This window comes from Bombina bombina, chromosome 7, assembly GCF_027579735.1.
Source record: "Bombina bombina isolate aBomBom1 chromosome 7, aBomBom1.pri, whole genome shotgun sequence".
Classification (NCBI taxonomy): domain Eukaryota; kingdom Metazoa; phylum Chordata; class Amphibia; order Anura; family Bombinatoridae; genus Bombina; species Bombina bombina.
This window is the reverse complement of record NC_069505.1, coordinates 298,034,345-298,178,523: the sequence shown is the minus strand read 5'-3', so window position 1 is coordinate 298,178,523 and position 144,179 is coordinate 298,034,345.

The window sequence follows — 144,179 nt, the reverse complement described above, 5'->3', positions numbered from 1 at the left end:
ACTAACTGCAAGTCAATAGATAATAAATAAAAAGTCATGTGATCAGGGGGCTATCAGAAGATGCTTAGATACAAGGTAATCACAGAGGTAAAAATGATATTAATATAACTGTGTTGGTTATGCAAAACTGGGGAATGGGTAATAAAGGGATTATCTATCTTTTTAAACAATAACAATTCTATGGTAGACTGTCCCTTTAAATCCAACTTGTAATGCACATGTTGCTTTTTTAATTTTCCATTTTACCTAGGTAGGCAGCAGTGCAGTACTGGGAGCTGGTGATCAGTGGCTACACATACAGTATATGTATCATGCCAATAAATGTGTTAAACTAGTCAAGTATGTCCCAGTAGAGCACTGTTGCGATGGAGCTGACTGTAACTATGTGTTTAATCTATTTGTAATGAGAGGTGGGTACAAATCCTTTTGAACTGGAAATATGTAAGTTGTGATGTTGCAGCAATGTAGAATAACAAACAGGGTTTTATTCAATTTACTTTTTAAATCATTATCCTATTTTCACACACCTAATGATGTGCTTATTTATAAGAATTGTGGTTGCAGAGCAGTAATTTACATCCGAATACTCCATCAATTGTCTTTTAATTCTGATGTATATATTTTTAACATATGTGAGCATATCCAGTAACAAAAAGCACCATATAGAAAGCATGGGGCTATAGGATAGCGGAGCTTGCTTATGTGCATTACGAGAATGCATTAATTTGTTTCAGAGTATACAATGAAGTCTTAGGGCTCCATGTATGAAGCAGCGAAAGCTGCTCCGGAGCCCTTGTGGGGCAGGTTCGCATATGTGAGCCCGCTACCGCAATTAAAGAACCAGCGGTTAATAGACCGCTGCTTCTTACACCCTACGCCACCTCTGAGGTGGCGATTGAAAATCACTGAGAGCTTGCTCACTCTCGGTGGTTGACTGCCTCTTCAGTCACGCGATTGGTCGCGTGAATGAAGGGTCAGGCATTACACACTCCGATGAGTGTGTAATGATACATACGGGCAAGCGGATCAACAGATCCACTGCTCGTGTGTAGCAAAGGTGGGCGGACAACTTCGCGAGTTGAGAAGCTGTCCGCCCGCCGCTTAGTACATGGAGCCCCTATTGCAGAAATGTTAAAAAAAATAAACATCAAAGCTAGGAGCAGAGATTTAAAGACCATAATAGTCAAAAAAGGACATGGTCTAATTTATTAAAGCATGTAATTTTAACACTATCGACCCTGCACTGCTGAGTATTTAACACACGCAAATAATTACCATTAGGGACCCACAGACCACTGCTGGTCCTGGGTGGTAACTGATGCTGATCCAATCAGCAGCACTAGTAACACGATTCAGATGCGTTAACTAGCACTGCTGATTGGATCATCAGCGGTTTCTGCTTGGGACGAGCAGTGCTCTGTGGGTCCCGAGTGGTATTTTTACTCTATAGATCAGGGTCTCTCTAACACATTTGTAATCTATTATGGCCATTTAATCAATTATTTAAAATTCCAAAGGATTTGAAAATTAGTTCATTCTTTGTTTTCACCTAATCTTTTTAAATATTTGGTGCTGCCTTCTCATTAACAAGCTCCTTTTAGCACTGCACGAGCAGCTCTCTGTTCTATAATTGTTTATATCACTGACACAAGTTTGTGCACATTGTCTGAGCTGGGAGGGTTTAATGTGATCAGACAGACATGTGCATGATTTGTTTAGGTCCTGAAGAGACAGAATGGTTAGTGAGGAAGAGCTAGAGCGGAGCACAGAGTTCCCTGTGTAATAAGCAGAGGTGCTCAGGAGGAGCAAGAGAGTAAGGGAAAGACATTCCTGGATACAACTGACCTAAATGTATAATTGACCTTCTTAGTGTCAATCTAGGTAACCCCAATTTACCTTTTAAATCCTATGTCCCTGGCAGTTCTCCTCTCACTATATTCCCTGTCTGTGTCCTTTATTGGAACTTGTGGTCAAGCTAAGCGCTTTGTGCTGGCAATGCTTTAAGCACCCTCTTTTCTGCCAAGTGCCAACTTCCATGTCTACAGTAGGGTTGCCACCTCGACCATGTTTTCCTGGACATTTATGAGTTATGCATGCTGCAGGGTAAGCAGGAAGGAACATGTATTGTTCCTTTGGACATCACATGAATAGAGCTGATGAACAGCACAATAGGCTGCCCGTAGCCCACCCATAGTTTTAATCAAAAGATTCTCTAAGCAAATAAATTTTAGGGAATTATTAAACACAATACTATTTTTTTCCTTGTTCTATGTAATTAAGAGTATTTTACCTTGTGTTATTGTTTAAACAGATGTTTGTGTACTATATAAAATTACTTTTTATTTGTACTTTTGTGTTAGCCAATACAGTGGTGGTTGTTGTCCTTATCAGCCATTGACTATTAAAGGGACAGTATACACTCATTTTCATAAAACTGCATGTAATAGACACTACTATAAAGAAGAATATGCACAGATACGGATATAAAAATCCAGTATAAAACCTTTTAAAAAAAATAATTAGAAGCTCCCAATTTATCACTGTTGATGAGGTAAGGCTGGGACACCCGGCGAAATGGCCTGAGAAAGCAGGAAGACCAGACACTACCCCTTTTCCTTCATTTGAAGACCCATTAAATAAACAGGAGCAAGCAGGAATCTGTAGACATCAGTATACATCTAAAATTTTGGGGCTTGTGAGGAGTCTGAAAATCAGCACAATGTTATTTAAAAAATAAGCAAAACTATAGTATTTTACAAAAACACTCCCAGATGGGCTATATAAATGGATAATCTACAAAACATTTATGCAAAGAAAAATCTAGTGTATAATGTCCCTTTAAGTACATTAGTATTTCTTATACATAAACCTTCATTTCCTGCTAGTTCAATTTCTAATTAATAATAAGTTGTTCTATTAGACACATGATTGAAAAACAAAAACTACTATATCTATTTTTTTTTTTACTTTAGTTATGAACCAATTTTTAAAATGTTGCTCTTTAGTTAGCTTTAGGTTCCTGTGATCTTTCATCCATAAACTTAGTTCTATGGGCCTGATATCCAAAAACTCACATTGATGGAGAGAAATCACACAAAATCTTTTGTATTTTTTTTGTATTGTAATGTAGGAGTCTGTTTCACATACATAACACTACATAACAACATAAAAAATTCTCATTTTTGTTTCTAATTATTTTTAAGGGCCTCGCCATACTGACAAGTCTTCTTAGAATATCTCACCAGAGTGACGAGGTTTTGAATATCAAGCCCTATGAAATAAAGAGCATGTGGAGGTCTTTGATACTTAGAAATATCAAGACTTATCATAATATGAGGGGGACTTCCAGAGGTAGTCATCTTACCAATTTAAATATTTTTTGGCTCCTATAGAAGCATGCAATCTGATATAAATCCTTTTTCTTAGGTAGACAAACAAAGGAACATAGGGGGCATCACATAGTGTATCAGCTGAAGGTAAGCAAGGCCACCACTATAAATTCTTAACCATTGATCAGGGCCCCCGCCCCCCCCCCCCCCCCCCCCCGCTTTGACATGTGCAATTTTTTGCCAAATGACTAAAACATACATGCAGTTTTTTCTTAAATGTAGTCAAACTTGGAAATTCTGTAAAGGTAGTAACACACATACACAGAAACACACAGACCCACTCATACACTGAAACACCCCCTCACACATAAGGATTCACATATAGACACTCTAGCAGACACACAAACACACTCAGACACAGACACTCAGCAGTTGTTTACATTGGTCTGACAAGTAATGAGGTAGACTACAGTTTTGTCAAAAAAGGAGATTTACACGACAAAATATGGAGTTTTGATTATCTTTTTGTCAAGGAAAAGGCTAACTATATGCTGACAACAACATGCAGTGGCTGAAAGGAAGGGCCCTGAACTGCCTAAACAATAATTTAAAGGTTAAGTGGGGGATTGGTGACTTCTGGAAAGGTCTCATTAGTTTTAAAGTCTGTAGAAAGATGTGAATAATCAGTAGTAAGGGCAAAATGTCCTTAAAAAGGAACAGACAATATACACACACACACACACACACACACACACACAAACTTGCACATACACCCAAGGAAACACCCACAGAGACAGCCTCAGAAAACACACAAAGACATACACACTCACATACAATTACAGAAAACACACAACGACTCACACACAGAGATACACCCACAGAAAACACACACAGACATACATACACACACACCTCACTAAGACATTCACAGAAAACACACAAAGACATTTACACACACACACACACAGAGAGAGACACCTAAAGAAAACACACAGACATATGCACACACCCTCACAGAGACACCCACAGAAAATACACAGACATATGCACACACCATCACAGAGTCATCCACAGAAAACACACAGACATACATACACACACACACAACCTCACAGAGACACCTTTCAGAAAATGCACAAAGACATATGCACATACCCTCACAGAGACAGCCACAGAGAAAACACAAAGACAAACACACCCACCCTCACAGAGGCATCCACAGAAAATACACAAATACATACACATACACACACACCCTCACAAAGACACCTATAGAAAATGCACAAAGACTTATGCACACACCATCACAGAGACATCAACAGAAAATACACAGACATACAAAACCACCCTCACAGAGGCATCCATCGAAAATACACAAAGACATACATACACACAATCTCACAAAGACACCCACAGAAAATGCACAAAGACATACGCATACACCCTCACAGAGACATCCACAGAAAATACACAAACACATACATATATACACACACACACACCCTCACAGAGACACCCATAGAAAATGCACAAAGACTTACGCACACACCCTCACAGAGACATCCACAGAAAACACAGAAATACATACAAACACACCATCACAGAGACATCCACAGAAAATACACAAAGACATATGCACACACCCTCACAGAGACATCCACAGGAAAAAAATACATACACACTTATAGAGACGCCCACAAAAGCACAAGGACACAAATACAGACACTCACAGAAACACTCACAGGAGGTAAAATTTCTGCACATTGCCATCCCCTAAAAAATAGCAGAAATTAAGAGATCACTTTTTAAAGAATTATATTTTTTTTCCTTCCCTCCCCTTTTCTCCTCCCCTTTGCTTTATCTGGGTAATTAGATGGCAAAGATATTATTTGGAATGTGGGGGGATTTACTCTCCAATTAAAAGGAAAGCTGTCATAAACTTTTTTAAGCAAAAAGGATTTTGATATAGCATGTCTACAGGAAATGCATTTATCAGATCTTGAACATAGTAAGATTAAAGCCAGATAGCTTGGGGAGTCACTCTTCTCTACATATAGAAAATCTGCTAGGGGGGTAATGATTCTAATTCATACAAAATTCGGCTACAAGATTCACAGAGTCATGAAGGACAAAGAGGGCAGATACTTAATTGTAAGGCTTCTTATTTGAAATTAAGAATATCTGTTAATTAATATTTATGGACCTCATGACACTCTTTCAAGGTTAGATCTATTTCTCATTTCAGAATCCTTGGTCTCTAAAGTTCTGAAGTGTAGCATTCTTGACCATACTTTATCCAATCATGCACCTGTGGTCTTAGTATTTGACATTAAAAGAGAGTTCACATTTAACTACTTTTTCTTTCCAACATATCTACAAAAAATCGGCTAATTTTAGAACATTTTGATTCAAAGCTTGGAAGGAATTCAGTCTGTTCAATATTCACTGTAGAGAAAATGTCCCGTTGTTTTGGGAAAGAACCAAGCTATACTTAAAAGCAGAGATCAATACTTATGGGGCTAGATTTAAAAAAGAAACATAATGGGGGGGCAGAGCTAGCCATCGTACAGCTAGGACGTCTATGTTCAGAGCTCTGAGCCCAGACCCAGGTTAATTAAGTTTAAAAGCATATTAATATTCCCTATCTTATAAGTGACATTGGATTGCAGCCTGGTTTAAGGCTGGATGGACATATCTCAGCTCTTTTGATAAGAAAGAGAGCTTTGTAAGTTAGCAGCTGCGAAGTTGTCTACAGAGTTTCTTCACTTCAAGTGCTAATTACCCGTCAAGTGAGCAACACTATTGCAGGCACTCCGGAGGGTCGGGGATCCGCTCCGGAGTGTTAGTAGCAACTGGTGAGTTGTGCAGTTGTGCATTAGAACCGGCCTGAAGAACTAGGTTACCCGTCAGCTAACGAGCCCCCATTTTGAGCTTAGCGGAGCGCCACAGACTTAAAGCCTCACAAACCGCACAGTAAGAAGTAGAGACTGACAGTGCGGAACTACCTGGTACGCCTGTGAGACGGAGGGGTGCATCGGTGTAGGCAGCGTGCAGGCCATTCACTCCTAGTGCAAGGGTTGAGACGGTTGAGTGGTGTAGAGCATCTGTGCGACTGCTTCTTGTTGCACCATGTGGTGCACGGTGCTTGCATACATAGTGATTCTCAATACTAGAGAAGTGAGATATCGTGTAGTGACTGGAGACGATATCAATACTTATACGGTCCTTCAAGCATCACAGGTGAGAGTGGGGAGTCTAATTGCAACTCTGGGGAAAGAAAGTGACACTGCACACCACATTAGGGTGAAATCTTTACAGAAAGGCAGGCGATCCTAGCCCGGTCACTGAAGATAGGCCCTCACATACTTTTGAACTAAACTAACTCTGCAGGAACTGAGGTGTTAGCACACACTGTCAACCCAGCATAAAACACAGAGTTAGTGAAAACTTTAAGGCCACATAGCTTACTATACCTAATTAACGTCAGGAATCTACATATGTGACCTACTGTAGGCCCTCTGAGCCTTGGATTACAACTAGGTTATTTGTTCAGAAACTGAGATACATTACTGTGAAGAGTGTTTCTGTGGGGACTTCTAGCCTTATAAATAGTTCTAGCTGATTATTAAAGGGCCACTAAACCCAAAATCTTTATTTCATGATTCAGATAGAGAATAGAAATTTAAACAACATTACAATTTACTTCCATTATTTATTTTGCTTCATTTTTTAAATATCCTTAGTTGAAGAAAAAGCCATGCACATGGTGAGCCAATCACACAATGCTTCTATGTGCAGCAACCAATCAGCAGCTAGTGAGCATATCTAGATATGCTTTCAATCAAAGAATATCAAGAGAATAAAACAAATTAGATAATATAAGTAAATTAGAAAGATGTTTAAAATTGCATTCTCTTTCTAAATCATAAAAGAAAAAATGTGGGTGGCATGTCCCTTTAATCATTCGTGCTGGGATTCCTGTAATATGGTATGATTTATACTTGATCTCCACTACATTTATCAATGTGTTGAAAGAGCTGCTGGAGGAGGGATCTGATCTATCCATATTTTCTGAGATTACACAAAAATCTTGGAGCGCTGATTTTGAGAAAAGAGGGAAGGGGGAGACGAAAAAAAGGCTCTCACTGACCCCATTCATTTCCCACTGTCTTTGGTGGCAGTGGGTCATACCCCATCAACCCTTTCCCTGTCTGGTCCAGAGGTGACATATCCCCAGGGGGAGGTGAGAAGAAAAGGTACAAGCCCTCCTATGCCCTGGGTCCCCAGCCACATTTAGTTCAGCACATTCCTCTGTGAAGATGAGGTTCTACACTACCTAAATGTGACCTAGGGGGTAGTAGGGGGGAACCCGAGAAACAGTGTGATAGAGGATATACACCTATTTAACCTAGAAAATATCCACCTTTATCGAAGTCAGAGAGGAGCACAGAACTGGGACATAATGGCAAACTCTAACAAAAAGAAACAGAGACAGCTAGATGGTTTGAAAAGAACTGTTGCTGATCATTTCCACAGTAAAGTGGTGGTAGACAGAGAGGGCTCTGAAGATGAGTCAAGAGATTCACTACGCTGTTTTCAGGAACATCTAGCTGACATGCCACGTCAACGAGACAGTGATAATTCAGTCATGGAGTCTATTAAAGCCCTATCCTCTAAAATGGATAACCACTATGCCTCCCTGAAGAGCGACATTAAGACCTCTGTTGCAGACCTAAATAGAGGCATTAGTGCCTTGGGGGAGAGGACAGAATCAATAGAACGGAGACAGAAAGACATGTCAGTTGACCAAGCTAACTTATTATCATATTCGCAAAATTTAGCTGAGCAGATCTCTGATCTTGAAATTAAGTTGGCGGATTTGGAGGACAGATCCCACCGCAATAATGTGAGAATTAGAGGAATCTCGGAGGAGATCTCAGCGTCCGAACTTCCAGACTTTCTGAAAGGCTTATATAAAACCATTCTAGGTTCCTGTCAGGATTCAGAAGCAGTAATGGATAGGGCCCATAGGGCTCTCAGACCCAGGAGCGCTTCCCAGGATCAACCAAGGGACGTGATTGTTAGATTTCATTATTTCACCTTTAAAGAGAAACTTGTTACATCAGCTTTCAACACAAAATCTCTTCCGGAACAATTTAGCAACATTCAGATCTTTCAAGATCTTTCAGCCAACACTCTCTCCAAAAGAAGATCCTTCATGCCTGTGACACAGTCCCTGAGAAAAGCTGGAATCAAGTACCGTTGGGGATTCCCAGTTAAACTCTATTTCCAATATGACAACAAGACACATGTCATTGCTGATATAGAACAAGGCCTCAACTTATTAAAAAAGTTGAACTTGGACTCCCTTCCCTTGATGCAATCTTCAGATGGGGACTCAACAAGTGGATTACGTCCTACAGCTCCAGCCTGGGATCCTCTGTCTAGAAGGAACTCTACAGCAGTTAAAAGAAAAGAGCAGACATCGGGACATTCATAATCTAATTCTTTCAGGAAGAATAATTACCCAACTTTGTGACCAAGAATATATGGTAAAGGTAATTTTAGTAACTGTTCCTGTGCTTCTTTTTTTTTCCTCTTTTTTTTGTGAGGAGCCCAACTAGCACTCGCAGATGAGAGGAACAATAATGAACTCACTTCAGGTACCATATATAGACGGATACCTTAGAGACTCTCAGGTTTATAAGTACTTAGATGGATAATGAATTGATTAGATGACATATCTCATTCTAAATGCTATGTATTTTCTTGTGTTATCAACATCATAATGTTTCCTGTATATAATGTTAGTATATTGTTTCAAATACATGTGAAGGTTACGTAAGTTACGTAAGTTATCTATAAAACAGTGTCCTCACCATTTTCAAGGTTAGGAATTGTATCTGTATTTTAAATACAGAAGTAAAACCTGAGGCCTGCATTATAAGAAGAAGTCCCCTAGGCGACTGACAGGTAAGAAGTGATATCTTAGATGTAAATGAGATATTATTCCCAGCTAAGGTAAAACTAGGAGTATGAGATTGTGGATGTGGGTTAGACCTGTCCACATAAGAATATTGTGTTGAGCTGGAACAGGGAAGAGACACTAGATTTAAGGGCAATACCTAGGTGCAGGAACTTTGTCTCATTTATTTTCAACGTACCTTAGAGTCCTGTTCGACTAGTTAACATTGAAAAAAAAAATATCAGTTTGAGTTTGGTTTTTGAGGATAGTAGAGGAATCGTTATCCCTGTAAAATCTATCATGATAAGTTATTGTTATTATATTTTATTCACAATGTATCTAATTTTTAATTTCAGTGGTCTTTTGACCAGGGGGTCCCCCCCCCCTACATACACCACCTCCCTACTTATTGTTAGTATTAATATACTTTACCTGAGCTTTTTCCCTTTACACTTCCAAATAATTGTGTCCTTTTGACTTTTGTTATTTTTTACCCCATATCTTGTTGCCTTATTTACCCCTGTAATCACGATAGAAATATTATATCGCTGGTGTGTTTGTCTAACCAGCTACCTCAAACAAATTAGTATATTTCAATTGTTGTGGGGGGAATTTTTGCATTTTAGCATTTTTCATTTTTTATTTTTTCCTTCCTCTTTTTTTTTTTTCTCTCTTCTCTTTTTCTCTTTTTTCTTTTTCACTCCCAGAAGTTAGTCTGGGTTAATTAGAGAGCAGCTTTGGTCTGCTATTTTGTAATAGCTTTCTTGAATTTTACCATAATAAGTTTAATGTGATACGTTGTCTTATTGCTGCGCACTCACCATCATTCTCAAATCAGAGTAATAGGTTCCCCCTCCCCCCCCTTTTTTTTTCTTCTCACCCCTGCCCCCCCCCCCCCTTGCCAGAAGTAGCTTCCCCATAAATTATACAGATAGAGATAGTGCATACACCCTTCAACATCTAGAAGTTAAATATGGGAGACTTACGGCTAATAACGCATAATACTCAGGGACTTAAAGGGACAGTCTACACCAGAATTTGTATTGTTTTAAAATATAGATAATCCCTTTATTACCCATTTCCCAGGTTTGCATAACTAACACATTTATAATAATATACTTTTAACCTCTGTGATTATCTTGTATCTAAGCCTCTGCAAACTGCCCCTTTTTTCAGTTCTTTTGACAGACTTGCATTCTAGCCAATCAGTGTCTGCTCCCAGATAACTTCTCGTGCACAAGCACAGTGTTATCTATATGAAATACGTGAACTAACACCCTCTAGTGGTGAAAAACTGTTAAAATGCAATCTGAAAGAGGTGGGCTTCAAGGTCTAAGAAATTAGCATATGAACCTCCTAGGTTAAGCTTTCAACTAAGAATACCAAGAGAACAAAGCAAAATTGGTGATAAAAGTAAATTGGAAAATTGTTTAAAATTACATTCTCTATCTGAATCATGAAAGTTTATTTTGGCCTAGACTGTCCCTTTAACACTCCCACTAAACGAAGCCTTTTATTAAATAGCTTAAGAAAGAATAGTGTAGATGTTGCTTTTATACAAGAGACACATTGGACACAGGCAAGAGAAAACACTTATCATTTTCGCAATTATTCACAAGTTATTACAGCATCATTAGATACTAAGTCAAGAGGAGTAGCTGTGTTCATCAAAGACTCCCTTGCATTTGAAAAAATCTACGTAGAGAGGGTCCAGCAGGCAAGATATATCATTTTAGTATGCAAAATTAATAGCGTCACCTTAACATTAGTAAATGTATATGGTACCAATTCAGGCCAAATTAGGTTTTTGAGAAAGCTCCTGAGGCGGGTGTCCACTGTGAGACAGGGCAAATTAATAATAGGCGGGGATTTCAATTTGGTGTGGGACCCAAACGTAGATAGATGATTTCCAATACAAGGGAATACAGATAGGGCGATGGGGTCGCTCTCCAGGGCCTTTCAGCACTTGATGGCTCAATATCAGTTATAAGACGCATGGAGAGCCTTAAATTCTGTCGAGAAAGAGTTTACTTTTTATTCAAATCCCCACAAGTCTTACTCTAGGTTAGATACCTTCTTCGTCTCTCCTAGATTCGTTGATAAGACCACTTTAGCTAAGATTCTACCATCCTATTGATCTGACCACCAGGCGGTCATGGTGGGTTTCAGTCCCTGCTCTGATTCCGGTGTTTTCGTGGAAGCTAGCTGACTGGCTTTTTAGTTCCCCCAATCAGAAAGTGGAGTTAGATAAAGTAATTAAAGACTTTTTTTACCATAAATGATAATGGAGAAACCTCAACACAGACACTTTGGGCAGCCTTTAAAGCGTACATCAGAGGCTGTTTCTTTAAACAGGAGGCAGTAGCTAGAAAAAAAAGGGGAGGGTCCTTAGCAGTATTAACGTGTTGCCTACGAGAACTACAAAGACTTTTAGAGGATAAATTTACGCATCGGGTGAATGATCAGATCCAAAGGGTCAGATCCCATATTAGAAATTTAGAGATTGAGAGAGTGCAAAGAACATTAGAGAGATTTAAACAGGTCTACTACTTTAGTAATAATAAAGTATCTACTCAATTAGCTAATAAGCTCCGCAACAGGACGGTTCAACGTAGAATTTTAACATTGAAAGAAGGTCCCAACCTTTGGTCCGCCCCAGGGGATATAGGTAAAACTTTTCAGAGATACTACAGCCCTCTTTATAATTTAAACCCCCTAGATAGAGAACGGCAACCAAATAGAACTCAAATAAAGCAATTCTTAGAGACTCTTAATCTCCCCTCTCTATCCCTAGATAACATAGAACTGATGAAAGAACCAATCTCCTTGGAGGAGGTTAATGTTGTATTAAAAAATATGAAATTAGGTAAGGCCCCAGGCCCAGATGGCTTTTCTAGTAAGTTCTATAAAAACTTCGGCGGCCAACTAGCACCTATCCTCCTAAGATTCTGTAACAAAATTTTTATCTCGGGTAATTTTAGATCAGAGTTTTTGGAAGCGTTGATTATTACCTTATTGAAACCGGATAAAGATCCCCCAAATTGTGGGAGTTATCGGCCAATTTCTTTGCTCAATATTGATACTAAGATATACTCTAAAATCTTGACCACCCGCCTGGCCAGGGTGATCCCCTCCCTGATTCACAGTGATCAGGTAGGTTTTATTCCTGGTAGGGAAGGTCCAAACAATACAAGAAGACTCATGCACATATTTACTGAAGCTAAAAGAAGTGGGGTCCCATTCCTTGCCTTGTCACTCGATGCGGAGAAGGCTTTTGACAGGGTGAGGTGGGATTACCTGTGGGAGGTGTTGGAGGTGTTTGAAGTCCCGGGAGAGCTCAGAACAGCAATCAAGGTGCTATACTCGTTCCCCACGAGTCAGGGGAATAGACTTTGTGTCCCATAAGTTTGACATTATGAATGGCACCCGTCAAGGGTGCCCTTTGTCGCCGCTTCTGTTTGCTCTGGCAGTCGAGCCCCTATCGCAGGCGATTAGACAGAATGGAGATATAAGAGGGGTGACATTTAGAAACTCCCAACATAAGATAGCTTTATTTGCGGATGATGTCACTTTATTGCTGACCTCCCCACGTACATCCTTGCCGGCGGTTATGTCTAAAACTTTTCGGATGCCTTAGTTATTATAAACTGAACGAGTCAAAAACAGAGGTATTACATATTAACGTTGAGACACAGGATCTGTTATACCTCCAGAGTAGATATAAATTTAAATGGTCGTCGGATTACATTAAGCACTTGGGAGTCTTCCTGGGACCGAGTATACCTGGCATCCTATCAAAAAACTTTGCTGATAGATTGCCTAAGTTCAAGAAACTATTGAACTCTTGGGAGTATGCTGAAATTTTATGGACAGGCAGGATAGCGGCAACCTTCCTGCCTAAGATCACATATTTATTTTGCTGCATCCCATTACAAGTTCCCAGAACCCTGTTGAATAAATTGCAGGACATTGTGACTGACTATATTTGGAAGGGGAAGAAGCCACGAATCGCTAGAGCACTATTACATAGACCGGTAGATAAGGGAGGGTTAGCCATGCTAAATCTGATCCATTACCATGAGGCAGCGCGTTTATCCCACATCTTAGCTTGGGGAAGTTCAACGAATGTCTTTAGGTGGCAAGATGTGGAGCGAGCCCTTTTACCTCACCCACTCGAACTCTCAGATTTACTGTGGATTCCTGCTCACAGTAGACGGCAGTTGGGAATTAATCACCCCATACTGCTAGACAATCTGAATTGTTGGGACAGAATTAAGCATGTGGAGGAGGTTGCTCCCCATCCTTCACCTTTACACCCGCTTAGGAGCATAACGAAATGTATGTTAGAAACCCATGATTCTTTTTGGGAGAGATGGGAAGGCCGCTGTATTAGAGATCTTTATGAGGGTGGTAGATGGATGAATGCAAGAGATTTCACTAACAAATTTAACTTGCCTCGGAAATACCATTTTGAAATATTCAGACTATTTAGCTTGATGAGAGCTTGGGGATTTATGGGAAATGCACCAAGAGAGACGACCAAACGGGAAAAATTCCTACAATTAAGTAGCAAACCAGGTGGAACCATGTCCTTTCACTATCATATCTTATCAGAGGGGCACTTAGAGCATGTGTCGAATCCCCAGAGAGGTTGGGAAATGTAACTGGGTTTTACAGTGGACACCCACATTTGGAACAGAGAGTTCACATTCACGAGGAAAGTTCTACATAATGTGGCTCTTAGAGAGCTTCATTATAAGGTTGTAACACGGTGGCACCTAGTTCCTACAAGGTTGCATAGGATATTTCCAAACTCCTCCCCGCTTTGTTGGAGAAAGTGCGGCCAATTGGGGACGTGGACCCATGGTGGGACTGTCCCAGAATTAGGCCTCTGTGGAGGAAGTGTTTTAAAATTCTATACAGTATATATATATATATATATATATATACCGTTTACACCTGTCGCTGGATTATTACACTTAACCTTCCCGAAATTAATTCTACCAAGGAAGCAATTACCTATGTACTTATTCACCATGGTGAAACTGCTCATAGCAAGAGCGTGGAAACAGTTTTCACCCCCTACAATTCAGGAAGTCATCTCACATATGGCGTACACACAACACATGGAGGAATATGTTTTTAGAATTCAGGATAGACTGCATATTCATATAGACACCTGGCACCAATGGAATGAAATGTTTCAGACCTAGTGGATCATCTCTGATAGGGTCAGCAGTCACACAACTCGTCTTTTAAAGTTTACCTAGGTCATATTTAGGTCACTCTATATAAGTCTTAGCCGCTCCCCCCCATTACCCCTCCGGGTGAGTTCCCCCCTCCCTTGTGTTTTTTTTTTTTATCATTCCTTCCCCTCTCTCCAAACAGCTCTGATAATTGGTGCAGTGATAAAGAGACCGTTTGCTTAAGGTTTAGTACAATTTTCTTTAGGATAAGATAAACAAGAACTGTAATTCTTTTGGTTTAGGTTTATTGAGTATATCACTTCAGTATGTTTAAAGAGCTAAAATAGTATTGAGGTTTAAGAATGTAATATTACGATTGCTTAATGTTAGCTATGCGTTTTATGTTCAGAATTTGAGCTTAAAATCTTAGGTACAGATATGTAATTTAAGAAGATATAGATTCATTTTTCTAAGAATAGTACAATTTACTACAAAGATCTGATGTTTTTCTAAAAGTTATGCAAACCTTTTATGTTCTGTTTTTCTTTTCATAAAAGTATTCATTAATGTTGTATTGTAGATGCTGTATGTATTTGTTTGGTACCTAAATAAAAATAAACATTTAAATAAAAAAAGAAAAAAGAAACATAATATAAAAGATAAAGAACTATCAAGTAAATTAAGAGATACATATCTTTTGTATCAACGACATCCAAACAATGTAAATAGAGAGAACTATTTCTCTTGTAAAAAGAGAGAGATGTATTCCTCTTAAGGCAGGCACACAAATCTCTGTATAAGAGTTTGACTAGGTTCACAAGGCATGGTAACAAAGCAAGTAAATGTATGGCCTCAATTTTTAAGAGGCAAACCAAGAGAAAACCGATAGCCGCTTTGAAAGTTAAAGATAAAATATATACAAAACAGGGGGCGGAGCTACGCCGTGCTGGGACATGGCAGCAGAGTGAAAGAGCTCTGTTGCTGTCAGCCCTTCAGAGCACTTCAGCCAGCAAGATTTGGGGACACGACTTGATTAAAAGACAGTTGGGGAGTTGTGAGGCAAGCCCAGTCACTTTCCAGGCACCCGGAAACAGAGCAGTCTGCTCCTATGTGAAGAAGAGTGAATGACAGTGTGAGAGGCGGGCACCATCTTGACTCTTCTCCCTTCAGCTTGCCCGCACCAGTGTCATGATCATATCGCAAAAGGCCCAGAGGACAGCTCAGTATAACTCCGGACTTTTGGATCATCTTTCACCGGAGAGTGAGTCAGACGAAAGAGAGAGAGCGGCAGTCGGGTCTGGTCGGGAGCCGTAGTAATCGGCTTTTGGAAGCACGCCATTAAAGGTACAGGGCGCAGTAACTCAGGGGGGAACCCCAACTTATAGACACCATAAAGGTACCCAGGAGGGCATTGAGGGGTTTGATTCTGAACAGGGGCTGTCTTACTTAGTTGATCTGGACATAATAGGCTTGCAGAGCAACAGACACCCACGTGGCAGTGCATTTGTACAGGGATAAGGACTGCTAAAGGACAGAGTTTCAACCCTAAGCTTAGGACACATCCAGCATACTTATATTCCCAATATCTTCAGCAAAGTCAACCCCTCTCAAGGGGGCAATAACTAGACATCAGATTTTGGGTGGCATAGGTATCCACGTGGCTAATGTTCAATACCCACAGACAGTAAATTTTTATAGAGACAAGGGCTTCAAGGATAACAAGTCATAAACTCTCAAACAGAATACGCTCAGCATACTTGTGTATTTTGTACCCCAAGCAAAGTCAACTTCCCCTTAGGGAGACAGTGTCCCAGCGCCAGACTTAAGGTGCAACAGTTATTCATTTCGGTGCCAGTACTTACTCACAGGCAGTGATTTTATGCAGTGTTAAGAATAGCAAAGACAAAGGCTCGCAACCAACTGCGCAGAATAAATTCAGTGTACTTGGGTATATTGTTCCCTCAGCATAGACAACTAAATTTAAAGAGAAAACTCCTTAGTTTCACACAGCCCTATTCTAAATCACAATAGTTAAAATGGCTTCCAAGAAAGGAAATAAGCCAGAAAACAAAACAAAAACCCTGTTCTGACTCCTTCGGTCTCCACTTTTTTCATACACAAGATGGCCACATACCAGAAATGCCTCAGTCACAAGAGTTTAACTTGGCCGACACATTTTCAGAGGCGGCTGGACTCCAGAGGGACTCTCTGATTTCCATTCAATCTCAGATTGCAAGCTTGCCCTCCAAAACAGATATTGAGTCACTCAAGACCTTTATTAAAGAGGAAATAAGAGACTTAAAAAAAGACCTAAATGAAATGGGCTCCAGAATTGAGTACCTGGAAGATGGCCAAGACAATTTAAATACCCTTGTCAGCTCTAACATCCAGCAACTATCTATACAGGACTCCATGATCCAAACTTTGCAAGATAAGCTGGAAGATTTAGATAATAGAGGGAGGAGGAATAATTAAAGAATCAGGGGTATCCCAGAGGAGGTTCCCCAAGAACACCTAAAGTCCTATGCAAAAGAATTATTCCAATATTTGCTACCCAGATCTGCCCCGCTTGTAAATGAAGACATTGAGAGGATTCATAGAGCTTTGAGGCCTCCATCTAAACCCCCTGCTCCGCCTAGGGATGTCATCTTATGGTTGTTGAAATTTACTTCAAGAGAGGAGATCTGGCAGGCGGCCAGGACCAGGCAATCTGTTTCCTTCCACAATCACTCGCTGCAAATATTTCAGGACTTATGCCCTCAAACCATATAAAGAAGAAGGGAGGTGCGGTTCATAACTACAAAGCTCCAAGAGAACAATATTAGATACAGGTGGGGCTTCCCATTTAGCCTCAATATTAATCACAATGGATCCCAAATAGTTTATAAAAGCTACAACGACCTCGACGCTTTGACCAAGAAGCTTAACATCGCTTTTGAGCCACCTCCAGAGAAAGTCCTAGACCTTCTGACACCACAAGTGGATCAGCGTAGAGATAGGCCCAAGGAACAACGTCCTAATTGGTCTAAAGTACCATCAAAGAGACTCAAAACAGGCCCAACGCCATCTGCAGCGGATCCTTGAATCAGATGGAGAAGAGGTTTTTCCTTGGACTGTGAACATATCTAAGAAAGTGATATGACATTTCAAAACCACTCCATTTATAGACTGTCTAATGTTTTGTTTGATAGCTCTCTAGATAGTCAGGAAATGTTATCTCTAAAAAAAGAGTTAAGACGCTCCATAGCAGCATATCTGGAGAATCGTTAATTATCACAACATGTCGGGTGCAGAGGTATCTAACACCATAATTAAACGACAGCTTTTAAACAATATAGCTGCATATAGCCCCTCAACACTCCCCTTCCATAATTTCATGCATTTCCTGTTTTATAGTTCCCCAATCTTGCTCTCAAATAAGAAATCAAAATATATAGCTAAACTCTGATGGTTAACTGACACCATTCGTCCCCCTAGTAAATGGTGTACATGATGTCAAACATATACACTACAGGTATTTGTTGTATTACATATCTAGATGTGAATGTTTATATTGATACAGTTCTAAGTTCTGCAGATACAGTTAAATATATTTTACAGGTTGAATTTATATTTGCAGGTTGCTGTTTTCTTTTAACAGGTCTCAAAATTCCAAGAAATAGTATACACTATTGTTGCGGTTTATTTACTTAGCTCAGTGTAACAACCATGGGTCATGTTGGTGCAAGGTATGTTATACTCTGGTTCTCTCAATACCAAAATATGCTCAAAATCTATTAGTACAAAAATAATGGCAGACGACCCACTCAAAATAAAAATAGTTTCTCATAATTTAAAAGGTCTGAATACCCCTCAAAAGAGGTCCATGCCTGTGAGGGAATATAGGCGACTCCAATGTGACGTGATTCTTATGCAGGAGACTCATTTTAAAAGGGGAAGAGAGCCCATAATGTCCTTTAATAAATTTGGGCAGGTTTACTTAGCATGCAATTGCACTAAACATAACGGAGTGGGTATCCTTAATAGGAGGAATGTCCCTTTTCGTCCCACACATATACATAAAGATAAAGCAGGGAGATTTATTATACTGAATGGTAGGCTTTATAACAAAGTAATAACGATAGCTAACATATATGCTCCTAATAACCCAACACCGCAATTTTTTCGCATCATCAGGAATTCTATATTTGACTGCACAAAGGGAAGTTTAATTCTGGGAGGGGACTTTAATCTAGCATTAGACCCTGACATAGACTGCTCCAGAGGAGCTTCCTCGGTCCCTTAGAAATTATTAAGATCAGTTAAATCTAATTTGGCCAACCTGGCAGTACATGACGCCTGGAGACTCTCCCACCCCACAACAAGAGACTACACCTTTTATTCGCACCCTCATAGAGTCTACTCATGAATAGATTACATACTCATAGGCCTCTAGTTATCAAGCTCCGTACGTACCTGCCTTTGCCGGCCCCAATACGCTCGCCTAAGCTCGCCTCACATCGCAGCCGTGGACCTCAATATGCTCGCCAAAGTTATCAAAAAAGCTGTTAAAAAGCCGCGCACCAAGTACGGGGCGATGAGCAGCGGACTGTGATAGTTATCACCCAACTGATCTCGCTGCTCTTCGGCTTTTCTACAGCTTTATTGATACCCCTGTCACTAAGCACTCACACTATACTATACTGTTCTACCCCCTATACCGGCGCCCCTGGAGCCCCCCGCAACTAAATAAAGTTATTACCCCCTAAACCGCCGCTCCCGGACCCCTGCCGCAACTATAATAAACATGTTAACCCCTAAACCGCCGCACCCGGAGCCCACCGCCACTCTAATAAACTTATTGACCCCTAAACCGCCGCTCCCGGACCCCGCCGCAACTATAATAAATATGTTAACCCCTAAACCGCCGCTCCCAGATCCCGCCGCCACCTACATAATACCTATTAACCCCTATCCTGCCGCCCTATACCACTGCCACCTATAATAAATTTATTAACCCCTATCCTGCGGATCCCCTACCCCGCCGCAACTAAATAAATTGTTTAACCACCTATATTAAACTTATTAACCCCTAATCTGCCCCCCCCTACACCGTCGCCACCTATAATAAATTTATTAACCCCTATCCTGCCCCCCTATACCGCCGCCATCTATATTAAACTAATTAACCCCTAAACCTAAGTCTAACACTAACCCTAACACCCCCCTAACTTAAATATTATTTTAATAAATCTAAATAAAAATTAATCTTATTAACTAACCGCTAGATTTAGAGTTTTACGGCTAAAGGGGTGCGTTAGCTACGCGTGTATTTTTCCCCCCGCACCTTTTAAATACCGCTGGTATTTAGAGTTCACAGAAGGGCTGCGTTAGGCTCTAAAAAGGGAGCGTAGAGCATAATTTACCGCCACTGCAACTCTCAATACCAGCGGTGCTTACGGACGCGGCCAGCTTCAAAAACGTGCTCGTGCACGATTCCCCCATAGGAAACAATGGGGCCGTTTGAGCTGAAAAAAACCTAACACCTGCAAAAAAGCAGCGTTCAGCTCCTAACGCAGCCCCATTGTTTCCTATGGGGAAACACTTCCTAAGTCTGCACCTAACACCCTAACGTGAACCCCGAGTCTAAACACCCCTAACCTTACACTTATTAACCCCTAATCTGCCGCCCCCGCTATCGCTGACCCCTGCATTTTATTATTAACCCCTAATCTGCCGCTCCGTACACCGCCGCAACCTACGTTATCCCTATGTACCCCTAATCTGCTGCCCCTAACACCGCCGACCCCTATATTATATTTATTAACCCCTAATCTGCCCCCCCCAACGTCGCCGCCACCTACCTACATTTATTAGCCCCTAATCTGCCGACCGGACCTCACAGCTACTCTAATAAATGTATTAACCCCTAAAGCTAAGTCTAACCCTAACACTAACATCCCCCTAAGTTAAATATAATTTTTATCTAACGAAATAAATTATTTCTTATTAAATAAATTATTCCTATTTAAAACTAAATACTTACCTGTAAAATAAACCCTAATATAGCTACAATATAAAAAATAATTATATTGTAGCTATTTTAGGATTAATATTTATTTTACAGGCAACTTGGTATTTATTTTAACTAGGTACAATAGCTACTAAATAGTTAATAACTATTTAATAGCTACCTTAATAAAATAACAAAGCCCCCCAAAATAAAAAAATGCCCTACCCTATTCTAAAATAAAAATTGAAAAGCTCTTTTACCTTACCAGCCCTTAAAAGGGCCTTTTGCGGGGCATGCCCCAAAGAATTCAGCTCTTTTGCCTGTAAAAAAAAACATACAATACCCCCCCAACATTACAACCCACCACCCACATACCCCTAATCTAACCCAAACCCCCCTTAAATAAACCTAATACTAAGCCCCTGAAGATCTCCCTACCTTATCTTCACCACGCTGGGTATCACTGATCCATCCTGAAGAGGCTCTGAAGTCTTCATCCAAGCCCAAGCTGAAGAGGTCCATCATCGGGCTGAAGAGGTCCATCATCGGGCTGAAGAGGTCCATAATCCGGATGAAGTCTTGATCCAAGCGGGGGCTGAAGTCTTGATCCAAACGGGGGCTGAAGAGGTCCATCATCGGGCTGAAGTCTTCTATCAAGTGGCATCTTCAATCTTTCTTCCGGATCCATCTTCATCCCGCCGACGCGGAACATCCATCCTGGCCGATGACTTCCCGACGAATGAAGGTTCCTTTAAATGACGTCATCCAAGATGGCGTCCCTCGAATTCCGATTGGCTGATAGGATTCTATCAGCCAATCGGAATTAAGGTAGGAAAATTCTGATTGGCTGATGGAATCAGCCAATCAGATTGAGCTCGCATTCTATTGGCTGATCGCTTGGATCAAGACTTCATCCGGATGATGGACCTCTTCAGCCCGATGATGGACCTCTTCAGCCCGATGATGGACCTCTTCAGCTTGGGCTTAGATGAAGACTTCGGAGCCTCTTCAGGACGGATCGGTGATACCCGGCGTGGTGAATATAAGGTAGGGAGATCTTCAGGGGCTTAGTGTTAGGTTTATTTAAGGGGGGTTTGGGTTAGATTAGGGGTATGTGGGTGGTGGGTTGTAATGTTGGGGGGGGTATTGTATGTTTTTTTTTACAGGCAAAAGAGTAGAATTCTTTGGGGCATGCCCCGCAAAAGGCCCTTTTAAGGGTTGGGAAGGTAAAAGAGCTTTTCAATTTTTATTTTAGAATAGGGTAGGGCATTTTTTATTTTGGGGGGCTTTGTTATTTTATTAGGGGGCTTAGAGTAGGTGTAATTAGCTTAAAATTGTTGTAATATTTTTATAATGTTTGTAAATTATTTTTTTATTTTTTGTAACAGCTTTTTTTATTTTTTGTGTTAGTTTATTTAATTGTATTTATTTATTGTATACTATTGTGTTTTTTGTGTTAGTTTATTTAATTGTATTTATTTGTAGGTATTTGTATTTAATTTATTTATTGATAGTGTAGTGTTAGGTTTAATTGTAGATAATTGTAGGTAGTTTATTTAATTAATTTATTGATAGTGTAGTGTTAGGTTTAATTGTTAGGATTTATTTTACAGGTAATTTTGTAATTATTTTATCTAGGTAGCTATTAATTAGTTATTAACTATTTAATAGCTATTGTACCTAGTTAAAATAAATACCAAGTTGCCTGTAAAATAAATATTAATCCTAAAATAGCTACAATATAATTATTCGTTATATTGTAGCTATATTAGGGTTTATTTTACAGGTAAGTATTTAGTTTTAAATAGGAATAATTTATTTAATAAGAAATAATTTATTTCGTTAGATAAAAATTATATTTAACTTAGGGGGGTGTTAGTGTTAGGGTTAGACTTAGCTTTAGGGGTTAATACATTTATTAGAGTAGTGGTGAGGTCCGGTCGGCAGATTAGGGGTTAATAATTGTAGGTAGGTGGCGGCGACGTTGGGGACGGCAGATTAGGGGTTAATAAATATAACATAGGGGTCAGCGGTGTTAGGGGCAGCAGATTAGGGGTACATAGGGATAACGTAGGTTGCGGCGGTGTGCGGTCGGCAGATTAGGGGTTAAAACATTTTAATAGAGTGGCGGCGATGTGGGGGGGGGCCTCGGTTTAGGGGTGCATAGGTAGTTTATGGGTGTTAGTGTACTTTAGAGCACAGTAGTTAAGAGCTTTATGAACCGGCGTTAGCCCAGAAAGCTCTTAACTCCTGGCTTTTCTCTGCGGCTGGAGTCTTGTCGTTAGATTTCTAACGCTCACTTCAGCCAAGACTCTAAATACCGGCGTTAGAAAGATCCCATTGAAAAGATAGGATACGCAATTGGCGTAGGGGGATCTGCGGTATGGAAAAGTCGCGGCTGGAAAGTTAGCGTTAGACCCTTTCCTGACTGACTCTAAATACCAGCGGGCGGCCAAAACCAGCATTAGGAGCCCCTAACGCTGGTTTTGACGGCTAACGCAGAACTCTAAATCTAGGTGTAAATTAATCCTATTTAAAACTAAATACTTACCTATAAAATAAACCCTAAGATAGCTACAATATAACTAATAGTTATATTGTAGCTATTTTAGGATTTATTTTTATTTTACAGGCAAATTTAAATTTATTTTAACTAGGTACAATAGCTATTAAATATTTATTAACTATTTAATAGCTACCTAGATAAAATAAAGACAAATTTACCTGTAAAATAAAAACTAACCTAAGTTACAATTATACCTAACACTACACTATCATTAAATCAATTATTCCTATTTAAAAATAAATACTTACCTGTAAAATAAACCCTAAGATAGGTACAATATAATTAATCATTACATTGTAGCTATCTTAGGATTTATATTTATTTTACAGGCAACTTTGTATTTATTTTAACTAGGTACAATAGTTATTAAATAGTTATTAACTATTTAATAACCACCTAGCTAAAATAAATACAAAATTACCTGTAAAATAAATCCTAACCTAAGTTACAATTAAACCTAACACTACACTATCATTAAATAAATTAAATTAATTAACTACAAGTTGCTACAATTAAATACAATTAAATAAACTAACTAAAGTACAAAAAAAACAAACACTAAATTACAGAAAATAAAAAAAGATTACAAGAATTTTAAACTAATTACACCTAATCTAAGCCCCCTAATAAAATAAAAAAAACAAAATAATAAAAGTCCCTACCCTATACTACATTACAAAGTAACCAGCTCTTTTACCAGCCCTTAAAAGGGCTTTTTTGCGGGGCATGCCCCAAAGTAATCAGCTCTTTTGCCTGTAAAAATAAATACAACCCCCCCCAACATTAAAACCCACCACCCACATACCCCTACTCTAACCCACCCAAACCCCCCTTAAATAAACCTAACACTACCCCCCTGAAGATCTCCCTACCTTGAGTCGTGTTCACCCAGCCGGGCCGAAGTCATCATCCAAGGGGCGCTGAAGATGTCTTCCATCCTATAGAAGTCTTCATCCAAGTGGCGCTGAAGATGTCTTCCATCCTATAGAAGTCTTCATCCAAGGGGCGCTGAAGAGGTCTTCCATCTGATAGAAGTCTTCATCCAGGCGGCGTCTTCAATCTTCATCCATCCGGAGCGGAGCGGAGCCATCTTCAAAGCAGCCGACGCGGATCCATCCTCTTCAACCGACGCCTACTCGCCGAATGAATATTCCTTTCAGTCGCATCATCCAAGATGGCGTCCCTCGAATTCCGATTGGCTGATAGGATTCTATCAGCCAATCGGAATTAAGGTAGGAAAAATCTGATTGGCTGTTTTCATCAGCCAATCAGATTGAAGTTCAATCCGATTGGCTGATCCAATCAGCCAATCAGATTGAGCTCGCATTCTATTGGCTGTTCCGACCAACCTACAATTATTAACCCCTAATCTGCCGACCGGACCTCACCGCTACTATAATAAAGTTATTAACCCCTAATCTGCCTCACTCCCGCCTCAATAACCCTATAATAAATAGTATTAACCCCTAATCTGCCCTCCCTAACATCACCGACAACTAACTTCAAGTATTAACCCCTAATCTGCCGACCGGACCTCACCGCTACTCTAATAAATGTATTAACCCCTAAAGCTAAGTCTAACCCTAACACTAACACCCCCCTAAGTTAAATATAAGTGTTATCTAACAAAATAAATTATTCCTATTTAAATCTAAATACTTACCTGTAAAATAAACCCTAATATAGCTACAATATAAATTATAATTATATTGTAGCTATTTTAGGATTAATATTTATTTTGCAGGTAACTTTGTTTTTATTTTAACCAGGAATTATATCTATCCGACGGCGCTAACTCCCAAGACCTATGCTCCTATAACAAATGGGTCTCTAGTTACCCAAAGAGAAAGACAGATAAGTAGGATATGTTAGGAGTGCCTAGGATAAAGGCTGGGTCTAGTGGAGAGTACAAGCTAAAATACTAAAATATCAACAAAGTTTAATATCACATATATAATAACAGATAATCAATAACACATTTTTATAAATGTATAAGAGTACATGGATCCATAGTACTAATAAAACCAGTAATACAGTCACAATGTTATGATAATACAATAAGATAATACAATAAAAAATGATACAATAAGGTATAAAAATATAAAACAAATATGAAGAATAAGTCCAAGATATACAAGTAAAACGGCCCCTAGGGGTCTAGGGCACAAAGACAGTTGCCAATCAGATTGAACTTGCATTCTATTGGCTGATCGGAACAGCCAATAGAATGCGAGCTCAATCTGATTGGCTGATTCCATCAGCCAATCAGAATTTTCCTACCTTAATTCCGATTGGCTGATAGAATCCTATCAGCCAATCGGAATTCGAGGGACGCCATCTTGGATGACGTCATATAAAGGAACCGTCATTCGTCGGGAAGTCGTCGGCCAAGGAGGATGTTCCGCGTCGGCGGGATGAAGATGGATCCGGAAGAAAGAAGATTGAAGATGCCGCTTGATAGAAGACTTCAGCCCGATGATGGACCTCTTCAACCCCCGCTTGGATCAAGACTTCAGCCAGATGATGGACCTCTTCAGCCGGATGATGGATCTCTTCAGCCCGATGATGGACCTCTTCAGCTGGATGATGGATCTCTTTAGCCCGATGATGGACCTCTTCAGCCGGATGATGGATCTCTTCAGCCCGATGATGGACCTCTTCAGCCCGATGATGGATCTCTTCAGCCCGATGATGGACCTCTTCAGCTTGGGCTTGGATGAAGACATCGGAGCATCTTGTGGACAGATCGGTGATACCCGGCGTGGTGAAGATAAGGTAGGGAGATCTTCAGGGGCTTAGTGTTAGGTTTATTTAAGGGGGGTTTGGGTTAGATTAGGGGTATGTGGGTGGTGGGTTGTAATGTTGGGGGGTATTGTATGTTTTTTTTTTTACAGGCAAAAGAGCAGAATTCTTTGGGGCATGCCCCGCAAAAGGCCCTTTTAAGGGCTGGTAAGGTAAAAGAGTTTTTCAATTTTTATTTTAGAATAGGGTAGGGCATTTTTTTATTTTGGGGGGCTTTGTTATTTTATTAGGGGGCTTAGAGTAGGTGTAATTAGCTTAAAATTCTTGTAATATTTTTTGAATGTTTGTAAATTATTATTTTTTTTTTGTAACTTAGCTTTTTTTATTTTTTGTACTTTAGTTAGTTTATTTAATTGTTAGGGGCAGCAGATTAGGGGTACATAGGGGTACATAGGGATAACATAGGTTGCGGCGGTGTGCGGTCGGCCGATTAGGGGTTAAAAAAATTAAATATAGTGGTGGCGATGTGGGGGGGCCTCGGTTTAGGGGTACATAGGTAGTTTATGGGTGTTAGTGTACTTTAGAGCACAGTAGTTAAGAGCTTTATGAACCGGCGTTAGCCCAGAAAGCTCTTAACTCCTGGCTTTTCTCTGCGGCTGGAGTCTTGTCGTTAGATTTCTAACGCTCACTTCAGCCAAGACTCTAAATACCGGCGTTAGAAAGATCCCATTGAAAAGATAGGATACGCAATTGGCGTAGGGGGATCTGCGGTATGGAAAAGTCGCGGCTGGAAAGTTAGCGTTAGACCCTTTCCTGACTGACTCTAAATACCAGCGGGCGGCCAAAACCAGCATTAGGAGCCCCTAACGCTGGTTTTGACGGCTAACGCAGAACTCTAAATCTAGGTGTAAATTAATCCTATTTAAAACTAAATACTTACCTATAAAATAAACCCTAAGATAGCTACAATATAACTAATAGTTATATTGTAGCTATTTTAGGATTTATTTTTATTTTACAGGCAAATTTAAATTTATTTTAACTAGGTACAATAGCTATTAAATATTTATTAACTATTTAATAGCTACCTAGATAAAATAAAGACAAATTTACCTGTAAAATAAAAACTAACCTAAGTTACAATTATACCTAACACTACACTATCATTAAATCAATTATTCCTATTTAAAAATAAATACTTACCTGTAAAATAAACCCTAAGATAGGTACAATATAATTAATCATTACATTGTAGCTATCTTAGGATTTATATTTATTTTACAGGCAACTTTGTATTTATTTTAACTAGGTACAATAGTTATTAAATAGTTATTAACTATTTAATAACCACCTAGCTAAAATAAATACAAAATTACCTGTAAAATAAATCCTAACCTAAGTTACAATTAAACCTAACACTACACTATCATTAAATAAATTAAATTAATTAACTACAAGTTGCTACAATTAAATACAATTAAATAAACTAACTAAAGTACAAAAAAAACAAACACTAAATTACAGAAAATAAAAAAAGATTACAAGAATTTTAAACTAATTACACCTAATCTAAGCCCCCTAATAAAATAAAAAAAACAAAATAATAAAAGTCCCTACCCTATACTACATTACAAAGTAACCAGCTCTTTTACCAGCCCTTAAAAGGGCTTTTTTGCGGGGCATGCCCCAAAGTAATCAGCTCTTTTGCCTGTAAAAATAAATACAACCCCCCCCAACATTAAAACCCACCACCCACATACCCCTACTCTAACCCACCCAAACCCCCCTTAAATAAACCTAACACTACCCCCCTGAAGATCTCCCTACCTTGAGTCGTGTTCACCCAGCCGGGCCGAAGTCATCATCCAAGGGGCGCTGAAGATGTCTTCCATCCTATAGAAGTCTTCATCCAAGTGGCGCTGAAGATGTCTTCCATCCTATAGAAGTCTTCATCCAAGGGGCGCTGAAGAGGTCTTCCATCTGATAGAAGTCTTCATCCAGGCGGCGTCTTCAATCTTCATCCATCCGGAGCGGAGCGGAGCCATCTTCAAAGCAGCCGACGCGGATCCATCCTCTTCAACCGACGCCTACTCGCCGAATGAATATTCCTTTCAGTCGCATCATCCAAGATGGCGTCCCTCGAATTCCGATTGGCTGATAGGATTCTATCAGCCAATCGGAATTAAGGTAGGAAAAATCTGATTGGCTGTTTTCATCAGCCAATCAGATTGAAGTTCAATCCGATTGGCTGATCCAATCAGCCAATCAGATTGAGCTCGCATTCTATTGGCTGTTCCGACCAACCTACAATTATTAACCCCTAATCTGCCGACCGGACCTCACCGCTACTATAATAAAGTTATTAACCCCTAATCTGCCTCACTCCCGCCTCAATAACCCTATAATAAATAGTATTAACCCCTAATCTGCCCTCCCTAACATCACCGACAACTAACTTCAAGTATTAACCCCTAATCTGCCGACCGGACCTCACCGCTACTCTAATAAATGTATTAACCCCTAAAGCTAAGTCTAACCCTAACACTAACACCCCCCTAAGTTAAATATAAGTGTTATCTAACAAAATAAATTATTCCTATTTAAATCTAAATACTTACCTGTAAAATAAACCCTAATATAGCTACAATATAAATTATAATTATATTGTAGCTATTTTAGGATTAATATTTATTTTGCAGGTAACTTTGTTTCTTTTCTTTTTTTGGTGTTCCTCAGGGGTCAGTTCTGGGGCCTGTTTTGTTTAACATATTTATCTGCGATATCAGCAAAGGGCTACAGGGGAAAGTATGTCTCTTTGCAGATGATACAAAAATTTGCAACAGAGTGGATGTTCCAGGGGGGGTAGACAAAATGAGAAGTGATATACAACAATTGGAGGATTGGACAAACGACTGGGATCTAAAGTTTAACACAGCAAAGTGTAAAATAATGCATTTAGGGAAGAAAAATCCAAATGTTAATTACAGACTCAATGACACTTTACTGACTGTTACAGACGAGGAACAGGACTTGGGAATTATTATTTCAGATGATTTAAAACTTAGTAAACAATGTAGTAAGGCAGCGAGTAAGGCTAGCAGAATGCTTGGATGTATTGGTAGAGGTATTTGCAGCAGAAATAGTAAGGTTCTTATGCCACTTTATAGATCATTAGTTAGGCCTCATCTTGAGTATTGTGTGCAGTTCTGGAGGCCATATCTTCAGAAGGATATTAACAAACTTGAATCTGTGCAAAGGAGGGCTACCAAAATGGTACATGGTCTAAAAAATAAAACTTACCAGGATAGGCTCAATGACCTAAATATGTATAGCTTAGAGGAGAGAAGGGAAAGAGGTGATATGATAGCAACTTTCAAGTACATTAAAGGGTTTAGTAAAACTGAGGCTGTGGGTATTTTACATAAAATGGAAAATTCAAGAACAAGGGGTCATGAGCTCAAGCTAAAGGGTAGTAGATTCAGGAGTAATTTGAGGAAGCACTTCTTTACAGAAAGAGTGATTGATTTATGGAATAAACTTCCTCAAGAGGTAGTAGCAACAAACACTGTGGGGGACTTTAAAAATGCATGGGACAAGCATAGGGCTATCCTACGAACTAGATAAGTTTATACTGTTAGGTAAGGTGGGGCAGACTTGCTGGGCCTATGGCTCTTATCTGCCGTCAATATCTATGTTTCTATGTTTCTATGTAATTGTATTTATTTTTAGGTATTTGTATTTAATTTATTTATTGATAGTGTAGTGTTAGGTTTAATTGTATATAATTGTAGGTAGTTTAATTAATTTATTGATAGTGTAGTGTTAGGTTTAATTGTAACTTAGGTTAGGATTTATTTTACAGGTAATTTTGTAATTATTTTAACTAGGTAACTATGAAATAGTTATTAACTATTTAATAGCCATTGTACATGGTTAAAATAAATACAAAGTTGCCTGTAAAATAAATATTAATCCTAAAATAGCTACAATATAATTATTCGTTATATTGTAGCTATATTAGGGTTTATTTTACAGGTAAGTATTTAGTTTTAAATAGAAATAATTTATTTAATAAGAAATAATTTATTTCGTTAGATAAAACTTATATTTAACTTAGAGGGGTGTTAGTGTTAGGGTTAGACTTAGCTTTAGGGGTTAATAAATTTATTAGAGTAGCGGCGAGGTCTGGTCGGCAGATTAGGGGTTAATACTTGAAGTTAGGTGTCGGTGATGTTAGGGAGGGCAGATTAGGGGTTAATACTATTTATTATAGGGTTATTGAGGCGGGAGTGAGGCGGATTAGGGGTTAATACATTTATTATAGTAGTGGTGAGGTCCGGTCGGCAGATTAGGGGTTAATAATTGTAGGTAAGGTAGCGGTGACGTTGGGGGGGGCAGATTAGGGGTTAATAAATATAACATAGGGGTCGGTGGTGTTAGGGGCAGCAGATTAGGGGTACATAGGGATAACATAGGTTGCGGCGGTGTGCGGTCGGCCGATTAGGGGTTAAAAAAATTAAATATAGTGGTGGCGATGTGGGGGGGCCTCGGTTTAGGGGTACATAGGTAGTTTATGGGTGTTAGTGTACTTTACAGCACAGTAGTTAAGAGCTTTATGAACCGGCGTTAGCCCAGAAAGCTCTTAACTCCTGGCTTTTCTCTGCGGCTGGAGTCTTGTCGTTAGATTTCTAACGCTCACTTCAGCCAAGACTCTAAATACCGGCGTTAGAAAGATCCCATTGAAAAGATAGGATATGCAAATGGCGTAGGGGGATCTGCGGTATGGAAAAGTCACGGCTGGAAAGTGAGCATTAGACCCTTTCCTGACTGACTCTAAATACCAGCGGGCAGCCAAAACCAGCATTAGGAGCCCCTAACGCTGGTTTTGACGGCTAACGCAGAACTCTAAATCTAGCCGTTAGGGTTTATTTTATAGGTAAGTATTTAGTTTTAAATAGGATTAATTTAGTTTATAAGATTAATTTTTATTTAGATTTATTAAAATAATATTTAAGTTAGGGGGGTGTTAGGGTTAGTGTTGGACTTAGATTTAGGGCTTAATTAGTTTAATATAGATGGCTGCGGTATAGGGGGGCAGGATAGGGGTTAATAAATTTATTATAGGTGGCGACGGTGTAGGGGGGCATATTAGGGGTTAATAAATTTAATATAGGTGGCGGCGGGGTACGGGATCGGCAGGATAGGGGTTAATAAATTTATTATAGGTGGCAACGGTATGGGGGGGCAGGATAGGGGTTAATAGGTATTATGTAGGTGGCGGCAGTTTAGGGGTTAACATATTTATTATAGTTGCAGCGGGGTCCGGGAGCGGCGGTTTAGGGGTTAATATGTTTATTAGAGTGGTGGTGGGCTCCGGGAGCGGCGGTTTAGGGGTTAATACGTTTATTAGAGTGGCGGTGGGCTCCGGGAGCAGCGGTTTAGGGGTTAACATGTTTAATATAGGTGGCAGCGGTGTAGGGGGGCAGAATAGGGGTGTTTAGACTCGGGGTACATTTTAGGGTGTTAGGTGTAGACAGCTCATATAGGAATCAATGGGATGTTGGGCAGCAGCGAACATGAACTTTCGCTATGGTCAGACTCCCATTGATTCCTATGGGATCCGCTGCCTCCTGGGCGGTGGATTGAAAACCAGGTACACTGGGTCGGAAAAGTGCAGAGCGTACCTGGTAGTCATTTGATAATTTCCAAAAGTAGTCAGATTGTGCCGAACTTGCGTTCGGAACATCTGGAGTGACATAAGAATCGATCTGTGTTGGACTGAGTCCGGCGGATCGTAGCTTACGTCACAAAATTCTAGTTTTGCCGGTGTGTAGGGCTTGATAACTTAGGCGAATCAGCCTCGCCACAAATACGCTGCGGAATTCCAGCGTATTTGAGGTTGACGGCTTGATAACTAGAGGCCATAGATGTCACTAGCTTAGAGCTAGTCCAACACAGAGACATCTCCCCTATAACGTGGTCAGCACCCTCAGATGGCCTACGTCACAACGACACGATAAATCCTGGAAACTAGACTAAACCCTCTTGTAAGATTCGATCACTTGCACACAGATTGCCAATTCCTTAGTAGATTATTTTAACATAAATTGTACTCAGGACGTAGACTCGCAGTGTGTCTGGGAAGCACATAAATGTGTGATTAGAGGGGAAATTATAGCTTTGAAAGCTGCAAAAAATAAACAAAGAACCCAATTATTAAACACACTACTGGAAGACTTGGGAAAACTACAGGACATACATAAAAAATTCCCGGGTAATCAATCCCTTCTAGACAACTTACAACACAAGAGGGACCAACTTAATTTGTTTCTAGGCAATGAGACCAAACGCGCAGCACTATTCCTTAAAAAACATTTTATTAAGGCAATAACAAACAGGGTAACCTTTTAGCCAGATTACTGCGACAACGAACTAACAAGCGCTACATTATGACAATAAAGGATCATAAGGGGAAGACTTGGACCTCATCCAGAGACATAGCAGATAAATTTAGAACGTACTATGACATGTTATATAATCTGGAAAGGGGTCAGCCAACTTTCACTGAACAGGATATATTAACATATCTATCACAATTGCACCTCCCCTCCCTCACTGCAGAGCAGCAAACAGAACTTGATTTGCCGTTTTCTCTCAAAGAGGTAAAGGAGGCCATATCTGCTTTCTCTTTGGGGAAGGCCCCAGGACCTGACAGTTTTGGGAATGCCTATTATACTAAATTTAAAAACATTTTAGCCCCTCACCTATTATCTTATTATCAAGACATAGATAGAAACAAGCCTTTTTCTCCTTTGGCTTTACAAGCACATATAGCAGTTACCCCGAAACCTGGTAAATCTGTAGACTTAATACCCAACTATCGGCCAATATCTCTCCTAAATTCTGACATTAAAATATATGCGAAAATTTTGGCGACTAGGCTAAATTTTATTCTCCCCTCAATAATTCACCAGGACCAGGTTGGTTTCACCCCATATAGAGAAGCCAAGGACAAAACAGTCCGTAATATGCATCTAATCTGGCATTCAAAGGTAAATGGAACACGCGCAGTGTGGCTCTCCACCGATGCGGAGAAGGCCTTTGACCGGGTGAGCTGGTTATTCCTTAAGCTGACATTGCAGTCATTTGGTCTGGGGGACGTCATGCTGCATAGAATATTTGCCCTTTATGCCGAACCCAGCGCCCGCATAACACTTAATGGCATTCTTTCACAACCCTTTCAGATCTCTAATGGCACGCGACAGGGCTGTCCTCTCTCCCCTTTGCTATTCGTTTGCTTATTAGAAACCTTAGCCACCAAAATTAGACTTAATAAAGAGATAGCGGGTGTGGTTGTTGGTGAGGGGGAGTATAAACTCTCCCTGTTCGCTGACGATATTCTATTCACTCTCACCAGTCCTGATATGTCCATGCTTCCTCTAATGGATGAATTGAGATTATTCAACAAACTTACAATCTCTCTTAATCAATCACTCTAAATCAGAGATTCTTAGAGTTTCTCTCTCTAAACAGATGGAACTCCAGATTAAACAAAACTGCCCTTTTAGATGGTGTGTGAATTCTATAAAATATCTAGGCATCCAGCTGGCAGAAGACTTGGACATGATTTATAAATTAAACTACATTCCGATCCGAAGGGCTTTGGTCCGAGATCTTTCCTCTTGGAACTCTAAACGTTTGTCATGGTTAGGGAGGATTAACAGTATAAAAATGAATGCCTTCCCAAGATTGTTATACATCTTGCAGACTCTCCCAATTCCCCTTTTTATTTGGAAAGGTAAGCAACCCAGAATTAATAAACAGACAATGATGCGCTCCAGGGAACAAGGAGGAATGGGAGTCCTTAACATAGACTTATATAGAACAGCGGTCTTTATACAGCGAATATTAGATTGAAAGATAAATAGAACACATAAGAGATGGATTGAGTTAGAGGAAAGCTTAAACTTAGGGATAACACTGCAAAGACGAAAAAATGGAGGCTACTGAGCAACAGGTAAGAAAAAGATATGTGGTTTATTCCATTAAAATGACAGAGGACACAGCAATACAAAGAGGGGTGTTAGCCATCTAACATGTTTCGCGCACAAGAGCGCTTACTCATAGATGCTAAGTGCAAGTAAGAAAGACCAGAGCATTTAAAGGGACAGGCACCAATAGAAAACAGGTTCATCAGGTGGCATAATCTAACAGGTGTCACCTAAATAATTTACAAAATTTATTAAAGTTGTCTGCCCTTCATATATGCTATAGTTTGTATATTAAAAACAAATACATTTTACTTGTGAAAGAGAAAGCAATATTTGGCTCATAAGAATTGCATCAAATATTTAAATACTCAAATAATTCAGAAACAGTTCATAATATAAACAATATACAAAAAGCAAATGGGAAAAAAAATCTTGGACTTACAACTATTAGTATACACCAATATCTGTCTAGGCATTAGGTTATACATATGGGTCCCACCTATGGTTGTCAATGCGAATATAGACACTACCTCTACTTTTGAATTTATGCAATAATATAAAATTTCAATATAAATGTATTCTAAGTGTGGAGTCTATATAGGATATATGTAAGCCCTGGGTGTACCCTATTTTCACTTTGTTTTGTTTTGTTTTGATTTTGATCTTGTTCTGTTTTCTTTAACAATTAGCATATATGGCAAATATTTATTTTCACAAAATAAACACAAATATTTGTCAATAATTCCTCACATAATTGCATGTAGGCAGATACATATTAATTGTTTTTCAACATATAATTATTATGAGTTTTTCATATAGTTTTCATATATTGTTTGCTATGCAATTGTGATATGGTTCAGTTTTGTGCAAACACCCCCTTTTTTTCTCATCTTTTTTTTCTCATTTTTTTTTTCCCATTTGCTTTTTGTATATTGTTTCTATTATGAACTGTTTCTGAATTATTTGAGTATTTAAATATTTGATGCAATTCTTATGAGCCAAATATTGCTTTCTCTTTCACAAGTAAAATGTATTTGTTTTTAATATACAAACTATAGCATATATGAAGGGCAGACAACTTTAATAAATTTTGTAAATTATTTAGGTGACACCTGTTAGATTATGCCACCTGATGAACCTGTTTTCTATTGGTGCCTGTCCCTTTAAATGCTCTGGTCTTTCTTACTTGCACTTAGCATCTATGAGTAAGCGCTCTTGTGCGCGAAACATGTTAGATGGCTAACACCCCTCTTTGTATTGCTGTGTCCTCTGTAATTTTAATGGAATAAACCACATATCTTTTTCTTACCTGTTGCTCAGTAGCCTCCATTTTTTCGTCTTTGCTGAGTTTACTGCGGATGTCCCCCGCATTTGGTTGGCTCCACACACCCCTACACCGGTCTTGGTTTGGTCCGTTTACCCCGGTCTTTACGGAAATATACTGTAGCAGCACCGCCTCCTCTTCTTTTAGGGATAACACTGTCTGCTCTTTGTTGGCAACCTAACTTCAATTCTATAGCTAAGAATATTGTTAACCCTATAACCAGGGAGGCGATACAGCAATGGAGTGTAGCAAATAGACAGAACCCATATTTCTCATCTAATCCCTCCCCATTGACCTCCTTGATTCACAACAATGAATTTTCTGTGGTAGACTTGGGAGGGACAAACGGACCAGATAATAACATCACAGACTTAGATATCCACCAAATAAATAATCATTCATGACCAACTACTGTCTCAAGCACAATTACAGGAATGAGGGCTTGCATGGTCCCAAAATTGGTTTAACTACAGACGGGTACACACAAACACAGCAATAATATGCTAAGGCATCTCACAAATCTAGAGAAATTATTTACAGACAGCCACCCGAAGAAGCACACTCTGTCTAGGATACATGCTATTTTGACACAACCCCCTCCAGGCAACCTCCCCACCTTAATTGAATCCTGGGAAAGGGAGCTGGGAATTATAATTCTTCCACACACGGCAGTGGATATTTTCAGAAATACAAAATCTTCCTCCTCTTCGGCTTGCTTAGTTGAGTTAAATTATAAGATACTTCATAACTGGTATCTTACCCCAAGGCGTTTGCATACACCATACCCTACAGTCACTGATAGATGTTGGCGATGTGGGTAATGGAATGGGGCATATGTGGTGGTGGTGTAATGGAATAAATAAGCTGTGGAGAGACATTGGCCTCTAGTTATCAACGTGTCTACTTACCTGCCTTCGCCGGACCAATACGCCCGCCTAAGCTCGCCTACCATCGCCGCCGTGGACCTGAAAAATCTCGCCAAAGTTATCAATAAATCTGTCAAAAAGCCGCGCACCAAGTACGGGTCGATGAGCAGCGGACTGTGATAGTTATCACTCATCCGATCTCGCTGCTCTTCGGCTTTTTGACAGCTTTATTGACAATCTGTCACTAAGCACCCACACTAACTATACTGTTCTACCCCCTATACCGGCGCCCCCGGAGCCCCCCGCAACTAAATAAAGTTATTAACCCCTAAACCGCCGCTCCTAGACCCCGCCGCAACTCTTATAAATGTATTAACCCCTAAACTGCCGCTCCCGGACACCGCCGCCACCTACATTATACCTAGTAACCCCTATCCTGCCCCCTATACCGCCACCACCTATAATAAAGTTATTAACCCCTATCCTGCGGATCCCGGACCTCGTCGCAACTAAATAAATGTTTAACCCCTAAACCGCCGCTCCTAAACCGCCGCTCCTAGACCCCGCCGCAACCTATATTAAACTTATTAACCCCTAATCTGCCCCCCCTACACCGTCGCCACCTATAATAAATTTATTAACCCTTATCCTGCCCCCCTACACCGCCGCCACTGAATAGAATAGTTTTTAAATAGTTATTAACTATTTAATAACTACCTAGCTAAAAGAAATAAAAATTTGCCTGTAAAATAAATCCTAACCTAAGTTACAATTAAACCTAACACTACGCTATCATTAAATTAATTAAATAAATTACCTACAAATAACTACAATTAAATACAATTAAATAAACTAACTAAAGTACAAAAAATAAAAAAAGCTAAGTTACAAAAAATAAAAAAAATAAGTTACAAACATTTCAAAAATATTACAACAATTTTAAGCTACTTACACCTAATCTAAGCCCCCTAATAAAATAACATGCCCTACCCTATTCTACATTAAAAAGTTACCATCTCTATTACCTTATCAGCCCTTAAAAGGGCCTTTTAACCCCTATCCTGCCCCCTATACCGCCACCACCTATAATAAAGTTATTAACCCCTATCCTGCGGATCCCGGACCTCATCGCAACTAAATAAATTGTTTAACCCCTAAACCGCCGCTCCTAGACCCCGCCGCAACCTATATTAAACATATTAACCCCTAATCTGCCCCCCCTACACCATTGCCACCTATAATAAATTTATTAACCCTTATCCTGCCTCCCTACACCGCCGCCACTGTAATAAAATTATTAACCCCTTAACCTAAGTCTAACACTAACCCTAACACCCCCCTAACTTAAATATTAATTAAATACATCTAAATAATATTTCTCTTATTAACTAAATTAATCCTATTTAAAACTAAATACTTACCTATAAAATAAACCCTAATATAGCTACAATATAAATAATAATTATACTGTAGCTATCTTAGGATTTATTTTTATTTTACAGGCAACTTTCAATTTATTTTAACTAGGTACAATAGCTATTAAATAGTTATTAACTATTTAATAGCTACCTAGTTAAAATAAAGAGAAATTTACTTGTAAAATAAAAACTAACCTAAGTTACAATTACACCTAACACTACACTATACTTTATAAATTATTCCTATTTAAAACTAAATACTTACCTGTAAAATAAACCCTAAGATAGCTACAATGTAATTAATAATTACATTGTAGCTATTTTAGGATTTATATTTATTTTACAGGTAACTTTGTATTTATTTTAGCTAGTTAGAATAGTTTTTAAATAGTTATTAACTATTTACTATTTAATAACTACCTAGCTAAAAGAAATAAAAAATTGCCTGTAAAATAAATCCTAACCTAAGTTACAATTAAACCTAACACTACACTACACTAACACTACACTATCATTAAATTAATTAAATAAATTACCTACAAATAACTACAATTAAATACAATTAAATAAACTAACTAAAGTACAAAAAATAAAAAAAGCTACGTTACAAAAAATAAAAAAATAAGTTACAAACATTTAAAAAATATTACAACAATTTTAAGCTACTTACACCTAATCTAAGCCCCCTAATAAAATAAAGCCCCCCAAAATAAAAAAAATGCCCTACCCTATTCTACATTAAAAAGTTACCATCTCTATTACCTTACCAGCCCTTAAAAGGGACTTTTGCGGGGCATGCCCCAAAGAAAACAGCTCTTTTGCCTATAAAATAAAAATACAACCCCCCCCCAACATTAAAACCCACCACCCACATACCCCTACTCTAACCCAAACCCCCCTTAAATAAACCTAACACTACCCCCCTGAAGATCATCCTACCTTTAGCCGTCTTCAGCCAGCCGACCCACCGATGGAACTGAAGAAGAGATCCGGAGCAGCAGAATTCATCATCCAAGGGGCGCTGAAGAAGTCTTCCATCCGATTGAAGTCATCATCCAAGGGGCGCTGAAGAGGTCTTCCATCCGATTGAAGTCTTCATCCAAGCGGCATCTTCAGTCTTCATCCACCCGGAGCGGAGCCATCTTCAGACGAGCCGACGCGGAGCCATCCTCTTCTTCCCAACGACTAACGATGGTACCTTTAAGTGACATCATCCAAGATGGCGTCCCTTCAATTCCGATTGGCTGATAGGATTCTATCAGCCAATCGGAATTAAGGTAGGAAAAATCTGATTGGCTGATTGAATCAGCCAATCAGATTGAAGTTCAATCCAATTGGCTGATCCAATCAGCCAATCAGATTGAGCTTGCATTCTATTGGCTGATCGGAACAGCTCCCATTATAGCTAAGCAATGGAAATCTTGCACACCCCCAGGTCTACACATGTGGAGAAGCACACCTTATATGTCCTAATAAAGATTATTTTTATCATTGGAGAGCTGTGGACACCCTCTTTGTTTTGGATTACTACTTGGTGAAAGGGCAGTTCACCTGTCTACACGGGCACTCCACTCCTTTAGTGCTGTTCTACTCCTGTTTGTTTGTATGTGGAGAAGCAGAGTATCAGAGCTAATTGAGCTCGAGGAATAGAGTTCTTATAAAAATAATATGAGAGACTCACACATAGCAACCCAGGTTATTTGGGAGCAGTACCTATTGAAGAGACGAGAGAGACTAGAAATAGAACCGAGTCCCAGAGTGGACATGTAACAGTAGATGACCTTTGGTTAGCTATTTCTTGGAAGAGCTGAAATCATCTGAATATTATAGACCGATATTTAATTAGTTACACTGTTTTGCAGCTTAGATACAATAATAAGCAACCCCTTATGGGGCCTGAAGTTGCAACTTATTTTGTTAATATAAAATCTGAGAATCATTTTTTTTTTTGCTTGAGTGAAATTTCTCTCATTTTATTTATTCATGATTCAACTAAGCTTGTTGTTTTTGTATTATTTGAATGTAACATGTAATTCACATGACTTGTTCTTAATAAAAAGAATTTGGAATAAAATATATACAAAACAGGATCAGATATCTACTATTTCAGAACTTTTACACTGATTTATATTCATCTCAATGTCCAGAAATGCTTAATATCAATAAGTTTCTGGATAATGTAGTCTTCCCTAAGGTTTCGGACTTAAATTGTGAATCTTTAAATAAGCCAATAGAGGAACATGAAATTCATAACATCATCACCTCTATGACTAGAGGGAAAACTCCAGGCCCAGGCAATTTGCCTTCAGAGTTTTACCAGATCCTTTCACCAGAGATAGTTCCTTTCCTAAAGGATCTTTATAAAATTTATTTTGAACAAAACCACAGGACATCTGAAAGCTTCAAAAGAGCTAACACTATCTTAATTCCTAAAAACAATAAAGAAATAACCTTGTATAGACCTATTTATTTGCTTAATCTTGACTACAATATTCTGATGAAGATCTTGGCAGAAAGGATGAAATCAATAATGCCTAAGATTATTCAAGTTAAATTGTTTTTTTAAGGTAGATTTGTGGAATTGATTGCAAATATTTACTCCAAAATAAGAACCTCTTTATTGGTCAATAATGGTATTTCAGACTCATTCATTTTGACAAGGGGCACCAGTCAGGGATGCCCCTTGTCTCCTCTTTTATTTGACTTAATAATGGAGCCATTGGCTATCAAGTTGAAAGAGACTTTACCAGGAATTAGTATAGGTAAAACTTCGCTATTAATGGATGATCTTCTCATATTTGTATCCAACCCTAAGAACTATATTGAAAGTATTAGCCTTTTAGATCAATATAGCCTAGTATCAGGCTACAAAACCAACTTATCAAAATCTAAAATACTTTGGTTAAACAAGGTAGACAATTCTCAATCCTATCAATTTATAGAAACCAAATCATTGGAGTATTTAGGTCTAAAAATTTCAGCCAATCTCACAGGCTGGTATGGAAACAATATCTCTGCCATCCTGCGGGATAGTAAAGAAAAGATGAAGAGTTGGGCAGATCTTCCAGTCTTTTTGACAGGCAAAGTTAATCTTTTCAAAATGTTTATTATTCCTAAAATTCTTTATACACTTAGGATGTTTCCAATACTAATCAAGAAAATTGATTTATGGCGGTTCAACCAATCTTTGAGCTACTTTTTTTGGAGGGGGAGGAAAGCAAGAATAAAACTTGTTAATTTATATCAACTGTGCTGCAAGGGTGTACTGGCTTTGCCCAATTATTTTGTGCTTCCCAATTGATTGGTTGTTACAATCTTTTAAATATTCAAATAAATACCTGGAGGAACTATTTCTACTTATCTTTTATATAGAGAGATTCTGTAGGTATGGAGAAATTTTTTTTTTATTATTTTTTTTAAAGTTTTTATTGGGTTTTCAATAAACATTACAATGAACTGAAATGCAGGGTCTTGATACATAAGTGACCATTCCACACAAAGTTTACATGTCACTTGTTAATAAACTGATGGCAAAAACAGGTATATTAAAGACACAAACTTCTGTATATCATACAGGAAGCTAATACAAAGTAGATCACAAATGCATTAATAAAACAATATTTGATAAAACATTATCCTAGGCATGTGTAGCTAGATAAAGCAACTATAGGTGACCCAAATAGAATTCAAACCTCTAAACGTATATAGTTCATACACCCCCTTGATACGTTAAGTCACTCATGGACTTTCAACTGAATATATGGTGGATAGTGGGGGTGGGTATCTGATGACATGAGGCCACTTTTGGACCCTCTAGGTAGGAATATGTAAATTTATAACATTAATGGTAAGATAAAAAGAAAAGAAAAAAAAAGGGGGGGGAACTAAGGAACCGTGGGGATTGGAATTAAACTTAACAGGCTAATGCCAACTTGCTTCCGGCTTAGCATACTTAAATACAAGCCCATAGGCTATTGGCCGGAAGTTTCCATCTAGCGATGAATAATTGAACCCCTAACTAAGAGTATAGATTTTTGGGTCTGTAAAATTAGGGTCTTACTAGTGGAGGGGAAATGAAAGATTAAGAAGGCCCCTGTGGGGGATAAAAAGTGGCAGTTACAAGCTATTAAACCTTTATTACACAGGAGAATACCTAGTAGCATGACAATTAACATATGGATTAATGTAGTGAATGACGGCTCAATAATATTTTTCTATATCAGAAATAGTGGGCCCTAGCACCATGGCCGCTAGTGCCAAGGCCACCAGTGAGAAAACTTAAAATGTACACTAATGTATCCAGCATGAAAAAAAAATAAAAAAAATAAAAAAAAAAGCAGTCACATTATCAATACGTTTGGGTATGAGCTCACCACAGTTTATGCACTGTTACCAGGGTTAATAAGGTTTAGGTTAAGGAATGGATCAACAAATATTAAGAACAAAAATGACATTTCTTATCCTAGCAGATCCTTGGACAACAGGGCATGAACTAATTGGCAGGGACTAAGACCTGTAAGAGAGTGTGTAGGAAGGTGATGTAACTGGCAGAAATATAAACTTAATGTTAAGTCCCCATCCATATGAAGATCCTATTATAACCAAAACAAAAATTATTATTATTATTTTTTTTTATTTTTTTTTAATTATATCTAGAATCAAATCTAGAAATAGGTCTCAAAGTCACCAAAGTCTCTAGCCCACTCCCACCCTCAGGCTCTGTGAAAGTATATGGCTGCCACTAAAGGTGAAATATAGGGGATACAAAGAAATGTAGAAGGACAACTGCCTCCATACAAAGTCCAGAGTCTGGAGCAAAACTACCTGTAATCGCCATATTACAGTTTTCACTGCTTGCGTGTCAGGAGCAACCATGTGGAAAGAGCTATCAGCGTGGGCTCCCCGTCGATACTCATCTCTGGGAGGCGGCCTCTGCAAAGTCAAGACCGCCACTGCTTGGAGCTGGGGGTTGCATCTCACCATGGCCTCCATAGCTGTATAGGTGGGTAACTTAGCTTGACAGTTCTCTGGGGTATTGATCCGGACAGGTCTTTCTTCACTTTCTGTAGTGTAGATCGTGTCCACACTGCTTTCCCTCTTTGTGGTATTCCGGTCAGAGAAGCTGCGCCCCATCTCAGCCTCCCTAATCAGAACGTGCTTGACATTCCCATGGCTAGTTGCTACCACTGTGGGCCGGTGAGGGTCAACATTGATGGTCTGATCTAGGGGTAGTTCCGTTGCAGGTACTCGTTCAGGAGGTAAGTCACAAATAATTGATGCTGAGGCTAGTGACTGCGGCTTCCGAGTTATGAAGCCACAATCTACCCTTAGAGCGTTCCAGCTTTCTTGAAATATTATAGTGAGACTTTCGAAGTGTGCAACAAGCAGCATCTCCACTTCCTGTAGTAGCAGCCCAGCAGGCTCCATTTTGATAAAGTCGGCGCGTAATTGCTGTGTAAGAATTTTCTCAGTACGTGACTTCTAGCATACTAGTGAGTCCAAGTACTCGGTTTGTGTCCCCACGGTTCCTATTTTGTACAGTTACCAGAACTGCTCTACCCGGTTAACCGGGGGGGGTGTCAGAGAGAGAGAGTAGTATGGCCGCCGCCTTCCCTCTAAAGGTCCAGACTTGGGCTTCTGATGAGGCAAATCTGTCAAAAGTGGTACCAATCACTAAAGCAATATGTCTTAGGTCTTAATTTACAGGTTGTGAAAGCAGATGGGTCAGATAGCCTCCTATAATCGGCGGATTATATTGGTGGTATGCAGAGCTCCAAGTATTGCAGCCGTTCATGGCTGCCGCCCGGACACGCCCCCATGGAGAACATTTTTAAGGTCACTAGGAACCGTATCAAACATTTCTAAATGGCTACCAGTACAGAGCAATGGCCATTTTCCTTTGGGAAATAGGGTTGACATATTTGATAAATGGTCACTTTCTACCGGAAAGATAAAGGTAATCATTGAAGATTTTTATGATAAAAATTCTAAAAAAAATCTTTCCGGAAGCTTAAAGTAAACATATGTTCTATTTTCTCCAAATGAAGAATTATATTTATAGATTGACAAGGACTTTCCCCAAATATGGCTAGACCATTCATTAATGGATACTATTAATCCTGAAAAATGGTCACTCTCGTCAATTTATAAAATCCTTAGGACAGTGGAGGTAGAGTCTCTGATGTCAGAATTAAGGAGCAATTAGACAAAATTGGTGGACCTCCTTGATCTGGATAGAATAATTTTGAGAAGTCTTAAGAAAACCCAGAGTCTTTGCCTTTCAACATACTTAAAGGGACAGTCAACACCAGAATTTTTGTTGTTTAAAAAGAAAGATAATCCCTTTATTACCCGTTCCCCAGTTTTGTACAACCAACACAGTTATATTAATATACTTTTTACCTCTGTAATTATCTTGTATCTAAGCTTCTGCTGACTGCCCCCTTATTTCAGTTCTTTTGACAGACATGCAGTTTAGCCAATCAGTGCTCAGTCCTAGGTCACTTTACGTGCATGAGCTCAATGTTATCTATATGAAACATGTGAACTAATGCCCTCTAGTGGTCACAATGCATTCAGATTAGAGGCAGTCTTCAAGGTCTAAGAAATTAGCATATGAACCTCCTAGTTTTAGCTTTCAACTAAGAATACCAAGAGAACAAAGCAAAATTGGTGATAAAAGTAAATTGGGAAGTTGTTTAAAATTGCATGCCCTATTTAAATCATGAAAGGTTTTTTTTGGACTTGACTGTCCCTTTAAGAGAAACTCAGTTTAGATTATTACACAGAGACTATCTTACCCCACGTAGAGTGGCCAATGGAATAAAGATGTCATTAATGTTTGCCCTAAATGTTGCTATAAAGACCCTGATCTAGGACACTTGTTGTGGGACTGCCCCAAGCTGAAACAATTTTGGTTAAAAGTTGGTTATCTTCTTTCTCACATAACCAAAATAAAAATATACTAGTAAAGGAATCTATCCTGTTTTTGACCATTCATGACTCATGGGGTAATAAGGCCGATTTTATCCTGACATCAATAATAACTCTTAGAAAACTTATTTTTAACAAAGGGATTAGTTCCAATATACCCTCGATCGGTGAAGCAAAGAAATTATTGATAAATTCTGCAATCATAGCGGTTTATGACTCTAGATTAGAGATGAGGGGGGTGACTCCTTTGGCAATCTGGAATGATTTTGTTTGCTATCAAGGAAACAGAAGTTATGAAGACCGCTGCTCCATAACTTGTCCGCCTGCTCTGAGGTTTGATTGACACCCCCTGCTAGCGGCCGATTGGCTGCAAATCTGCAGGGGGTGGCAATATGCGGCTGACATGATACGCTACATTGTATCATGTCCACTCGCACTATGATAAATTGGCCCCTTAATATTGCATTTAGAACAAATTGTTAATATACAACTAAACTAGGGGAGGATAGGAGGAGGGGTTTTCTTCCTTTTTTTAGGGTAGGAAGTAAGGGGAAGGAAGAAGAAACGAGGAGGGAACTGATACTGTATGGTTATTTAACCTTATATTCTATGACTATGTCTGTAGCTTAGGGTAGCATTTGAGAATTAAATATAATAACGTGCAAGATTGTTTGTTTAGTCTAAAACAAGTAGCTCTACATATACTCAGTTGATAAACTCGATTGTTATAAGAACTTTAAGACTGAGGTAAACGGAAAGGAAAAAGAGGGAAGGGAAAGAAGGGAAGAAAGGAATGGGGAAAAAAGGGGAAAGGAGGAAAATAGGGGAAAAAAGTGAAGAAAAGAAAAACTACACCTATTTGTATATTATTATTATTTTGATTGTATTATTTTTTAATATTCTCTGTCTTTTGTATAATTTTATAAAATAAATAGAAAAAAAGTGAAAACAAAAATACTTCTGTGAATTCAAAATTATACATTAATGATCTGTCAGAATGGGTAGATGAAGAAAAGCACTTTTTAAAGGTTAACATATGTTTTGGGGGGGTTTCCCTCCCATTTTCCCCAACCAAGGACACAACTTCAAATCTGGTGTACAAATGTTCCCATCTGTCAGCTGTACTTATAAAATATAATAAAATAAAATGCCTCCTGGCATCTGGAAAGTTCTTGCATAAAGGGGCAGTAAACTGGAAAGTAATTCATATATGTTACAAACTGCTATCTGTAACTGGCCCTTTAAATGAAAAATTGCCCTGCTTCCATGGATCGTGGAGAAGCCTATTTGCCAGCCTCCTTCCTCATGACTATGGCCCCTGGAAGATTGTGCCCCTGAGAGCATATTAACTTTTATTGGGTGTGTATGGCCCTTTAAGAACCGTCTGGGGACATATTGTGACTTTGGTGAACAATGCCCCTTTAAGACTATGTCCCCAGACCTGTGAAATGACTTGTCCCTGGCTTTCTCCCACTTGGTTCAGTTTCATTGTGTGCCATTAAGAGTTAATTTTGTTCAATTCTAAATACAAGTTTGCTGGGATCAGCTCTAATTAGGTTTAGTGATAAACCTTACCATTGTCTAATCAGACTGCTAGTGATAAGGTGGACTGCATTGTTTTATTGTGTGTAACTTGTTATCTGCTGAAGTAATGTTGTGGCCTGTCATAGGGAGTGTCTCTCTATCTAATATCAAATGTGTGATGGGGGATTTTATGCCTCCCCCTGAGAGTGTCCTGTTTGCATGTAAGGCTGAGTTATAGGGGGCAGAGACAGTTGGTCCTGTCCCCCAGCAGCAGAGGAATATGCAGGGAATTGGGAGCCCAGACTCCATTCCCCAGCGGCAGGCTGAGTTACAGGGGGCAGAGACAGTTGGTCCTGTCCCCCAGCAGCAGAGGAATATGCAGGGAATTGTGAGCCCAGACTCCATTCCCCAGAGGCTGGAAGTATGTATGGGAGAGGAGCTTGTTACCCCCTCTCCCCAGTGGCAGCTTAACGCACCAGGGGGAGACAGTAAGCCCCACAACCGTGCAGATGGGACCTTGGTCTCTGCACTTACAGCACAGGGGGCAGAGACAGTTGGTCCTGTCCCCCAGCAGCAGAGTGAATTGCAGGGAATTGGGAGCCCAGACTCCATTCCCCAGTGGCAGGCTGAGTTACAGGGGGCAGAGACAGTTGGTCCTGTCCCCCAGCAGCAGAGGAATATGCAGGGAATTGGGAGCCCAGACTCCATTCCCCAGCGGCAGGCTGAGTTACAGGGGGCAGAGACAGTTGGTCCTGTCCCCCAGCAGCAGAGGAATATGCAGGGAATTGGGAGCCCAGACTCCATTCCCCAGCGGCTGGAAGTATGTATGGGAGAGGAGCTTGTAAACCCCTCTCCCCAGCGGCAGCTTAACGCACCAGGGGGAGACAGTAAGCCCCACAACCGTGCAGATGGGACCGTGGTTTTCACTTACAGCACAGGGGGCAGAGACAGTTGCTCCTGTCCCCCATTAGCAGAGTGAGATGCAGTGGATTGGGAGCCCAGTCTCCATTCTCCAGCTAACTCCTAACTTGGGCCCAGGGTTAACAGTGGAGATGTTAACCCCCACTGACCCCCACGTTCCCTTTGCCACCGGGCAGGACTATGCCCCAATGCCCCCAGCAGAAGAGCTGGCATTAGGACAGAGCGCTGCTGGCCTCTGCCCTACAGACCCCCTTGTTACAGGGCTGGCCTGCAAACCCCTCACCCCAGCAGAAGAGCTGGCATCAGGACAGAGCGCTGCTGGCCTCTGCCCTACAGACCCCCTTGTTACAGGACTGGCCTGCAAACCCCTCACCCCAGCAGAAGCGCTGGCACCAGGGCAGAGTGCCGCTGGCCTCTGCCCCCCAAGTACCATCAGCTATTTGCCCAGCTGCGCCAGGAAGGCCGAGGATGCTACACTTTCATCCTACAACCTGGAACCTACAGGCCAGTACTACGTATTGTGGGGGGGCTACTTTGCTGCTAACGTTTATTTGTGGGTGGGTTGCGAGACTAACTTAGGCACTGACCGACAGAAGGTCAGGTGCCTGGTTAGTCTCCCTCCAAAAGGGGAGATATGTTACAAACTGCTATTTGTAACTGGCCCTTTAAATGAAAAATTGCCCTGCTTCCATGGATTGTGGAGAAGCCTATTTGCCAGCCTCCTTCCTCATGACTATGGCCCCTGGAAGATTGTGCCCCTGGGAGCATATTAACTTTTATTGGGTGTGTATGGCCCTTTAAGAACCGTCTGGGGACATATTGTGACTTTGGTGAACAATGCCCCTTTAAGACTATGTCCCCAGACCTGTGAAATGACTTGTCCCTGGCTTTCTCCCACTTGGTTCAGTTTCATTGTGTGCCATTAGGAGTTAATTTTGTTCAATTCTAAATACAAGTTTGCTGGGATCAGCTCTAATTAGGTTTAGTGATAAACCTTACCATTGTCTAATCAGACTGCTAGTGATAAGGTGGACTGCATTGTTTTATTGTGTGTAACTTGTTATCTGCTGAAGTAATGTTGTGGCCTGTCAAAGGGAGTGTCTCTCTATCTAATATCAAATGTGTGATGGGGGATTTTATGCCTCCCCCTGAGAGTGTCCTGTTTGCATGTAACCTCAATAAAAAGCAGGCTGTGTGCTCCAGCACATGAGACCTATTTTGACCCTCTAACTTGCAGCTTTGACTCATGTTTGTAGGGGACAGCTATATCACTACAGGGATTTCTATGCTCTTCATACTCCCTTAGCTACAGGGATTGCTACAGAAGGAATAGGTTCACCTACTGGAGCCTGATCGTAGGTCCAGGGCGCAGAGCAGACGGCGAGATACCAGCCCAGCAGCGGTGGTTCATAGAGTCTGCATTACTGATGGTGGCTACGCAGTAGTTATAGTGTCTACGGTGCTGATGATCCTTTGGGGAGCGCTAGGAGCATCCTTTTCTACGGTCCAACTTCCAGCCAGCCTGGAGGCAACCGTAACAATATATATATATATATATATATATATATATATATATATATATATATATATATATATATATATATATATATATATATATATATTATGTCTGCCAAAAGGGCACCTAACATTTTTGTATTGAGGAGGAAACATTTCTGCATGGTTTTAAATATAGAATTTGTACAACATTGTCAAATAATTATAAATACACTGCTGCATATTGCAAAAAAAAATTGTTTTTATGGACTCCTGGCCCCACTATACAACTACGACAGTGAAGTTGCAATCAAAGTTGCACAAAGAAAAAAAAACATTTACTAAGTCCTACCTCCTCTGCAAATGAAAGTGATCTGCCATTTGACTCAGGCACACACTGTACAAACTGAAGTGCCAAGTCTGTCTCACACTGTGCATATGGGTTTAGTGCACACTCAGAAATCCTCTCAAATGCTAATGCTTTACTCCTTGCAATGACATTTCCCACGCTCAATAGCACTCTGTTTTATTTTTAGTAATGTTAGGTTTTATTAGTTCAAGCTTAGGTTTTATTTTTATTTCACAGGTAAGTTTGTATTTATTTTTAAATAGGTAGTTAGTTAATAAATGTAACTTTAATTTAGGTCTATTTTAATTATGTTAAAGTTAGGGGGTGTTAGATTTAGGGGTTAATAGTTTAATTTAGGTTGTTGCGATGTGGGGGCCGGTGGTTTAGGGGTTAATAGGTTTATTTAGTGTTGGTGATGTTTGGGAACGGCAGTTTAGGGGTTAATAGGTTTAGTTAGTGTTGTCAATGTTTGGGAATGGCGGTTTAGGTGTTAATAGGTTTATTTAGTGTTTCAGTTAGTGTCAGTGATGTCTGGGAACTGCGGTTTAGGGGTTAATAGGTTTAGTTAGTGTTGCCGATGTTTGGGAACGGTGGTTTAGGGGTTAATAGGTTTAGTTAGTGTCGGCGATGTCGGGGAACTGCAGTTTAGGGATTAATAGGTTTAGTTAGTGTTGAGGAACTGCGGTTTAGGGGTTAATAGGTTTAGTTAGTTTCGGCTATGCCGGGTAACGGCGGTTTAGGGGTTAATAGCTTTATTTAGTAATTTAGTTGGTGTCAGGGAACGGTGGTTTAGGGGTTCCTAGCTTTATTTAGTGATTTAGTTAGTGTCGGCGATGTCGGGGAACTGCGGTTTAGATTAGAACAATGAAAAATTCCGAATATGAATATTGAATCCGAAAATTCGGAAACTGATTGATTAATTTTCATATTTTTTTGGGATTTTAGTTATGGTTCAGATTCGGAAATTTCGGATGCATTCGAATCTCCGAATCGGCAAAAATTTGCCCGAAACGCTCATGTCTACCACTGAGTTCTACTGCCCTGGTAGGGGTTAGCCTTAATGAGATCCCTGCAATACCAGTGAGCACTACTCGGAGAAGGAAGGCGTTGTCTGTCCAAGTCTGTCAGATTGTTTGATCTGTGTGGAGCAACCTAGAGAGCTGTATTGCAGTACATTCTAACCTGTCCTATAGCCTGCAGAGTATTCAAGACTCATTTGCCCCTGAGACCATCTACCCCCCCCCCCCCCCATGTGATAACTTTTTAGACTGGTCGTCTTGAATTGGATCTCCAGACAAGATTATGTCAAACTCCTGAGAATTGATGATACCTGTAGTTTGTGCTCCTTTAGATCCTTCTTATCTCTAATGACTAGCTAGCATTAAATGGTACTGCTGTTTTGTAGTATATTAGCAACTGTCTATCGCCTAGATTACGAGTTTTGCGGTAACAGGGGTGCGTTGCTAATGAGGCTTTTTTTTTTTAATGCTCCTTTAAGACAATGCTGGTATTACAGGTTTTTTTAAACCTGGCGTTAGCCGCAAAAAAGTGAACGTAGAGCAAAATTTAGCTCCACATCTCACCTCAATACCAGCGTTGCTTACGGTAGCGGTAAGCTGGCTAAACGTGCTCATGCACGATTTCCCCATAGGAAACAATGGGGCTGAGCCGGCTAAAAAAACCTAGCACCTGCAAAAAAGCAGCGTTCAGCTCCTAACGCAGCCCCATTGATTCCTATGGGGAAATTAATTTTATGTCGACACCTAACACCCTAACATGAACCCTGAGTCTAAACAACCCTAATCTTACACTTATTAACCCATAATCTGCTGTCCCCGACATCGTCGCCACCTGCATTATATTATTAACCCCTAATCTGCCGCTCCGGACACCGCTGCCACCTACATTATCCCTATGAACCCCTAATCTGCTTCCCCCAACATCGCCAAACCCTACATTATATTTATTAACCCCTAATCTGCCCCCCCAACGTCGCCGCAACCTACCTACACTTATTAACCCCTAATCTGCCGCCAACGTCGCCGCCACTATAATAAAGTTATTAGCCCCTAAACCTAAGTCTAACCCTAACACCCCCCTAATTTAAATATAATTTAAATAAATCTAAATAAAATAACTACAATTAAATAAATTATTCCTATTTAAAACTAAATACTTACCTATAAAATAAACCCTAAGCTAGCTACAATATAACTTATAGTTACATTGTAGCTATTTTAGGATTTATATTTATTTTACAGGCAACTTTGTATTTATTTTAACTGGGTACAATAGTTATTAAATAGTTATTAACTATTTAATAGCTACCTAGTTAAAATAAGTACAAATTTACCTGTAAAATAAATCCTAACCTAAATTACAATTACACCTAACAGTACACTATAATTAAATTAATTACATAAACTAACTACAATTAACTACAATTAAATTAAATAAACTAAAGTATGAAAAACAACAAACACTAAATTACAGAAAATAAAAATATAATTAAAAAAAATAAAAAAGCCCCCCAAAATAATAAAATTCCGTACCCTCTACTAAATTACAAATAGCCCTTTAAAGGGCCTTTTGCGGGGCATTGCCCCAAAGTAATCAGCTCTTTTACCTGAAAAAAAATACAATACCCCCCCCAACATTAAAACCCACCACCCACACACCCAACCCTACTCTAAAACCCACCCAATCCCCCCTTAAAAAACCTAACACTACACCCTTGAAGATCACCCTACCTTGAGACGTCTTCACCCAGCCAGGCACAAGTGGACCTCCAGAGGGGCAGAAGTCTTCATCCGATCTGGGCAGAAGAGGACCTCCAGACGGGCAGAAGGCTTCATCCAGGCGGCATCTTCTATCTTCATCCATCCGGAACGGAGCGGGTCCATCTTCAATCCAGCCGACGCGGAGCATCCTCTTCAAACGAAGTCCAAGCGAAGAATGAAGGTTCCTTTAAATGACGTTATCCAAGATGGCGTCCCTTGAATTCCGATTGGCTGATAGGATTCTATCAGCCAATCGGAATTAAGGTAGGAAAAATCCTATTGGCTGATCCAATCAGCCAATAGGATTGAGCTCACATTCTATTAGCTGTTCCAATCAGCCATTAGAATGTGAGCTCAATCCTATTGGCTGATTGGATCAGACAATAGGATTTTTCCTACCCTAATTCTGATTGGCTGATAGAATCCTATCAGCCAATGGGAATTCAAGGGACACCATCTTGGATGACGTCATTTAAAGGAACCTTCATTCTTCGCTTGGACTTTGTTTGAAGAGGATGCTCCGCGTCGACTGGATTGAAGATGGACCCGCTCCGCTCCGGATGGATGAGGATAGAAGATGCCGTCTGTATGAAGACTTCTGCCGCTTGGAGGACCTCTTCTGCCCGGATCAGATGAAGACTTCTGCCCCTCTGGAGGTCCACTTGTGCCCGGCTGGGTGAAGACGTCTCAAGGTAGGGTGATCTTCAAGGGGGTAGTGTTAGGTTTTTTTAAGGGGGGATTGGGTAGGTTTTAGAGTAGGGTTGGGTGTGTGGGTGGTGGGTTTTAATGTTGGGGGGTATTGTATTTTTTTTTACAGTAAAAGAGCTGATTACTTTGGGGCAATGCCCTGCAAAAAGCCCTTTTAAGGGCTATTTGGAATTTAGTATAGGGTAGGGAATTTTATTATTTTGGGGGGCATTTTTATTTTATTAGGGGGATTAGATTAGGTGTAATTAGTTATTTTCTGTAATTTAGTGTTTTGTTTTTTTTGTACTTTAGTTTATTTTATTTTATTGTATTTAATTGTAGGTAATTTAGTAAATTAATTTAATGATAGTGTAGTGTTAGGTGTAATTGTAACTTAGGTTAGGGTTTATTTTATTTTTTTCAAATCATTTTTTATTAAGAATCCAAAATACAGAGAGATTGACAAAACAAACAAGCAAGAATGCAATAATGACAATCATTAGGTCAGTTTTACAGGGGAAGACAAAACATCCCAATGTTTAGAAGTTTCAAAGTAAGAAATCACGCATCCTGGATTCTTATTTTAACCTTTTTTCTTTTTAAAAACAATTCAAAACTAACAATAACAATAGCGTCTCAGTGCTCATCTCAACATATACATAGCTCTACCTTAAAAATTATTCATAAACTGTACTCATATGTGAACCAGATCAATGTAATTGTCAGTCCATATGACTCTAAACGTTGTCAAGTGGTATAGGCTAGAACTTTGTGTTTTTAATATAATTTTCCCATGTTATTTGCAATTCAATTAATTGCTCCCGTTTATCATGTAGGTAAGAACCATACTCCTCTAATTCGATCAGATCTGTGACCTTGCTGCGCCATAAGTTCAGGGAAGGGATCTCTGATGATCTCCAGTTTTGCGCTATCAAAACTTTTAAACTGTTTGTCATAATTTTTAGTAGTGGTTTAAAGTGGGATTGGGGTAATTTGATTGATTTGTTTAACAACCATATAAGAGGGTCCAGTGGAAGAATGGTTTGAAAAATGTGTTCTATCTCAATAATTATAGTTCGCCATAGCGTAGGTTAGGGTTTATTTTACAGGTAAATTTGTACTTATTTTAACTAGGTAGTTATTAAATGGTTAATAACTATTTAATAACTATTCTACCTAGTTAAAATAAATACAAAGTTGCCTGTACAATAAATATAAACCCTAAGATAGATACAAATGTAACTATTAGTTATATTGTAGCTATCTTATGGTTTATTTATAGGTAAGTATTTAGTTTTAAATAGGATTAATTTATTTAATTTTAGTAATTTTATTTAGTTTTATTTAAATTATATTTAAGTTAGGGGGGATTAGACTTAGGTTTAGGGTTTAATAAATTTAATATAGTAGCGGCGACATTGGGGGCAACAGATTAGGGGTTAATAAATGAAGATAGGTATCAGCGATGTTAGGGATGGCAGATTAGGGGTTAATAAAATTTAACTAGTGTTTGCGAGGCGGTTTAGGGGTTAATATATTATTACAGTGGCGGCGATGTCCGGTCGGCAGATTAGGGGCTAAAAACTTTAAGTGTTTGCGATGTGGGGAGGGGGCTCGGTTTAGGGGTTAATAGGTAGTTTATGGGTGTTAGTGTACTTTTTAGCACTTTAGTTAAGAGATTTATGTTATGGCGTTAGCCCATAAATTTCTTAACTACTGACTTTTAAATGCGTTAGGACTCTTGACAGGAGAGGGTGTACCGCTCACTTCTTCCAAGACTCGTAATACCGGAGTTAGGCAAATCCCATTAAAAAGATAGGATACGCAATTGACGGAAAGGGATTTGCGGTAAGCTCGAGTTGCGGAAGAAAAGTGAGCGGTAGACCCTCTCCTGCCTGACTCATAATACCAGCGGGCGTTAAAAAGCAGCGTTGGGACCTTTCAACACTGCTTTTTAAGGCTAACGCAAGACTCGTAATCTAGCCGAGTATGTTTTTATCTTGTTTTCCTTACAACTGGAGCATACAGTGTTAGTTTGCATAGTCTACCAAGATAAGATACATAAACTGTTATAATATTCATTACAAATAGATCTTATTTGTTCTCCATTAGATAAGTTATGTGATATCATATAGCAGACCTACTCAATAAAGGGCCTTGGTACAAAAATGTGGCTTAGAAACAGGCAGAAATGTAGTGGTTTGAATGTTATAAAGTATATTAATATAACAATGTTGGTTGTGCAAAGCTGGAGAATGGGTAGTAAAGGCGTTATCTATGTTTTTGAACAATAACAATTTTAGTGTTGACTGTCCCTTTAAGGTATACTATTTGTGAGGATCTAAAGCTAAATTCTGCAGATCCAGACATTTTTTGTTTGTTTTTATTTGTACACTGTTAAACTGTATTATGCAAGGAAATTATATTCACCCATCCTCAAGCTTTATACATTGACCTTTAGTTGATAACAGTCTTTATGAGAGTGCAGAAATGTGACTTATAAACACATAGTTCAGCTTTTATCTATCCATTGTTAAAGGGATACTAAACCCAATTTTTTTTTCTTTCATGATTCAGATAGAGCATGCAATTTTAAGCAACTTTCTAATTTACTCCTATTAACACATTTTCTTTGTTCTTTTTGTATCTTTATTTGAAAAAGCAGGAATTTAAGATTAGGAGCCGGCCCATTTTTGCTTCAGTACCCTGGGTGGCGCTTGCTGATTGGTGATTAAGCATGACCCCCATGAGCAAATCTGGTGTGAAATGAAAGATTTTTTCCCCATGACTAACAATTCATCTGAAACAAATTTTTGTCTGAACACGTCTTGTAGTGGGGTGGGACAGAGTCCGGGTATGTTATTTGGCACAGCCAGTAAAGAAATATTGCTCAGGAAGATGTTCTCACAAGGCATCCAGTGGTACAATATAGTGACAAAAGGGTACAGATTAGGACAATAGAGATAGATATTATTGCCAAGTATGGGTCTATAGAGGTAAACACCAGGACAAGAATTAACCTTCTGGAGTATATATAACAGTATTCTCACTGCAAACAACCTGCATTCACATTAAAGGGACATTGAACCCAGAATTTTTTTTTCATGATAGAGCATACCTAGGTAGGTTCAGGAACTAGGTGCTAGCTGCTAATTGGTGGCTTCATATATATGCCTTTTATGACTTACCAATGTGTTCAACTGTCTCCCAATAGTGTGTTGCTGATTATTCAAGAAAGGATACCAAGAGAATAAAGCAACATAAATGATACATGTTAATAGAAAAATTGTTTACAAATGTATGCATTATCTTAATAACAAAATAATAAATTAGAGTTTTATGTCCCTTTAAGGGCTACATTACAAGTGATGCCCTAAGATTTGCATGCAAGCAATATCAGAATATTGCGGGCGCTTTAGTTTGCACAAGTATTGAAGTTGAAAGTTAACGCATTCACTCATTCAAATTTAACGTGTGTCGGGTTAGTGCTGAAGACCAAAGGGTTAGGGATAAAAGAAAAGTTGCATCAAACCCAATATAAATATATTAAATTATACTGTTACACTCATATAAACACTGTCTGATAAAAAAAAATATTTATATAAATATTATATGTCAATAGGGCTTTTCTTGAAGTCAGCAGACTTGACAGGAACATTCTGTTAAAACGGAACAAAAGAAACATTTACCAGTCTGCCTTTGATGGGCAAAAAACGAAATGTATCATGACATACAGTCCACAATTCCCAGATATGTATGCAAAATTATTGGTAAACATCTTCCTGTATTAACAGGTGAAGATAGCCTTAAAGATTATGTTTCGAAAGGTTGTAATTTTATACCCAAAAGGGGACGAACCCTGGGTAATATTTTAGCACCAAGTATGCTAAGGAAACCTAAATTGGGTAGGAGCAGCTGGCTTTAGGTTAAAGGGCATTTTAAATGCCACTTTTTCAATTGCATAGCCTGTGGCCATACACGCGTAGCGAGCAGTTTTCAGTCTAGGGTAATGCAAAGAGTTTTCCACTCTTCAGACTGCACCAACTGTCGCACCAGGTTTGTCATCTACCTAGTGGAATGTTCAGATTGTGAGCTACAATACGTGGGTTGTACTACACGTGAAGCTCGCTCACGTGTCAGAGTGCATCTTAATAACATTGAACAGGGGATAGATTGCTCAGACCTGGCACGACATTTCATCCTTCAACATAACAAAAAAGTTAAAGGGCCATAATACCCAAATGTTTAAACACTTGAAAGTGATGCAGCATAGCTGTGAAAAGCTGACTAGAAAATATCACCTGAACATCTCTATGTAAAAAAGAAATATATTTTACCTCAAAAGTTCCTCAGTAGCCACATCCCATTGTAAAGGACTTCTAAGCAGCATTTTAGTATGTCTGTCCTGGGACAGCTGAAAGGATGAGCCTCGTGCACTCTCATATTATTTCCCTATTCAGCTTACTATGAAATCTCATGAGAGTTAAGTCAAATCTCATGAGATCACAGTAAAAGAGTTCATGACCTCAGCACTGCTGATGCTGATTGGATGCTGTTCATTTCTTCATTTTTTTATTTTTTTTTACCTGCAGCTGGGGGCAGGTGAAGTATAACTTTTTACACAGAACTTACTCTGCTGAGCTGAGGAAATTGTGAGGTAAAATATCTTCCTTTTTTACATAGAGATGCTCAGGTGATATTTTCCTGTCAGCTTTTTACAGTTATACTGCATCAGTTTCAAGTGATTTAGCATATGAGTATTATGTCCCTTTAAGTTCTTTAAATGGCAAATCATAGAGTGTAAACATAATGCTCCCAGGGGAGGTGATAGAACCTCTAAACTATTACATAGGGAAGCTTTTTGAATATTTACACTGCAGACAAGCCACAGAGGAGGAGGGAGGGAGTGGGAGGGACCCTACCTATAGAACAAATGTTTAGAAGGGAGGAGGAGGGAAAGGGCACTGCACTACAGAAAAGAGGTGAAATGGGGGGTTGCGAGCACCCTACATAATGAATGCGTGGAGGGGGAAGGTAAGGTAGCACAGCACTAAAGAAAATAAATATATATAAAAAAGTAAATTAATTTATAAAATAAAAATCACACGCACACAAGTTAGCTACTGGCAAACAGCTGCCAGTACCAAAGATGGCTGCCACTAGTGGGAGGTGGGAGAGATCGAGAGCTGTTTGGGAGGGATCAGGGAGGAGGAAGGGTACATGGTACATGTTTTTTACACAGAACATTTAAAGACAAAGTATATGCTTGCTTATTGAAATTGTTTGAGATAACTTGTATCAATTGAGTGATTTGTATCAACTGAGCAACTTATATTAACCAAGTTACTAACTGTAAAAATTGTTTTATATATTTTTAATTAAAAGCAATCTATTTAGGAATTCTTATATGGAATATTATATGTAAATTGAGACACCGGTATCCTAGGAATATAGGAATTGATTGTGTTAATTTTAGAGTGTTTAAAGGGACATAATACTCATATGCTAAATCACTTGAAACTGATGCAGTATAACTGTAAAAAGCTGACAGGAAAATATCACCTGAGCATCTCTATGTAAAAAAGGAAGATATTTTACCTCACAATCTCCTCAGCTTAGCAGAGTAAGTTCTGTGTAAAAAGTTATACTTCACCTGCTCCCAGCTGCAGGTAAAAAAAAATAAAAAAAAATGAAGAAATGAACAGCAGCCAATCAGCATCAGCAGTGCTGAGGTCATGAACCCTTACTGTGATCTCATGAGGTTTGACTTAACTCTCATGAGATTTCATAGTAAGCTTCCTTTACCTGATTGGTGAAATAACATGAGAGTGCACAATGCTCATCCTTTCAGATGTCCCAGGACAGACACACTAAAATGCTGCTTAGAAATCCTTTACAATGGGAGGTGGCTACTGAGGAACTTTTGAGGTAAAATATCTTTCTTTTTTACATAGAGATGTTCAGGAGATATTTTCTAGTCAGCTTTTTACAGCTATGCTGCATCACTTTCAAGTGTTTAAACATTTGGGTATTATGGCCCTTTAATAAAATTATAGATATGTTTGGAATTTGAGTGAGGTTTTCTTTATATTCTGTGAGTAACTTTCTAAAGGAACTTTTAATTATCAGCACACAGATTTTAATAAGCGATTTCTAATTATTTGTTTTTTTAATATATATATATATATATATATATATATATATATATATATATATATATAAAAGGACATATTTAGGAGCAGACTACTCTTTGAGTGCCTCCCACAATCTCCCCTTTCTTTCATGTAATTAGCAAGAGTCCATGAGCTAGTGACGTATGGGATATACATTCCTACCAGGAGGGGCAAAGTTTCCCAAACCTCAAAATGCCTATAAATACACCCCTCACCACACCCACAAATCAGTTTTACAAACTTTGCCTCCCATGGAGGTGGTGAAGTAAGTTTGTGCTAGATTCTTCGTTGATATGCGCTTCGCAGCAGGCTGGAGCCCTGTTTTCCTCTCAGTGTGCAGTGAATGTCAGAGGGATGTGAAGAGAGTATTGCCTATTTGAATTCAATGATCTCCTTCTACGGGGTCTATTTCATAGGTTCTCTGTTATCGGTCGTAGAGATTCATCTCTTACCTCCCTTTTCAGATCGACGATATACTCTTATATATACCATTACCTCTACTGATTCTCGTTTCAGTACTGGTTTGGCTTTCTACTACATGTAGATGAGTGTCCTGGGGTAAGATTTAAACTTTGTTTTGGGTGTGGATTATTTTCAGCGGAATTGGCTGTCTTTATTTTATCCCTCCCTCTCTAGTGACTCTTGCGTGGAAGATCCACATCTTGGGTATTCATTATCCCATACGTCACTAGCTCATGGACTCTTGCTAATTACATGAAAGAAAACATAATTTATGTAAGAACTTACCTGATAAATTCATTTCTTTCATATTAGCAAGAGTCCATGAGGCCCACCCTTTTTTGTGGTGGTTATGATTTTTTTGTATAAAGCACAATTATTCCAATTCCTTATTTTTTATGCTTTCACACTTTTTTCTTATCACCCCACTTCTTGGCTATTCGTTAAACTCATTTGTGGGTGTGGTGAGGGGTGTATTTATAGGCATTTTGAGGTTTGGGAAACTTTGCCCCTCCTGGTAGGAATGTATATCCCATACGTCACTAGCTCATGGACTCTTGCTAATATGAAAGAAATGAATTTATCAGGTAAATTCTTACATAAATTATGTTTTTTTTCTTTTATGGTACATAAGATGGTAGGTATGAGTGGGGGTAGGGGAGTAAGAGAGCTGTTTGGGAGGAGATTATGGAGGTGGGAGGGTAATAACTACATTAATATAGTATTTCCCTTACCAGCAAATTAATTAACCCTTTTACTGCAATGAATTTTAGAATTGTGGTGCACAGCTGCAGTTTGTGGCCTTCTTATTACCAAAAAGCAATGGCAAAGGCATATATGTCTGCGGTATGTAAATAATTTAAATGAAAAACTCAAAGTTTATGAAAAAGTTGACTTATTTTTTATATATGATTCATTGTATGTATTTATTTGGCGGGCAAATGGTGGCATGAAATATACCAAAATTGGTCTTGATTAATACCTTGGGTTATCTACTTAAAAATATATAGTTTTGATAGTTATATTAAAAAAAACTTGATAGTTATATTAAAAAAAAACAAGGGTCAATTTCTATTTAAATGTAGAGATAGCAAAAATGCTAAAAATTCTCCTGTATTTTGGGCAAGTTTGTCTCTGAAATTTCTGGTAGCGAAGAGGTTAAAAAAGTTATAAGGATTCAAAGGTATATGGTGTATGGCAATGTAACTGTGTGTGTATATATATATATATATATATGTATAAATAATAATTCTATAATAATATTAAATAGTGTGTTCTACTGTGTATTTACTGTAAATATTTCACATTCCAATGTTCTTCACATACAGGAAAATTTTATTTTAAATAAATATTTCTATATATAAATTCAAAAAAATTTCTATGTGAAGAACATAGGAATGTATATTATGCGTAACGCACTTTGGGTTTTGCGCTTTAGGTCTAACTTGGTGTCGGGTTATCTTAGTTATCTCAGTTATCTTAAAGGGATAGACTATTCAAAATTAAACTTTCATGATTCATATAGAGCATGCAATTTTAAGCAACTTTCTAATTTACTCCTATTATCAATTTTTCTTCGTTCTCTTGGTATCTTTATTTAAAAAAGGCTGGAAAGTAAGCTTAGGAGCCGGCCTATTTTTGGTTCAGGACATGGGTAGCACTTGCTAATTGGATGGCTACGTTAAGACACCGATCAGCAAGCGCTACCCAGGTGCTGAACCAAAAATCGTCTGGCTTCTAAGCTTATATTCTTGCTTTTTAAAAAAACTATGTAAAGAGAACAAAGAAAAAATAATAATAGAAGAAAATTAGAAAGTTGCTTAAAACTGCCTGCTCTATCTGAATCATGAACATTTTATTTTGACTATACTATCCCTTTAAGGAGCGTTATTGAAATATTAAACATAAAATATTGATAAAAAATATTAATAATAATTATTATAGATACTGTAATATACATACACAAATATATATATATATATATATATATATGATGATTCAAACAAGCCAGCACTCGCAATTCAAATTCGCTCATCAACCGAGGGTGCTTCCAACAAGTAAGACAATATATGAGGAAAAGGATGCACTCTCCAGAAATTTTGATAGCCGTCACCTTTATTGTAACGTTTCAGGGTTTCACCACCTCCTTCAGACACCAAGAAATGACAATAACGATATATTCTGTATATATATTCTATGGATTTTTTAGAATATTTTAGTAGATCAGGAGCTGACAGGGGTACACTAAATCTTCATGTGCGCTAACTAGACATGAATTATATTAAGGTGCGTTATGAATTAATTAAATAAAAAATATTGAAAAATATTAATAATGTAAACAATTATTATAGATGTAATATAATATTCTAAAAATATATATATATATATATATATATATATAAACACACAGAAAAAGTCTTTTTCTGTGTGTTTATATTAAAAAAAAATTGTAATTTTCCCTGTTTGGGCCTTGCACCCAGGCCTGACTGGGGTTAACTGCCTGTGACTCTGGTGACAGTGCAGCTTCCTGAGAGTGCTGGTTTGCACCCAGGGCTGTGCATGTTGCAGGGTCATAGGATGTGTACCCGGTCCGGCCTGAGAGTGCTGACCACACCCGTGTTTTGTATATGTTTGGGGAGATTATATAAGCCTGTGCACCCTCCATTTTTTCACAGTTGCTTTTTTTCACAGTTGTTTGATTGTGAGCCTGCATTGTGTGGCTGTTTAGGGACCCAGGTTTTTTGGAAGAGACCTTCACGAGGTACCTGGGCTTTTCCCATTTGGCCAGATGCGGTAACTAATTCTTCCATTGCTGCTTTTTATCTTAGTTGAGAGCTTGTGAGTGAGTGCTGGACTTTTTCTGTGTGTTTATATTACATTTTTTTTGTAATTTTCCCTGTTTGGGCCTTGCACCCAGGCCTGACTGGGGTTAACTGCCTGTGACTCTGGTGACAGTGCAGCTTCCTGAGAGTGCTGGTTTGCACCCAGGGCTGTGCATGTTGCAGGGTCATAGGATGTGTACCCGGTCCGGCCTGAGAGTGCTGACCCCACCCGTGTTTTGTATATATATATATATATATATATATATATATATATATATATTTATTACAGTATCTATAATTATTAATATTTTTATCAATATTTTATGTTTAATACTTTAATAATACACCTTAGTAACTAATTCTTCATGTGTGCTAACCAGACACCGCGTTAGCCCTAAAGCACAAAACCCAAAAGTGTGTTGCATATATTTTACATTCCTTTCAACTTGTAATACTTCTAGAGGTGTTTACGCTTGAGTGGGAGCGCTAAATACTTGTAATCTAGCCCACAATGTCTTACAAATGTTTAAAACGTTTTTAAGCAAACCTTGCACTGATTTGCAGGTCAGTTACAAAGTTTCTTCAGTTTGTTTATCTTATCTCCCGTTCTGTGGCCAATTAGGGACACATATAAATGCCCTCCTGCACTGATCAAGCAATTAGTGTGTAGAATATTTTAGGGTTAGAGATCAGAATCCTGCAATTTTCACAGGAACATTGGAAGAAAAATAGGTAAGAAAGATACAGGGGCTGATAATCAAAAGCTTAGAGAAATCATAAAAAATCTTTGGGATTTTCTTTAGATCTTATATTGTAATGTAGGTGTCCCTTCTTCACATCAAGGACCCTGTATAGTGAGATAAATATCTTTAAATTAAAATTTCTGCTTCTAACATTTTTTTAGGGACCTCTCCGTACTGACGAGATGTTTTAGATCATCTCTCCTGAGCAGCGAGCTTTTGAATATCAGGCCTACAGTGTGAAAATAAAAGAAGTAGGTAGGTATGCTTAGAAGTGTGCTCATATCTTGATCACTATATGTTTTGCAACAAAGCTTTTAACAATGTTGTACATTTTGCAAACACTGCTGCATCGATTGCTCAAAAGCAATATATAGTTTAGACATAATATGATGAACATGGATCTTTGTTACTGTATTTATGACAGCACAATTTTTCCCATAAACAAACATACAACTGCACATTGCAAGAGAAATATCTGCTCAAGTCTAGACATCTCATAGCTTACAATATGCTGTACTTTGTTATCATGTAACCATACATATGTCTGAGCAGTAATCCTCTATCATATCTGTGAGCCTGCAATACTTGTATTTTAATAGACTTCTTGTATTTTACTAACAGAATACTGAGCAGGAGACATAAACAACCGCTCAGTATCATAGCGGTTCTTGAATGAGCTGTGACCGGTTAAATGAGGGAGCTGCACACACACTGTTCCGCTGCAGAACCGCTATCGCTATGATGATACTGAGCGGTTGTTTTTAGTTGCTCAATGAAAATGCCCCTTCAGCATAAACGGCGCATTGCGCATGCATAAATCGCGGTGACGCGCAAGATCGACTAGTTTTATTTTGTGGACGATGTCTACAAGCTCAGAATGACGTCAGGGGTGAAGGGCTCAGACGGCCATCTCCAAACGACCAAACGGGAAATAGTAAGTAATTTTACTGTCACTACATCATTCCTTCAACATTGGGATACTGTTTGCAGTACTAATCATTGCAAACAATATCAAAATATGTTTGAACATTTTTTAGGTTGTCTAGCCCTTTAGAGGCCCATTTATCAAGCTCCGAATGGAGCTCGAAGGTCCGTGTGAAGACTGGCCAGAAACAGCAGTTATGAAGCAGCGGTCTAAAGACCGCTGCTCCATAACCCTCTCCGCCTACTCTGATAAGGTGGACAGAGATTGCCACAATTTAACCCGATCGAGTACGATCGGATTGATTCACACCCCCTGCTGGCGGCCGCGAGTCTGCAGGGGCAGCATTGCACCAGCAGCTCACAAGAGCTGCTGGTGCAATGCGGAATACGGAGAGCGTATTGCTCTCCGCATTCAACAAGGTCTGTCGGACCTGATCCGCACTGTCGGATCAGGTCCCACAGAAATTTGATAAATAGGCCTCTATGATGGATATTTATCAAGCCATCAACCGCAAATACGCTGGAATTCTGCAGCGTAATTGTGGCGAGCCTGATTCAACCTAGTTATCAAAGCCTACAGACCGGTAAAAGTTTAAATTTGTGACGTAACATACGATCCGCCGGTCTCAATCCGACACAGATCGATGCTTACGTCATTACAGATGTTCCGAATACAAATTTGGTACTATCTGACACCTTTTGCAAGTTACCAACTGTCTAACAGTTACGCTCGCCACTATTCCGGCCCAGCGTACCTGGTTTTCAATCCGCCACCCTGGAGGCCACGGATGCCATAGGAATCAATGGGAGTCTGAAAGCAGCAAAAGCTTATGTTCGATGCTGCCAGATATACCATTGATTTCTATGGCTGAAAACAAATTACGTTTACACCTAACACCCTAACATAAACCCTGAGTCTAAACACCCCTAATCTGCCACCCGACATCGCCGCCACCTACATAATGTTATTAACTCCTATTCCGCCACTCCCGGAGTCAACCATAACTAAATAAATATATTAACCCCTATCCCGCCGCTCCCCGACACAGCCGCAACTAAATAAATTTATTAACCCCTATCCCTCTGCTCCCCGACACAGCCGCAACTAAATAAATGTATTAAACCCTTTCCCGCCACTCCCGGACCCCGCCACAACTGTAATAAAATTATTAACCCATGGCCTCTCACATCACTACCACTAAATAAACCTATTAACCCCTAAACCGCCAGCCCCCCACATTGCCATAAACTAAATTAAGCTATTAACCCCTAAACCTAACAACCCGCTAACTTTACATTAAATATTAACTCATCCCTATTTTATAATAAATTTAGAATTAAATTAAACTATATTAAACTATTAATTAACCTACCCTAACTATTATACTAAAAGTACATTAAACTACAAATTAAATTAACTATATTACATATTTAAAAATCTAACCCTACTCAAGTTATTTAAATTTACTATAAAGAATTACTAAAATACAAAAAAATAACAAATAAGTTACACAAAATAAAAAACACTAAGTTACACAAAATAAAAAATAAATTATCAAATATTTAAACTAAAATTGACCAAAGAAATCAGCTCGTTTACCTGTAAAATAAAATACAAATACCCCCCCAACAGTAAAACCAACCACCCACGCAACCAACCCCCCCAAATAAAAACCTATCGAAAAAACCTAAGCTCCCCATTGCTCTGAAAAGGGCATTTGTATGGACATTGCCCTTATAAGGGCATTTAGCTCTTTTTCAGCCCAAAGTCCCTAACTTAAAATTAAAACTCACCTAATAAACCCTTAAAAAAACTAACACTAACCCCCGAAGATCCACAGTTTTCGAAGACCGGACATCCATCCTAATCCAAGCGGCAGAAGTCCTCAGCGAAGCCAGAAGGAGTCTTCATCCAAGCGGGCCGAAGTCTTCATCCAACCGGGCAGAAGTCTTCATCCAGACAGCATCTTCTATCTTCATCCATCCGGCGTGGAGCAGCTCAATCTTCAAGACATCCGGCGCAGAGCATCCTCTTCTGTCGATGGCTCTTGAAGAATGAAGTTTCCTTTAAATTACGTCATTCAAGATGGCGCCCCTTACATTCCGATTGGCTGATAGAATTCTATCAGCCAATAGGAATTAAGGTGGAAAAATTCCTATATATATGTATCCCTGTGTAAGCAGATTGGATGAATCGATAGATATCTCCTTTAGTTCAACTACGGTGAAATTAGTGTGCAGAAAAAAGAAATTGCCCACCTTGTGTTGAAGATTCTTTGGTTAAAATGTAATTAAATACCCAGTGGAAGTCCTTTTAATATAATAAAAGAATCGTGAATATGTTGATAATAATAGTTCCTGACCGGTCAGGTGTTTTAAGATGAGTATTGTGGGATCTCTGTGCAGGCTTAGAGATTATGTTTCAGCTGTGTGGCAGACTTACCTCGCTGTGAGTATTCCTTGCTAACGTTGTTCGTGTGTGGCGGGATACTTACAGCGTCTTCACTGACTCGGTCTCACAGTCTGGTCATCTGACCTTGGTATCGCCTATCAGAGGATTGTTTTCACGGAGTCTCCGCTTTAAGAGTGTTTTCAAGCCTTCGTTGACTTCAAAATGTAAGAGCTGATATTCCTTGGATATAGGTAGTGTCCACAAGTCAAAACTTCTACGCGTTTCGGCGTTTGAACGCCTTTATCAAGATGACTGATGGGATATGATGTTGTCCTATATATACACACATCCGTAAATACCCGTATGTGTCAATGGTCTTCTTAAAGTGATATACACTAATGTGTGCAAAGTCTCAGAATAGAAAATACAGGAATATTTTGAAAAATCTTCAAATAGTAACAACTTGTTAACTTAAAGGGACAGTCAACCATAGAATTGTTATTGTTTTAAAAGATAGATAATCCCTTTATTACTCATTCCCCAGATTTGCATAACCAACACAGTTATATTAATATACTTTTTACCTTTGTGATTACCTTGTATCTAGGAACCTTCTTCCAGCCCCCTGATCACATGACTGTGACTGTTTATTATCTATTGTCTTAAATTTAGCATTGTATTGTGCTAGATCTTAAATAACTTTCTGTGCCTGAACACAGTGTTATCTATATAGCCCATGTGTACTTTCTGTCTCTTTGTGTTGAAAAGAGATTTAAAAAGCATGTGATAAGAGGCAACCCTCAAAGGCTTAGAAATTAGCATATGAGCCGACCTATGTTTAATTTAAACTAAGAATACCAAGAGAAAAAAGCTAATTTGACCTGCACATACAATATTTTCCTCCCATAAAGCAAAAAAAAGGGATAAATAGAGATTAAGAAAGAAGGTATGTATGTGCGCTAAAAGCTAAGGGGATAATATAAAACTAATAAATAAATCCTATAGATAAATATCAGACCAGAATAAGTGTGTACAATAAACAGATTTAATTATTAAAAGAATCTAACTAAAATATACTATTCATCATGATATGCAAACAAATTGTTTATAAATACAGTTAATGTAACAGGTTAAAGTGCTTATGCAGTACAGCAAATTCATGTATCCCTTAAAAACCCATATACATATATATATGACCGGTCATACCAAAAGAAGTTAAAAGCTAATTAAACTCCAATACAATCTAAAACTAAGATAAAACGAGAGGGGGTTCAGGGCAATTAGAACTTTCCTTTATAGTATAGAACAACAGCGTCTCTTAAATATAGGGTATAATACCCCTTGTAAAGTAGAAAGTCCCACTTTATATTTATGAAGCTCTAAACATAGGCGATATTTCTTTAATCCTACGCCAAGATATATATATTGTGTCTCTTTTGAGTATACATAGACCAATCAGAAATCAGTCATGGCTTCACTATCTCTGTTTATTGAAGTATAGTTTACTTTGTGAAAAAGAGACTTAGGGGCATATTTATCAAGCTCCGTATGGAGCTTGATGCCCCATGTTTCTGGCGAACCTGCAGGCTCGTCAGAAACAGCAGTTATGAAGCAGCGGTCACGAAGACCGCTGCTCCATAACCTGTCCTCATGCTCTGAGCAGGCGGACAGACATCGCCGGAAATCAACCCGATCGATTACGATCAGGTTGATTGACACCCCCCTGCTGGCGACCCATTGGCTGTGAGTCTGCAGGGGGCAGCATTGCACAAGCAGCTCTTGTGAGCTGCTGGTGCAATGCTGAATATGGCGCGCGTATTGCTCGCCATATTCAGCAAGGTCTGGCGGACCTGATCCGCACTGTCGGATCAGGTCCGCCAGACTTTCATAAATAGGGGCCTTTGTCTTTAGGTTAGCCTGATGAAACCGTGCTAGGACACGGAGAAACGCGTTGCTTGTTTTTATATGCTTTTAAGCTGTATTAAACCCTTTTGAATTTGTTTCATTGCTGCTGCACTCCTAATTATTTCTGAAGCATTTGTTGCATTGTGCTTGATGTCCATTTGCACTTTTGACTTAAGTGCCGCTGCTGCTAAATTAGCAGAGACTGTATTTCTATCTAACAACAGTTGTGAAACAGCAAAGAAGTCCTTTGGGAACTGCACCGCTCCTGATACTCTTGTTGCCGGTGTTCTGTGAAGGGACCGAACTTTGTAAAAGAGCGAACCATGTCACTTCCTGTGAAGTTTCATCAGCTTTTGCTCTCATTTTGCCCCTAATGCACATGCGTGCCAGCGTCATCACCTACCTGGCCGCATACGTCACGGTAAAACTATGTAGACTTGTGAAATTCTGAAACCATTGTATAGCGCATGCGTGGGCTTCTCTATCACAAATGGGGTGTGTTATTGAACGATGTTTATTCAACACTGTATGTGCATTATGGTGTGAAACAGAAATAAATGTATACTTATTTAAAAATATTTATTTATATATAACTTCAAACGCATACAAACATTCAAAGCACTTGACTTTATGTTTACTGTAAAATACGACATGCAGTAGCGATATCCAAGTGGCTGTTTGCCATGCAGGGACGAATAAACATCGTTCCATGTTTGAGGTTATATATAAATAAATATTTTTAAATAAGTATACATTTATTTCTGTTTCACACCATAATGCACATACAGTGTTGAATAAACATTGTTCCATAAAACACCCCATTTGTGATAGAGAAACCCACGCATGCACTATACAATGGTTTCAGAATTTCACAAGTGTAAATAGTGTAAACTTGACAAAGGCCGGTACACGGCTGAAACGCGTAGATGCACCATTGAACTACTACCACTAACTATCAGAGCGCTCTGAGATTGTCTGGATTTCAAATTTCCCGCAGCAATACTGACAGCGGGGAATCCCCTCACAGATTGGAGGACTTCAGCCACGTGACGTTCGAGTTGACGACACACGCCAAACGTTTGCCGACGAAGGACCATGGCTGACAGGAAAACAGCTGCAAGAAGGGACTTGGCTACCCGGTCACTAGATACAAGAATTGATCGAAGTACCGGTTGAGTCTCTGAACCTAAAGAGAGCCTGCCCGGAGGTACTTGTCCTGCAGCGTAAAAGGTACTTTCAGTTATTTTCAGTACTTGTCAGATTGGATTGGGGATTCTTGTGACTGTCTGGATACATTGAAATACTACAGAAAAATAACTTTGGCTTATCTGACCTTCTAAATCAAACACTTTTTTACTGTTGGATTTTACATATGACAGTTTTTTGCAAAGTGGATCTTTCAGTGGAATCTACACTGATATACGCCTAAGGAAAGTTTTTTCCCTTTTTTAATAATTAGATAGTATTAGTTTTTTAGGATTCAATTAAACCACCGGTGGTTCATTTAATGTCATTATATATCATTTTATGTATGTGTATTTATATGTACTATTAACTTATGCTATTGATTGATTTAGTTTATTACTCAGTTTAATTTTAATATCCAATATAAAGATTATGTGATTTTATTAATAACATTTGAGTCCGTTTTTTGTACCTTTTTATTAATATTAGGTATTATCCTTGTTCTATTGGAAATCTTGATTTTTAGTTATACCGAGCTGTCTTTAGCGCCACATCCATTTTTGTTTTTGTAAATAGTTTTACCGTGACGTATGCGGCCAGGTATGGGATGACGCTGGCACACATGCACATTAGGGGCAAAATGAGAGCAACAGCTGATGAAACGTCACAGGAAGTGACATGGTTCGCTCTTTTGAAAAGTTAGGTCCCTTCACAGAACACCGGGACAACAAAGACCATCTGTTCCAGGTGCCTGGTAAGTCTGCTGAGCGACTCTTTGGACTCAGCCTGCTTGTATTGCACATCAGTGCTTACTACCAAGTGAGTAGGATACCTGCTACGTACGCATCTCTTCATCCAATTATTTTTCCTCATTTATCTGCACTATGTGGTGCCCTCTGTCATTTCTGTTATAGATTGTCATCTTGTATCAGGGCACGACGCTCCAGAGGAGCTGCCTGGAAACTATTGTGTGGACATTGCTACATATCTGCCATATGTGGTTTTTGCTCTGATTTAACTCTGACAGTTTGCTAATTATTGTGTGGACTCTGCCTCTTATTTGTAATTGCCATCTATTTGTCATTTGTTGTTTATGCTCTGATCTAATTTGTTTTTTTGTAAATTATTGCGTGGACACTGCCACATATCTGTAACACTTTTTTTTTCTTTTTTTCAGTATAATTAGTCATTGCGACTGATTCTTTCCATATAATTATGATATATTATTTATTTTATGTTAATGTATATATATGATTATCTACTAGGTATTTTTTTTTAGGTTTTAATTGACATCTATCCTAGACATCTGAATCTTTTTATATCTTTTTATAGCACCTTTTGATTAATATTTTTAGGTTAACCTTAGTTGCCATACCATAACATTATCATCACCATCACCAGTTATAATTTAATTATTTAGATTTTTTCGATTTTTGGCGCCTCTTACTGGTTATCTGTCTGCATTTTTGCTGCAGATAGTATATCCGTTTGATTGTAAATATATAAAGAGTTATAAGGAGCTCTGGAAACACTGTTATTATTTTTTCACTTTATTCATATTCACTTGTTATATGTATCTATTTTAGGCTGGATATTGTTATTATTATTCTGTTGATACAATTGTATCCTTTACAGGTCCTGAGATATTGTATTTTTTATGCTTTAACAGCTGATTTTAAGCCTCATGTTGCTGTTATATGTCAAACGACCTAACAAATTGTCATAGCTCATTTATGCAAATATATTATATGCATCAAGTATAAATATAAGCTTTATATGTTGTGGCCACAACAATATTTTTTATTTTATTTTTTATTCTGTTTTTATATGTTTTTCTTTTCTTTTTTGTGGTTTTTGAACTAAGGATTGTATTATTTCACTCTGTTTAGGGTTAATAAACCTGTTTATGCAATTGAATTGAATCTAATTTAAACAGGTACTATTTAGACATTTAGGGGCCCATTTATCAAAGGGCTTGCGGACCTGATCCGACACTGCGGATCAGGTCCGCAAGACCTCGCTAAATGCGGAGAGCAATACGCAATACGCTCTCTCTCACAAGAGCTGCTGGTGCAACGCCGCCTGCTGACTCGCCAGCAGGGAGCCAATTGGCCGCCAGCAGGGAGCTGTCAATCAACCCGATCGTATTCGATCGGGTTGATTTCCGGCGATTCCTGTCCGCCTGCTCAGAGCAGGTGGACAGGGTTATGAAGCAGCGGACAGGGTTATGAAGCAGACTCGCCAGAAACACGGCCCTTCAAGCTCCGTACGGAGCTTGATAAATGGGCCTGAATATCTCATTCATTAAACCCCATATCCTCAGCTTTCATTAGCGCCACTCATTATCTTTTTCTGTCCTTATTCACTTTTGAGCGTGTAGGGAGATCACGGTTTTGTTTATGAGAGGCCAAGAAGATTAGACTAAGTCCAGATACTACACACATTGTCTTATTTTTTAGGATATGGCAGTTTGTTAGGACTAGATATGTTTTCATTCCTAGTGTTGTATCTTCTGTCTGTATCGGACAGGAATTTGTTGTTAAGGCGTCAAAGTATTATATTGACGATACTATCGTTTTCAGACAAACTTCTAGTTTGTTTGTGTTCTTTTCTGTTTACAAAAAAGGTACGCTTCTGACATTTCTTTGTCTTCTGGTTGAGACTTCTGTTCTATAAGGCTGTGTTTGTTTTTTTGGGAGTCAGATTAGCTTCCACCTTAACGGATAACTGCTCATTCTATAAGATCGATTTCCATTTCTTGGTCTTTTAGGAATTAGGCTTAAGTTGTCCAAATTTGCAGGGCAGCTATTTTTTTTTCTTACATTCTACCTAGAGATGGGCGAATGTTTTGCAACATTTGAAAAATTAAACAAATTTTAACACATTCGTTTGTTTCAGATTTTGAATGTTTGTACAACATTCTAACATTCATATTACTAATGCTTTCTTTTAATGTAATTGATTTGAATTTTTTTAATAATTCGATTTGAATTATGCAATATTTGAATTTGAACAATTTTAATCTTTATATTTGTAATGGTGTTTCTAATGCGCTCTTTAAATATAATATTCTAATTATGCAATATTCAAAATGGAAACATTAGAATTTATATATTTGTATCTATTATGTATAAATTTACTTAATTCCCTACCACATTAACTATTGAACTTCTGAATAGCATTTTTTAAATCAATTGTTACATTTGAGATTTTCGAATGTGGATATTCGATTTAATTATGAACATTCGAAAATGAAAGTATCCTTCAAAAACCGGAAATAACATTTGCTTACCGAATTTTAATGGATTTCTTTTTTATCAACATTCAATTGTTCAAAACGAATGTCCTTAGGACTATTCATTCTACCAAATTAATTACACTGTCAGCACATTTTGCCCATTCCTAATTCTACCATTTTGGGGTTTTTTTTGTCTTCTGATACTGCCTTTTGTTGGAAAGTCATGGACTCTCACCACCATGAAAGAAAATAACTTATCAGGTAAGCATAAATTATCATTGTTTGGTTTTTAAAAACTTTTATGCTCTATCGGAATCATGAAAGAGTTATTTTTCTCTCATGTCCATTTACAGAAGAGTACATAGTTTTGTGATTATACATAATTGCACATTGAATTTCTTGAGTAACATCTTATATTTCAGATGAAAAGCAGAGAGAGTAGAAATGTAAACATAAACGTGTGTTATCTCTCTGCTCATCTCACCTTTCTGATTATTTAAGGGTCGACACATACATACAACAGGTATTAATTTATATTCTTTCATATTGCAATCCTAATAACATACTAAAGATGAAAAAATAATTATATTAGCATATGTAAATCTAATTTCTTTTGTGAATTTTTTTTTATTTTTTTTTAAAGCAAAAGCTTCAGGCATTTTTTTTTCAATTATTTCCTTGGTTAAAGGATAAAGGAAACTCCTTTTCTACAGACAAAGTGTCATTTCTTTGTTACATGCTTTCTTCCCCCAAGGAAGTAATTATAGCATTATCATTAGTCACAACTTAAGAACAGTAAAGGAATGACGAGAAGAGACCTCTAAAGTCATTGTTGAAATTGACAATGCCAGTTTACCTTAGAAAGAAGAATGAAATCTGATGTTTAGCCATGATGACTAGCTAATTGCATCAGTATAGTTTTTAGTCTGGCATGTGTGTCCATATGTGCCTGAGCCAACATATATGTATCTCTTACAAAAACAAAGTGATAATGTTCAAAAGTATATACTGTGAGAGATAAAAAGTCCCAACAGTATTCCTTTCAGATTCAAATGGTACCTCCAAAAAAGTGTGTGTGTATACATGTGTGTGCACATATATGTATGTGTGTGTGTGTGTGTGTGTATACATGTGTGTGCTCATATATGTATGTCTGTGTGTGTGTGTGTGTGTGTGTGTCAGTGTGTATACATGTGTGTGCACATATATGTATGTCTGTGTGTGTGTGTGTGTCTGTGTGTATACATGCATATGCACATATATGTATGTCTGCGTGTGTGTGTCTGTGTATGTATACATGTGTGTGCACATATATGTATGTCTGCGTGTGTGTGTCTGTGTGTGTATACATGTGTGTGCACATATATGTATGTCTGTGTTTGTATACATGTGTGTGCACATAAATGTATGTCTGCGTGTGTGTGTCTGTGTGTATACATGTGTGTGCACATATATGTATGTCTGTGTGTGTATACATGTGTGTGCACATATATGTATGTCTGTGTGTGTATACATGTGTGTGCACATATATGTATGTCTGTGTGTGTGTGTGTCTGTGTGTATACATGCGTATGCACATATATGTATGTCTGCGTGTGTGTGTCTCTGTGTGTATACATGCGTGTGCACATATATGTATGTCTGTGTGTGTATACATGTGTGTGCACATATATGTATGCCTGTGTGTGTGTATACATGCATATGCACATAAATGTATGCCTGCGTGTGTGTCTGTGTGTGTATACATGTGTGTGCACATAAATGTATGTCTGTGTGTGTGTCTGTGTGTGTATACATGTGTGTGCAAATATATATATGTCTGTGTGTGTGTCTGTGTGTGTATACATGTGTGTGCACATATATGTATGTCTGTGTGTGTGTCTGTGTGTGTATACATGCGTATGCACATATATGTATGTCTGCATGTGTGCGTCTGTGTGTATACATGCGTGTGCACATATATGTATGTCTGCGTGTGCATGTGTCTGTGTGTGTATCTGGGACCCCTGGATCTAAAGATCTTGCAAAATTATCTAATAAGTCTTGGTTCCTATACAGGGTTCAATAAACCCCTTTGTGAAACTAATACATAGCTGAAAAAAATGTAGTGCAACATCACAGCTTGAAAATTGTGCAGTTCATAAAGTTTTATACCCTTCCCTCTCCATTGCAATCAACTGAGCAGCATCTATAGTGTTACTGTTTAACTCTCAATGAAAAGAACAAGTAAAGAAAGGATACCGGAAACATAAAAACATTGTCAAAAAAACTTCCTCTTATAACAGTACATTCTAACATATGCAAAAAACATTAAAATGGTTAAAGAGATATAAAATAAAAATTATATCATCACCATTGAAATAGCTGGACAGCAGCAAGACAAGATACTTCACAGCTGCAACAGAGTCTTTATAAATTCTGCTAGGTAAAAGCACATGAACACACCTCTACAGAGCTCCACCCACAGCCGGCCCCTGAGGACCCTTTGTTCTATCCAGCGTGAGTGAGACTAATTTACCGTAACAAAACAGAAATGCAAATATGTTGTCATTTCAAACATTTACATAAACTGATTTATGTGTGTTTGTGCACCTGTGTGTGTCTATTTAACGTGTGTGTGGGCTGCTGTGTGTGTCTATGTATGTGAGTGTCTATGTGTGTGTGTTTGTACACGTGTTTGTCTATGTATGTGTGTGTGCTTGTGCATGTGTGTCTATGTATATGTGTGTGCTTTTGCACATGTGTCTGTCTATGTATGTGTGTGTGTTTGTGCAAGTGGGTCTGTCTATGTATGTATTGGTGTCTGTGCATGTATGTCTCTCTGGGTATGTGTCTGTCTATGTATGTGTATGTATTTGTGCACGTGTGTGTAATGCTCGTGGGATACTCCTGAGACCGTACTCGGCCAGTAGTCTGGTTATCCTGGCGTTGAGCGGGAAAGATAGGGAATATCCCAGAGCAGAGAATAGTAGACAAATGAAGAGAGCGGCACTTACCACAGGCAGGACAGCACAAGGCAAATTACAAGAATGGTCAGGCAGGCAGGATTTGGCAACAATAAATAAGTCCAGCAATTCAGGGATTAACCAGGAAGCGTAGTGAGACAAGCAGGGTTCAGCAACAATATATCAGTCAGTAATGCAGGGGTTAACCAGGTAGCGTAGTGAGACAGGCAGGGATCAGCAACAATAAATATGTCCAGCAATTCAGGGGTTAACCAGGTAGCGTAGTGAGACAGGCAGGGTTCAGCAACAATATATCAGTCAGTAGTGCAGGGGTTAACCAGGTAGCGTAGTGAGACAGGCAGGGATCAGCAACAATAAATATGTCCAGCAATTCAGGGGTTAACCAGGTAGCGTAGTGAGACAGGCAGGGTTCAGAAACAATATATCAGTCAGTAGTGCAGGGGTTAACCAGGTAGCGTAGTGAGACAGGCAGGGTTCAGCAACAATATATCAGTCAGTAGTGCGGGGGTTAACCAGGTAGCATAGTGAAACAGACAGGGATCAGCAACAATAAATCTGTCAGTAATGCAGGGGTTAACCAGGTAGCGTAGTGAGACAGGCAGGGATCAGCAACAATAAATCTGTCCAGCAAACGATCTATCACACCCAGGAGTACACAAAGTAGCACCTATACTTGGGCAGTGACAGATCATTTGCTGCCAGTTTAAATAAGGAGAGGATTGGCGCCACACAACCGGTCAGCATCAGGAGCGTGCAGCGATGACTTCAGCGCCGCACGCATCCTGAGCCGACACAGCCCTAGGCAACGAGCAGGAAGGAGACGCGTGACATAGCCCCCTCCACAAGGGTTCCCTCCGGGAACTGGTGTTGGCTTCAAAGGATGAGCAGCATGGAATTTAGAGACCAAAGATGGAGCATGCACATCACAGGCAGGAACCCAAAAATGATCCGCCAGGGAGTAACCCTTCTAATGTACCAGGTATTGCAATTGTCTGCGCCTGTATCTGGAGTCCAGGATCTTAGCTACCTCATATTCGGGGTCCCCACGTGTCAGGAGTGGAGGAGGTGGAGCTCGGAGCCGGGTATATCTGTTCTTGATGTAAGGTTTAAGCAGGGAGATGTGGAAGACTGGATGTATACGTAGGGTTTTTGGCAAGGCTACTTTGTAGGCAACAGGAGACAGTCTTTTCAGGACCTTGTAAGGACCAATATATCTGGGCCCCAATTTGTGACAGGGTTGATGTAGACGTATGTGTCGGGTAGAAATCTAAACAGGTTCACCCACTGAAATGGTACGTACAGAAGCCCTGTGAAGATCAGCAAACTTCTTATATCTTGAGACAGCAGAACGTAGCTGAGAGAGAATACGTTGCCAATGAGTGGTGAGTCCGGTAACGTGTCTGTCTGCGGCAGGAACCCCAGTGGACTGAGTTGAAAGAGGAAACACACAAGGTTGATACCCAGCTGCCGCTTGAAATGGAGAACATTGAAGAGAAGAGTGCCAATGAGTGTTTCTTGCCAGCTCGGCTAGGGGTAGCAATGCAGACCAGTTGGTATGACTAGCGTTGACAAAGGCTCTAAGGTAGGCTTCAAGATCCTGGTTTGCTCTCTCAGTTAGACTGTTGGTCTGTGGATGAAAGCCAGAAGATAAGGACACCTTGATTCCAATCGATTTACAAAAGGCTCTCCAAAAGGCAGAGATAAACTGCGGACCTCTGTCAGAAACAATGTTCACAGGAATGCCATGAAGTCGTACCACATGCAAGAGAAAAATAGACGCTAATTCTTGAGCAGAAGGTAGTTTGGTTAGTGGTACGAAGTGAGCCAGTCTGGAAAAGTGGTCTACCACCACCCAGATAACTGTATGGTGGTTGGAAGAGGGAAGGTCCACGATGAAGTCCATAGTGATATGTGTCCAGGGTTGTTTGGGAATGAACAATGGTTGGAGCAAGCCAGGAAGCAAGGATCGGGGAGTCTTGTTGGTCGCACAAATCGTGCAGGCTTTCACATAATCCTGAGCGTTAGACTTCATAGTAGGCCACCATACATGTTGGGAAAGACGTTTGAAAGTTTTAGTCGAACCAGGATGTCCCGAATGTTTGCTATCATGAGCCCAGGCTAGCACAGGGATACGTAGATTCATGGGTACAAAGAGGATATCGGAGGCCATGGGGGCACCAGGAGATTTACTAGACTGAGCACGTTGCAATCTTTGCAGAAGGGTGGTATTGAGTTGAGCAACAACACAGGAGGGGGGTATAATTGATGTGTTCGATAGGAGCTTCTGAGGAATCATGAGAGTGAGAGAACTGATGGGAAAGGGCGTCCGTCTTCTTGTTTTTGGTCCTGGGAAAATAAGAAACCACAAAGGGGAAAAAGCAAGGCCCACCTGGCCTGTCGGGGATTGAGTCGATGAGCAGTCTCTAGGTAAGTCAGATTCTTGTGATCAGTGAGAATCTGAATAGGATTGACGGTACCCTCTAACAAGTGACGCCATTCCGTCAAGGCCATCTTAATGGCTAAGAGGTCGCGGTTACCCACATCATAGTTCCTCTCAGCCGGAGTAAAGCGTTTAGAGAAAAATGCTACAGGGTGTGACTTTGAAGTCAAAGGGTCCCTCTGGGTAAGAATTGCTCCAGCTCCTATCTCAGAGGCATCAACCTCTAAAGTGAACTGTAGGTCAGGATCAGGATGGCGAAGGACAGGAGCTGAACAAAAAGCCTTTTTCAGACAAGAAAAGGTGTTTATGGCCTCAGGAGGCCAATGTTTACAGTGTTTATTCCGCTTTGTCAATTCAGTGAGAGGAGCCACTGTTTGGGAAAAGTTCCTTATAAACTTGCAGTAGTAATTGGAGAATCCCAAGAATCTCTGCAATTATTTTAAAGAGGTAGGTTGAGGCCATTGTAGAACTGCGGTGAGTTTAGCAGGATCCATGTCAAAACCCTTCTTCGAGATGACATAACCAAGGAATTGGATTTGCTCCCGATCAAACTCACATTTTTCTAATTTGGCTACCAAAGAATTCTCTCTGAGGCGAAGAAGCACTTGTCTCACGTGCTTATGATGCTCCTCTAAAGTGGAAGAGAAAACAAGGATATCATCCAGATAAATGATGACCGTGCGGTTAAGGAGATCACGGAAGACATCGTTGACGAATGCTTGGAAGACTGCAGGGGCATTACACAGCCCAAAGGGCATTACAAGGTATTCGTAATGCCCAGATCTTGTGTTAAAGGCGGTCTTCCATTCGTGGCCAGGAAATATGCGAATCAGATTGTATGCCCCACGTAAGTCCAATTTGGTTAAAAAGCAGGCATTCTGGAGTGAGTCATACAGTTCAGTGATCAAAGGTATGGGATAGCGATTCTTGATGGTTGTTTTATTCCAGGGCCTGTAGTCAATGCAGAGTCTGAGCCCGCCATCCTTCTTACTGACAAAAAAGAAGCCAGCCCCAGCAGGAGAGGAGGAAGGGCGAATGAAGCCTTTGGCTAGGTTCTCTTGGATGTACACCTCCATTGATTTGGTTTCAGCCTTGGAGGGTGGATAAGTCCTCCCTTTAGGTGTGGGGCTCCGGGAAAGAGGTTGATCTTGCAGTCATAAGGACAGTGGGGTGGCAAACTCCATGTATGCGGAAGGAAGGTTTGAAGGAGTCTGTATACTGGCTATGGGAATACGGGGCAGAGGAATGACTTTAGCAAGACAGGACTGGAAACAGGAGGTTCCCCAGGAGGCCAGTTGTCCCTCAGCCCAGTCAAACTGTGGATTGTGTATCCGTAGCCAAGGAAGACCAAGGATGACAGGCTGTGCTGGGGAATTAATGACCTCAAACTGCAGCTGTTCAGAGTGGAGGACTCCCACAGACAGGGTCAGGGGTGCTGACTTAAAATGGATCATGCCAGAACCAAGGGGGGTGCCATCCAGGGTGGTTATTTTGAGACAGTGACTTTTCTGCAGAAGAGGTAAACCGGCTTGTATCATAAAACGGTGATCCAGGAAGTTTCCAGCTGCCCTGAACCAATGAAGGCTTGAGTGTGGACAGTATTTTGAAGGAAGGTAACGGTAACAGGTACCAGGAGTCGAGAGGAGAGAGGAGATTTTGTTGAGACCATGCTTAGAGATACCCCAGTGTTATCCCCTAAGCATTGGCTTTTCCCGGCTGAATGTCACAGTCCTTCAGCTGGTAGGTGTTAGATCCACAATAAAAACATAGTCTTAGTCTCCTTCTTCTCTGTCTTTTAGACTCTGAAGGTTTGAAGGAGGAGAGATCCATGGATTCCTCTACTGAGGTAACTGGAGTAGCTGAAGGGGTAGCGGTAGCTGTCGAAACTGGGAGAACATGAGGTCGGGAGGGACGGACCCTCCTAGTTCTGTCTCTCTCAGCATGTCTTTCCTGAAAGCGAGTGTCCAGATTGATACAAAGCACTATGAAATCATCCAAAGAAGAGGGAAGATCACGATAAGTGAGTTCATCTTTGATGCGTTCATGGAGACCCCTCCTGAAGGCTGCCTTGAGAGCACTGCCATCCCAAGTGGTTTCTAATGCCAAGGAGCGGAACTCAATGGCAAATTGGGCCACGGTTTTACTGCCTTGGCGGAGATCCAGGAGAGAATATTCTGCAGCAGAGGTACGGCCTGAAGTCCCAAACACAGAAGACAAGGCAGTAATGAACTCATCAGCGTCTTGCAGGAGTGTAGCTTTGTCCTTTAACAAAGAAATGATAAAGGTGACTGATGAGACTGGAAGGTGTGAGGATCATCGTGGAAGTGCAGCCTGCATTGGTTCAGAAAGCCCCTGCAGTCAGTAGTACCATCATACTTGTCAGGCAAGTGTATCCGGGGTATACTTCCAGGAGTGGAGGGAGAAGTCACGGCACTGGGAGTAGGGGCTGGTGGTAAAGCAACAAGGGCGGCCTCCCTCGCGGCAACTAGTAAGGCGAGTTGAGCGGTAATAGCGTATGCAATCGGCAATTATCGATGTGCGGCGGACATGATACGCTACTTCGTATCATGTCAGCTCGCACATTGATAAATATGCCCCAGTGTATATTTTGCTAAAAAACTTGACAGTGGTTATCTGTGTCCTAAATGGCTCCTCCAAATGAGACAAGCCATGGGTGGAGTTTAGCTATTTAAAAATGATTGCAGTAAACAAGGTGTTACATTCAGTGTTTCATACTTAGATAATATGTTAAAGCGACAGTTCACTTCAGAATTGTTATTTTTTTAAAAGATAGATAATCCCTTTATTACCCATTCCCCAGTTTTGCATAATCAACACGATTATATTAAAATACTTTTTACCTCTGTGATTACCTTGTATCTAAGCCATTGCAGACTGCCCCCTTATTTTAGTTATTTTGAGAGACTTGCATTTTACCCAATAAGTGCTGACTCATAAACAACTCCACGGGAGTGAGTACAATATTATCTTTATGGCACACGTGATCTAGCGCTGTCTAACTGTGAAAAACTATCAAATGCAGTGAGATAAGAGGCAGCCTTCAAGGGCTAGCTAGAGATTAGCATATGATATACCTAGGTTTAGCTTTTAACAAAGAATACCAAGAGAGCAAAACAAATTTGATAATAAAAGTAAATTGGAAAGTTGTTTAAAATTGCATTCCCTATCTGAATCATGAAAGTTAATTATTATTTTTTTTTTTACAAAACAACAGAAACATATTGTACAACGTAACTACGGGGTGTTTATGCTCCAGTTAACTGGTAATAGCTTCTAAAAGGTTTAAAGTATCAAGTAGTTAGCGCTGCAGAATCTGTTGGCGCTCTACAAATAACCGATAATAACAATAAAGTAGTGCCCCTACTGTAAACGCTGTCAATGTGTGACAAATAAGACTCAGGAGAGAATTCTTCATTTAGTGTGTTGCATGTTGTCTCTCATAGCTCAGATATGGAAACCTACAAACACCAAAGAGACCTATGAACTAAAATGTTTCTCAAGCCACACATCAGTGTCTGTTTTTTCATTGTTCATTTTAAATAGCAATAGCTAAAGCAAAGGAATAGAAAGAAAATAAATTACAACTGAAATGTTTTGATTCTGTAGCCAGTGGTAGTGGGTTTATTATGACTCCCCATCACTATCTATAATCCTCCCTATTTAGCTTTGCAGATTATAATTTAGCTTCACACCTGTACTGTACTCCCACACTGTCTCCAAAATGTCCTTTTTCATATTTGTCATAATCCTTCTACTGCACATAAAGACTTCCTGCCTCGTTAATTCAGTGTCTGGATATCTTTACTATAACACTGCTGTATGACACATGGGGAATAAAATCTCTAGGATTTGGAAAAATCTGCTTCAATTGGTTTTATTAAATGGACATAAATGTCAGTAATATGTTCAGTTTTTATTGCAACTCCTGTAGAGCAGTTTAAAAAAAAGTCTTAATTTAATGACAATCTTTAGGTTTACATGGACACACACACTTATATTAAACACACCCCTACACATTTACATGCATTTATACACACTCTGCTATACACATGCATAAGGGATTAAAGGCCCTAGTTGGGAGTTCCTGGTGTAGTTGTGTCAACCATAAATAATAAATAAGACTCAAGACCAAGTATGAAGGAAAAGACCATGACAGGTCACGTTTAGTCAACATGACAAAACATAAGCAACTTAACTATTGATGGTGGCAAGACAAGTCACTAATTTCCTCAATTTAGACAAGAGGTCATGGCCCTGCAACTAAAGGTGCAATAGAGCCCCAATGCTCCGTCCACAGGCAGAAACAGGGTTTGCAGGGAGGGGCTCACCTACTAAGAAGGACACCCTAAGCACACACTTAGGATTGTAGGCCCCTCCTTTCGGCCCAGCCATCACTCCAATTAGCCCAAGGATGTAAAATAAGGGGCCAAGACCTCCCGTCGCCAGAGTGTGAAAAATCTCTTACCCTTAAGGGGACCCAGATCTGCTGACCACACAAACCAACTATCACTGGGTAGAGAATAACTTATAAACATGGTTTTACAAAGGCTAGCTCAATTAAACCTACCCCTGCCATGTTAAACCAAACAACCCCTTCTGGGAGCCGTAAGACTCAACACCACTATCCTAGCATCTAGAGAGGGAGGCTTGGGCAACCTGGAATCTTCATCCACCTGGATGGAAAAGAGGCCTTGTACGTCCTGACAGAACCTTATAAAGGTAAGCTAACCCCCTCCCTAAGCAATGCAACATTGCTGCAACTAATCACTATACCAACTATTCCCACAGAGCCTTAAAGGGACAGTCTACACCAGAATTGTTATTGTTTTAAAAGATAGATAATCCCATTTTTACCAATTCCCCAGTTTTGCATAACCAACACAGATATATTTATATATTTTTTTACCTCTGTGATTATCTTGTATCTGAGCCTCTGCAAACTGCCCCTTTTTCAGTTCTTTTGACAGACTTGCAGTTTAGCCAATCAGTGATAGCTCCCAGGTAACTTCACGTTCATGAGCACAGTGTTATCTATATGAAATTAATGAACTAACACCCTCTAGTGGTGAAAAACCTGTTAAAATGCATTCTTAAGAGGCGGCCTTCAAGGTCTAAGAAATTAGCATATGAACCTCCTAGGTTAAGCTTTCAACTAAGAATACCAAGAGAACAAAGCAAAATTGGTGATAAAAGTAAATTGGAAAATTGTTTAAAATTACATGATCTATCTGAATCATTAAAGTTTATTTTGGACTAGACTGTCCCTTTAACCCTTAAGCCTGCTCCAAGCCCACACTGGGCTCTACACTATCATTTATATATGCATGCACCTACCCACATACATATGTACATTTATGTATTTATGCAGAATAAATGCATACACATGTATTTATACCAACATATATACTAATACAAATGCACATGCATTAATACACACAAACACCTAAACATGCATATGCATTTATAAACACACACACACCAATACATGTCCATGCATTTATACATACGTACATCCACACATGCACATGTATTGATCCCTTCATGCCCTTCGGACGTTCCATGCTGCCCTAACAGCGCTGGGCTTTAATGCCCTTAAGATGGCATGGAACGGCCTACCTTTTTTAGCTCCTCATTTTTTTTAAAGGGAAATCAGACTGGGAACGTGCCTAGCTTTAAAAGCAGTCCCCCATGATCCGATCCCAGCCTTTAAATCACATGATCGCATTGATGATCATGTGATTTCATTTTAAGCAAGTGGTAAACACTTCCCACCGGGCATGAAGGAGGTAATATGCACACACCTACACATGCATTTATACATAAACACCTACATATGCATTTATACACACAAACCTACATATGCATTTATACACTCACCTACATATGCATTTATACACACACACACCTACATATGCATTTATACACACAAACATACATATGCATTTATACACACACCTACATATGCATTTATACACACACCTACATATGCATTTATACACACAAACCTACATATGAATTTATACACACACTTACATATGCATTTATACACACACCTACATATGCATTTATACACACAAACCTACATATGCATTTATACACACACCTACATATGCATTTGTACACACAAACATACATATGCATTTATACACACACCTACATATGCATTTACACACACACCTACATATGCATTTACACACACAAACCTACATATGCATTTATACACACAAAGCTACATATACATTTATACACACACACACACCTATATATGCATTTGAACACACAAACCTATATATGTATTTATACACACAAACCTACATAGGCATTTATACACACACCTAGACATGCATTTATACACACAAACCTACATATGAATTTATACACACAAACCTACATATACATTTATACACACACAAACCTACTTATGCATTTATATACACACACCTACATATGCATTTATACACACAAACTGACATAAGCATTTATACACATACACCTACACATGCATTTATACACACAAACCTACACATGCATTTATACACACACACCTACATATGCATTTATACACACACACACACACACACACACCTACATATGTATTTATAGACACACACACCTACATATGCATTTATACAGGCAAAAATACATATGCATTTATACACACAAACCTACATATGTATTTATACACACACCTACATATGCATTTATACACACACAACAACATATGCATGTATACACACACACCTACATATGCATTTATATACACAAACCTACATATGCATTTATATACACACAAACCTACATATGCATTTACACAAACTACATATGCATTTATACATACACCTACATATGCATGTATACACACACACCTACATATGCATTTATATACACACAAACCTACGTCTGCATTTATATACACGCAAACCTACATATGCATTTATACACACACACCTACATATGCATTTATATACACACAAACCTACATATGCATTTTGTACACATACCTACATATATATTTATACACACAAACCTACATATGCATTCATACACACAAACCTACATATGCATTTATACACACACACCTACATATGCATTTATACACACACCTACATAAGCATTTAGATACACACAAACCTATGTATGCATTTATACACACACACCTACATATGCATTTATACACACACGCACACCTACATATGCATTTATACACACACCTACATATGCATTTATATACACACAAACTACTTATGCATTTATACACACACACCTACATATGCATTTATACACACAAACCTACATATGCATTTATACACACATACACACCTACATATGCATTTATACACACAAACATACATATGCATTTATACACACAAACATACATATGCATTTATACACACAAACCTACACATGCATTTATACACACACCCTACATATGCATTTATACACACACACACCTACATATGCATTTATACACACAAACATACATATGCATTTATACACACAAACCTACACATGCATTTATACACACACCCTACATATGCATTTATACACACACACACCTACATATGCATTTATACACACAAACCTACATAAGCATTTATACACACACACCTACATATGCATTTATATACACAAACCTACATATGCATTTATATACACGCAAACCTACATATGTATTTATACACACACACCTACATATGCATTTGTACACACAAACTACATTTGCATTTATACACACACCTACATATGCATTTATATACACAAACCTACATATGCATTTATATACACACAAACCTACATATGTATTTATACACACACACCTACATATGCATTTGTATACACAAACTACATATGCATTTATACACACACACCTACATATGCATTTATATACACACAAACCTACATATGCATTTATACACACAAACCTACATATGCATTTATACACACACACACCTACATATGCATTTTGTACACACACCTACCTACATATGTATTTGTACACACACACATACATATGCATTTATATACACACAAACCTACATATGCATTTACACACACCTACATATGCATTTATACACACAAACCTACATATGCATTTATACACACACACCTACATATGCATTTATATACACACAAACATACGTATGCATTTACACACACCTACATATGCATTTATACACACAAACCTACATATGCATTTATACACACACACCTATATATGCATTTATACACACAAACCTACATATGCATTTATATACACACAAACATACGTATGCATTTATATACAACCAACCCATGTATGCATTTATACACACACACATACATATGCATTTTTACAAACACGCCTACATATCGGCTAGATTCCGAGTTTTTGCCGGTAAGGCTTGTGGGGCTAACGAGCAGTCTCAGCTCACCGGTCACCTACAGTAATGCTGGTATTACGGTATTTTTAAACCTGGCGTTAGGCGCAGAAAAGTGAGCGGAGAGCAAAATTTTGCTCCACATCTCACCTCAATATCAGCGCTGCTTACGGTAGCGGTGAGCTGGCTAAACCTGCTCGTGCATGATTTCCCCATAGGAATCAATGGGGCTGAGCCGGCTGAAAAAAAAACTAACACCTGCAAAAAAAGCAGCGTTCAGCTCTTAAAGCAGCCCCATTGATTCCTATGGGGAAATAAAATTTATGTCTACACCTAACACCCTAACATGAAACCCGAGTCTAAACACCTGTAATCTTACACTTATTAACCCCTAATCTGCCGCCCCCGACATCGCCGACACCTGCATTATAATTATTAACCCCTAATCTGCCGCCCACAACGTCGCCGCCACTAAAATAAAGTTATTAACCCCTAAACCGCCATACTCCTGCATCGCAAACATTAGTTAAATATTATTAACCCCTAATCTGCCGTCCCTAACATCGCCGCCACCTAACTACACTTATTAACCCCTAATCTGCCGCCGTCAACGTCACCGCCACTATGATAAATATATTAACACCTAAACCTAACCCTAACACCCCCCCTAACTTAAATATAATTTAAAATAATCTAAATAAAATAACTTTAATTAACTACATTATTCCTATTTAAAACTAAATACTTACCTATAAAATAAACCCTAAGCTAGCTACAATATAACTAATAGTTACATTGTAGCTAGCTTAGGGTTTATTTTTATTTTACAGGCAACTTTGTATTTATTTTAACTAGGTACAATAGTTATTAAATAGTTATTAACTATTAAATAAACTACCTATCTTAGGCCTAGATTTGGAGTTTGGCGGTAGCCGTGAAAACCAGCGTTAGAGGCTCCTAACGCTGGTTTTAGGCTAACTCCGGTATTTGGAGTCACTCAAAAAAGGGTCTAACGCTCACTTTTCAGCCGCGACTTTTCCATACCGCAGATCCCCTTACGTCAATTGCGTATCCTATCTTTTCAATGGGATCTTTCTAACTCCGGTATTTAGAGTTGTGTCTGAAGTGAGCGTTAGAAATCTAACGACAAAACTCCAGCCGCAGAAAAAAGTCAGTAGTTAAGAGCTTTTTGGGCTAACGCCGGTTCATAAAGCTCTTAACTACTGTACTCTAAAGTACACTAACACCCATAAACTACCTATGTACCCCTAAACCGAGGTCCCCCCACATCGCCGCCACTCGATTACATTTTTTTAACCCCTAATCTGCCGACCGCCACCTACGTTATACTTATGTACCCCTAATCTGCTACCCCTAACACCGCCGACCCCTATATTATATTTATTAACCCCTAATCTGCCCCCCTCAACGTCGCCTCCACCTGCCTACACTTATTAACCCCTAATCTGCCGATCACTGCTACTATAATAAAATTATTAACCCCTAATCCGCCTCACTAACCCTATAATAAATAGTATTAACCCCTAATCTGCCCTCCCTAACATTGCCGACACCTAACTTCAATTATTAACCCCTAATCTGCCGACCGGAGCTCACCGCTATTCTAATAAATGGATTAACCCCTAAAGCTAAGTCTAAACCTAACACTAACACCCCCCTAAGTTAAATATAATTTTAATCTAACAAAATAAATTTACTCTTATTAAATAAATTATTCCTATTTAAAGCTAAATACTTACCTGTAAAATAAATCCTAATATAGCTAAAATATAAATTATAATTACATTGTAGCTATTTTAGGATTAATATTTATTTTACAGGCAACTTTGTAATTATTTTAACCAGGTACAATAGCTATTAAATAGTTAAGAACTATTTAATAGCTACCTAGTTAAAATAATTACAAAATTACCTGTAAAATAAATCCTAACCTAAGTTACAATTAAACCTAACACTATACTATCATTAAATTAATTAAATGAAATACCTATAATTACCTACAATTAAACCTAACACCACACTATCAATACATTAATTAAATACAATATCTACAAATAACTACAATGAAATAAACTAACTAAAGTACAAAAAATAAAAAAGAACTAAGTTACAAAAAATAAAAAAATATTTACAAACATAAGAAAAATATTACAACAATTTTAAACTAATTACACCTACTCTAAGCCCCCTAATAAAATAAAAAAGACCCCCAAAATAAAAAATGCCCTACCCTATTCTAAATTACTAAAGTTCAAAGCTCTTTTACCTTACCAGCCCTGAACAGGGCCCTTTGCGGGGCATGCCCCAAGAAGTTCAGCTCTTTTGCCTGTAAAAAAAAACATACAATAACCCCCCCCAACACTACAACCCACCACCCACATACCCCTAATCTAACCCAAACCCCCCTTAAATAAACCTAACACTAAGCCCCTGAAGATCATCCTACCTTGTCTTCACCTCACCAGGTATCACCGATCCGTCCTGGCTCCAAAATCTTCATCCAACCCAAGCGGGGGCTGGCGATCCATCATCCGGTGGCTGAAGAGGTCCAGAAGTCTTCATCCTATCCGGGAAGAAGAGGCGATCTGGACCGGCAACCATCTTGATCCAAGCAGCATCTTCTATCTTCATCCGATGACGACCGGCTCCATCCTGAAGACCTCCACCGCGGACCCATCTTCTTCCGGCGACGTCCAACTGAAGAATGACGGTTCCTTTAAGGGACGTCATCCAAGATGGCGTCCCTCGAATTCCGATTGGCTGATAGGATTCTATCAGCCAATCGGAATTAAGGTAGGAATATTCTGATTGGCTGATGGAATCAGCCAATCAGAATCAAGTTCAATCCGATTGGCTGATCCAATCAGCCAATCAGATTGAGCTTGCATTCTATTGGCTGATCGGAACAGCCAATAGAATGCGAGCTCAATCTGATTGGCTGATCGGATTAGCCAATCGGATTGAACTTGATTCTGATTGGCTGATTCCATCAGCCAATCAGAATATTCCTACCTTAATTCCGATTGGCTGATAGAATCCTATCAGCCAATCGGAATTCGAGGGACGCCATCTTGGATGACGTCCCTTAAAGGAACCTTCATTCGGCTAGTAGGCGTCGGGAGAAGAGGATGTTCCGCGTCGGATGGAAGATGATGGCTCCCGAAGAAAGAAGATTGAAGATGCCGTTGATAGAAGACTTCATCCGGATCATGGACCTCTTCAGCTCCTGCTTGGATGAAGACTTCATCCGGATCATGGACCTCTTCAGCTCCCGCTTGGATGAAGACTTCAGCCGGATCATGGACCTCTTCAGCCCCCCGCTTGGGCTTGGATCAGGACATCGGAGGAGCTCTTCAGGACGGATCGGTGAACCTGGTATGGTGAAGATAAGGTAGGAAGATCTTCAGGGGCTTAGTGTTAGGTTTATTTAAGGGGGGTTTGGGTTAGATTAGGGGTATGTGGGTGGTGGGTTGTAATGTTGCGGGGGGGGTATTGTATGTTTTTTTTACAGGCAAAAGAGCTGAACTTCTTGGGGCATGCCCCGCAAAGGGCCCTGTTCAGGGCTGGTAAGGTAAAAGAGCTTTGAACTTTAGTAATTTAGAATAGGGTAGGGCATTTTGTTATTTTGGGGGTCTTTGTTATTTTATTAGGGGGCTTAGAGTAGGTGTAATTAGTTTAAAATTGTTGTAATATTTTTCTTATGTTTGTAGATATTTTTTTATTTTTTGTAACTTAGTTCTTTTTTATTTTTTGTACTTTAGTTAGTTTATTTCATTGTAGTTATTTGTAGATATTGTATTTAATTAATTTATTGATAGTGTAGTGTTAGGTTTAATTGTAGGTAATTGTAGGTATTTTATTTAATTAATTTAATGACGTTTTTGAGGCTGGCCGCTTGCGTAAGCAACTCTGGTATCGAGAGTTGAAGTTGCATTAAAAATGCTCTACGCTCCTTTTTTGGAGCCTAACGCAACCTTTATGTGGACTCTCAATACCAGAGTTATTTTTATGGTGCGGCCAGAAAAAAGCCGGCGTTAGCTTTTCGGGTCGTTACCGACAAAACTCCAAATCTAGCCGATAAATAAAGACAAATTTACCTGTAAAATAAAAATAAACCTAAGTTACAATTACACCTAACACTACACTATAATTAAATGAATTACCTAAACTAACTACAATTAAATACAATTAAATACAATTATCTAAATTACGAGAAAAAAAAACACACTAAATTACAGAAAATAATAAAATAACTACAATTTTTTTAAACTAATTACACCTAATCTAATCCCCCTAATAAAATAAAAAAGCCCTCCAAAATAATAAAAATCCCTACCCTATACTAAATTACAAATTGCCCTTAAAGGACTTTTTGCAGGGCATTGTCACAAAGTAATCAGCTCTTTTACCAGTAAAAAAATACAATACCCCCCCAACATTAAAACCCACCACCCACACACCCAATCCCTACTCTAAAACCCACCCAATCCCCCCTTAAAAAAACTTAACACTAACCCCTTGAAGATCACCCTACCTTGAGACGTCTTCACCTAACCGGGCAGAAGTGGTCCTCCAGATGGTCAGAAGTCTTCATCCTATCCGGGCAGAAGAGGTCCTCCAGACGGCATCTTCTATCTTCATCCATCCGGAGTGGAGCGGGTCTATCTTCAAGACATCCAACTTGGAGCATCCTCTTCCTTCCAACGACTAACACTAAATGACGGTACCTTTAAGTGACGTCATCCAAGATGGCGTCCTTTCAATTCCGATTGGCTGATAGAATTCTATCAGCCAATCGGAATTAAGGTAGAAAAAATCCTATTGGCTGATCCAATCAGCCAATAGGATTGAGCTTGCATTCTATTGGCTGATCCAATTAGCCAATAGAATGCGAGCTCAATCCTATTGGCTGATTGGATCAGCCAATAGAATTGAACTTCAATCCTATTGGCTAATTGCATAAGCCAATAGGATTTTTTCTACCTTAATTCCCATCTTGGATGACGTCACTTAAAGGTACTGTCATTTAGTGTTAGTCGGCGGAAGGAAGAGGATGCTCCGCATAATGTCTTGAAGATGGACCCGCTCCGGATGGATGAAGATAAAAGATGCCGTCTGGATGAAGACTTCTAGCCGTCTGGAGGACCTCTTCTGCCCGGATAGGATGAAGACTTATGGCCGTCTGGACGACCACTTCTGCTCGGTTGGGTGAAGATGTCTCAAGGTAGGGTGATCTTCAAGGGGTTAGTGTTAGGTTTTTTTTAAGGGGGGATTGGGTGGGTTTTAGAGTAGGGTTGGGTGTGTGGGTGGTGGGTTTTAATGTTGGGGGTATTGTATTTTTTTTTACAGGTAAAAGAGCTGATTATCTTGAGGCAATGCCCCGCAAAAAGCCCTTTTAAGGGCTATTTGTAATTATGTATAGGATAGGGATATTATTTTGGGGGGCTTTTTTAATTTTATTAGGGGGATTAGATTAGGTGTAATTAGTTTTAAAAAAATGTAATTATTTTATTATTTTCTGTAATTTAGTGTTTGTTTTTTTCCGTAATTTAGATAATTGTATTTAATTGTAGTTAGTTTAGGAAATTAATTTAATTATAGTGTAGTGTTAGGTGTAATTGTAACTTAGGTTAGGATTTATTTTACAGGCAAATTTGTATTTATTTTAGCTAGGTAGCTATTAAATAGTTAATAACTATTTAATAACTATTGTACCTAGTTAAAATAAATACAAAGTTGCCTGTAAAATAAAAATAAACCCTAAGCTAGCTACAATGTAACTATTAGTTATATTGTAGCTAGCTTAGGGTTTATTTTATAGGTAGGCATTTAGGTAGGCATTTAGTTTTAAATAGGAATAATTTAGTTAAATTTAATTAAATTTATTTTATTTAGATTATTTTAAATTATATTTAAGTTAGGGTTAGGGTTAGACTTAGACTTAGGTTTAGGGGTTAATAACTTTATTTTAGTGGCGGCGACGTTGGGGGCGGCAGATTAGGGGTTAATAAAATTTAACTAATGTTTGCGAGGCGGGAATGCGGCGGTTTAGGAGTTAATATATTTCACACACACACCTACATATGCATTTTGTACACACACCTACCTACATATGTATTTGTACACACACATACATATGCATTTATATACACACAAACCTACATATGCATTTACACACACCTACATATGCATTTATACACACAAACCTACATATGCATTTATATACACACAAACCTACATATGCATTTATACACACAAACCTACATATCCATTTATACACACAAACCTACATATGCATTTATACACACAAACCTATGTATGCATTTATACACACACCTACATATATATTTATACACACACACCTACATATGCATTTACACAAACCTACAGTACATATGCATTTATACACACACCTACATGTGCATTTATACACACATAACTACATATGCATTTATACACACGCAGCTACAAATGCATTTATACACACACACCTACATATGCATTAATACACACAAACCTACATATGCATTTATATACACACAAATATGCATTTATACACACAAACATGCACATGCATTTATACACACACACCTACATATGCATTAATACACACACACCTACACATACATTTATTTACATACACTTGCATTTATATACATTCACAAGCACATGCATTTATATACATACATACACATGCATTTATACACACACACATGTATATATACTAACACATGCATTCATATACGCACACATACACAAGCGCATGCATTCATATACGCACAAATACACAAGCGCATGCATTCATATACACACACATACACAAGCACATGCATTCATATACATACATACACAAGCACATGCATTCATATGCACACACATGCACAAGCACATGCATTCATATACACACACATACACAAGCATTCATATACACACACATGCATTCATTTACACACACATACGCAAGATAATGCATTCATATGCACACACATACACAAGCATTTATATACATACACATACTCAAGCATTCATATGCACACACATGCATTCACACACACACACATACTCAAGCATTTATATACACACACATACTCAAGCATTCTTACACACACAAGCATTTATATACATACACATACTCAAGCATTTATATACACACGCATACTCAAGCATTCTTACACACACAAGCATTTATATACATACACATACTCAAGCATTTATATACACACACATACTCAAGCATTCTTACACACACAAGCATTTATATACATACACATACTCAAGCATTTATATACACACACATACTCAAGCATTCTTACACACACAAGCATTTATATACATACACATACTCAAGCATTTATATACACACACATACTCAAGCATTCTTACACACACAAGCATTTATATACATACACATACTCAAGCATTTATACACACACACATACTCAAGCATTCTTACACACACAAGCATTTATATACATACACATACTCAAGCATTTATATATACACACACATTGTCAGCCGTATTAAGTCAGTTCAGGATTTAACCCAAGTGCTAGCGTGGATATTAAAACACACGCTGGCACACTGAGAAATATCCAGGACGTGACCCACTCAGGAAACAAAATAAGCAGGATATAAGAACTTTCCAAAAGAATAGTAATTCAATATATCTTCTTGAGGACAGAATTGATTTACAGGAGATAGCGTTCCTTTCTCAGGGAAATTGACACAAACCAAAATAACGTCCCTTTAAGCAGGTTATCAGAGAACAAATAATAATGTTTCTTTCTTGAGGATTTGTAACAAACAAATAATGTTCCTTTAAGCAGGTTGTTAGAAAACAAAAGATAAAGTTCCTTTATGCAGGATTGTAAACAAACAAATGATTATGTCCTTATTAGCAGGATTAAAGCAAGCAAAGATTAAGTCCCTTTAAGCAGGTGTCCGCAAACAAATGTTAAAGTCCCTTTAAGCAGGATTGTCAGCAAACAAAAGATTATGTCCTTATTAGCAGGATTAAAGCAAGCAAAGATAAAGTCCCTTTAAGCAGGTGTCCGCAAACAAACGTTAATGTCCCTTTAAGCAGGATTGTCAGCAAACAAATGATTATGTCCTTATTAGCAGGATTAAAGCAAGCAAAGATAAAGTCCCTTTAAGCAGGTGTTCACAAACAAACGTTAATGTCCCTTTAAGCAGGATTCTCAGCAAACAAATGATTATGTCCTTATTAGCAGGATTAAAGCAAGCAAAGATAAAGTCCCTTTAAGCAGGTGTTCACAAACAAACGTTAATGTCCCTTTAAGCAGGATTCTCAGCAAACAAGAAATAAAGTCCTCTTAAGCAGGTTCATTAGCTAAAGATTAGTAGGCAAGAGATATAGGCAAAACAAGGTCATGTGGGAAAGGTTCAGACTCCAAAAAGTATAACTCACATAGGTAGGGTCCGGCAGAAGCGAACAAACGGGCCCCGAGTAAATCTCCCGCCGAGATTTAAAGGTAGAGCGAGGCCGTTACGTCACAGGGGCTGTCAGAGAATGCGTCACGTTGCCTAGCAACGTGACGTAGGAACTAGAAGAGATCCGGGAGCCGCGGCGACACGGTGATGAACGGTGAATACATGACACACATACTCAAGCATTCTTACACACACAAGCATTTATATACATACACATACTCAAGCATTTATATACACACACATACTCAAGCATTTATATACACACACATACTCAAGCATTCTTACACACACAAGCATTTATATACATACACATACTCAAGCATTTATACACACACACATACTCAAGCATTCTTACACACACAAGCATTTATATACATACACATACTCAAGCATTTATATACACACACATACTCAAGCATTCTTACACACACAAGCATTTATATACATACACATACTCAAGCATTTATATACACACATACTCAAGCATTCTTACACACACAAGCATTTATATACATACACATACTCAAGCATTTATATACACACATACTCAAGCATTCTTACACACACAAGCATTTATATACATACACATACTCAAGCATTTATATATACACACACATACTCAAGCATTCTTACACACACAAGCATTTATATACATACACATACTCAAGCATTTATATACACACACATACTCAAGCATTCTTACACACACAAGCATTTATATACATACACATACTCAAGCATTTATACACACACACATACTCAAGCATTCTTACACACACAAGCATTTATATACATACACATACTCAAGCATTTATATATACACACACATACTCAAGCATTCTTACACACACAAGCATTTATATACATACACATACTCAAGCATTTATATACACACACATACTCAAGCATTCTTACACACACAAGCATTTATATACATACACATACTCAAGCATTTATACACACACACATACTCAAGCATTCTTACACAAACAAGCATTTATATACATACACATACTCAAGCATTTATATACACACACATACTCAAGCATTCTTACACACACAAGCATTTATATACATACACATACTCAAGCATTTATATACATACACATACTCAAGCATTTATATACATACACATACTCAAGCATTTATATACATACACATACTCAAGCATTCATATGCACACACATGCATTCACACACACACACATACTCAAGCATTTATATACACACACATACTCAAGCATTCTTACACACACAAGCATTTATATACATACACATACTCAAGTATTTATATACACACGCATACTCAAGCATTCTTACACACACAAGCATTTATATACATACACATACTCAAGCATTTATATACACACACATACTCAAGCATTCTTACACACACAAGCATTTATATACATACACATACTCAAGCATTTATATATACACACATACTCAAGCATTCTTACACACACAAGCATTTATATACATACACATACTCAAGCATTTATATACACACACATACTCAAGCATTCTTACACACACAAGCATTTATATACATACACATACTCAAGCATTTATATACACACACATACTCAAGCATTCTTACACACACAAGCATTTATATACATACACATACTCAAGCATTTATATATACACACACATACTCAAGCATTCTTACACACACAAGCATTTATATACATACACATACTCAAGCATTTATATACACACACATACTCAAGCATTCTTACACACACAAGCATTTATATACATACACATACTCAAGCATTTATACACACACACATACTCAAGCATTCTTACACACACAAGCATTTATATACATACACATACTCAAGCATTTATATACACACACATAGTCAAGCATTCTTACACACACAAGCATTTATATACATACACATACTCAAGCATTTATATACACACACATACTCAAGCATTCTTACACACACAAGCATTTATATACATACACATACTCAAGCATTTATATATACACACACATACTCAAGCATTCTTACACACACAAGCATTTATATACATACACATACTCAATCATTTATATACACACACATACTCAAGCATTCTTACACACACAAGCATTTATATACATACACATACTCAAGCATTTATACACACACACATACTCAAGCATTCTTACACACACAAGCATTTATATACATACACATACTCAAGCATTTATATACATACACATACTCAAGCATTTATATACATACACATACTCAAGCATTTATATACATACACATACTCAAGCATTTATATACATACACATACTCAAGCATTTATATACATACACATACTCAAGCATTTATATACACACACATACACAAGCATTTATATACATACACATACTCAAGCATTTATATACACACACATACTCAAGCATTCTTACACACACAAGCATTTATATACATACTCAAGCATTTATATACATACACATACTCAAGCATTTATATACATACACATACTCAAGCATTTATATACATACACATACTCAAGCATTTATATACATACACATACTCAAGCATTTATATACACACACATACTCAAGCATTTATATACATACACATACTCAAGCATTTATATACATACACATACTCAAGCATTTATATACACACACATACTCAAGCATTCTTACACACACAAGCATTTATATACACACACATACTCAAGCATTCTTACACACACAAGCATTTATTTACACACACATACTCAAGCATTCTTACACACACAAGCATTTATATACACACACATACTCAAGCATTCTTACACACACAAGCATTTATACACATACACATACTCAAGCATTTATATACATACACATACTCAAGCATTTATATACATACACATACTCAAGCATTTATATACATACACATACTCAAGCATTCTTACACACACAAGCATTTATACACATACACATACTCAAGCATTTATATACACACACATACTCAAGCATTCTTACACACACAAGCATTTATTTACACACACATACTCAAGCATTCTTACACACACAAGCATTTATATACACACACATACTCAAGCATTCTTACACACACAAGCATTTATACACATACACATACTCAAGCATTTATATACATACACATACTCAAGCATTTATATACATACACATACTCAAGCATTTATATACATACACATACTCAAGCATTTATACACATACACATACTCAAGCATTTATATACATACACATACTCAAGCATTTATATACATACACATACTCAAGCATTTATATACATACACATACTCAAGCATTTATATACATACACATACTCAAGCATTCTTACACACACAAGCATTTATATACATACACATACTCAAGCATTCTTACACACACAAGCATTTATATACATACACATACTCAAGCATTTATATACATACACATACTCAAGCATTTATATACATACACACACACAAGCATTTATATACATACACATACTCAAGCATTTATATACATACAGATACTCAAGCATTTATATACATACACATACTCAAGCATTTATATACATACACATACTCAAGCATTTATATACACACACAGGCCCCTATTTATCACAGGTGTTGCGGACCTGATCCGACAGTGCGGATCAGGTCCGCAACACCTCGCTAAATGCGGAGAGCAATATGCTCTCCGCATTTAACATTGCACCAGCAGCTCACAAGAGCTGCTGGTGCAACGCCGCCCCCTGCTGACTCGCGGCCAATCGGCCGCCAGCAGGGGGGTGTCAATCAACCCGATCGTACTCGATCGGGTTGATTTCCGGCGATTCCTGTCCGCCTGCTCAGAGCACAAGCATTCATATACACACATATACACAAGCATTCATATACACATATACACAAGCATTTATATACACACATATACACAAGCATTCATATACACATATACACAAGCATTTATATACACACACATACACAAGCATTTATATACACACATATACACAAGCATTCATATACACACACATACACAAGCATTCATATACACACATATACACAAGCATTTATATACACACATATACACAAGCATTCATATACACACATATACACAAGCATTTATATACACACATATACACAAGCATTCATATACACACATATACACAAGCATTTATATACACACATATACACACGCATTCATATACACACATATACACAAGCATTCATATACACACATATACACAAGCATTTATATACACACATATACACAAGCATTTATATACACACATATACACAAGCATTCATATACACACATATACACAAGCATTCATATACACACATATACACAAGCATTCATATACACACATATACACAAGCATTTATATACACACATATACACAAGCATTCATATACACACATATACACAAGCATTTATATACACACATATACACAAGCATTCATATACACATATACACAAGCATTTATATACACACATATACACAAGCATTCATATACACACATATACACAAGCATTTATATACACACATATACACAAGCATTTATATACACACATATACACAAGCATTTATATACACACATATACACAAGCATTTATATACACACATATACACAAGCATTCATATACACACATATACACAAGCATTTATATACACACATATACACAAGCATTTATATACACACATATACACAAGCATTCATATACACACATATACACAAGCATTCATATACACACATATACACAAGCATTCATATACACACATATACACAAGCATTTATATACACACATATACACAAGCATTCATATACACACATATACACAAGCATTTATATACACACATATACACAAGCATCCATATACACATATACACAAGCATTCATATACACACATATACACAAGCATTTATATACACACATATACACAAGCATTCATATACACACATATACACAAGCATTTATATACACACATGTACACAAGCATTCATATACACACATATACACAAGCATTCATATACACACATATACACAAGCATTTATATACACACATATACACAAGCATTCATATACACACATATACACAAGCATTCATATACACACACATATACACAAGCATTTATATACACACATATACACAAGCATTCATATACACACACATGCATTCATATACACACATATACACAAGCATTCATATACACACATATACACAAGCATTTATATACACACACATACACAAGCATTCATATACACACACATGCATTCATATACACACATATACACAAGCATTCATATACACACACATGCATTCATATACACACATATACACAAGCATTTATATACACACACATACTCAAGCATTTATATACACACATATACACAAGCATTTATATACACACATACACAAGCATTCATATACACACATATACACAAGCATTTATATACACACACATGCATTCATATACACACACATACTCAAGCATTTATATACACACATATACACAAGCATTTATATACACACACATGCATTCATATACACACACATACACAAGCACATGCATGTATATACACACACATACACAAGCACATGCATTTATATACACACATATACACAAGCATTCATATACACACATATACACAAGCATTCATATACACACATATACACAAGCATTTATATACACACATATACACAAGCATTCATATACACACATATACACAAGCATTCATATACACACATACTCAAGCATTCATATACACACATATACACAAGCATTTATATACACACATATACACAAGCATTTACATACACACACATACTCAAGCATTTATATACACACATATACACAAGCATTTATATACACACATATACACAAGCATTCATATACACACATATACACAAGCATTCATATACACACATATACACAAGCATTTATATACACACATATACACAAGCATTTATATACACACACATACTCAAGCATTCATATACACACATATACACAAGCATTTATATACACACATATACACAAGCATTTATATACACACACATACACAAGCATTTATATACACACATATACACAAGCATTCATATACACACATATACACAAGCATTTATATACACACATATACACAAGCATTCATATACACACATATACACAAGCATTTATATACACACATATACACAAGCATTTATATACACACATATACACAAGCATTTATATACACACATATACACAAGCATTCATATACACACATATACACAAGCATTCATATACACACATATACACAAGCATTCATATACACACATATACACAAGCATTCATATACACACATATACACAAGCATTCATATACACACATATACACAAGCATTTATATACACACATACTCAAGCATTTATATACAACATATACACAAGCATTCATATACACACATATACACAAGCATTTATATACACACATATACACAAGCATTCATATACACACATATACACAAGCATTTATATACACACATATACACAAGCATTCATATACACACATATACACAAGCATTTATATACACACATATACACAAGCATTCATATACACACATATACACAAGCATTTATATACACACATATACACAAGCATTCATATACACACATATACACAAGCATTTATATACACACATATACACAAGCATTCATATACAAACATATACACAAGCATTTATATACACACATATACACAAGCATTCATATACACACATATACACAAGCATTTATATACACACATATACACAAGCATTCATATACACACATATACACAAGCATACATATACACAAGCATTCATATACACACATATACACAAGCATTCATATACACACATATACACAAGCATTTATATACACACATACTCAAGCATTTATATACACACATATACACAAGCATTCATATACACACATATACACAAGCATTTATATACACACATATACACAAGCATTCATATACACACATATACACAAGCATTCATATACACACATATACACAAGCATTCATATACACACATATACACAAGCATTCATATACAAACATATACACAAGCATTTATATACACACATACTCAAGCATTTATATACACACATATACACAAGCATTCATATACACACATATACACAAGCATTCATATACACACATATACACAAGCATTCATATACACACATATACACAAGCATTTATATACACACATACTCAAGCATTTATATACACACATATACACAAGCATTCATATACACACATATACACAAGCATTTATATACACACATATACACAAGCATTCATATACACACATATACACAAGCATTCATATACACACATATACACAAGCATTCATATACACACATATACACAAGCATTCATATACACACATATACACAAGCATTTATATACACACATACTCAAGCATTTATATACACACATATACACAAGCATTCATATACACACATATACACAAGCATTTATATACACACATATACACAAGCATTCATATACACACATATACACAAGCATTTATATACACACATATACACAAGCATTCATATACACACATATACACAAGCATTTATATACACACACATATACACAAGCATTCATATACACACATATACACAAGCATTTATATACACACATATACACAAGCATTCATATACACACATATACACAAGCATTTATATACACACATATACACAAGCATACATATACACAAGCATTCATATACACACATATACACAAGCATACATATACACAAGCATTCATATACACACATATACACAAGCATTCATATACACACATATACACAAGCATTCATATACACACATATACACAAGCATTTATATACACACATACTCAAGCATTTATATACACACATATACACAAGCATTTATATACACACATATACACAAGCATTCATATACACACATATACACAAGCATTCATATACACACATATACACAAGCATTCATATACACACATATACACAAGCATTTATATACACACATATACACAAGCATTTATATACACACATATACACAAGCATTCATATACACACATATACACAAGCATTCATATACACACATATACACAAGCATTCATATACACACATATACACAAGCATTTATATACACACATATACACAAGCATTCATATACACACATATACACAAGCATTTATATACACACATATACACAAGCATTCATATACACACATATACACAAGCATTCATATACACACATATACACAAGCATTTATATACACACATATACACAAGCATTTATATACACACATATACACAAGCATTCATATACACACATATACACAAGCATTCATATACACACATATACATAAGCATTAATATACACACATATACACAAGCATTCATATACACACACATACACAAGCATTTATATACACACACATACACAAGCATTTATATACACACACATACACAAGCATTCATATACACACATATACACAAGCATTTATATACACACATATACACAAGCATTCATATACACACATATACACAAGCATTCATATACACACATATACACAAGCATTTATATACACACACATACTCAAGCATTTATATACACACACATACTAAAGCATTTTTACACACACACATACTCAAGCATTCATATACACACATATACACAAGCATTTATATACCACACATACACAAGCATTCATATACACACATATACACAAGCATTCATATACACACATATACACAAGCATTTATATACACACACATACTCAAGCATTTATATACACACACATACTAAAGCATTTATATACACACACAAGCATTTATATACACACACGTACTCAAGCATTCATATACACACACATACTAAAGCATTTATATACACACACAAGCATTTATATACACACACGTACTCAAGCATTCATATACACACACATACTAAAGCATTTATATACACACACATACTAAAGCATTCATATACACACACAAGCATTTATATACACACACATACACAAGCATTTATATACACACACATACTCAAGCATATAAATGCTTGTGTATATGTGTGTATATGAATGCTTGAGTATGTGTGTGTGTAAAAAGCATTCATATACACACACATGCATTCATATACACACACATACTCAAGCATATGCATTCATATGCACACACATACACAAGCATTCATATGCACACACATACACAAGCATTCGTATGCACACACATACACAAGCATTTATATACACACACATACACAAGCATTTATATACACACACATACTCAAGCATTCATATACACACACATGCATTCATATACACACACATACTCAAGCATATGCATTCATATGCACACACATACACAAGCATTCATATGCACACACATACACAAGCATTCATATGCACACACATACACAAGCATTCATATGCACACACATACACAAGCATTTATATACACACACAAGCATTTATATACACACACATGCACATGCATTATTACACACCTACATACATTAACACACAAACACCTACACAGGCTTTCTCCAAAAAAAGAGACACACTACTAGGGGAGTTGCTGGGAATCTCAAAATGTTCTGCTGAAAAAGTATTTGATTTTGAACAGAAAACCCTCTACTTGAGTTGAGGGTGTCAACGCCATAAGAATAGATAAAGACTAAGGGGCCAATTTAATATCTAGCGTATGCTGCAGGTTCCACGCGAGCCTTCAGGCTCGCCGGAAACAAGAGTTAAGAAGCAGCGGTCTTAAAACCGCTGCTCCTTAACTTGTTCGCCACCTCTGAGGCGGCAGACAGCAATCATCCGATCGGATACAATCGGGATGATTGACACCCCCTGCTAGCGGCCAATTGGCTACGAATGAGCAAAGGGCAGCATTGCACAAGCATTTCTCTAGAAATGCTTGTGCAATGATAAATGCCGACAGCGTATGCTGTTAGCATTTATCGGTGTAGGGCGGACATGATCCGCTTCAGCCCCCACACATTCATAGATTGGCCCCTAATTGTTATGTGAGATGAGACTACAACAAGTAGTCCTGCTCCTATCTCCTGTATTGCTCTATGTTCTGTGCGCTGGGATCTACTTTCTCTATTGCATAATTCTCGCATTTCTGGACTTTACCAATGGAAATTTGCTGAAAGTTGCATTCCTCTGCCAAAAGCAAATATGTTTTTTTTTCCTAAAATAGTCTCTCTAAAAATATCACTCTCAAAAGAAGGTCCAAAATGTTAGACAAATAAAATTATTCCGGCAGCTATTAGTGGCTGTTTGAAACATGTCTAACATATTTTATAACGCTAAAAACAAAGGGCTAGATTACAAGTGGAGCGCTAAATTATCATGCACCCGCAAATGGGCAAATTTGCGATAATTAAACAGGTGGGTGTGGGGTGTTCTTTACAGTGCGATCTATGGGGACTGTGCGTTCCCCTAGACCAGGGTTTCTCAACCGCTGTCCCCAAGTACCCCCAACAGGCCAGGTTTTCATTATAGCTGAACCAATGCACAGGTGAAGTAATATCACCCATAAGATGATTATTTCACCTGTGCACTGGTTCAGCTATAATGAAAACCTGGCCTGTTGGGGGTACTTGAGGACCGCGGTTGAGAAACAATTCCCTAGACTGCAATGTAAATATATATGTATATGACTATGTTAATATACACATAAATCAACACATAAATATATATATATATGTATATAGTCATATACATATATATTTAAAAATGCTGCCCATTGCTGTGCTACTTAGCCCCTTCGCTGCGTGAGGAGCCTATGGAAGCGTTCTCTCGTGACCACAATACTTCCTAGCAATGCTAACAAGAGCTTGTGTTCGCGTTGCGATTTACTTGTAATACCAGCGCACATTAGTGTGAGCTGGTATTACAAAGTGGAATGCTAATATCACTTGCACGCAAGCGATATTTAGCGCTCCACTTGTAATCTAGCCCAAAGTTAGATTCTGTGTCAGATTATACACAGATCTCAAGAAATGTAGAATTCCATGTGCTCAGCAATTGCTTGTTTTGTTGATAACCAGAGAGGGAGGAAGTATGTAGTATGGAGCTTTTACACTGTGGTCTACAAGATAATTTCGATCATTTTCAGAAATCGTAAGCGGATGTAAAAATTAACTAAACACAGGGGGTCAAGCCAAACTGGTGGAGCTAATGGATATAAAGCTAAAGAAGCTACAGATCATCAAATGTCCTTGCTGTCAAATGACCCCATGATAATTAGTTACTACCCTCTCATGTCTTTATAGAACAAATATGTTAACATTTATTTAAAGGGACATGAAAATCCAATTTTTTCTTTCATGATTTAGATAGAACATCAAATTTTAAACAACTTTACTTTTATTATCAAATGTGCTTTTTCTCTTGCATATCCTTTGCTGAAGGAGCAAAACTGCATGACTGGGAGCACATCTAGTGAGTTAATTACAAGACAAATGTGTGCAGACACAAGTCACTAGCTAGTTCCCAGTAGTGTAGGATATGTACATATTCTTTTTCAACAATGGATACTAAGAGAACAAAGTAAATTTGAATATAGTGAATTTTAAACATGTCTTCAAATTACATTCTCTATCTGAATAATGCAGGTTTAATTTTGACTTTCCTATACCTTTAAAGGGACATTCCAGCCAAAATTAGAATCCCCATGAATGCATTTCAATTTTGAATACAAGCATTTTTGTAATATACATGTTTTAGCAAAAATACTTCTAATAAAAGCTATAGCTGTTTCAACAGTGTATTTAAGTATGCTCCATGCACCAGCATTTTAGACACAGCACTTTCTCAGAGTGATTAAGGTGTTTGTATAATTTGGTAATGACTCAATTTGTTAATTGTTAACATGCTACAAGGCCCACTTGTGCTCTGAGCAGCTGCAGTATTTAAAATGCTGGTGCAATGAGAATATCTAGCTATGCTTCACATGCACGTGCAGAGAAAAAAGTTAACACTAAAACAGTGAGAACTTTTACTAGAAGCATTTTTTGCCAACATATGTTTTTGGCAAGTATGTTTCCATTCAAAGATGTAATTCATCTATGTGCATTTAGATTTTGACTGGAATGTCCAATTAAAGGGACATGCTACCCGAGTGCAGTGTATTTAAAAAGCTTACTAGAATATATTTTACCTCATAGTTTCTTCAGAGTAAAGAGCTCTGTGAGCAGTTATCCTTCAGCTACTCTTTTTGCTGTCATCTGCATGGTGAAAACAAAAACATAACAGCCAATCATCATCATCAGTGCTGCGTTCACACTTTATTGTGATCTCTTCTGTGATTTTACCATAATCTCATGCAATTTCATAATAAACTTCCTTAAACTGAGGAGAGAAATAAAATTACAGTGCCTGCACATCAGGAGCAGAACTTCTGCAAGCACCCCTGGTGCAGTGGCCCCGGGGGGCCCATAGCAGAAGGGAGAGCAGAGACAGGTGAAAATATATAAACATTTGTATGTGTGTGTGGTCAAATTAATTTTTTTTCCTTTTTACTTGTCTGAGGAGAAATATGCAGAATGGGTAGACAGAGTACTGCAGTTGCTGGACTATACCCCCCACAATCAGCAGAGTGGAATAATCTACCACACTTTAGCTCCTCACAACCATTTGCTCCATTCAGAGATGAGGCAGTTAAAAAAATAAAGGCTGACAGGTGGATGAGAGTTAGGTAAAACTTTGTGGCTGTCTGTAGTAGGGAAACAGGAGCAGGTAACGATCCACCTACAAGGCACTAGGTTGCATAAATGTTTTTTTTTATAATTCTAGAGATGATTTCTAGAGACCTCTTTATTCATAAGGTTTGAACGCTCCTAGACAATGTTATGTGTCTGAGACCTTTACCTTTGAGTTAACTTGGGGGGGGGGCAATAAAAGTCTTGCACCTCTGTTCATAAGATCCACAACTGCTGCACATGCCATGTGCACTCTCCCTTGCAAGTCCCTTTACAATAGGATGTGGCTCCTGAGGACATTTTGAGGTCAAATATAATCATTTTTACATAGAGATGTTCATGTAATATGTATTGGCAGCTTTCTAAAAGATATTGCTGCATCAATTTCAAGTTATTTAAAGGGACAGTGAACACCTTCGCCTAGATTACGAGTTTTGCGTTAGAAGCCGTGCGGTGCTAACAAGCAGTTTATGCTCATCACCGCTCATTTACAGACAGCGCTGGTATTATGGATTTTTACAAACCCGGCGTTAACCACAAAAAAGTGAGCGAAGAGCAAAATTTTTCTCCACATCTCACCTCAATACCAGCGCTGCTTACGTTAGCGGTGAGCTGGCTGAACGTGCTTGTGCACGATTTCCCCATAGGAATCAATGGGGGAGAGCCGGCTGAAAAAAAACCTAACACCTGCAAAAAAGCAGCGTAAAGCTCCTAACGCAGCCCCATTGATTCCTATGGGGAAATAAAAGTTATGTCTACACCTAACACCCTAACATGAACCCCGAGTCTAAACACCCCTAATCTTAAATTTATTAACCCCTAATCTGCCGCCCCCGACATCGCCGCCACCTACATTATATTAGTTACCCCTAATCTGCCACTCCGGACACCGCCGCCACCTACATTATACTTATGAACCCCTAATCTGCTGCCCCCAACATCGCCGAGACCTACATTATATTTATTAACCCCTAATCTGCCGTCCCCAATGTCGCTGCAACCTAACTACATTTATTAACCCCTAATCTGCCACCCACGTCGCCACCACTATAATAAAGTTATTAACCCCTAAACCTAAGTCTAACCCTAACCCCCCCTAACTTAAATATAATTTAAATAAATCTAAATACAATTACTACAATTAACTAAATAATTCCTATTTAAAACTAAATACTTACCTATAAAATAAACCCTAAGCTAGCTACAATATAACTAATAGTTAAATTTTAGCTAGCTTAGGGTTTATTTTTATTTTACAGGCAAGTTTGTATTTATTTTAACTAGGTACAATAGTTATTAAATAGTTATTAACTATTTAATAACTACATAGTTAAAATAAAGACAAATGTACCTGTGAAATAAAACCTAGCCTAAGTTACAATTACACCTAACACTACACTATAATTAATTACCTAAATTAAATACAATTAATTACAGTTAAATAAAATTATCTAAAGTACAAAACCCCCCCACTAAATTACAGAAAATAATAAAGAAATTACAAGATTTTTAAACTAATTACACCTAATCTAATCCCCCTAACAAAATAAAAAAAGCCACCACCCAAATAAAAAAAAGCCCTACCCTACACTAAATTACAGGGCCTTTTGCGGGGCATTGCCCCAAAGTAATCAGCTCTTTTACCTGAATTTTTTTTTACAATTCTCTCCCCCAACATTAAAACCCACCACCCACACAACCAACCCTACTCTAAAACCCACCCAATCCCCCCTTAAAAAAAACTAACACTAACCCCCTGAAGATCACCTTACCGGGAGACGTCTTCACCCAACCGGGCCGAAGTCCTCAACAAAGCCAGCAGAAGTGGTCCTCCAGACGGGCAGAAGTCTTCATCCAGATGGCATCTTCTATCTTTATCCATCCGGTGTGGAGTGGCTCCATCTTCTAGACATCCGACGCGGAGCATCCTCTTCATCCGACATCTTCTTGAACAATGACAGTTCCTTTAAGTGACGTCATCCAAGAATTCTATCAGACATTCCGAATTAAGGTAGGAAAAATCCTATTGACTGATGCAAGCAACCAATAGGATTGAAGTTCAATCCTATTAGCTGATCCAATCAGTCAATAGGATTGAGCTCGCATTCTATTGGCTGATTGTTAGGGGGATTAGATTAGGTGTAATTAGTTTAAAAATCTTGTAATTTCTTTATTCATTTCTGTAATTTAGTGTTTGTTTGTTTTTTGTACTTTAGATAATTTTATTTAATTGTATTTAATTTAGTCAATTAATTTAATGATAGTGTAGTGTTAGGTGTAATTGTAACTTAGGTTAGGATTTATTTTACAGGTACTTTTGTATTTATTTTAACTATGTAGTTATTAAATAGTTAATAACTACTTAATAACTATTGTACCTAGTTTAAATAAATGCAAAGTTGCCTGTAAAATAAAAATAAACCCTAAGCCAGCTACAATGTAACTATTAGTTATATTGTAGCTAGCTTAGGGTTTATTTTATAGGAAAGTATTTAGTTTTAAATAGGAATAATTTAGTTAATGATAGCAATTTTATTTAGATTTATTTAAATTATATTTAAGTTAGGGGGTGTTAGGGTTAGGGTTAGACTTAGATTTAGGGATTAATAACTTTAATATAGTGGTGGCGACGTTGGGGAGGCAGATTAAGGGTTAATAAATGTAGGTAGGTGGCGGCGATATTAGTGACGGCAGATTAGGGGTTAATAATATTTTACTAATGTTTGCCATGCGGGAGTGCAGAGGTTTAGGGGTTAATATATTTATTATAGTGGCGGCTATGTTCGGTTCGGGAGATTAGGGGTTAAAAAATGTATTTTAGTGTTTGCAATGTGGGGGGCTCGGTTTAGGGGTTTAAAAATTATAGGTAGTTTATGGGTGTTAGTGTACTTTTTAGCGCTTTAGTTAAGAGTTTTATGCAACGGCGTTGTAGTATAAAACTCTTAACTACTGACTTTAAAATGCGGTACCAGGCTTGACAGGAGAGGGTCTACCGCTCACTTTTTGGAAGACTCGTAATACCGGCGCTATGCAAGTCCCATTGAAAATATAGGATACGCAATTGACTTAAGTGGATTTGTGGTATTTCTGAGTCTGGCCAAAAAAGTGAGGGGTACTCCTGTACCTGCAAGACTCGTAATACCAGCGGGCGTTAAAAAGCAGCGTTAGGACCGCTTAACGCTGCTTTTTAAGGCTAACGCAAAACTCGTAATCTAGGCCCTTGTTTTTGCAAGACATTTATGTTGTGTTGCTATAAAATTACATATCAGCCAAATCTTAAAGGGATATGAAACCCAAATGTTTTTTCTTTTAAGATTCAAATAGAGCATTCAATTTCAATTTTTTTTTCCAATTTACATCTATTATCACATTTGCTTTCTTCTCTTGTTATTCTTTGTTGAAGAGATATTGATATAGGTAGCACTACATGACAGGAAATAGTGCTGCCATCTAGTGCTGTTGCTGATGTATAACATTGTTGCAAACCTGCCAACCATATAGTTCTGCAGACGCGTGCACACTCCTATATGTACCTTCCTGCTCTTCAACAAGAAAACGAAGAACATTTGATAATAGAAGTAAATTGGAAAATTGTTCAAAATTGCCTGCTCTATGTCCCTTTAATGTAACATCCTTTTTACTGCAAATATTTTTTAAAGCCAAACTCCACCTTACTTGGAGGAGCCAATCGGAGCTTTAGTCCACAGAAAACAAGGCTAGTCACAGTCATAAAGTTAGTATAAAGTACTTTGTTTTGCAGTTTTTGCGTGATAAAACTAATTATCAACAGATATGTAGCAGGGATAGCCTTTAGAAGCCAGCAGGGCACATTTCAAGTTCCCCAATTTTCAGAGCCAAATTACATTAAAATGGGACAAAGTAAATAATGACACTATATTGCAATTTTGTTTCATTATACATAACCAAACTTTTTATATACAAATCGCAATGTCTTTACTGTCCCTTTAACATGAGTAACCTTTCCCTTTAAAGAAAGATGAATATTTATTTATTTAAATATTTAAATATATTACATTTTTAAACATATTTCCCTCAGTTTTTTTCCAATCAGAAGTAAACACAATTATTCCAAGATCTAACATGCAGAGCACAGTTCCAGCTAGGACAATACTCATATCCGGGTAAATAATCAGATGTCCAGATAGCAGAAGAGGACAAACCTAAATTATAAATCCAGAACAAACAAGACTGAGGGACGGGCAATTGAGGGCTGTAAGTGCAGGGTAAAGGGACAATAAAGGGACAGTCTACAATAGAATTTTGTTGTTTAAAAAGATAGCTAATCCCTTTATTACCCATTCCCCAGTTTTGCAGAACCAACACAGTTATATTAATATATTTTTTACCTCTGTGATTACCTTGTGTCTAAGCCTCTTCTAACAGCCCCTGATCACATGACTTTTTATTTATTATCTATTGACTTGCATATTAGCCAATTAGTGCTGTGTTGTGCACAACCCACGGGCGTAAGCACAATGTTATCTATATGGCTCACATGAACTAGCAGTCTCCTGTTGTGAAAAGCAAATAAAAAAGCACGTGATAAGAGGCTGTCTTTAGTGGCTTAGAAACAGGCAGAAATTTAGTGGTTTAAAGTTTATAAAGTATATTATTATAACAATGTTGGTTGTGCAAAGCTGGGGAATGGTAGTAAAGGTGTTATCTAACTTTTTAAGCAATAACTATTTTAGTGTTGACTGTCCCTTTAAACACCTCTTGCTTTTGTGCTTTGTCCCACGCTCCCTAGAGAGCTCAAAAAGTAAAATCTGTAACCTTCATTTTCAAAACGCTGTAAATTGCCTAAAGCAGCTGTTTGATTTGCAGCATCTACATGGTACAGAATTTGCTTTTACACAGAAGCAAGGGGTGTTTCATGTCTTTGCATTTAAAATCTGCTTCAACATAATGTGAATATTTTAAACACTTCCCTGTACTACATTAAAGGGACACTGAACCCCAAAAAAAATATATATTGTGATTCAGATAGAGCATGCAATTTTAAGCAACTTTCCAATTGACTTCTATTATCAAATTTGCTTTGTTCACATGGTATAATATGTTGAAGAGATGCCTAGGTACGTGTTAGGAACACGACATATGCCCTTGCATATGGATAGCATTCTTGCAAAACTGCTGCCATAAAATGCTCCAAAAACGTGCACGCTCCTGAGCTTATGTCCCTGTTTTTCAACAAAAGATACCAGGAGAACTTAAAATTGCTTGCTCTATCTGAATCATGAAAAAAAAAAAACGGTTGGGTGTTATGTCCCTTTAAATATGTTACTTTTAATTTCACTTTATATCCATGTTTCCACCCTTTCTATATCCATTCACAGTACCTGTTTTTTTTGTTAGTTTTTATTTTTTTAAAAAAATAATGAAGATGTCATACTATTTTAGTAACCTCTTTCTATGTGTAATTTTCCAGTCCACCTTTCCCCCCTGTCTGTGCTTGCCATTACACACCCAATTCCCTTACAGCTCTGGGTTAATATTCCGGGTACAGATTCAGGCCCTCACTTACTATGAATGAGACAGTGTTTTGGGGGAATGAATACAAGGCACAGTAACAGACAGTCTTTGCTCTCCTAAGAGTACACACAACATAGAAACCCAGCACTTCTCTCCAGCCCAGAGCTTTGGGAAAAAATTACATAAAAAGGTCTCTTTTTTTCATACTTAAAAAAAAAAAAAAAAGCCTTCATGTTGTTCTGCTGTGGTCTTTAAATAGAGAGCTGTGGGGCTCAGCAAAAGAGGCGTTCTCAGGGAGTTTGCACCCCCAGTGGATTACAAAATGAATTAGTGTCTAAAGTCATGAATGGATGGGAGGTAACAGTGTAAAGATTTCTGTCTGTTCCCTGGTTACCGAGAAGCATAGAAAGAGAAACCTTCTCTGCACGTTAATTTGGGGAAATGGGGTATTTATATAATTAATTGCTCATTATGTTGTCTTAGCCATTAGCTCACCAAAGATAGTAGGAGATTTATAGCTATAGATAGAAAATAAAGCCTTTTTTTATTTTTCAGGATAATGTAGAATTTCTTTGAAAGACCAATTACACAGGTAAGTTGATAAACAGAACTTGGCACATACATTAAAATATTGTTAACCATATGGTTGCCTAAAATAAGAACAATCACTTTAACACTATACAAAAGGAATACATTGTACAGGTAGCCCTCAGTTTACGCTGGGGTTAGGTTCCAGAAGGAATGGTTGTAAATCGAAACCGTTGTAAATTGAAACCCAGTTTATAATGTAAGTCAATCGGAAGTGAGGGAGTTAGGTTCCAGGTCCCTCTCAAAATTGTCATAAGTAACACCTAATACATTATTTTTAAAGCTTTGAAATGAAGACTTGAAATGCTAAACAGCATTATAAACCTAATAAAATAATCACACAACACAGAATATATAATTAAACTAAGTTAAATGAACAAAAATATTTGCTAAACAGCATTATAAACCTAATAAAATAATCACACAACACAGACTTCACTTGCATTTTTCTGCAAACAGTTCTTTCTATGCATTCTAAGCTAGACTGATTTATAGACAGGAAGATCTTGTTCCTTTGAAATCTGCTCGATAGCTCAGGTCTGGTTAAACTGATTAATTTCAGCTTGCTTGGCTTTGCTGCAACACAAGCGGACAGCTCCACCTACTGGCTATTTTAATAAATGCACTGCTTCTCAATGCTTTTCAATAGCAGTCACATGACTGGAAAAAAAGGTTGTTATTCTGAAACGGTGTAAATTGAACCGTTGTAAAACGAGGGCCACCTGTATACTTATTACATTTGCAAGGAAAAAACAAGTAGCTACAAACATAATATGCCAGAAAGTATTAAAACTGTAATAGAACCACAAAGTTAACTTATTTTCTAGCTCCATTATGAGGTGCAATAAACCAATATTTTGAGGCTTGAAAGACAAAAGGGTAGAATGAAGAAAGATTAGAATTACTGGGATCTGCAGATTTTTTTTCTTTTTTTTTTTTGTGGGGGTGCAACATCTAAAATGTCAGTGTAAATGAAGAAATACATTATATATTTACAGTGGGATAAGCAACTGACTTGAACCATAGAATATATAGAATACTTTCGGCTAGATTACGAATTGTGCGTTAGCCTTAAAAAGCAGCGTTGAGAGGTCCCAACACTGCTTTTTTCCTAACGCTGGAGTCTTGCAGGTACAGGTGTACCGCTCACTTTTTTGGTCAGGCTTGAAAATACCGCAAATCCATTTACGTCAATTGCGTATCCTATATTTTCAATGGGATTTGCCTAACGCCGGTATTATGAGTCTTCCAAAAAGTGAGCGGTAGAACCTCTCCTGTCAAGACTGATACCGCATTTAAAAGTCAGTAGTTAAGAGTTTTATGGGCTAACACCGTAGCATAACATTCTTAACTAAAGTGCTAAAAAGTACACTAACACCCATAAACTACCTTTTAACCCCTAAACCGCCGCCCTCCCGCATCGCAAACACTAGTTAAATTTTATTAACCCCTAATCTGCCGCCCCTAACATCGCCGACACCTACCTACATTTATTAATCCCTAATCTGCTGCCCCCAATGTCGCCGCAACTATATTAAATGTATTAACCCCTAAACCTAAGTCTAACCCTAACACCCCCTAACTTAAATATAATTTAAATAAATCTAAATAAAATTACTATAATTCACTAAATTATTCCTATTTCAAACTAAATACTTACCTATAAAATAAACCCTAAAATAGCTACAATATAATTAATAGTTACATTGTAGCTAGCTTAGGGTTTATTTTTATTTTACAGGCAACTTTGTATTTATTTTAACTAGGTACAATAGTTATTAAATAGTTATTAACTATTTAATAGATACCTAGTTAAAATAAATTCAAATTTACCTGTAAAATAAATCGTAACCTAAGTTACAATTACACCTAACACTACACTATAATTAAATGAATTACCTAAACTAAATACAATTGCATACAATTTAAAAAAAATTATCTAAAGTACGAAAAAAAAACCCACTAAATTACAGAAAATAATAAAATAATTACAAGTTTTTTAAACTAATTACACCTAATCTAATCCCCCTTCTAAAATAAAAAAGCCCCCCAAAATAATAAAAAGCCCTACCCTATACTAAATTACAAATAGTCATTAAAAGGGCCTTTTGCGGGGCATTGACCCAAAGTAATCAGCTCTTTTACCTGTAAAAAAAGTACAATACCCCCCAACATTAAAACCCACCACCCACACACCCAACCCTACTCTAAAACCCACCCAATACCCCCTTAATAAAACCTAACCCCAACCCCTTGAAGATCACCCTACCTTGAGAAGTCTTCACCCAGCCAGACAGAAGTCCTCAACGAAGCCGGGTGAAGTGGTCCTCCAGACGGGCAGAAGTCTTCATCGAAGCCTGGAAGAAGAGGTCCTCCAGACAGGCAGAAGTCTTCATCCAGACTGCATCTTCTATCTTCATCCGGCGCAGAGCGGGTCCATCTTCAAGACATCTGACACGGAGCATCCTCTTCAAATGAAGTCCAACTGAAGAATGAAGGTTCCTTTAAATGACGTCATCCAAGATGACATCCCTTGAATTCTGATTGGCTGATAGAATTCTATCAGCCAATCGGAATTAAGGTAGAAAAAGTCCTATTGGCTGATGCAATCAGCCAATAGGATTGAAGTTCAATCCTATTGGCTGATCCAATCAGCCAATAAGATTGACCTGGCATTCTATTGGCTGATTGGATCAGCCAATAGAATGCAAGCTCAATCCTATTGGCTGATTGCATCAGCCAATATGATTTTTTCTACCTTAATTCCGATTGGCTGATAGAATTCTATCAGTCAATCGGAATTCAAAGGACGCCATCTTGGATTACGTCATTTAAAGGAACCTTCATTCTTCAGTTGGACTTCGTTTGAAGAGGAAGCAGCGCTGGTATTGAGGGGAGATGTGGAGCTAAATTTTGCACTACGCTCACTTTTTTGCGGATAACGCCGGATTTGTAAAAACCCGTAATACCAGCGTTGTCTGTAAGTGAGCGGTGAGCATAAACTGCTCGTTAGCACCGCACAGCATTACCGACAAAACTTGTAATCTAGGTGTTTGCTTCTTATAATGTGAAAGCTCTGCTGTTCGTTGGTTGGTAGAGATAGTGGTAAAGTCACCTTAAAGGGACACTAAATAGGTTTCATGCACCTCCCTCTAATTACGGGTGCCACCATTTTGTAACCTAGGTTTCACTGCAGGTATCTGAAAGAGAGTTGCTGCATATGTGCAAACGCATCAGCACTGGAATGTAGTGAAAGCTAGAATTCAACATGGCAGCACCTATGACCAGAGAGAAGTGGGGAAGAACCTCAATACTACAGTAATGAAATGTATTTAGTGTTTAATTAATGTACCTTTAAACAATCCATTTGATTTTCATGAATTTACAGTCTAGTGAATAAGCACAGACCATTCTTTCATCAACCATATGATGTCTACAAGGCCACATTGCTCCTCATTTGAAAGAGAGGCCTCTTCCCTTTATTTTAGTGGTTATATTGATGTAAGAATCTAGCCAAGAAAGAGCCAGTGTTACATTATCCTTGTGCTTTCTAGTAGGTTAACAGACTCATTATTTGAAAGAGAAAATTCTTCTTTTACGTTACTGGTATCATAGATATATAGATGTCTTTATGGCTGACACAGAGGCACAGATACATGGCCTACATTTATTACTCAACACTTGAAACTAGATTTATCATACTGCTGGAGTACAGGGGCGTATATCCTTGCCTCTTTGCGCCTGGCATCACCTCTGGCGGGCAGCAATCTGCTGACCGCATTCATCATTGCAAACATGTCCTAGTGTGCAACCCCGCCACCTGCCTGCACACAGCCAATTATTTGTAGGCAGGGGCTGTCAATCTCCCCAGTCGGAAAAGTCCCCAGTCCTGATGACTGCTGCTTCATAAATCTTGACTGCAGGCTCGCTTGTGCAAACCTCATTAGTCTATGTTGTTGTTTTTTTAACTATCAGAATGGGTTAAATCACTGCTGTATTTGTGTAAAAATTCTGCTTGCAGATTACTGGCAACCAAATGGAGATAATTACTGCATTGTGTGTGTTACTGGTATCCAAGGGGATACAATTACTGTTCCTTTTTGAAAATTCCATGGAAGGGTAGGGTGAGAGTTTTATTTTGTGGTTGATATATAAACTTTGCGCTGTGTAGGTATATGCTACTGAGTCTAATGAAGTAACCTCTAAACTTCAGGAAATGGCTATGTTTTTCTAAAAAGGATAAGACTCGTGAGCGCTTACAGCTAATACCCAATAAGGAAAGATTTATAATGACAAATAGAGATAGTACGACAAAATGTGATAGTTAAAATTTCCAAAAATGGTTTATTTAAGTTAAAATATATCGCTTATAACAATGCTGTTATCAATTTGTATTTCTTAAAACATAGCAATATTATGAGTAAGTGGTTGGCCAACCGTGTAAAAGTTTATATTATTTATACCATAAAAAAATCATATAAAATATATAGTCATACAGGGTGTTTATTTGGATACAACTTTCTAAGCCTTAGGTATTTTTCTGCGATCGTAGAGAATATAGGTTAATAGAACGTGGTATGCAAAATAGCTAGTATTGTTATGATTAAAATAGTATGAATATCGCAATAGTCATATACCCTTTATCAATTTGTATCGTATGGATATACTGTATATGCACAATTCAATTAAAGCTTGCTTTGTGAAACAAATGTTACAAATTTCATGTAAAATGCTGGATATTTCGGAAGGGAGTATTCTTTTTGCGTGGTACCAGAGAACGGCTGTTAGTTCACAAATTAATGAAGCAGTCTATATTGCAAATGTACTTGTTTATGAGGTTCTTTGTCTGACCTTAGTTGTTTGTTTCTTCAGGCGGCTTTGTCTGTCCGTCCTCCTTGAGTTGATTCCCGGTGTTTAGACTTTTTTGCTTAGCAGGGTGTTCAGCCCAAACCGCTGCTTGAGTGGCTGATTCGAAATACCTAAGCATCGCTTGAAAAAGGCTGAAGCACTCAGCCGAAACGCATTACTTATCCTCATTTGTATACCTTATACTTTGTATACCCTACACCGTAAGTCCACAGGAGAGTGGATCGTTAGAAGATTTTATTGTGACTCTATTTCGGGAGTATGAAAACTCTACACTACACATCTTTCATTGGATTATTACAAGCTATACCGGAGAACCTGCAAAACACCAGTAGCGGGCAGATTTGAAAGGAAACCATCAGAAGACCAATCACGGGAAGCCTGAGGGAAAGGCGTGATTTCGAATCAGCCGCTGAAGCAGCAGTTTGGGCTGAACACCCTGCTAAGCAAAAAAGTCTAAACACCGGGAATCAACTCGAGGAGGACGGACAGACAAAGCCGTCTGAAGAAACAAACAACTAAGGTCAGACAAAGAACCTCATAAACAAGTACATTTGCAATATAGACTGCTTCATTAATTTGTGAACTAACAGCCGTTCTCTGGTACCACGCAAAAAGAATACTCACTTCCAAAATATCCAACATATTACATGAAATTTGTAACATTTGTTTCACAAAGCAAGCTTTAATTGAATTGTGCATATACAGTATATCCATACGATACAAATTGATAAAGGGTATATGACTATTGCGATATTCATACTATTTTAATCATAACAATACTAGCTATGTTGCATACCACTTTCTATTAACCTATATTCTCTACGATCGCAGAATAATACCTAAGGTTTAGAAAGTTGTATCCATATAAACACCCTGTATGACTATATATTTTATATGATGTTTTTTATGGTATAAATAATATAAACTTTTACACGGTTGGCCAACCACTTACTCATAATATTGCTATGTTTTAAGAAATACAAATTGATAACAGCATTGTTATAAGTGATATATTTTAACTTAAATAAACCATTTTTGGACATTTTAACTATCACACTTTGTCGTACTATCTCTATTTGTCATTATAAATCTTTCCTTATTGGGTATTAGCTGTAAGCGCTCACAAGTCTTATCCTTTTTAGAAAAACATAGGGTGAGAGTTTTGTAGAGCTTAGGGTGTGGTTTATGGGAGGGGCCATTGTGTAACCCCCCACGTACTGCCTCCTCTCTTATCTGCTGTCCAAAGCCCAGATTGCCCCACCCCCAAAAAAAAGGCAAATGGTGGATGGAATTTGGCTACTAAAAAATAATTGCAGTAAAGTGATGTTAATTTGTTTTAAAAACACTGACTTGGCTGATACTTATTCTATAGCAATACAACAGGAATGTCTTGTAAATGCAAGGTGTTTACTGTCTCTTTAAAAATATACATGCAATATGACTAAACACAGATCAGTACTCATTATCAAACATTAAGAAGCTGATAGCAATAAAAGGGAGACTCCATTAGGAAGCAAATGTGTGTTTTTACTGTAATATAACGCATTATAATCCAATTAACCATTGTAGACATTCCAGTTTGTCAATTATGCTAATTCCTGGCTTGGTATTTATGTTATATGCTTTGCGCCCTCCGCTCAGTGCAATATGGATTCATATACATGCCAGAAACATTATGAAGCCAGTAATCTGTCTGCATTTCCACAAAGCCTGAGGAATTCAAATACAGGGACCTCATTGTAACTAGAGCCACTTTAAAGGGACACTGAACCCAAATTTTTTCTTTCATGATTCAGATAGAGCATGCAATTTTAAGCAGCTTTCTAATTGACTCCTATTATTAATTTGTCTTCGTTCTCTTTGTATCTTTATTTGACAAAGCAGGAATGTAAGCATAGGAGACGGTCTGTTTTTGGTTTAGCACCCTGGATAGCGCTTGCTGATTGGTGGCTACATTTAGCCATCCATTTTTGGTTCAAAAGCCTGGATAACGCTTGCTGATTAGCCACCAATCAGCAAGCGCTACCCAGGGGCTGAACCAAAGATGAACCAGCTCGTAAGCGTACATTCCTGCTTTTTCAAATAAAGGTACCAAGAGAACTAAGAAAAAATTATAATAGGAGTAAATTAGAAAGTTGCTTAAAATATATTTAATAATAAAAAATACATTATTTTCTAGGTAAAGAGCATAGGAATGTAAAATGTGTTTTCACATCACGTTTCGCAATTTGTATTTTAAAATAATTGGGTTAGAGCACATGAAAACATAGTAATCTTAAAGGGACAGTCTACAATAGATTTGTTATTGTTTTAAAAGATAGATAATTCCTTTATTACCTATTCCCCAGTTTTGCCTAACCAACACAGTTATATTAATGTACTTTTTACCTCTGTGATTACCTTGTATCTAAGCTTCTTCTGACAGCCCCCTGATCACATGACTTTATTTATTATCTATTGACTTGCTTTTAGTACTGTGTTGTGCTAACTCTTAAATAACTTCCCAAGCATGAACACAATGTTATATATATGGCCCACATGAACTATCAGTCTCCTGTCAATAGAGCCTTTGAAACAGGCAGAAATTTAGAGGTTTAAATGTCATAAAGTATATTAATCTAACAATGTTGGTTGTGCAAAGCTGGGGAATGGGTAATAAAGACATAGAGGCCTATTTATGAAAGGTCTTGCGGACCTGATCCGACAGTGTGGATCAGGTCCGCAAGACTTCGCTGAATGCGGAGAGCAATACGCTCTCCGTATTCAGCATTGCACCAGTAGCTCACAAAAGCTGCTGGCGCAACGCCGCCCCCTGCAGACTCGTGGCCAATGGGCCACCAGCAGGGGGTGTCAATCAACCCGATCGTACTCGGGGGGGGTGTCAATCAACTCGATTCCTGTCCGCCTCATCAAAGCAGGCGGACAGGGTTATGGAGCAGCGGTCTTTAGACCGCTGCATCATAACTGGTGTTTCTAGCGAGTCTGAAGACTTCGGGATAACCATATTTATTGATCTGTCAAGAGAGCTTTCAATTCAAATGAGCAGAGGTTGTGACTGTATTTCAGAATGATTAAATAAAGCTTTCTCTCTAAGACCTAGATTTGGAGTTTGGCGGTAGCCGTGAAAACCAGCGTTAGAGGCTCCTAACGCTGGTTTTAGGCTACCGCCGGTATTTGGAGTCACTCAAAATAGGGTCTAACGCTCACTTTTCAGCCGCGACTTTTCCATACCGCAGATCCCCTTACGTCAATTGCGTATCCTATCTTTTCAATGGGATCTTTCTAACTCCGGTATTTAGAGTCGTTTCTGAAGTGAGCGTTAGACATCTAACGACAAAACTCCAGCCGCAGGAAAAACGTCAGTAGTTAAGAGCTTTCTGGGCTAACGCCGGTTTCTAAAGCTCTTAACTACTGTACTCTAAAGTACACTAACACCCATAAACTACCTATGTACCCCTAAACCGAGGTCCCCCCACATCGCCGACACTTGAATACAAAATTTTAACCCCTAATCTGCCGACCGCCACCTACGTTATCCTTATGTACCCCTAATCTGCTCCCCCTAACACCGCCGACCCCTGTATTATATTTATTAACCCCTAATCTGCCCCCCACAACGTCGCCGCCACCTGCCTACAATAATTAACCCCTAATCTGCCGACCGCAAAGCGCCGCCACCTACGTTATACTTATGTACCCCTAATCTGCTGCCCCTAACACCGCCGACCCCTATATTATATTTATTAACCCCTAATCTGCCCCCCCTCAACGTTGCCTCCACCTGCCTACACTTATTAACCCCTAATCTGCCGAGCGGACCTGAGCGCTACTATAATAAAGTTATTAACCCCTAATCCACCTCACTAACCCTATAATAAATAGTATTAACCCCTAATCTGCCCTCCCTAACATCGCCGACACCTAACTTCAATTATTAACCCCTAATCTGCCGACTGGAGCTCACCGCTACTCTAATAAATGTATTAACCCCTAAAGCTAAGTCTAACCCTAACACTAACACCCCCCTAAGTTAAATATAATTTACATCTAACGAAATTAATTAACTCTTATTAAATAAATTATTCCTATTTAAAGATAAATACTTACCTGTAAAATAAATCCTAATATAGCTACAATATAAATTATAATTATATTATAGCTATTTTAGGATTAATATTAATTTTACAGGTAACTTTGTATTTATTTTAACCAGGTACAATAGCTATTAAATAGTTAAGAACTATTTAATAGCTAAAATAGTTAAAATAATTACAAAATTACCTGTAAAATAAATACTAACCTAAATTACAATTAAACCTAACACTACACTATCAATAAATTAATTAAATAAACTACCTATAATTACCTACAATTAACCTAACACTACACTATCAATAAATTAATTAAATAAAATTCCTACAAATAAATACAATTAAATAAACTAGCTAAAGTACAAAAAATAAAAAAGAACTAAGTTACAAAAAATAAAAAAATATTTACAAACATAAGAAAAATTTTACAACAATTTTAAACTAATTACACCTACTCTAAACCCCCTAATAAAACAACAAAGCCCCCCAAAATAAAAAATGCCCTACCCTATTCTAAATTACTAAAGTTAAAAGCTCTTTTACCTTACCAGCCCTGAACAGGGCCCTTTGCGGGGCATGCCCCAAGAAGTTCAGCTCTTTTGCCTGTAAAAAAAAACATACAATACCCCCCCCAACATTACAACCCACCACCCACATACCCCTAATCTAACCCAAACCCCCCTTAAATAAACCTAACACTAAGCCCCTGAAGATCTTCCTACCTTGTCTTCACCTCACCGGGTATCACCGATCGGTCCTGGCTCCGATATCTTCATCCAACCCAAGCGGGGGCTAGACATCCACTGAAGAAGTCCAGAAGAGGGTCCAAAGTCTTCATCCTATCCGGGAAGAAGAGGCGATCCGGACCGGCAACCATCTTGATCCAAGCGGCATCTTCTATCTTCATCCGATGACGATCGGCTCCATCCTGAAGACCTCCACGCGGACCCATCTTCTTCCGGCGACGTCCAACTGAAGAATGACGGTTCCTTTAAGGGACGTCATCCAAGATGGCGTCCCTCGAATTCCGATTGGCTGATAGGATTCTATCAGCCAATCGGAATTAAGGTAGGAATATTCTGATTGGCTGATGGAATCAGCCAATCAGAATCAAGTTCAATCCGATTGGCTGATCCAATCAGCCAATCAGAATCAAGTTCAATCCGATTGGCTGATCCAATCAGCCAATCAGATTGAACTTGATTCTGATTGGCTGATTCCATCAGCCAATCAGAATATTCCTACCTTAATTCCGATTGGCTGATAGAATCCTTTCAGCCAATCGGAATTCGAGGGACGCCATCTTGGATGACATCCCTTAAAGGAACCGTCATTCTTCAGTTGGACGTCGCCGGAAGAAGATGGGTCCGCGGTGGAGGTCTTCAGGATGGAGCCGGTCGTCATCGGATGAAGATAGAAGATGCCGCTTGGATCAAGATGGTTGCCGGTCCAGATCGCCTCTTCTTCCCGGATAGGATGAAGACTTTGGACCCTCTTCTGGACTTCTTCAGTGGATGTCTAGCCCCCGCTTGGGTTGGATGAAGATATCGGAGCCAGGACCGATCGGTGATACCCGGTGAGGTGAAGACAAGGTAGGAAGATCTTCAGGGGCTTAGTGTTAGGTTTATTTAAGGGGGGTTTGGGTTAGATTAGGGGTATGTGGGTGGTGGGTTGTAATGTTGGGGGGGGTATTGTATGTTTTTTTTTACAGGCAAAAGAGCTGAACTTCTTGGGGCATGCCCCGCAAAGGGCCCTGTTCAGGGCTGGTAAGGTAAAAGAGCTTTTAACTTTAGTAATTTAGAATAGGGTAGGGCATTTTTTATTTTGGGGGGCTTTGTTGTTTTATTAGGGGGCTTAGAGTAGGTGTAATTAGTTTAAAATTGTTGTAATATTTTTCTTATGTTTGTAAATATTTTTTTATTTTTTTGTAACTTAGTTCTTTTTTATTTTTTGTACTTTAGCTAGTTTATTTAATTGTATTTATTTGTAGGAATTGTATTTAATTAATTTATTGATAGTGTAGTGTTAGGTTAATTGTAGGTAATTGTAGGTAGTTTATTTATTTAATTAATTTATTGATAGTGTAGTGTTAGGTTTAATTATAGGTAATTGTAGGTAGTTTATTTAATTAATTTATTGATAGTGTAGTGTTAGGTTAATTGTAGGTAATTGTAGATAGTTTATTTAATTAATTTATTGATAGTGTAGTGTTAGGTTAATTGTAGGTAATTGTAGGTAGTTTATTTAATTAATTTATTGATAGTGTAGTGTTAGGTTTAATTGTAACTTAGGTTAGTATTTATTTTACAGGTAATTTTGTAATTATTTTAACTATTTTAGCTATTAAATAGTTCTTAACTATTTAATAGCTATTGTACCTGGTTAAAATAAATACAAAGTTACCTGTAAAATAAATATTAATCCTAAAATAGCTATAATATAATTATAATTTATATTGTAGCTATATTAGGATTTATTTTACAGGTAAGTATTTATCTTTAAATAGGAATAATTTATTTAATAAGAGTTAATTAATTTCGTTAGATGTAAATTATATTTAACTTAGGGGGGTGTTAGTGTTAGGGTTAGACTTAGCTTTAGGGGTTAATACATTTATTAGAATAGCGGTGAGCTCCTGTCGGCAGATTAGGGGTTAATAAGTGTAGGCAGGTGGAGGCGACGTTGTGGGGGCAGATTAGGGGTTAATAAATATAATATAGGGGTCGGCGGTGTTAGGGGCAGCAGATTAGGGGTACATAGGGATAATGTAAGTAGCGGCGGTTTACGGAGCGGCAGATTAGGGGTTAAAAATAAAATGCAGGTGTCAGCGATAGCGGGGCGGCAGATTAGGGGTTAATAAGTGTAAGGTTAGGGGTGTTTAGACTCGGGGTACATGTTAGGGTGTTAGGTGCAGACGTAGGAAGTGTTTCCCCATAGCAAACAATGGGGCTGCGTTAAGAGCTGAACGCGGCTTTTTAGCAGGTGTTAGGTTTTTTTTTCAGCTCAAACAGCCCCATTGTTTCCTATGGGGGAATCGTGCACGAGCACGTTTTTGAGGCTGGCCGCGTCCGTAAGCAACTCTGGTATTGAGAGTTGAAGCTGCGTTAAAAATGCTCTACGCTCCTTTTTTGGAGCCTAACGCAGCCTTTATGTGGACTCTCAATACCAGAGTTATTTTTATGGTGCGGCCAGAAAAAAGCCGGCGTTAGTTTTTCGGGTCGTTACCGACAAAACTCCAAATCTAGCGGTAAGGTTTCTATAGGAAATATCAAGCACAACATCAAGCTGAATACAAAGCACAGAGGACTGGAAACATATAGAGCTGATTATAATGAAAAATTCTCTCTTTTTTTCTTTTTCTTTATAAGGCTTAAAGTGAATGTAAATTTTGATGCTAAAGTGCCCGGTTTTTAAAAAATAACAGGAGCACTTTAATTCATCAAAATTTACATTTCACTCCTGATGAGAAAAAAAACTTACCTTTTAATCTTCACAGCAGCTCCAGCTTCCTTCGGTCGTTGCAAGCCATTTCTGACGTCAGAAATTATGGATAGGTCATCCTCCAATCACGGCTTCCCCCCCTGGGGGAATCAGTGTCTGATTCAACGCCGTGATTGGAGGAATCCGGATTCCACATTTTAGAACCAGGAAGAGGCTTTGCGACGGGCAGAGGAAGCTGGAGCTGCTGTCAAGTTTAAAAGGTAAGTTTTTTTTCTCAACAGGAGTGAAATGTAAATTTTGATGAATTAAAGTGCCCCTGTTTTTAATCAAATTTTTAATTTTTACATTCCCTTTAAGCATTATAAAGAAAAAGAAAAAAAGAGAGAATGTTTCATTATAATCAGCTCTATATGTTTCCAGTCCTCTGTGCTTTGTATTCAGACTTTGGAAATTTACTTTTTTACAGACAAATCATTGCGTAAATTGATATTTCCTACAGAAACCTTAGAGAGGAAGCTTTATTTAATCATTCTGAAATACAGTCACAACCTCTGCTCATTTGAATTGAAAGCTCTCTTGACAGAACAATAAATATGGTTATCCCAAAGTAGCCACAGCCACAGCAGCCAATCACATTGTACCTTCTGTTTTATCATGAGGCTGATAGCGAATTCTGAATCTGGCTGTCACAGACAATTTATTGGTTTTTGCATGTAAGGACCTGGACAAATACCAATTCCTCTTGTGCCAGAATGAATTGTTTGCTTTACTCTGAATGTTTAAAAGAGGTGTCAGATACAGTTGTTTTCAACATTTGTGTATTTCTTAGAGTATTGTCAGTAGAATGTATTACAATGAAAGGTTTGGGCTGACAAAAATCATTATTTTTACAGGAGATATAGAAGATGGATAAATGATTTGCATTCCTAATAAAGGGCCAGATTACAAGTGGAGCAGTATTTATCACTCCCGCGCTAACTGCACTAGAAGTAAGCTTTTTGAGTGCATTGGGTAATGCTTGTTGAAAGTAAAAAGTTTTTGCTTGCGTGCTAACCCACAGCTAGATTTACGGCTAGATTTAGAGTTGGGCGGTAGCCGTCAAAACCAGCATTAGAGGCTCCTAACGCTGGTTTTTACCGCCCTCTAGTATTTGGAGTCAGTCAGGAAAGGGTCTAACGCTAACTTTCCAGCCGCAACTTTTCCATACCGCAGATCCCCTTACGTCAATTGCGTATCCTATCTTTTCAATGGGATCTTTCTAACGCCGGTATTTAGAGTCTTGGCTGAAGTGAGCGTTAGAAATCTAACGACAAAACTCCAGCCGCAGAAAAAAGTCAGTAGTTAAGAGCTTTCTGGGCTAACGCCGGTTTATAAAGCTCTTGACTACTGTGCTCTAAAGTACACTAACACCCATAAACTACCTATGTACCCCTAAACCGAGGCCCCCCCACATCGCCGCCACTCTATTAAAAATGTTTAACCCCTAATCTGACGACCGCACACCGCTGCCACCTACGTTATCCCTATGAACCCCTAATCTGCTGCCCCTAACACCGCCGACCCCTATATTATATTTATTAACCCCTAATATGCCGCCCCCAACGTTGCCGCTACCTACCTACACTTATTAACCCCTAATCTGCCGACCGGACCGCGCTGCTATTATAATAAAGTTATTAACCCCTAATCCGCCTCACTCCCGCCTCAATAACCCTATAATAAATAGTATTAACCCCTAATCTGCCCTCCCTAACATCGCCGACACCTAACTTCAAGTATTAACCCCTAATCTGCCGATCGGAGCTCACCGCTACTCTAATAAATTTTTTAACCCCTAAAGCTAATTCTAACCCTAACCCTAACACCCCCCTAAGTTAAATATAATTTAAATCTAATGAAATAAATTAACTCTTATTAAATAAATTATTCCTATTTAAATCTAAATACTTACCTGTAAAATAAACCCTAATATAGCTACAATATAAATTATAATTATATTGTAGCTATTTTAGGATTAATATTTATTTTACAGGCAACTTTGTATTTATTTTAACCAGGTACAATAGCTATTAAATAGTTAATAACTATTTAATAGTTAACTAGTTAAAATAATTACAAAATTACCTGTAAAATAAATCCTAACCTAAGTTACAATTAAACCTAACACTACACTATCAATAAATTAATTAAATAAAATACCTACAATTATCTACAATTAAACCTAACACTACACTATCAATAAATACATTAAATACAATACCTACAAATAAATACAATTAAATAAACTAACTAAAGTACAAAAAATAAAAAAGAACTAAGTTACAAAAAATATTTTTTTTTTACAAACATTAGAAAAATATTACAACAATTTTAAACTAATTACACCTACTCTAAGGCCCTAATAAAATAACAAAGCCCCCCAAAATAAAAAAATGCCCTACCCTATTCTAAATTTAAAAAGTTCAAAGCTCTTTTACCTTACCAGCCCTGAAAAGGGCCCTTTGCAGGGCATGCCCCAAAGAATTCAGCTCTTTTGCCTGTAAAAAAAACACATACAATACCCCCCCAACATTACAACCCACCACCCACATACCCCTAATCTAACCCAAACCCCCCTTAAATAAACCTAACACTAAGCCCCTGAAGATCTCCCTACCTTGTCTTCACCTCACCGGGTTCAGCGATCGGTCCAGAAGAGGGTCCGAAGTCTTGATCCAAGCGGCGGCTGAAGAACTCCATCATCGGGCTGAAGTCGGAAGTCCATCATCGGGATGAAGTCTTCTATCAAGCCGCATCTTCAATCTTCTTTCTTCCGGAGCGGAGCGGAGCCATCTTCTTCCCAGCCGACGCGGAACATCCTCTTCAACCGACGCCTACTCGCCGACTGACGGTTCCTTTAAATGACGTCATCCAAGATGGCGTCCCTTGAATTCCGATTGGCTGATAGGATTCTATCAGCCAATCGGAATTAAGGTAGGAATATTCTGATTGGCTGATGGAATCAGCCAATCAGATTCAAGTTCAATCCGATTGGCTGATCCAATCAGCCAATCAGATTGAGCTTGCATTATATTGGCTGATCGGAACAGCCAATAGAATGCGAGCTCAAACTGATTGGCTGATTGGATCAGCCAATCGGATTGAACTTGAATCTGATTGGCTGATTCCATCAGCCAATCAGAATATTCCTACCTTAATTCCGATTGGCTGATAGAATCCTATCAGCCAATCGGAATTCGAGGGACGCCATCTTGGATGACGTCATTTAAAGGAACCGTCATTCGGCGAGTAGGCGTCGGTTGAAGAGGATGTTAAGCGTCGGCTGGGAAGAAGATGGCTCCGCTCCGGAAGAAAGAAGATTGAAGATGCGGCTTGATAGAAGACTTCATCCCGATGATGGACTTCCGACTTCAGCCCGATGATGGAGTTCTTCAGCCGCCGCTTGGATCAAGACTTCGGACCCTCTTCTGGACCGATCGCTGAACCCGGTGAGGTGAAGACAAGGTAGGGAGATCTTCAGGGGCTTAGTGTTAGGTTTATTTAAGGGGGGTTTGGGTTAGATTAGGGGTATGTGGGTGGTGGGTTGTAATGTTGGGGGGGGTATTGTATGTGTTTTTTTTACAGGCAAAAGAGCTGAATTCTTTGGGGCATGCCCCGCAAAGGGCCCTTTTCAGGGCTGGTAAGGTAAAAGAGCTTTGAACTATTTTAATTTAGAATAGGGTAGGGCGCTGCGGAATCAGTTGGCGCTCTACAAATAACCGATAATAATAATAATAATAATTTTTTTATTTTGGGGGTCTTTGTTATTTTATTAGGGGGCTTAGAGTAGGTGTAATTAGTTTAAAATTGTTGTAATATTTTTCTAATGTTTGTAAATATTTTTTTATTTTTTGTAACTTAGTTCTTTTTTATTTTTTGTACTTTAGTTAGTTTATTTAATTGTATTTATTTGTAGGTATTGTATTTAATTAATTTATTGATAGTGTAGTGTTAGGTTTAATTGTAGATAATTGTAGGTAGTTTATTTAATTTATTTATTGATAGTGTAGTGTTAGGTTTAATTGTAACTTAGGTTAGGATTTATTTTACAGGTAATTTTGTAATTATTTTAACTAGGTAACTATTAAATAGTTATTAACTATTTAATAGCTATTGTACCTGGTTAAAATAAATACAAAGTTGCCTGTAAAATAAATATTAATCCTAAAATAGCTACAATATAATTATTATTTATATTGTAGCTGTATTAGGGTTTATTTTACAGGTAAGTATTTAGATTTAAATGGGAGTAATTTATTTAATAAGAGTTAATTTATTTCGATAGAATAAAATTATATTTAACTTAGGGGGGTGTTAGGGTTAGGGTTAGAATTAGCTTTAGGGGGTTAAAAAATGTATTAGAGTAGCGGTGAGCTCCGATCGGCAGATTAGGGGTTAATACTTGAAGTTAGGTGTCGGCGATGTTAGGGAGGGCAGATTAGAGGTTAATACTATTTATTATAGGGTTATCGAGGAGGGAGTGAGGCGGATTAGGGGTTAATAACTTTATTATAGTAGCGGTGCGGTCCGCTCGGCAGATTAGGAGTTAATAAGTGTAGGCAGGTGGAGGCGACGTTGAGGGGGCAGATTAGGGGTTAATAAATATAATATAGGGGTCGGCGGTGTTAGGGGCAGCAGATTAGGGGTACATAGCTATAATGTAGCTTGCGGTGGTGTACGGAGCGGCAGATTAGGGGTTAATAATAATATGCAGGGGTCAGCGATAGTGGGGGCGGCAGATTAGGGGTTAATAAGTGTAAGGTTAGGGGTGTTTAGACTCGGGGTTCATGTTAGGGTGTTAGGTGCAGACTTAGGAAGTGTTTCCGCATAGCAAACAATGGGGCTGCGTTAGGAGCTGAACGCTGCTTTTTTGCAGGTGTTAGGTTTTTTTCAGCTCAAACAGCCCCATTGTTTTCTATGGGGGAATCGTGCACGAGCACGTTTTTTAAGCTGGCCGCGTCCGTAAGCACCGCTGGTATCGAGAGTTGCAGTGGCGTTAAATTATGCTCTACGCTCCTTTTTTGGAGCCTAACGCAGCCATTCTGTGAACTCTAAATATCAGCGGTATTTAAAAGGTGCGGGGGGGAAAAAGCACGCGTAGCTAACGCACCCCTTTGGCCGCAGAACTCTAAATCTAGCCGCCAGTATGTGCAAAAAGCCGAACTTAGAATATCACGAACACGTTAACATATTCCCCCATAGAAGTCAATGGAACAAAAAAAGTGGGGGGAAAAAACCAACTCGCGCACAAACCAATTGCATATTCTCAAGTGCTATAAACCAATCTGAAAATATGAATAGTTCACATTTGAATGTTCTTCTTCACATAGCAGAATATGCTCTCTTTATTCATAAATACATATTTCTAGATATATCTAATGGTATTTTGGTACAATATATATCTATACCTAAATATATAGATGATTATATATAGGAATATCTATTTAAAAATACTTAGACCATATTCTGCTATGTGCAGAACATTGGAATGTGAAATATTTACAGTACATAGTATAATATTTTGTTAAACATGAAAATTGCATAAATATGCTTTTTCATATAAGTGCTCCAAATGCACGTATATATATGTGTGTATACATGATTACATATGCATTTATGAACACATAAATACATATGTACACACTTATAAATACACACACACATATATATAAATATATAAATACACACACATATATATAAATATATAAATACACACACATATATATAAATATATAAATACACACACATATATATAAATATATAAATAAACACACATATATATAAATATATAAATACACACACATATATATAAATATATAAATACACACACATATATATAAATATATAAATACACACACATATATATATATATATATATATATATATATATATATATATATATATAGACATGTATATATTTATATATATATATCAATGTTAAAGCCCTTTGCTTGCCTTATATTTCTAATACCTGAGACCTCATATCTTTGAACCCTTACAACTTTTTTGTGCAATTGTTTTTTTTAAATAATTTGCATTAGATGGTGTTAATGTGAGTGTAACTGTACTGTGTAATGTATTTTTGATGTGTTTTGTGACACTTTTTTGTTTTGCGAAAGTGAAGCGAGGACTTCAATTGTGCTCAAGCGATCGCGTTTACTTTCAACTTGTAATATGAGCGCTACACCTGACGCACGCAAACAGCCGCGATAAACCTATTTTTACTTCCGTGTAACTGTTAGCACGCCCCTCATAATCTGGCTCAAAGTTTAAAAGAATTGAAATTGAGAAATTAAACTACCACACTAAATAATTATATAACATTAGCTTACCGGCAGATCTATACCTTAAAGTATTGCAGACATTTTTGATATAAAAGTTAATTTAACCAGAACGCTGCTCCTTGCTCTACTGAACGGGTCTGGTTTTTACACAGCGCATCGCATCAACACTGTCTAGTGTGCCCGGTTGTGCCATTAAAATTAATATAGCTCGCTCCCGCTACTAGACCAGAGTGGGAGCAAGCTACATTCATTTTAATGGCACGACCGGGCACACTGTGACTAGACAGTGTTGCCGGCGCGATGCGCTGTGTAAAAACCAGACCCGCTCAGTAGAGCAAGAAGAGGCGTTCTGGTAAAATGAACTCTTACATAAAAAATTCTGCAATACTTTAATGTATACATCTGCCGGTAAGCTAATGTTATTATATAACATTAGTTTGTAAGTTTACTGCCCCTTTAATGTGTGTGCTGTAATGTCATGTATGTGTGGTGAATGTGCATTATATGTAGTTTGTGCAGTGTGTGAGAAGTGTGTGTGTGTGTCATGTATGTGTGGTGAATGTGCATTATATGTAGTTTGTGTAGTGTGTGAGCAGTGTGTGTGTGTGTCATGTATGTGTGGTGAATGTGCATTATATGTAGTTTGTGTAGTGTGTGAGAAGTGTGTGTGTGTGTCATGTATGTGTGGTGAATGTGTATTATATGTAGTTTGTGTAGTGTGTGAGCAGTGTGTGTGTGTGTCATGTATGTGTGGTGAATGTGCATTATATGTAGTTTGTGTAGTGTGTGAGCAGTGTGTGTGTGTGTCATGTATGTGTGGTGAATGTGCATTATATGTAGTTTGTGCAGTGTGTGAGAAGTGTGTGTGTGTCATGTATGTGTGGTGAATGTGCATTATATGTAGTTTGTGTAGTGTGTGAGCAGTGTGTGTGTGTGTCATGTATGTGTGGTGAATGTGTATTATATGTAGTTTGTGTAGTGTGTGAGCAGTGTGTGTGTGTCATGTATGTGTGGTGAATGTGTATTATATGTAGTTTGTGTAGTGTGTGAGCAGTGTGTGTGTGTGTGTCATGTATGTATGGTGAATGTGTATTATATGTAGTTTGTGTAGTGTGTGAGCAGTGTGTGTGTGTGTCATGTATGTGTGGTGAATGTGTATTATATGTAGTTTGTGTAGTGTGTGAGCAGTGTGTGTGTGTCATGTATGTGTGGTGAATGTGTATTATATGTAGTTTGTGTAGTGTGTGAGCAGTGTGTGTGTGTCATGTATGTGTGGTGAATGTGTATTATATGTAGTTTGTGTAGTGTGTGAGAAGTGTGTGTGTGTCATGTATGTGTGGTGAATGTGTATTATATGTAGTTTGTGTAGTGTGTGAGAAGTGTGTGTGTGTCATGTATGTGTGGTGAATGTGTATTATATGTAGTTTGTGTAGTGTGTGAGCAGTGTGTGTGTGTCATGTATGTGTGGTGAATGTGTATTATATGTAGTTTTTGTAGTGTGTGAGAAGTGTGTGTGTGTCATGTATGTGTGGTGAATGTGTATTATATGTAGTTTGTGTAGTGTGTGAGCAGTGTGTTTGTGTCATGTATGTGTGGTGAATGTGTATTATATGTAGTTTGTGTAGTGTGTGAGCAGTGTGTGTGTGTCATGTATGTGTGGTGAATGTGTATTATATGTAGTTTGTGTAGTGTGTGAGCAGTGTGTGTGTGTCATGTATGTGTGGCGAATGTGTATTATATGTAGTTTGTGTAGTGTGTGAGCAGTGTGTGTGTGTCATGTATGTGTGGTGAATGTGTATTATATGTAGTTTGTGTAGTGTGTGTGTGTGTCATGTATGTGCAGTGTGTGTGATACATGTGTAGTGTATAGAAGTATTTGTATGTGGGAAGTGTCAAACTATATATTGTATACATGCTAAAGAACACTGCAGCACGTACTCACTGCTCTCTTGTCTACAACATGATACTGACCAATATCTAGGACTACAACTACCACAGACTTTTGCTGCCCTATTACTTCTGTGCAAGTCTTGATTTAGTTTTTCAGCTGTTTGTACCACAAAAAAATAATCTCATGATTCAGATAGATCACGTGATTTTAAACAACTTTCTAATCTACTTCTATTATGAATTTTTGGGTCCATTTCTGGATTACTATATGGCAGCAGTTTTGCAAGAATGTTTTCCATTTGCCAGAGCACTAGATGGGTGCATTATTTCCTACCATGCATTGCTCCAAATGCCTACTTAGGTATCTTTTCAACACAGAAAATCATGGGAACGAAGCACATTTGATAATAAAAAATAAATTGGAAACTTTTTATTTAAATTGTATGTTGTGTCTGAGTCACGTTTTATATCCCTTTAATGTATTTATGTGACGTTTAGCGCCATTTTTTAACCCTTACATTTCACGCTAGGTCTTCAGGCGCTCTTATCTATGGAGGGCAAATTTTGTTTGCCCTTGAGCGTAACTGTTTACTTTCAACTTGTAATAGGCACGCTAGTTAGCACGTTTGCTATATTGCTTATTGCGTCCCGCACTGACAATAGTGCGGCACTTGAAATCTAGCTCAATTTATGCTGTCTGAGTAGGTGAAGTGTTTGAATGCAGGTGCCCCGGCATATGTACGTATGCTTCGTGCACTGTCATAAGGTTTACTTGGAGCATTTTGATAATACTTTACATATGTATTACTATGGAATTTTGTGATGTTATATAAATAAATTATCATAATAGTAGTAATAATATTAATAATATTGTCGAACAACCTCTATTCCAAATGGAATGTGCTTTTTAAATTTGAGATTTATGTCCTTTAAACAGACAGTGACCATGTGTAGTGTACAGTACAATTACTGAAGGATTCCTTTAGAGATAAGAGTGCGTTGTTTATTCTTGTTTGCCGTTGTATTATTTTGCTTTGCTGTCCTTTGTCTCTCACAATCAAGAGGATTTTTGTTCCCTCTGATGCTATCAAATGTGACAGGAGCCTGAGACAATCAGATTTTCGTGACTTGAAAACTTCAAAACACGTATCTCAGTACAGCATTGCTTTTCACATTAGCTTGAGATTTATAGATTCAAGATAATCAATCTATATCGAGAAAGAAAGACGATAGGCTAGGACAAAAAGGTACAGTGGCCAATCAGAATAACCAGACACAATTACTAGACCAATTGGAAAATCTCTTAGGTTTCCACCAGAACCGATATGCCTGCTATGTCTTCTGAAATATGGGGTCCTTGTTCTTCCTCAGTCTGCAAATAACAAGTGATAACAAGTAATAACATGATAATAGGATAAGAGAAGGACTCTGACCCTGCTGCACTTCCAAATTCTCAAAAATGACACATCCCCTATGCCCTAAACCCCACCCCCCCTATGGGTAATTCAGGAAGGGCTGTGAAGCAGATGAGCATTGCCATGATGTTTTGAAAACAAATGTTTTGAAGGCATTACAAATTATTATCTTTTTAGAGGAGGTTGTAGGACTTTGCTATTTCAAAGCAGTCCAGGCTTATACCCCTTGTATTATGTATTATGTATGTTTTTGCTGTGTTCTTTACTGTGGCCAATCAGAATCCAAATGTAAATAGACTTGTGCTGTGTTTAAAGTAGGTATGTGCAGTTGGCTCTTTTTCAAACCTGATTTACTCTTGTTAAAATTACAACACACTGAGATCTGTGCAAATACAGATCTAAGTGTGTTGTACTTTCACAAGAATATATCCACCTGGTTCGTTACGGCATGAAGTGCACAAATACACATAGCTAGCTTAAAGCATGTAGAATGGTTAGGCTAACTCCAGGCGAGCGATCACATATATTGCGTAATTTTCAAAGCAACTGCTAAAACCCATGTCCGCCCGTAACTTCACCACGTAACATTGGGTGAATCACATAACACACTCCGCCATATGATATATTGTCGTAAGTAGGCCAAACTGGCCAGGTTCGGAAATATGCGCAACTACACATTTCTGGCATCGCCAGTAATTTATGCCAGTATATTGCACCCGTAAGTTAAAAGTAAAGAGTAGTTTTTTTTATGTTGAATTCACATGTAAACATCATGGTGGGTAATCGGGGTGTGCATTGTCTATCAAGTGTTTTAAGGCTGCAGGTGAGAGGTTGTGCTGTTTGTGATTGGTTTGACACACTTGCAGAGGGCGGATACTGGTTTGATTAATTAAGTGGCCAGGAAAGGTTTAACTGTGTGATATGTGCGGCTGAAATGTATGTGAGTGTGCATGCATTAGGTGTTTGTTAAGCCTTTCAGGGACTTACGCTACTTTTTACTGTGCGCAAGGGTTGCTGCGCTTGCCTTTGTGAATGGAGTAAAATATATCCATTCTGGGCGCGTAATTCTATGCGCTGCCTTTGTGATACCGACTGCCGACACCAATTCTATGTTAGTCTATGGGAGTAAAAAATGTGCACGCCGTGAAAAATCTATGCGCATAACATGTCTGCTGTGCCGGGTTTATGATTGCGCAATTTGAGAAACAAATGGCAACGCTGGTTTTTGCGTATGTCGCCAAGTATGTGATCAAGGTCCAGCTGTGTAAGTGCCCAATAAACACTTCAGTCTCACTGGAGGTGGTGGAAAAAATATACTTTGCTGAGTTAAATTACCAGGAAAGCAAGCAAAATATATAATGAGTTAGTATGTTTCTGTTATTATTATACGTTAGAATACATTCAACACCTCGTGCTTTTATGTAAAATTGTGCTTGTTCCCCGCCCCCTAGAGAAGCCAAAAGCAAATTCTGTTACTTGCAAATCAAATAGGTGGTTTTTTGACAATTTACATACATTTTTTACATCAATTTGGAAAAACTTAAGGGATAGTAAAGTCCAAATTTTTAAACTTTCATAGTTAAATTTGCTTTGTTCTCTTGGTATTCCTAGTTGAAAACTAAACCTAGGTAGGCTCATATGCTAATTTCTAAATTTGCCATATAAATAACATTGTGCTCGTGCACGTGAAGTTATTTAAGAGTCAGCACTAATTGCCTGAAATAAAAGTCTGTCAAAAGAACTGAAATAAGGGGGCAGTCTGCAGAGGCTTAGATACAAGATAATCACATAGATAAAAAGTATATTTCTATAACAGTGTTGGTTATACAAAGCTGGGGAATGGTAAATAAAGGGATTATCTATCTTTTTAAACAATAACATTTTTGGTGTTTACTATCCCTTAAGTTACATGTGTGGCTTTTTGTCTCTCTAAGGAATGTGACATGAACCACAATTTGTACACAAAAACAAGAAGTTTAATGTACTTTTAAATAAATATTTTAAAGGGAAAGTATACAACAATTTTTATTTAACTGCATGTAATAGACACTGTGATGAGAGTGGGAAGTGACGTCACCGGATGGGGGTGTGGTCTTAGGGCCGTTATCGTCTATGTCTCAGTTACTAAGTGAGATCAATGGTACTAGATGTATATTCCCATGCTGTACAATAAAATAGTGTTGTACCCTCTTTGCTGTGTCCTGCATCTCATGACATGGTGTCAGAAGTTCTTGCCTGCGCTTCTGTTTCCTGATTGATGACAATGTCGAAGTTTACCCCACCTGAGCCTTTTGATTTTTCAAGGAAAGTGGTGAAGTACAAGTTAATTCTTTTTTATACTCTATGGGGAAAGATGTAGAGCCAGTGTTCAATGCCTTTACTTTCCAAGAAGGGGAAGAATTTGACTTTGAAATAGTTATGAACAAACTCAGTGCCCACTTTGTGCCCAAAAGAAATGTGATTCATGAGAGGGCTTGTTTTCACAAACGTGCCCAGCGTGTGGGAGAATCTGTGGAGTCATTTGTGCGCAGCCTGTATGAACTAGCTGAATTCTGTGAGTTTGGTGTTGCTAAAGAGGAGCAAATCAGAGACAGAATAGTTATTGGAATTGCAGATGCTGAAGTTTCACTGAAGCTACAGGGGCCTAGTTATCAAGCCGTCAACCTCAAATACGCTGCGTATTCCGCAGCGTATTTGTGGCGAGGCTGATACGCCTTAGTTATCAAAGGCTCGAGACCGGCAAAAGTAGAATTTTGTGACGTAAGCTTCGATCCGCCGGACTCAGTCCGACACAGATCGATTCTTACGTCACTCCAGATGTTCCGCACACAAGTGCGGCACATTCTCACTACTTTTGCTAGCTATCAAAAAACTAGCAGGTACGCTCGGCACTTTTCCGGCCCAGCGTACCTGGTTTTCAAAGCGCCAGCCTGGAGGCGGCGGATCCCATAGGAATCAATGGGAGTCTGACCATAGCGAAAGTACAAGTTCGCTGCTGACAGACATCCCATTGATTTCTATGGGAGCTGTCTACACCTAACACCCTAACATGTACCCCGAGTCTAAACACCCCTAATCTGCCCCCCCTACACCGCCGCAACTAAATAAAGTTATTACCCCCTAAACCGCCGCTCCCGGAGCCCACCGCAAGCTACTCTATACATATTAACCCCTAAACCGCCGCTCCCGGAGCCCACCGCAACTATAATAAATGTATTAACCCCTAACCCGCCGCTCCCTGAACCCGCCGCAACCTATATTAAATGTATTAACCCCTATCCTGCCCCCCCTACACCGTCACCACCTATAATACATTTATTAACCCCTAATCTGCCCCCCCCTACACCGTCGCCACCTATAATAAATTTATTAACCCCTATCCTGCCCCCCACTACGCCGCCGCCACTGTAATAAAATGATTAACCCCTAAACCTAACCCTAACCCTAACGCCCCCTAACTTAAATATTAATTAAATAAATCTAAATAAATTAACTCTTATTAACTAAATGAATCCTATTTAAAACTAAATACTTACCTTTAAAATAAACCCTAATATAGCTACAATATAAATAATAATTATATTCTAGCTATCTTAGGATTTATTTTTATTTTACAGGTACCTTTCAATTTATTTTAACCATGTACAATAACTATTAAATAGTTATTAACTATTTAATAGCTTACCTAGCTAAAATAAAGAGAAATGTACCTGTGAAATAAATCCTAACCTAAGTTACAATTACACCTAACACTACACTATACTTTAATAAATTATTCCTATTTAAAAATAAATACTTACCTGTAAAATAAACCCTAAGATAGCTACAATGTAATTAATACTTATATTATAGCTATTTTTGGATTTATATTTATTTTACAGGTAACTTTGTATTTATTTTAGCTAGTTAGAATAGTTATTAAATAGTTATTAACTATTTAATAACTACCTAGCTAAAAGAAATACAAAATTACCTGTAAAATAATTCCTAACTTAAGTTACAATTAAACCTAATACTACACTATCATTAAATTAACTAAATAAACTACCTACAAAGAACTACAATGAAATACAATTACATAAACTAACTAAAGTACAAAAAATAAAAAAAGCTAAGTTACAAAAAATAAAAAATTAAGTTACAAACATGTTAAAAATATTACAACAATTTTAAGCTACTTACACCTAATCTAAGACCCCTAATAAAATAACAAACCCCCCCAAAATAAAAAAAATCCCTACCCTATTCTAAATTACATAAATTTCAATGCTCTTTTACCTTACCAGCCCTTAAAAGGGCCATTTGTGGGGGCATGCCCCAAAAAGTTCAGCTCTTTTGCCTGTAAAATAAAAATACAACCCCCCCCCCAACATTAAAACCCACCACCCACATACCCCTAATCTAACCCAAACCCCCCTTACAAAAACCTAACACTAATCCCCTGAAGATCATCCTACCTTGAGTCGTCTTCACTCAGCCGAGCCACCGATGGAACTGAAGAGGGCATCCGGAACGGAAGAAGTTAATCCTCCAAGCGGCGCTGAAGAAATCTTCCATCCGATGAAGTCATCATCCAGGCGGCGCTGAAGAAGTCTTCGATCCGGCCGATGTCATCTTCAAAGAGGCGCTGAAGAGGTCTTCTATCCGGGCGAAGTCATCTTCCAAGCCGGGTCTTGAATCTTCCTTCCGCCGACGCGGAACCACCTTCTTCACCGACGGACTACGACGAATGACGGCTCCTTTAAGGGACGTCATCCAAGATGGCGTCCCCTCAATTCCGATTGGCTGATAGGATTCTATCAGCCAATCGGAATTAAGGTAGGAAAATCTGATTGGCTGATGGAATCAGCCAATCAGATTCAAGTTCAATCCGATTGGCTGATCCAATCAGCCAATCAGATTGAGCTCGCATTCTATTGGCTGTTCCGATCAGCCAATAGAATGCGAGCTCAATCTGATTGGCTGATTGGATCAGCCAATCGGATTGAACTTGAATCTGATTGGCTGATTCCATCAGCCAATCAGATTTTCCTACCTTAATTCCGATTGGCTGATAGAATCCTATCAGCCAATCGGAATTGAGGGGACGCCATCTTGGATGACGTCCCTTAAAGGAGCCGTCATTCGTCGTAGTCCGTCGGTGAAGAAGGTGGTTCCGCGTCGGCGGAAGGAAGATTCAAGACCCGGCTTGGAAGATGACTTCGCCCGGATAGAAGACCTCTTCAGCGCCTCTTTGAAGATGACATCGGCCGGATCGAAGACTTCTTCAGCGCCGCCTGGATGATGACTTCATCGGATGGAAGATTTCTTCAGCGCCGCTTGGAGGATTAACTTCTTCCGTTCCGGATGCCCTCTTCAGTTCCATCGGTGGCTCGGCTGAGTGAAGACGACTCAAGGTAGGATGATCTTCAGGGGATTAGTGTTAGGTTTTTGTAAGGGGGGGTTTGGGTTAGATTAGGGGTATGTGGGTGGTGGGTTTTAATGTTGGGGGGGGGGTTGTATTTTTATTTTACAGGCAAAAGAGCTGAACTTTTTGGGGCATGCCCCCACAAATGGCCCTTTTAAGGGCTGGTAAGGTAAAAGAGCATTGAAATTTATGTAATTTAGAATAGGGTAGGGATTTTTTTTATTTTGGGGGGGTTTGTTATTTTATTAGGGGGCTTAGATTAGGTGTAAGTAGCTTAAAATTGTTGTAATATTTTTAACATGTTTGTAACTTAATTTTTTATTTTTTGTAACTTAGCTTTTTTTATTTTTTGTACTTTAGTTAGTTTATGTAATTGTATTTCATTGTAGTTCTTTGTAGGTAGTTTATTTAGTTAATTTAATGATAGTGTAGTATTAGGTTTAATTGTAACTTAAGTTAGGAATTATTTTACAGGTAATTTTGTATTTCTTTTAGCTAGGTAGTTATTAAATAGTTAATAACTATTTAATAACTATTCTAACTAGCTAAAATAAATACAAAGTTACCTGTAAAATAAATATAAATCCAAAAATAGCTATAATATAAGTATTAATTACATTGTAGCTATCTTAGGGTTTATTTTACAGGTAAGTATTTATTTTTAAATAGGAATAATTTATTAAAGTATAGTGTAGTGTTAGGTGTAATTGTAACTTAGGTTAGGATTTATTTCACAGGTACATTTCTCTTTATTTTAGCTAGGTAAGCTATTAAATAGTTAATAACTATTTAATAGTTATTGTACATGGTTAAAATAAATTGAAAGGTACCTGTAAAATAAAAATAAATCCTAAGATAGCTAGAATATAATTATTATTTATATTGTAGCTATATTAGGGTTTATTTTAAAGGTAAGTATTTAGTTTTAAATAGGATTCATTTAGTTAATAAGAGTTAATTTATTTAGATTTATTTAATTAATATTTAAGTTAGGGGGGCGTTATGGTTAGGGTTAGACTTAGGTTTAGGGGTTAATCATTTTATTACAGTGGCGGCGGCGTAGTGGGGGGCAGGATAGGGGTTAATAAATTTATTATAGGTTGCGGCGGGTTCATGGAGCGGCGGTTTAGGGGTTTAAACTATTTATTTAGTTGCGGAGAGGTGCGGGATCAGCAGGATAGGGGTTAATAATTTTATAATAGAGGGCGACGGTATAGGGGGGGGCAGGATAGGGGTTTCTAGGTATAATGTAGGTGGCAGCGGTGTCCGGGAGCGGCGGTTTAGGGGTTAATACATTTATAAGAGTTGCGGCAGGGTCTAGGAGCGGCGGTTTAGGGGTTAATACATTTATAAGACTTGCGGCGGGGTCTAGGAGCGGCGGTTTAGGGGTTAGTAACTTTATTTAGTTGCGGGGGGCTCCGGGGGCGCCGGTATAGGGGGCAGAACAGTGCAGTTTAGTGTGAGTGCTTAGTGACAGGCTAGCAATAAAGCTGGGAAAAAGCCGAAGGGCAGCGAGATCGGATGAGTGATAACTGTCACAGTCCGCTGCTCATCGCCCCGCGGCTTTTTGACAGCTTTATTTGATAACTTAGGCGAACGTATTCAAGGTCCGCGGCGGCGAAGGTAGGCGAGCTTAGGCGGACGTATTGGGCCGGCGAAGCCAGAAAAGTAGACGGCTTGATAACTAGCCCCCACAGTTGGAGGCTGATTTAACTTTAGATGGAGCTATTAGGATGGCCCGCCAGAGTGAACTGGTGAAAAAGCAAAGTGCTGATCTGAGGTCTGAGAGTATTGTGGATGAAGTTCAGCAGTTCAGGAGGGCTGTTAGTGAAAGGCACAGTGTGAGCGGTAGACCAAGGGCAACAGACAGGACCAGAAGCGGATTGGCGCAGCATGCCCGATGCACACGGTGCAACCGTGCCCATGATCAGAGTGTCTAATGCCCTGCTAAAGACAAAAGATGTAGAAAATGTAACAGAATGGGCCATTTTGAAGTGGTGTGTAAAACTGAATATATTAAGGAGATGCAGGTGGATATAGCGACCAGGAGGGTCAAGAAGTGTCCTTTGTAGGGTCTGTTGTTGAACGGCCGGGTTCAGAAGAAGATTGGAGGGTTTCTCTTACTTTAATAGGAGCCAAAGATGCCTTTAAGATTGACACAGGAGCAGACATCATTGTAATGTCCCTTGCAGCATTCATAAAACTGCCTCGACAGCCCCAACTGGCGAAAGTTACAACAAAAGTCCATAGTCCTGGTGGCCGCATTGATTGTGCAGGGAAATTTCTTGCCAGCTGCGAGTATAAGCAAAGGAAATTCACCATGTGGGTACATGTGATTAGAGGTCAGTGTATTGAGCAGAAAAGCAGCCTGTGGTTTGGGCCTAGTAGCCAGAGTGAATGAGATCTCAGAAGATATGTTTGGTGAATTGGGCCTACTGAATTGCAGCCCAGTCTGTATATCACTCCCTGTAGAATTCTGTTCCCGCTCATGCATCAAGTGGAGAAGGAGCTTCTGCGTATGAAGAATATGGGGGTTATTGAAGAGGTTGTTGAAGCAACTGACTGGTTCATGTTGTTTATATTTTATTGAACTTGTTATTTGTTATATACTATACAAAACTGTTGTTGTATACCTTGTTATTTGTTGTATTCAAATGAAAAAAAAAGTATGCTTTGTCCTTTGAAAAGGGGGAAGATGTGATGAGAGTGGGAAGTGATGTCACTGGATGGGGGTGTGGTCTTAGGAGTCTGAAAATCAGAGCAATGCTATTTAAAATTAAGCAAAACCATACATTAAAAAAAGCTGTATTGGCTATATAAATGGATCATCTAAATTCTACAAAACATTTATGTAAAGAAAAATCTAGTGTATAATGTCCCTTTAAGTAGAATCTGGTGCTGCCTTGCATGTCTTGATCCCTTCTCTAATCAATACCATGCTGTGATAGGGATTTTGAAAAGGTAAAAAAGCACAAATGGAAAATCCATCACATTTACAGTAGATAACTGCAAAAAAACAACAACAAACAAATGACAAAATTAGAAGAGTACAATAAAGATTACATGGCAGGCTGGTGACCTTCAGGAGAGAGATCAAGGACTAACCTTCTGTCGTTGTTTATTTGGTTTTTAGCAGATAAGAAGTGTGAAGCCTCTAAAATGTGTTTAGGATTTGCAATGAGATTTTTTTTTTAAAACGCTGCAAAGCCCTTGAACAACTGGATCAGCTGTTGGAGGAGATATTCATTAGTGAATGAAATTGATGTCTGTATATATCCATTATTTTTCTTGTTACAAAATGTCATATGATCCTCAGTTTGCAGGGGACAAATTTACTAACATGTGTCTCCATCCTCACTATTTTCTATGGCCTTGTTTTAAAGACGAGATCATATGCCACAGTAAAGACCTTGTATTTCTAATACATTTGTGTTGTGCTGTTAAAGAATAACATACCAGCCAAGTCTTAACGTTTTTAAAACAAATTAACATCCTTTTTTCTGCAATTATTATTCAATAGCCAAACTCTGTCCATTATAAATAACCAGACATTACAAGTGGCTGGTTAATGCTACCGCACGCTCCTCATGAGAACGAGGCTCCCATTGGAGCCTATGGAAGAGCGCTCCCGAGAGCACAAAGCTTCCCTGCAATGTGAACGCGAGGTTGCGTTTGAATTCTGCCTAACTTGTAAAACCACCACACATTTGCGTGTGCTGGTATTACTGAGTGGAGCACAAATACCATTATTCTGTAATGTTAAAATAAGAGACCGGCTTTAG